Here is a 144,179-nt window from a genome sequence, read left to right on the forward strand (position 1 = left end):
AAATTCGGGAGGTTAACACCCCCATCGGATAGGCTTTGTTGAAGTTTGACAAAGCTAATTTGTGAATGGTTATTTTGCCAAATAAATTTCCAAAACTCCCTATTAAAAAGCGTCTCATCAGCAGAGGACAAAACTATCAGAAGAATATGGAGAGGATAAAGTGATTTGGGCAGAGCAACCATATTTAGCAAATTAATGTGACCCAAATATGACGGAGGGAATTTCAACTAGCTATGAATTGTATCCAAAACTTACCTGAGAAGCGGTTTCATGTTGACAGAATATAATTGCTGAAAGCCTTTGGGACTTTTTACCCCTAAATATGTTATAGCTGCCTCAGCCCAACAAATCTTACTTTTTTGAAGACAATAAGGAACTGACGATGAATTAATAATCATCCCTTTGTCTTGATTAATATTAAAGCCAGATACAGAGCCAAAATCTGTAATTGTACCCAGGATATTAATAAGGGAGCTTAGTGGATTTGCTAAAAAGCATAATAAAGAATTAAATCATCTGTGAATGCAGTAATCTTAATTTCAAATGTACTAGACTGAATTCTCTTAAAACTAGGCATTGCATCTAAGATATGTAACAAAGGGTCGAGGGCCAAATTAAATAATAGTGGAGCTAATGGACTCCCCTGACGGGTTCCCCTTGTCATAGTTATATGTGCACTTATCTGACCATTGTTGCTAAGATTAGTGACTGGCTTATCATATAGAAAACTAATAAACAGAGAAAGCAGAACCAAACGCCCGATGTGTAAATACTTGTTGAAGATGAGTCCAAGATGTTAGTATATATGAGCGCTATCGCTCCATCTCCCCTGCTGTGTCGGAATGGCAGCCGCAACACAACCTCCTGTGGTCTAGTGAGGAGGAAGTGGGGGGCACTTCCTGTATGACCAGTAAAAATAACGGACACAGTACTGTTAGCTGCGCTCTGTATACGAGTATGTGTGTGTATATATATATATATATATATATATATATACACAAAAACAGACATAGATCCTCTGCACTCACCATGTACAGACTGGGGTGCAAGAGGGGGTTGCCCACATCTTATAGACAAGAAAACAGGGATACTCTGCACTCTCCACATAATTAATGCTGTACCAAGTACTGTTCTATATTAAAAACAGGGAATGTTAGTTCCACATATTGCAATATATGTTCAGCTGACCAACTGACGCCAAAGTCTTCCCATTCTGGTCGGTCCTAACATGATCAAATGCTATGATATTTTATCTGGGCTTCTACATTCTTTACATTTATTAATTCCAACTTGTGTCAGGTGAGTCCCAGGTGTCCCATGGCTGCTAGTGCTTGGGAAAGACTTGCCTTTAAAAGCTGTGTGCAGGTAAGCCTTAAGCCCAGATAAAATAGCATTTGATCGTGTCAGAACTGACCAGAATGGTAAGACTTTGGTGTCAGTTGGTCAGCTTAACATATATTGCAATATGTGGAACTAACATTCCCTGTTTTTAATATAGAACAGTTCTTGGTATAGCATTAATTATGTGGTTGGAGAGTGCAGAGTATCCCTGTTTTCATATATCCCTCCCAAACGCAAATAGAAGGTGACTGGATGCTCCCCACTACTTATATATACATAAGAGAGGAGTCTGTATGCCCACAAGTGATTCCTGCATTGATGTATAGAGACATAATGCAATTTACCATTCTGCCTGCATCTGTATAAGCGTATAAACCTGTACTGCCTGTTGCTACTGTTGAATATTGCTGTACTACAAGTTACCAACTGTGATTACCTGCATATCTTACTGTTGTTATCATCTTTCATAAACAGCAACCTGTTTACGTTACAAAAGCGCTGTGGCTTAACATCCACATTAACACTGCTGAACACCTTTATTAACATCAAAAAGGTATAACCATACCAGCCTACTCTACCGGAATTCCTGGGAGGCTCTCGAATTTCGGGGAGCCCTCCCGGACTCCCTGAAGAGTAGGCAAACCTCCTGCATTCGCCAAAGTTCACGTCATTGAATGGGCGGGGTGGGGCTTAATCTCCCCATTAAGCCCCGCCCCGCTATTCAATGCTGTGAAAATAACATCACCATGCCCCCTCCTACCCCCTGTCACATGACTTCTCCCCCAGGATCTCCCCCAGAAGTTTTGAAATATGGCATGTATGGGTATAACCAACACAAGAAACGGTATCAAATGCTTTCTCAGCATCAATACTCAAAGGCATATCTCAAGCAATACTATCTCGTCCTCTTTGAGATGACGCTGCAATAGCAGTCCTAACTCCTTTAACAGAGTGTCGGCCATGTGTGAAACCTAATTGATGAGATGTCTTCAGTTTTTTCAGTTTTTACATGTAATATTAATATTGTTCTGTCTGTTATAACTGCTGATATCAGATCCTGAGCCAACTTGACACATTCAATTTTTCTGTAGTTTTTGGGAAATCTAGCTTGTCCCTTACTAATTTGTTTTTAAAAACAACGTTCTCTGTTCTGCTTCTTTTTTGAGCAAAAACTCAAATTCTTTGTGGTTTTTTAAGTCTTTGTATGGTGCTAATTTTATTTTTGTCTGTGTACTGTTTATCTAGTTGTTAATCTACTTCTTGTTTATGATATGTATTTAAAAATGGTGTTAGATTCTGTGAGCATTTCTTAACTCCACAATTTGTCAGACTGGGGGTATATTTACTAAGCTGTGGTTTGAAAAAGTGGGGATGTTGCCTATGGCAACCAATCAGATTCTAGCTTTCATTTATTTAGTACATTCTACAAAATGATAGCTAGAATCTGATTGGTTGCTATAGGCAACATCTCCACTTTTTCAAACCCGTAGTTTAGTAAATATACCCCTGGGTGTTTAAATAAACAGAATGCATGTGGGAGCTATTTGCTTTGGAGACAACGGTCAAGTGTTGTAGTATCCCACTAACTGGTTAACATTTTTTCCCTCTAAAGTAAAATTCAAAATCAAAACTACTTTCATGTTTGTTAAAAACTGTTGTTACTATTGATTGTTGTACTCGATCTTACTGTTTTTTACCTAAAATAATGTGTCAGGATACCAGATCCCCTACTGGCTCTTTGCCAATGTCAACAGCAAAGAGTGCACAAGGAGTAAACCAGTAGACACTCCAGCCCTCAATTAAACCATAAAAACAAAAAAACAAACCTTACACAGCCCTCAATAGCAAGATATATTTGGGATCTCCTGATGATAACTATAAACATTTGTGAATTGTTCAACATAAAATAAGCAATGCTCATAAAAAGTTTATTAAACATTCAATAAAAACGATATCACAAATATCTGTATCTGCAAATACTATAACATATCATGAAGCTATCATAAAATACTAACTCAAATGTCACCCTACAAAGTCCTGGTTTTATTTGGAAGCCACCACATATCTACCTTTCTGTGGTTAGCAATATTATGCTATTAATATAGTTAGTTAGGTTTTGAATTCAAGCATTGAACAAAAATTATTATAAGAAGAACTAACTTGTTTGCCACTAGGCAACCGAAGCCTCACAAAATGCAGGGAACATAAAGTACTCGGAGACCTTCTCTGTGTTATATTAAAGTGGATCTGAAATCTATAATATCATAATGCTGTTTAAGCATAAGAAGGTTATATATGTCTTCCTGACTGTTTATTAATTGTACCTTACATCAATTACATTGTACAAATCACAGGAATCAAAACCTAGTGGTAGATTTATCAAACATTCTAAAAAGGGAATAAGGAGGCATGGACCTTACCAGCCAGATTCTAGCTATAATCTATCTAGTACATTCTAACAATTGATTGAACCTGATTGGTAGCTATGGGCAACACCTCCACTTTTCTTTTTTAGAAGATTTAATAAATAAGTACCATGCAAAAAGTTCATAATTAACAACATGCTAAAATTGTTTTTAAAGGTTTGGGTTTTCAAAGTCCAAAAGGACCAACATAGTATAAGCCATGCATCAATCACATCTCTCAGTTTGTGTAACAAATTGTCAGCCGTATGCCTGTTAGTGAAGCCGGTGATACAAAGAGTGGCCTGCCTGTGACAAATGTTACGTAGTGGTGTACATGCTGCTGCTGTTCCTGCTGGTGAAGGTGAATGACCAACCCAGTGGGCTGTCACAGTCATATAGTCTTTGGTTTGGCCACTTCCACTTGTCCACATATCTGTGGTTAAGTGAACAGTGGGCAGAATGGCATTTTTCAGCGCAATCTCTACATTTTTACACACTTTTTGGTATAGTTGTGGAATAGCTTTACGGGAGAAATGGTGTCGCGATGGAATTCTGTAACGCGGACACAAAACCTCAATTAACTGTGAAAAACCAGCTGCGTTTATTGTGGAGATTGGACGCAGATCTAACACTAACATTGCAGCCATGGCGTCTGTGATTCGCTTGGCGACTGGGTGACTGCTGTCATATTTGCTTCCCCTCGCAAATGATTGTTTCACAGTTAATTGCTGAAATGTAGGACTGCTCATTTTATTAACCTGCCTCTGGGATGACGATTCACCCCCAGCAGCAGCAACAGCAGCAGCAGGACTAACGCTTTCTTCAGAGGAATCAATAATAGTGCCGGAGTCATCCAGCCTTAAGTGGGATGCCGGGCTAACTCCGAGCGCTACTGAGGATATTGATGAGGATGGTGTGGTGGGTGTATTTTGTAGCCGTCGGTATGTCGGTGAGCGGAGGGTCTTAGCTGATGAGGGAGTGCTTGTATTCTTTTGGGAAGAACTTTCAGCTTTTCCCAACACTTTGCCATGAACTCTCGTTAAATGGCGTAACATAGACGAGGTTCCAAGATGGTTAAGGTCCCTCCCTCGACTGACTGTGGCTTGACATACACTACAAATGGCTATACAATTGTTGTCTGGATTTGGGTAGAAATAATTCCACACATAAGAAGTGGATTTTTTTGTTTTATGCCCAGGCATGACAATGGCCTTTTTCTTGTCACGTGCCAGAACTGCTGCCACTGGTGCAGGACTTACACAAACAACCTCATCCTCATCAACATCCTCATTAGCGCCCTCGTCGCCTACACAAATCTCCCCCTCATCCTCTTCTAATTCCAAAGTGGCATCCTCAATTTGGGTATCACCGGCTACACTAGGGCTATTAAGGCACACATCAGCAGAATGCTCACGATTAGACATCCCACTGTTGGATGGACTCTCCACAGGGATTGTTGTCATTTGTGAATCAGAGCAAATATTCTCCTGTAATGCCTCACTGTTATCTTGCAGCTCGGCTTTGACGCGTAACAGTAGTTGTGCACCAATTGTAGGCTGGGTAACTTTTTGGGATCTGCCACTAATAGCCAAAGGTGAAGGCCTCATTCTCTCTTTGCCACTGCGTGTGTAGAATGGCATGCTTGCATTTTTTTTTTTATCGTCACTTAACTTTTGCTCAGTTACACTTCTTTTTCGCTTCAATACAGTAAAAAATTTTTTGGTTTTTGTTTTTTGCACTAATTTGAAAACACTCTGTTGTTTGACATCGCCTTGGCCAGATGACGTACTGGGAACACTAACATCAGGACTGGTGACAGAACCTGGTTGCTCATTCAGATCATGTGTGGACTGCTTTGAATCCATTCTGAGCGCAAACCACTGGGGAGTGCTAAAAATTATTTAGTAGATACTGCTGACAGATATAACTTTTGACAGCCAGAAATATTAATGCACAATTAGGGAGGACACCCCAAAAGCACTGAGGAGTGCTAAAAATTATTTGTTAGATACTGCTGACAGATATGACTTTTGACAGCCAGAAATATTAATGCACAATTAGGGAGGACACCCCAAAAGCACTGAGGAGTGCTAAAAATTATTTAGTAGATACTGCTGACAGATATGACTTTTGACAGCCAGAAATATTAATGCACAATTAGGGAGGACACCCCAAAAGCACTGAGGAGTGCTACAAATTATTTGTTAGATACTGCTGACAGATATGACTTTTGACAGCCAGAAATATTAATGCACAATTAGGGAGGACACCCCAAAAGCACTGAGGAGTGCTAAAAATTATTTAGTAGATACTGCTGACAGATATGACTTTTGACAGCCAGAAATATTTATGCACAATTATGGGGGACACCCCAAAAGCGCTGGGGAGTGCCAAATATGAAGAAAAAATAATAAACCTCTATCCTCCTCTCTGCACTAGCGATTTTGGTTAGAGCAATTGCAAGAACAATATTGTATTCTCTGTCCCTGCTCTAATTAGCCTATGACTACACCCTGCTCTCTCCCTCTGTCAAATGGCGATGGATTGCTGTGGAGGCGTGTATTTATAAAGTTGAAGTATCGCGAGAACCGAGCCCCGAGATCCGACGACGTCACAATGACGTTCGGCCTCGATTTGGATTCGGAATGGGCGGGAGAGTACCGAGCTGCTCAGCTCGGTACTCGGATACCCAAAGTTCGGGTGGGTTCGGTTCTCGGAGAACCGGACCCGCCCATCTCTAATTGTAATCCACATTAAATACCATCCAGCACTAATACTATTAGATGCGCACTTGCAGGGATGTTTGTTGATACAATTCAGGTTGTCAGCAACACTCTAAGACCTTGAGGATATGGCTAATTGTACACCCACATTTTGTGTGGGTGCACCTCCCCTCATATTCTATTAGCATATTTATTTTGTATGATCATATACTTATACAGGGGTTTTGAAATTTCTCTGTGCAGTGTTTTTCACTGTTGTACACCGCTGTTTTAAGTAAACAATTAACACAGACTATTTAAAGTGTCTGGAGATGGATGCCTCCCAATCAACTGCTGGAATTGACACTCTGTGAGTCATATTCCTCTGATGACATTTCAGATTGGAGAAGAAATGCGTCAGCACTACTTTAAATAACTTGTTATATTCCTATTGGAAGCTGTGGGTGTCATATTATTTGAATTGTATCATTTATTTGCCCTGATGAAAGCACCCTCAAACAGATTGGTTCCTCAGTCCATGATTTGAACTTGCCATTAGAAACGCTGGCTACTGAACGTCCCAGGAATGAGACGGTAACAACACTGTTGAAGAACTCATACTCCTAGCTGCCATCCACCTGAAGAGGTATATTGGTCTGCCTTGTTATATTGGTCTGCCACAGTGCGACTAACATAGAAACCACCTTGCCGGAATTTATGTGGCTGGTGCTTATTGTGTGATTCTACTTACAGTAGAGTAAGTAAAACGCAGTTCCTGCATATATAATTGGAGTGAATTAATATCCCAGTTGGGATCAGAATAATAAATACACTATTGGGTGCTGAGCAGAAGCTCACTGACTGCATTTTGTTAGAATTTTTCATTTCAGTTACATCTGACTCCACAGGAGGCTGTTCGTGTGTTGCTCCAACCAGTGTCGGACTGGGGCATGAAGGGCCCACCAGGGGACAGCAACGCTAGGGGCCCACCAGAGGGGGTGTGGCCAACCATCAAAGAGGCGAGACCAGACACTAGAGGGGGAGTGGTCAGCCCACAAAGGACAGCTAGCACAATCGTGTAGTATATAAAGAATGCAGTGTGTATAAAGAGTACAGTCTTGATCTGCACCTTAGATTGGGCAGAACAGTCACCAAAAATTGGGATTATCCCACTAGACCAGGCTTGACTAACCTGTGGCACTCCAGGGGGTAAATGTATCAAAGTGCGAGTTTGCCAGCGTGTTTAAATCGCGGCAAATCGCGGGTGTTTACCCGCGATTTTTTGTGAAAAAAATGGAAATGTATCAAGCTGCGATATTGACACTCATGTTCAAAATCGCTGGTCATCTCTGGCGATTTTGAGCGATGTAAACACTCCCGAGTTTAGCTAACTCTCCTGTGTTTGGCAAACTCTCCTGTGTTGTAACAGTGAGATGTAAACACATCACTGTTACACTGACCTGTCATACAGCTGCCGGAGCTCCGGCAGCTGTTAAAATGTTAAAGAACAGATAAAAGTTGAAAAAAAAAAAAGCGTGAGGTCCCCCCGCTATTTATGCTTAACCCTAGTGCTGCCTGACTAGTGCTGGTCCCGTGAAAATCGGGGAAAAATTTTGCGTGGGGTTCCCCCGATTTTCACTTTACCAGCACTAGGCAAACCAGCCAGGGTTGGCGGCACTATAGCAGGGAGACGCGCAGTAGGGGTCCCCCTGCCATAATGAGTAACCAACCCTAGACTGTTCAGCGCTGGGCTGGATTCCCTAGGGAGTGGGGTCCGCTGAAAAAAACGAGCGCCCCCCCCCCCCTAGAAAGAACCAGCCCAGTGCTGATAGCACTAGGGCTCTTCCTACCACCCCTGGGCTGTGGGTAGTAGGGTAATACGGCGTAAAGTAGTTAAAAAAACAAACTGACACCAATTTTGTTTGTGGAACTACAAGTCCCAGCCAGCCAGGTTGCCAAAAACAGTGTGGCCATGCTGGTGCTTGTATAACTACAAGCACCAGCATACCCACGGCAGCCAGGGCATGTTGGCACTTGGAGAACCACAAGTGCCAACATGCCCTGACATCCCTGGCTTGCTGGGCCCTGTAGTTCCACAAAGAAAAAAGTTTACAAAGCCACAACACCCTCTTATAAACCACATACATTTAATAAAAATAATAAAACCCACAATAAAGACACTAACCACCCTCTTTTAAACCACAAGTATTTATTAAAATAATAAAACCCAAATACTTACCGATGATGCCTTCTTTCTTGCTCCAATGTCACTTAATATTTGTAAATCCATCTTGCCGGCTTGCCCCAGTCCCAGCCATTGATACCTCCATAAAGGAATCTGTGCCATCAGGAACTCTTCGCCCAGAAGGGGCACATATTTGTACATCCCGAATCTTGAGTCTTGATTGAAGATAAAAATAAAAAAAAGCCAGGAGCCGCCGCAAACACCTCCTACCTAGTAGGAGGTCCGTTTCGCAATGCTCTTACGCTCTTTGTGTAAGAGCTAACTACTGTATTATGGTATTTTCCCACGCTAGTGGGGAAATCACATAATACTGTATCTAGCGCTTACGCAATTAACGTAGCGCATTGAGCATGCGCTACGCTACTTGCGTAACCTGTAATACAGTAAATACAGGTTCTCTGTTCCATGTTCCCCCTTCTCTGTTCCATGCTCCCCCTTCTCTTTTCCATGTTCCCCCTTCTCTGTTCCATGCTCCCCCTTCTCTGTTCCATGTTCCCCCTGCTCTGTTCCATACTCCTATTTCTGTTCCATGCTCCCCCTTCTCTGTTCCATACTCCTATTTCTGTTCCATGCTTCCCTATCGCTTACCTTTTCTATATGCTTCTTCCTTTTCTTCTCCTCTGTCTTGCCGGCGCTCCTCACTGAACGTCAGGCGTGATGACGTCACGCCCGGCATTCAGTGCGAACGGAGCCAGCACTGCGGTCACGTGAGGTTTTTGTTTTTTTTGGTTTTTTTTTCTATTAAAGTTTCTAGCTCCCCCCACCAACGAAGAGGGGAGCGATTCAGGGTCGGGGCCTACCGGTGGATAGTCCGGTCCACCGGCGGGCCAGTCCGACCCTGGCTCCAACTAATGTTAAAGTTTAATATCTAGTGAACATTATTCAGGATACTGAATATCATTTTATAGATGTTTATATTTTAAGGTTAATTAATAGATTTATTTTATTGCAATCATCTGCATTGGTGATTATTTTAGTTTTAGTCTGCTTTCAGCGATCACCTTTTTTCACTGTGTCTGATGGCAAGAAGGTTAAGAGAGTTGAAGATGAGAAGGTCATGGATAGAGGGCAGTTAGTTCTGGATGGATCTGGAATTGCAGAGAGCACAGAAGATAAGGAGAGAGGGAAGTGGGGTGACATTGGCAGGGTTGCTGGTTCGTGGGAGTGGGCTGGATCTGGAACGGATATTGAAGCACGGGGTGAGGATAAGAATTGGATGGGAGCAAGGAGACATGGTGAAAGACTAAGAGAGTAGGGAGAGGAAGAATAGAAGGGGAGAGGATGGACTATCAAATGAGTGGGCGAAGGGTGCAGGGGTACTAGGAAGGGAATCAGGGTGAGAGAAAAAAGACAGCCATGTGTATGTGACTGACGTCAGTGCGTGTAACATAAGAATATGCTGCAGGACTGCTCACATTTAAAGAAGGATCTAATAAATCATATTGTCAATGGATATTGTAATGCTTCCTGAGCCATGAGTATGTCCTTTGGCACTGCGACATCCCCATTAGCAAAAATGTATTATTTTATACCTTGCCTATTACTAAGTTAATATGTTTTTAGTGATTGTATATATGTATTGCACATTGAGAATGTCATGAGACTTCCCTAATTGTAACAATAAACACTTTTACATATGCAGCACTGATTCCTTAACACACACACACACAGACAGACAGACAGACAGACTAGGGTCAATTTAACAGTTAGCAGCCAATTAACCTACCAGTATGTTTTTGGAATGTGGGAGGAAACCCGAGCACCCGGAGGAAACCCACGCAAACACGGGGAGAACATACAAACTCCACACAGATAAGGGGCCATGGTTGGGAATTGAACTCATGACCCCAGTGCTGTAAGGCAGAAGTGCTAACCACTACGCCGCCCTATGCTTTAATGGACTGGTCTAGAGCAAACATGTTTATGCACATCTGAGAATCATGTCCTGTAAGTATCCCTGGTCCTGTTCCATGCATTACTTCATGTTACATGGCTGTTCCTCATGCCTAGATATAGATGTAACTGTATTTACAAAACACACAGGAATATGATACAATTAGTAAAAGCTAGGTGGTTCACTACACAGAGAACATATTACACTACCCTATCATAAAGCTTACCTCACGCTTTGTCTTGCCAGGCTTGGCAGTGGCTTGACCAATAATCATGGTGTAGTCGTATCCTCCCAAGCAGTTGGTCCCTTCTTCCATATAGCATATTCCAACTTGCATATCGTTACAATTTCTATGTGACTATACTCTTTTTAATGGAACATAATACTTTACAATACTGATTCCCTGGATATCCCACATGGTGCCATTTAAGAAGTGTTTATACCAGCAATATTTTAGATAGAGTTCCTGATGGGCATAACCTTTATTGATAGATCTGGGTAACCTGCACTTATCACAGCAGCTGTATTCACTGTTCCTCTGGAGCACTGTCCCAGTCACCAAAGAACATGGTTCACTGCACTGTCAGCAAGGCAGGGACCAAGCCCTATGTCATCCTGATTTTCGCTAATCCAGAAATTAGCAAAGCCTAATGAGGCTTAGCAGATCAAAAACTTGGAACAATCCTGGTCCAGTCCAATAGGAACCATAAACCCTAGTCATTCTATGTGAAGTAGAAGGTAGAACAGTGATAGGACAATTAAGTTCCCTCTTTCAACCATGGTCCAGTTCCCACGGCAGTGTGGTCATTGAGGCTGGTCCCAGATAACAATTCCCCGCTGGATTGGGTACCGACATAATAGAGTGTGACCACCCTGAAGTCCTCGGGTTTCAGCAGGCCCCCTGAGGAGAAGGGCTCTGGGAAGTTTAGCTATACCCGAAGAACCCATTTGTTGGAACTTACAAGGAAACTCACTTAAGCCAATGTCACATCCCTGAATTATCCCATGAGTGACTTTTTGGGCAAAATCGGTTCTCCAGCGATGTGGTACAAGACTATGTGGTAAAGGACTGACTGGTAAAGGACTATGTGGTATATATGAGGACAATGTAGTATAGGACTGTGGTTAGAGCAAGATGGCCAATTGTTAGTGGAGGAAATCCCAAAAAGACTGTAACCACCGGTCGGCACAACTTTTCTGAGTGCCTTTGGGGCATTGGGTGCCCTGATAAGCCCAGGTGAAGCTTTTTTGAGGGTCATATTTAAGAAACTAGCGGTACCTACAGAAGTTTCTGGATGACATTTAAGATCATTGGAACACTGCACTTTTAAAATACATACAGTCAATGCACTTTACATAGCATTTATAACAGCGATCGGTGAGAGGGGATGCTAGGTTGGCTAAACTTTTTTCAATATGCCCAACATCTTGCTCTCACCAGAGTCCTATACCACATTATTCTCATATATACCACATAATCATATACCACATTATCCTCGTATATATCACATAGTCCTATACCACATTATCCTCTTATATACCATATTGTCCTATACCACATAGACCTCATATATACCATATAGTTCTATACCACGCAGTCCTCATATATATCACATAGTCCTATACCACATTGTCCTCTTAAATACCATATTGTCGTATGCCACATAGACCTCATATATACCATATATATGGTGTGTGTATATATATATATATATATATATATATATATATATATATATATATATATATATATATATATATTACACACCATATAGTTCTATACCATGCAGTCATCATATATATCACATAGTCCTATACCACATAGTCCTATACCAAATTGTTTTCATATATACCACATAGTCCTATACTACATTGTCCTCCTATATACCACACAGTCCTATACCACATTGTTTTCATATATACCACATAGTCCTATACTACATTGTTTTCATATATACCACTTAGTCCTATACCACATTGCTCTCATATGTACCACATAGCCCTATACTACAATCACAATATGCATCAAAATGCTGCAGTGTCTCTCAATATGCAGAACCTTAACCCGTATATGCAGCCCTAATATCTCCCACATCAGCAAAGTTGTTGGAACTACTCTGTAAAACATAATTGAAGAAATAAATTTGTGTCTACTATTTTTATTCAATTAATTTAATTAAAATGTCACCATGTATGTGGTGCAAAGCACAGTATTAACACTCCTGAATGCTATATTTAAAAAAAATGAGACCCTTTCAGTGGATATTTGCATTCACAGTTTGCCCATATTGGCTAATAACTAGCTTTATTTATTAAATCTCTCACTCTTGATTTCCACACACAGGATTCTCTTATAGCAACATGTCTAACATTATGGTATAAAGATTGCTCCTACTTTATTATTGTAAAATCACTTCACAGGTGTAATGCACATTCATGTTAACACTTTAGATTTTTTTATTCACATTAACAAGCTATTTCCAAAATCCAGTCTTCATGCATAAAAATATGTCTAAATGATAATTAGAAGCATTTTCAACTACGTCAAGGCCAATTTAAAAAATAAATAAATGATAGTCTGTTTATTATTATATATTTTTTTAATATGTGGAATATTTTTTTGTTGGGGGGGGGGGGCATACAAAAACACATGGGATGCTTGTTCTTTGAGTTACTCACTCTCAGTAAGGATTTGGCTTCCTTCGGTCTGACTCACCTGCTGTTTCTCTGCATTACCATCCTTGGATCAGCTGAAGCTTCTCTCCGTTGTCTCCATTAGGACTACCGCTGCACCTGTATTCTCCGGCTGTGTCCTGTGTTTTCATCTTCGGTTCAGCTAATTTCTACTCTGCTACTACGTTATTGGAACTGCCGATTTACCAGGAACTCACCGCTGCTGCTGAGTTACCATCTACGGATCATCTAAGTTCTACACCGCTACTGTCTCTATTTGAACTGCCGCTGTACCAGTAATTCACCTGCTGTTGCTCTGAGTTACCATCTACAGATCAGCCCAGTTCCATTCCGTTATTGACTCTATTTGTACTACCACTGTACCAGTATTCAGGTGCGGTGTCCTGAGTTTCCTTCCATGAATCTGCCAGTTCTTCTCTATCTAGCTCCGCTACTCATCTCAGCTCAGCATTACGATTAGACCGGCTTCCCTGCCTATATCTTCAGTATTTCTCTGACCTACCATTACTCTTCCTCTGTATCAGGCTCTGCCTATTGCTCTGCCACTACTCCTTCTAGGAACTGCGACCTTCGGAATAGGTGCAGCAAATTCCATACCCTCTTGCGGGGGTCACTGGTGAACACCACCTACCGTTAGACTCCGCGCCCTTAATTGAGCCTCACTAGTTGGCAGCTACAAGGGATCCACTAAATATTTATCAGGTTCTGTGACACAATGTAAGTGTAAGTGTGGTGGGAGGGTGGTAAGGTGCTTTTAGTGAAATGCAAGTGGGGATAGAATGAGGATGGGGCTAATCATCATTATCCGCATTTATTTATATAGTGCCACTAATTCCGCAGCGCTGTACAGAGAACTCGCTCACATCAGTCCTTGCCCCATTGGAGCTTACAGTCTACATTCCCTAACACACATCATTTATTGGTGGTGGGTGCTATTAATTTATTGGTGGGTGTATTTATTTGATGGTGGGGAATATTTAATTTAACACTGGGGTTACAGTTGGGTCTTAATATAAAGTGGAATAAAAGGACTATTACTTTAATGATGGGGTGTTTTGGGGGCTATTAATTAAACATAGGTCTGAAGACTAATTATTTAGGGTATTTAGGGTAGGGAGGAAATAGGTTTCTTTATTAAAGGTTGATACTATTAAATTAATATTGGTGCAGGTATAGGAAAATAGATCTATTTAGAAAATGTGAATAGTAATAATTTAATGTTGGAGCTGGTTAGCAGGATATAGGCCTATTTATTAAATGTGAATGTTATTAAAGTTATGTTGGCTGGTTGCAGGGAGGGAAGCCTAATTATTAAACATGGGTGTTTTTTATTTAATGTCAGGGCTGGTTAGTGGGAGGGAGGCTTACAGTGTTCACTCATTGCTAGGCTTTCCATATGTCATGTACCTATACTTTTTGAAAACAGAGCCCCAACAATCCAGACAGCAGGAACTGAGCTTAAGACACAAAAATCAACCACAGCTGGTGAAAACTGCAAGAACAGGTAGGACAGAGCAGGACAGACTGCCAACTGTCCTGGTTGTGGTGGGGGAGTCCCGATTTTGATTGACTGTCCAGGTCATTAAGAACTTTGTCCCTATTGTAAGAACAGTTGGGAGGTATGTCCTGCATAACATTGCTCTGCTCATGAAGAGGGAGCTGCATTGTCCATCTATTTTAGGGGATGGGAGTGGGTTGGAGAGCAACCTAGTTGTCTAAAATGATAGTCACACCACTTGTTTGCTGGTCAAGTCCACTCTGGAAACCCCCCTCTAGAAATCCCACATTTGCCCCCCCACAGGTTCACAGTAGCTGAGAGTACTAGTACCACAATGTCGGACTGTCACCAGCACTAGAGAGACAGTGAGAACAGTATAGATAGTGCTTGATTGAAACATCTGTCTCATTCTAATGAGTCACATGCTCAGTTGCATTCATTATAATCCTCACAGAATTGCACAACTGTAGAATCTGGTATCTAACTCAGAGCAGCCATGTCTTGAATAGTGTGGCACCTGCCTCAGCTTCTAACAGTGACCCCCATTTGTGTATGGTTCATGGAAACCCAATAACCTGAGTCTATTGACATGTAGATTTATGGCTGGTGTTCTAAATTTTCCCATGAACCAACTTGTGGACTTGCCCTTGAACAAACTTAGGAGACATTAAGGAGAAACATTAAGGAGAGCAAGGAAAAAGGAGTAAATTTGATCCTGGACAAAACATGTCGCAATGCAAGAGATGCAAATTAGTTTATTATTTTGAACATAAAGAAAATACTGTTTGCTTTGTCATGTAGCACACAAATACTTGACAATTTTTTTCTACACCGAAACTTAAAGATGATCTAGGACATACCCTACCCTACATATCTGTCCCTACATTTTAAATTTACCTCCCCCTCCAATGCCAAGGTGCAAAGTCACTCCATTTTTTGGCTTTGCTCTCCTTAATGACTCAGGCCCTCAGGGTCTAAAACTATTTCAATTACATATTCCTGATGCCCATCAATGGTTGCAGGAGCAGGTTTACAATTAGATTGACTGATGAATCTTTTGGATCTAAATACAGGTTTAAGGAGACAGCAATGGAACGTTCTAGGAATTCTGAGAGCAGCTGGAAGCTCAAGTTGAAAAATCACCAGATTGACTTTTTTCAAAGTCCTAAAAGGTTTAATAAACCTAAGTCCTAATATAGAGAAAGGTTGCCGGAGTCTGATGTTTTTAGTTGAGACCCACACTTTCTCTCCAACCTTGAGGTTACAGCCCTCAAAAAGGCAGTGGCTCCCAGTCAATGGCTGGATTGTGAGATATTAGCCAGGGAACCGCCAATATAATCAGACGAAAAGGGGATATCTTGATGGGATCAGTCCTAGAGATTATGGGACCATCTAGCAAAGTATGACCATCTAATTTAGTAGCTAAAATTGATTTTTTTGAGGGTAGATGAGGACAATCCAAGATTAACGACTGTCTTGAAATCCACTTTCTATTACGGCTTGCAGAGGTACAGCTTTTCTCAAAACATGCAAAACAAACATGCAAAATAACAGTCAATTGGAGGGAGCTAAAATAAACTCTAATTTGAGCACATGGACCTAGGAAGCACTTCTCATCACAGCCTAGGCTCTGTAGTTTTCTGACTTCTTTGGACATTTAGTAGCTTAAATGTCCCTTAGTTCCACAATAGAAACATAGGCCCAGGGTACATATTCAAAGTTTTTCTCCCTGGGGCAATGTTAAGAACCCAATTTGCATAGGTTCCTCAAGATTAGATGCAGATTGTTTCACAGAAATGGATACTAGTAAGAGTATTTTTCAGAGCGACGTTCGGGAAAACACTTGTCAATGTTGATAAATAACTGCATGAGAGCATCTGGGACTGGGTATTAAATTAGAGAGTCTTTGATATGACATTTTATTGATAGATCGCTCCATTGCCAGTCTGCTGACCATTTTCTTAACACTGTGCAGTATTCATAAGCTGTATGACAACTTTGATTTAAGGAGTGTAACTCAGACTCAGCAGTTGCAGAACCATCTGGGTCATCACATAGAAGCCCTAAGGTAAAGAAGAATCCATCCACAGAGGTCAAGCTACTTGGTAAGTGAGTAAGCCAAAATTCCAGGTTTGAGGTCTTCTTTGAGAAGCGACATACTTATGCCCACTCACTGGGACTCAAACTCTGAAGTACAGGCCTCATGTTTTTCTGTCTCCAAATAATCTCTCCAGTAAATTAGATTTAATCTCTATATTTCCAGCTTGTCCTGCTTGTTCTTGAAGTGAAAGTCATTGAGGCAGATCCTGAACAACTTGACTTAAAGATTGAATCTTAATGGCTAGGATTGTTTTGGGGTTATGAACTGAGGCTAAATTAATAATTGCAAAACCATCTAGTGGATGTGTTCACCTATAGGAACCACTATTAGAAGAGCGTGATGTGCTCACTCATACTCAGATGATCGCAGGACTTAATCTCTAGTAGTGCAAACTCACTTAAGCAGGTTCTAAGTTTATAAAAGTCAAGACACACTAGCCAGCAGTTGAATGACTAGGAAACTCAGACACGAAAGGAGTGCTGTTGGTTGCAGCTCTAGCTGGATGAATAGGAGCAGCCTTCTCAGTAATGGTGGAAACCCAAATAGCAGGTAACCAATTAGCTAGGCATACTGCAAGCTGCCACTGTGTTCAGCTACAGTAATCTATCATGCTGTGACAGACTCAACTGATGGTAATGTTCAGTAAACTACTCTGGAAGGCAGATGGAAAATCCTAGTCTGGGTCACTGTCCATTTTCAGAAGCAAGTTATAGATCACCAAAAATCCAATAAGTAAAGCAAGGTTCACTAGCATGTGTCAGACATAAAAAAGTCAGTGATTCAAAGCATAGTTTGTTTGGCATGCAGAAAACAAACGTAATTTGTTTTCCAAAGCAAGATTCGATGGCAAGCAGAAGCCAAGGATAATCCCTTTTTCCAAAGCTGAGTTTGTTAATAGGCAGAAGACAAGAGTCACAGAGGTTCACAATAGCTGAGAGTGCTACTACCAAAAATCAGACTAAAACTAGCAGCGTAAAGACAGTGAGTCAGTGGCGCACGCAGGTGGGGGGGGGGGTTTCTGAGTCTCCAGAAACCCCCCCCTGCGCTAACTAAGTGGCCGCTATAGCTGCACTGTCCTATACAGCAGCCGCGGCGCTGTCAAAGAAGCGTCCGCGGCGGTGCTGTAGTGTATACAGCACCGCTGCGGACGCTTCTTAGACAGCGCCGCAGCTGCTGTATAGGACAGCACTGAAGAAACGGAGCATGCGCAGCAGCTCTCGCGGGGATGGTTTTCTTTTTGGGTCCACTCAAATGCCCCTTTTTTTTCCAACCTCCTCTCCATTCACACTCCATCCTGCTCCCTGCACTTGGCTAATGGCAGTTGACTCTCCTCCACCTGATCAACTCATCCCATTCCCGAATCCAAGATTTCTTCCGAGCTACACCCCCCCCCCCCCCACTGGAATGACCTTCCATCCTCCATCCGACTGTCCCCTAATTTGTGCTATTTTAAACAGCCACCCACCTAACCCTCTCTCCTTGCTCGTTCTCATCACTTCCCTCTTCCCGGACCCTTACTTGCTCCTCCTGTGCTTGATCCCCTGACTTCCCTTTGTGCCTGCTGTCTGTTTGCCCTCCCTTTAGGGTGCAAGCTCTTACGAGCAAACCGCTCTCCCTACTGTCTCTATACCATTTCTTATGCTCCAACTTCACTATAATTGCTATGCCTGATGCTTCTAGAGTCTTGGTTCTACTCATTTATTGTTCTATACTGTTTCAACCTGAATAGTCCACTGTTTGTATTGCGTATGGCTTCACGGAAATCTTAAATAAATGATAATATAATGATAATAAAATTCTGAGATACAAAACGTATTAATCCTAAAGAAAAACATTTTTTTTGCTTAAAATGTGATCTTTTTTGTAATGTAACCTTTTTGTGCCATTGTTCCACTCTTCCACCATTCCAGTTTTTCCTTTTCTTCTATCTTTATTTCTAATGTTTCATTCTACCTTTTTCTCAATTTTCTTTCTTTCTGCTCTCTTTGCATTCCTAGTATATCTTTATTTCCCCTTTAAAAAATAGTTTTCTAGTGGACATGGGAGGAACATTGTCCTATTTCTGCTTTGTAATCTAATTTCAGAGAAATAGCTTCACTAATAGTATTTGATGTTTTTGCAGAAATGATCTGTATATTTATTACATAAACATTCAAACATGTAGCTACTGATCAGTACTTTGCTAGTTTTTTTCTTCTCTCATTGTCAATTAGAAAGAGTTTAAGAAAAATAGAAATGTTTCAATCTCGATGCCTCAAACAACATGATCATAATCATACACTTCCATTGCTCACTCACTTCCTCTTCTACAGAATTGGAGAAAAAGGATGGTGCAGAGAGGGTACATCAGTCAGTAGTACAGGGCACACTGTACACATCACAGAGGCTGAGCAGAGCGGACATATTTATCAAAGACTAAGATGGGCAGATAAGTAAGAAACAAATAAGATATATAGGTAAAACATCATACAGTAAATTAATAGAGTGAAGAAATATGCAGGTACAATAGGTACAAGCACAAGTGCACTTACTCAGGTATACAGAATCAGGTATATAGTGTATGGTGGAATCACAAAGGAAGCACATAAAGTCAGTATAAGAAGAATACACAGAGCATAGTACATAGGGGAAAGCAGTGCATAGTGTAAAGGGGAAGCTCACCGTGGGACTGAGGAAACTGCTCATGAGAATTGAATCATATATACTGTACACTTTACAAGTAGTACATAGATTAGAGAACAAAACCAATCAACCGGGATCCGCTGGAGCATACAGTAGAGAGACAATATGCAACTCTGGAGAAAAATCAGCATTTCCTTGATGATTCTTTGGATGTCTGGTAATACTCTATGTCTGTCTGTCTATAACTGATGTATTTGGGGTCCCTAACAATAAAGCAGTGTAATGGTTTATGTGCTTGATGGTCCCTATCAGGGATATATATATATATATCAGGGATATAATGCCATTATGGACATTAGAAGAAAAGGACCAGGGCATTCAGGTGATTACTAGGAGGGGAGGAGTAATTTTGTGATATAAGGATAATATAGTCTGATGCTGCATCGGTTTTATACCAGAAGAGACACAGGGTAATAAATGATGAATGATATCATAAATGAACATCAGCACAGACAGAGATGAAATACAGTTGTTGCAGTGGCTGGTAATGTTGCTAGGCACAGAAGCTTAAAACGTTTAATTTAAGTGACATTTCCACACACTCTGCAGTCCCAAACTCATGTCCATTACCTCACATGGCAAACATGTATGTTATGTGTTTTTGCCCATTAACACTTGTGTTTTATTCATTTTATTGGTTTGTTTTTGTTCTTACAATTTTGACAGTGTTACTATTATAACTCTTCTGCTTCTGCTTGTTTCTTGTTTATGTTTGAGTAATGCTTTACTTACTGCTTTACTTTACTGCTTTGCAAAGAGCTGTGTGTAAATAAAAAATTGTGAATGAATCTTAAAAATAAGTAGAATATAATTTTCCTAAGAAGTGATGTTAAAACTCCCATTTCACCCTTCTCTAGACAAAACTTCTAAACAGCTCCTACTATGTGTGAGGCATATCATCATCACCAATTATTTATATAGCGCCACTAATTCCGCAGCGCTGTACAGAGAACTCACTCACATCAGTCCCTGCCTCATTGGAGCTTACAGCCTAAATTCCCTAACACACACACAGACTAGGGCAGTGGGCAGTTTGGGATCCACTGGACTAGGGTCAATTTTGTTAGCAGCTAATTAACCTACCAGTATGTTTTTGGAGTGTGGGAGGAAACTGGAGCACTCGGAGGAAACCCACGCAAACATGGGGAGAACATATAAATCCTCACAGATAAGGCCATGGTCAGGAATTGAACTCATGACCCCAGTGCTGTAAGGCAGGAGTGCTAACCGCTGAGCTACCTATCTACCTATCCATCGATATATATATATATATATATATATATATGGATACAAGTTAACCCGTGCATGATACTCATGCATTCTAGTCAAATCAAGCTACTTAAGGTGTTAAAAAGGTTCTTGTCATGCATTTGGGCCTAGCCCAGGCCTCCTCAGGGGAAGAGCGTTACTTTCCGACGCAAGCGCCATTTTTTTAACGTGGTTTTGTCCACATGTCACCACCTCATCATTTTTCTCCATCACCTCATCCTTTATCTTCATCGCCACATCCTTCATCAAGCTAATTAAGGTGTTAAAAACTCCCCACTGTCAACCACCAACCCCTCCCAACTGTCACTTCTCCTTCAGGAAATATATAGGTCAGTGTATAACTCTGCCCAGCAGGTGGCGCTGCAGCTTGGTTGTTTTTTTTTCACACACGCCACTAGGCATTTATATAGTAGATAGCTATATATGTACTAAAAGGCTAACTACACAGGCAGTTTCCTGAGCAAATACAGTGAAATAGGAATACTGGTCCTGTCGCTGGTGTCACCAGCTTACCTGCTTTTAGCGAGTCACCCCAGCTACCTGGTATCAAATCCAATTAATGGTTCGGTTTTTGTCTCTCACTAGCCGTCCAGTAGCCAAAAAACACAAAGCCATGATCTGTCCAGCTTGGAACCTTAACTCTCAGATTTAACCCAGCAGTAGATTGTTGATTTCCCCTCTAGACTGCCTTTTATCCACCTTCTGTTCTCCCCTGCCCCTCCCCTTTTGGGAAGGTAGGCTATATAACTAGAGGCACAGCATCCAGGACAAAATAGTTGGGGCACCAAAGAATTCTAAGGAATCTAAGCAAGTTGCCCTGTTGGAAAGTGGTACAGAGTGAACTTTGCCTTTGTTACATGAGCTCTGTCACCTTGTTTCACTATACATACCATTCTGTCACCAAAGAACAAGATCACCTTACAAAAAGTATAGCTATGGGGAACAGTGATATATTAAGGAGACCCAACCCACACTCACAAAGCTCAACTACATGACAAACATACATTATGCAGTGAGCCAGGCACCTTCTTACCTTGAAATGCAGTGCCTCCTTAACCTCCCCAAATTTACCCTTCCCAACTTACCCTCATTATACTCCCCACCTTTACCAGACTGTCCCACTGCCCTTTCAACTCCAAATACCTTCTGCTGCCCAAATGCATCCTGTTTCCCAATGCCCTCTTTTGCCGTACCGCCCTCGCTGCACCTCCACCCTCTGCTCTTCCACTGTCCTCTGCTTTTTCCATACTGTTGCTCACCACAGCAAGGATAATCAAAAGTCAGATCAAGGCAAAATAAACCTCAAATGTTGGCCAAAGGGGTTTGCATGGTTGGTTTGGCTTTGGTAAGTTGGATGCTTGCATTAATACACATGTGTTTTACAAAAAAATTTCCTTCTGTTCTTGACCATTTACTTTAAGTATTACTTTTGAAAGGGACAAATGGCACTTACATGAAAAGTATGACCCAAATAGAGAATCAGAAGGACTAGCCTCTTCCACCCATGGAACCACACTTCAGAAGGCGATGTTATGAAACTCAGAGCAATTATATTGTGTACAATATTGGATGCATACATAGGAGCGTTGACAGACCGGTCAAGGCAACTGAATCTGGCCCTTAAAAGTCTGCTTGATGACAAATCTGGTGGATGTATGAGCTGAATTGTATGCAACTTCAAGCTCTTTGTGTGAATTTAAAATGGGAGTTAGGAGCCAAGACGGAAAGGGTACGTTGTCTCGTATGAAGAGTAACAAGAAAAAAATATATATATTAGCAATTAGTAACATAACATATAACCAGTTAAGGAATTTTTAACTTGATAGGTGCATTTGCAATGGTACAATATTTGACAACTGATTCTACAAGTGCACCACCCACCCCTTCCCACTGCATTCCCTCCCCAATGTCATAGGCTGTAATAAGTTTCCTTTACGTTCTGTATGGTTCATTTCTGGGAATGCGCAGAGTAATTGTGTGAATTATACACCCAAATTTGTCAGATATGCTCCTTAATGAATCAGGCTCGTTATTACTAGAGATGTCCACCGTGTTTTCATTTTGGATGTGGTTTTTGTTCTAAAACACGTTCGTCTTTCAGCTTTGTTACCAGTTTTGATAAAAAATCTTGAAAGGTTTTCGTTTTGGATATGGATTTCATTGAAAATTGTGAAAAATAGGTAAAATAATGTCATTTTGGATTTTTATTTATAGCATTAGTTATTGTGACAGGATGGACCGCCTATGTCACCCTGTCTATTGTTTCTGGGGACCGACTGGGCTTACTTTGCCACCATTCCCTTTCTTTATCCCAAATACATCCCTCCTGTCGCAATAGGAGGAGTCAGCTGCCACCACTACCTACACCGGCACCTTGAACCGCTTCCTTCTGGATAACTCTCGCTGCTAGGGTACACCCTGGCCTATCACACAGGCCAGAGCTGCAGGTAGTGGGCAAAACATTGGTTCTGGAATGTTGGGTCCATGTCAGAACAACTGGAGAACGGATTAGATTTGGGTCTAATCTACAGGTCACAAGAATTTACAGCTGGGTAAGTAGTCATCAAAGTAGGTTCTTGAAGTAAAGTGAATTTTTATTACCTCAAGTGTCCTAATAATGACAGTTACAGTCACTAGTTGAAGATACTAGGGACATCCAGCAAGGTACAGATGTTATGATACATTTTAGGATAAACCAGTGCTGTTTTATACAGTTTTGGACACAGCCTTGCAGGGGGTAAGCCAGCCCCCTGAACTCTTTGGTGGCCCTAAGAAGTCTGAGTTATTTTTAGTATCAGGATGCAATATGTTTCCCCAAACATGGATTTAAATGCAATTTATACTTATCAGAATTTACACTTATCTGCTATATCCCAAAACCTTCTGTGTGCATTATTCGGTCAGAATCTTTTACCTTTATCCAGGCAGGATACAAGTAACGACTAATTTTTGTGTATTCAAGTATTGGTCACTCACATTGAATCATAATTATCATCATTTATTTATATAGCGCCACTAATTCCGCAGCGCTGTACAGAGAACTCATTCACATCAGTCTCTGCCCCATTGGAGCTTACAGTCTAAATTCCCTAACATACACACAGAGAGAGAGAGAGAGAGAGACTAGGGTCAATTTTGATAGCAGCCAATTAACCTACCAGTATGTTTTTGGAGTGTGGAAGGAAACTGGAGCATCCGGAGGAAACCCACGCAAGCACGGGGAGAACATTCAAACTCCACACAGATAAGGCCATGGTCGGGAATTGAACTCATTACCCCAGCGCTGTAAGGCAGAAGTGCTAACCACTTAGCTACTTAATCAGGACTTCCTCTCGAAATTACACAACAGACTCCTCAAACAAATGCTCATTGCATCAGACATATACCTCAGAATTGAATGCAATTCCTACACAGAAAAATAACACAATATAATAAAATAAGTACTTTTCTAATACACAGTATCAAGCAACAGTACATTTGCAATGTTATAAATTGGCACACTTCTAATAATTTAAATATATATTACAATAAGTTATTTATAAGTGATCCAGCCACAGTTTTCATTTCCAGTTATTTCCAGTCTATTTTCTTATGATCCCTTTACAACTGTCCCAATTTCCACCAATTTTGGCCAAAAGTCTGCAGCAAACTGTCTTGATGAAAGATTTTATAACTTTGCCATTATTGAATTTGCTTTTTCTGATTCCATTAAAAAAAAATTAAACTGCAAATTGTTGTTTTCTCCATTTCATTGCACCCCATACTTTACAATGTTACGTCTCCCTATTAACTGTCAAAAATCTTTGAGACCTAAGCATGCAAGCAGGGCCCTCTTACCTCTCTGTCTATATATATTGCCCAGTATTGTTTTATAACTGTTTGCTCCCAATTGTAAAGCGCTACAGAATCTGCCTTTGCTAGATAGATAAATGTTGTTGATGATGAAGATAAGGAAGATCTGTGCTGTAATGCTGCCCTTACGAATCAAACCAGGGGACTCGTGTATATATTCATAGGGAGGGCTGAAGAATCAGTTCGCTGAGCGAAGCTTTGGCCAACCCCGGTTACAGTGGACTGCCCAGGATTTGCAGCGGAGTTGGTGCCCAAGACCCATGTAAATAAATATGGATTGTCTATTGTGAAGATACCAGGTTTTCTGGCCAATTTCTACCCACTTCCCAGGGGTGCCTTACTAAGCCAGTGAAGTCTACCCAGTACCTTCTAACATTCCTATAGTCACTTAGACAATTGCAGTTAGAAAAGTACAACCGTACATTTATTGTAATAAAAACAACACTATAATATTATATACAAACAGTAAATAAATTCCAGGCAGGTTTACCACATCATTTGTCCATTACCCCACTAGCTTAAGGAATTACAGTCACGTGGCTGTCCTGACTTGAAGACCCATGGATCTGCAGAAGTAGTCCACTGGTAGAGAATGGCAACTCAAAACCAGCCACTCAGCAGCTTCCAGCCGGCAATCCCCAGAATGAACAACCCACTCCCCTGGAGTGGCTCCTTATATCCAGGGTTACATTTTCATAGTGCTTTCCTATCCCTGTGAAAACTCCTGGCTCTCTCCTTCTTAAACATTGGTGGGTGCTGGATCAGGGGGCTGTAGGGGGGAAGTGGAGATGAGCTGTGCTTTCACAGATGTTCCAATCCTGGGTTGCAGACAAAATGTCTGGACTAGTTCTGTGGAGGACAATGGATAGTAGTTGGTCTTCCCCACCTCCAGATATAGGATAGCAGACAGCCCTTTACCTGTGTCCTGGGACTTGATCCTTACCCATAACCCACCTGGCTTCACTTTAAGAACAATGAATAACAGCTTCATTGCAATATCAACAATATACATATTTACAATGAGCTACAATGACCCCTTATCCACATGTAATTAGACACTGCATTTGTATCCTGGTGAGCTGGGGAACATAAACAGGACTATAAAAAGTACATGTTGTAAAATTAAGCATTTTAGGAGAAACAAGGGACAGGCTGGTTAAGGGGATATCAAGCTCATTTTGTCACATATATAAATAATATTTATATGCTCTATTAGTGAAGTATAAGAAATATGTAAAACAGACAGTTCAATTTGGCCAATAGTTGCCTTCACGCACAAATAAGTATGTATAATATATTGATGTAGACTTAGTTGCTCAAAACATGTCTTGACAATGCAATTGAAAGTCCACATTCAGAGACATGTGTACAAAATTTGGCCCTGGCATAGAATACATGTAGAGATGGCGTTATGATGGTTGGCGATTTACGCTATGTGATGGAGTTAGAGAACTGTATAGACTGATTTATTATTTTGGGAATTGAATGGTAGATAGCAAATGCAACAATGGCAAATTTACAGAATCCTTCACTATGACAGCTCGCTGCAGACTTTGGCCTAAATTGGTGGTCCTCAAGAAGGGTTGTAGTCACTCTGATGCCAGATTTAGCTCTGGCCAATCGTACAGGATTATATTATGGGACAAGTGGTGTAATGGCAATTTGACCATCCACTGTTATCTGACATTCCTCTCTCTGCCAACACTTTTGTTTAATGAAAAACTGTGACCTTTTGCTAAAATTACATTTGTGTCTTGTGTTTATGTATTTATAGAATTACAGTAATAGTAAATCTGAACATGTGAAGAAGGTTTGGGTGCAATGAATGGGAGATATCGACACTATGCAATTTAATTATTTTTTTAATTGAATTAGAGAAAGCAAATGTACCGACGGCAAAGTTACAAAATCCTTCATTAAGACAGCTCACTGCAGACTTTGGTCAAAATTGGTGAAAACTGTGACAGTTATGAAGGGATCATATGAAAATAGACTGGAAATTAATGCTAATTTGTATAAATAATAATCTATCCTCACAATTTTTAATTAAATCCAGATCCAAAACTAAAAACCCACATGGTTTTTTGGCATTCACAAAACCACAGCACAAACACGTTTTAGAACCAAAACCAAAACATGGGGGTCAGCACACATCTGTAATATATGTGTATAAATAAATTATATATATATATATATATATATATATATATATATATATATATATATATATATATATATATATTACAGACGTGTGCTGTAATATACATATATATGTATATATCTATATCTACATATATATATATATATATATATATATATATATATATATATATATATATATCTATACCTATATCTATCTATCTATATATATATATATATATATATATTACAGTATATATTCAAACCATTGTTTCACTCCAATGTTAAGTGCTGTAACTTATGTTAAATATTAAACATTAAAATATCAATTTTTATACTCACAGCAAACAGTTTTTTTCTCAACAATCCTTCTCTTATTATAAAATGTGCTATATCATCTCTGTAGTTACTGATCACAACTGGATAAGTATTGTGGTGTGGGATGTCATATTAAACATAAAGTATATTCTTATAATATTGCCAAAATTCATCCGTAATTCACATGTGTCAGATTTGCTTGTAGGTCCTAATCATGCCCTAATCAGCCATGTAAAATTGACAATATTGTTGTGGTTTATAATGTAATGTAAATAAACATGATTATTCTATGAGCCTATCTTTCTGACTTACTTTTTTAGCTTGTATGTTTTCCACAGATCATAGTTTCCTTTGTTATATTATATAGAATTATTGAATCTTTTTGTTTTCAATACAGATCCTGACATGAACACGACAGGTTCGGAGGTCTTATGCCCTCGAAAACCCACAAGTACGTATCATTTTTCATATTGAGCAAAATGGGACAAACTCTCTGTGATATCTCAATCCCAAGGAAGTAATAGTCTACCTGGTGATTGTATCATTTCCATTACATCATTACTGTGCTAATGTGTAGATAGTATATGTAATTTTAATTATATGGTGACATACAATGGAAGGACAATCATTTTCCTGTGAATCAGGGTCTGTGTATATCCTAGGTGACACATGCAAGACGCCCTTTTATCTGTGACCATGACAAAGTAAAAACTAGACATGGAGGACAATATAAAAAATAGTTTGTATGTGTCATATTTACTGGTATGAAGTACGTATTATTAATGGTTGGTGATATCATTATTGTCTTACTATAGGCCTCTTTCTCTTACCACTGCAGATCATGGGCCCACCTGTCCCCATTTCCAAGATGTATAAATTAAATAAATTGCAATAATTCAAACAATGGTTAAATAGTAATAACAATGAAATAGGACATCTAAATAGTCATCACAAGGATTCATGTTTATAGTGCTTAAGTAATACATTGTCATTGATGTGTAAGGTGGGCAGATTGTTCCCTTGTTGTTCTGCAGTAATAATAGTAAAATAAAAACTGTATCAAGTTTCAAAAGTGCAGTGAAGAACGTTTTGTGAGACAAGACATTTGTCATGTGGGGTGTTGTTAAAACAAGTTCTTTTTTAAAGACAAAACACAATTTACTTAGTAAGCGCATTAATTGTTCAAAATTATGTTTATAAGAGGAACAAAACTTGAAGAAATCATTATAGCAAAATGCAATCAAACCACAAACAATCTTTTTCTATGTTTTTATTGTTGCGTTGAATCCATGATAATGCCAAACATACTTAGTTTTTACATGTTACATATTAGAAAAATATAAAAATAGGGAAAAAATGAATCATTAAATAATGCACTGATTTACATTCTAATGTAAGTGGCATCTTTGTATTACTATAGAATCATCAGTCACAGACATCACTGGGCTTTGTGTCACACAGAATTTCCAGCATCATTACCGCAGGGTTAATGTCTGTTTACTGTCAGCCTGTCCCAGCCAGTAATATCTACTGTGCAGTAATATATTTGCATTTTGTATGTGGGATACGGTTACACAATAAACCACATTGAAGATTGTTAGTTCAAACTGGTTTATTAAATAACAATGTTTGTTTCGCAAATCCTAACAGTATGTACAATACCAGTACAGCAATAAAGTGGTGTCCCCGAATGGAATTTTCTAATGGTCGTTTACAGAGCTGGGAAATTACACAAATATACAGTGTATAGAAAAAAAGTTACATCAGCACTTTCCAATTGGGAAATTCCCCCAATGTAAAATACCATATGCAAAATAGTGGTCCAAGATGGGAAGATGCCTGGTAACTGTAAAACATCACTCTTCTGGTCCTGATTATTATTATTATTATTATTATTATTATTATTTATTTATTTTTTTACTGTATTGCCTATATCACTTTTAGACAACCACCTTAGTAAATTACAACTTTGACTTAATTTCATATATCTCATTTATATATTTAGATGTTTTTATTACATTGGCATTTCTACACATAAATATGTACTTTTTCCACATAGAATGGAAAAAGTGCACTCAATTTAATGGTTTTAGGGATGAAACATTCCAAAAAAAACTTGATTTAATTTGACTCATATATTGTTAGTTATATAGCCATATGGTTATATAACTTACAAGTTATATTAAATCAAGGTTTTTTGGAATGTTTCATCCCTAAAACCGTTAAATTGAGTGTATGAGTTATTAGTTACCATAACATCACTGGTTCCATATGGTAATACATATATCAGACCCTGGTCATTGCTAACATAACCTATATCATATAAACTGACTAACTATCAGAATTTAGTCTTTAGATATAACTAATCTTGGTATTAAACCAACAACTCCCATAAGCGGCTATATATAAATTATATAAGACGGACATTATAGACAATAGCGCGGATAAGCAGTTATCTGCTATTTTAACCAATCACCTTTAACCTTTCTTAGGTTTATTATTTACATTTATTATTTTTCTTCTCACTTTAACTTTTAATATTTTGCTAATGAGATATAACCTTAAGGGCAGATTACAATTAGAGATGTGCACTGGCCACTTTTGGTGTCTCGTGTTTTGTGTTTTGGATTCGGATTTGCTTGAGGTTTTGGGTTCAGATTTGTTTCGCAAAACACCTGACGAAAGGTTTTGGTTCAGATTTAAGGTTTTGGATTCGGATTTATTTTGAAAAAAACATAAAAAGTGTTAAAATCAAGTTTTTTGGTTTATTTTCACTCCTATGCTATTATTAACCTCAATAACATTCAATAACAATCATTTCCACTAATTCCCAGTCTATTCTGAACACCTCACACCTCACAATATTGTTTTTAGTCCAAAACGTTTCACCGAGGTAGCTTTCTGGACTGTATAGTGCAGTGGTCCCGGTACACAATTTGGTACCGGGGCCACTATACCTCCTCCAACTTTCAAGTGTAGTGTTTATAATTTATAAAAACTACAGTAGTTCTAGCACGTCAATACCTCTTGTTTTAGACGACCATGGTACAAAGCATTCATCATTGAGATCCCATCAAGTATGTGAAAGACAGACAGGGTCGAAGTGTTATTTGTTGACTTTGTTAACCAAAAAACTGTCCCTGTTGCAAATATTCGTGCAATGAAGAGTGACTTTTTCATTTAAAGGCTCAAGCTTTCAAGTGTAGTGTTTATAACTTATAAACACTACAGTAGTTCTAGCACGTCAATACCTCTTGTTTTTGATTATGACAGGGCATTTTACTTTTGGTTTAATTTGTTGAATTTTTTTTAATTTTGTTTTACTTTGTGCTCATGGCAAACGACTGTTAAATGGTCACATAATGCCAAAAAAAGAGTTGCAAGATGGAATTGTCCTTGGGCCCTCCCACCCACCCTTATGTTGTTGAAATAGGACATGCACACTTTAACAAACCAATCATTTCAGCGACAGGGCCTACCAAACAACTGTGGCTGAAATGATTGGTTTGTTTGGGCCCCCACACCAAAAAAGCTATTCATCTCTCCCTGTACAAACTAAACAGGCTCTACTGAGGCAAGATGTCGTCCTCATCCTCAACCTCTGATTCCTCTCCCCCTACAGTGTGTCTTCCTCCTCCTCACACATTATCAATTCGTCCCCGCTGGACTCCACAACCACAGGTCCCTCTGTACTATCTTGAGGGCAGTGCTGTACTTGATTGAGGAATTTATAATTATTATTTATGAACATCATTTTTTCAACGTTCTGAGGAAGCAACCTCCTTCGCCGCTCACTGACCAGGTTCCCCGCTGCACTAAAAACTCTTTCCGAGTACACACTGGAGGGGGGACAACTCAGGTAAAATAGTGCCAGTTTGTACAGGGGCTTCCAAACTGCCTTTTTTTCCTGCCAGTAACAATATGGACTGTCTGACATGTCTATTTGGATGGTGTCAGCAAAATAATCCTCCACCATTTTTTCTATTGTGACAGCATCCAATGCAGCAACAGTAGACATGTCCGCAATGGTTGGCAGGTCCTTCGGTCCGGACCAGATGTTATCAGCATCCCCGCCAGCGGCTCTTTTAGGAAAACTGAGCTTTTTCCTCGCAGCCACAGATGTGGAAGAAAATGAGGGTGGAGCTGTTGGCATGTCACGGTCCTCTTCAGAGGACAATCTCCTGACCAGCAGGTCTTTGCACCGCTGCAGACTTGTGTCCACCGGAAACCGAGACAAAACATACGCTTTAAACCGAGGATCGAGAATGGTGGTCAGAATGTATTCCTCTGACTTTAAAAGAGTGACCACCCTCGGATCCTGGCAAAGCGTACGAAGGGCTTCATCCACAAGAGCTACATGCTTGGTGGAATCGCAGTGGTTTACCAGCTCCTCCCTCACTTTCTCCAGCTGCTTCTGCAACAGACTGATCAGGGGAATCACCTGACTCAAGCTGGCAGTGTCGGAACTGACTTCTCGTGTTTCAAGTTGAAACGGTTGGAGAACCTTGCACAACACGGAAATCAGTCTCCACTGCGCTTGACTCTGGCGCATCCCCACTCCTTTGCCTATGTCGTAGGTAGCGGTGTAGGCCTGAATGGCCTTTTGCTGCTCCTCCATCCTCTGCAGCATATAGAGGGTGGAGTTCCAGCACGTCACAACCTCTTGTTTGATGTGATGGCAGGGCAGGTTCAGGCTTTTTTGATGTGCCTCGAGCCTGCGGTAGGCACTGGCAGAATGCCGAAAGTGTCCAGCAATTTTGCGGGCCACCGCAAGCATCTCCTGCACACCCCTGTCACTCTTGAGGTAATGCTGCACCACCAAATTAACGGTGTGGGCAAAACATGGGATGTGCTGGAAATTGCCCACAAGCAATGCCCGCACAATGTTACTGGCGTTGTCTGACACCACAAATCCCCAGGACAGTCTAAGTGGGGTAAACCACTGCAAAATAATTTCCTTCATTTTCTCTAATAGGTTGTCAGCGTTGTGCCTCTTATTAAAGCCTGTAATACACAATGTTGCCTGCCTTGGCACGAGCAGACGTTGTGTAGATGCTGCTACTAATGCAGCTGCTGCTGTTGCTGCAGAAGGGGATGCATCTACCCAGTGGACTGTCACAGTCATATAGTCCTTCGTTTGGCCAGAACCACTTGTCTACATGTTCGTGGTTAAGTGGACAGTGGGTACAACCGCATTTTTAAGAGCACTGAGGACACTTGCTCGTACTTCTCTGTACATCTTTGATATCGCCTACCTAGTGAAGTGGAATCTCGACGGGATTTGGTACCGGGGACACAATACCTCTATCAACCCTCTAAATCCCACTCCACTGATGGCGGTCACCGGGCGCACGTCTAACACCAACATAGCAGTTACAGCCGCAGTTATACGCTTTGCAATAGGGTGACTACTATCGTATTTTGTGGTCATGGCAAATGACTGTTGGACGGTCAATTGTTTTGTGAAAGACGTAGCGGTCTTACGACTTTTCCTCTGGGAAGATGACCGACTAACAGCAGCAACAGCAGCAGTGGCAGTAGTAGGCGTACCGCTGCAGGATTCCTCGGATGAATCCCGTATAGAGAGGACTCAGTCTGGCTAGTGACATGGCCTGCAGTACTAAATCTGATGGAGATCGTGGAGGAAGTTGACGAGGAGGGTGTTGGTGGTGTGTATCCAACAGGACCAAGGGATTTAGGTGTCCCTGTACTGATGACGGTCCTAGGCCCAGTTCCTGAACTAACCACTGAACTATGAAGGTTATTCAGGTGTCGTATAAGGGAGGATGTCCCTAGGTAGCCAAGATCCTTACCCCTGCTTATTTGAGCTTTACATAAGCTACATATGGCTATACATTGGTTGTCCAGATTTGGATAAAAATAACTCCAGACCGAAGAGGTGCATTTTTTGGTCTTCTGACCAGGCATGACGATGGGCTTTTTCATCCCATGGACATCAGCTGTTTCCCCCCCTGGTGCCTCATTTACAATAACCACATCACCATCCTCATCATCAAGTTCCTCCACAGCGCCAGCTACATCAATAGCCTCCTCCCGGTGTACAACATTCACACCTTGATTATCCAAATCTGGATCTACACTGTGGGTGATCCTTCCAACATATGCAGAGGGTGTGCTGCAAATGCTGGATGGAGTCACCTCTTCCCGTACAGTGATGGGAAGGTCAGGCTTCGCAACCACCAACACCCTTGGACTTGCCTTTGGGATTTGTGATGTCATCTGTTTAGAAGGCAGAGTTCTTTGCTGTTTTGTTGTTGTTGCTGACAGCATAACTCTCTTAAATTTTTTGGAGGGGGGGGGGGAGTAGGGCTTAGATCCTTGGGTGAAGTTGAACCACTAGTCATGAACACGGGCCAGGGCCTAAGCCGTTCCTTGCCACTACGTGTCGTAAATGGCATATTGCCAACTTTACATTTCTCCTCAGCTGATTTTAAGTTTCTCTTTTTGCTACTTTTTGAGAACTTGGGCTTTTTGGATTTTACATGGCCTGTACTAGGAGACGACGTTGATGGCATTTCATCGTCTATGTCATGACTAGTGGCAGCAGCTTCAGCATTAGGAGGAAGTGGGTCTTGATCTTTCCCTACTTTATCCTCCAAATTTTTGTTTTCCATTATAGGTAGCACAAGAGAGCGTACCCTTAAGCCACACACACTCGGCAATTATATGCGGCACAGGAGAGTACTACTGGACTTATACTGCTGAATCAGTGAACTTTGTAATATTGCAGTACCAATGTACTTATACTGCAGAATCAGTGAACTTTGTAATATAGCAGTACCACTGGACTTATACTGTTGAATCAGTGAACTTTGTAATATAGCAGTACCACTGGACTTATACTGTTGAATCAGTGAACTTTGTAATATTGCAGTACCAATGGACTTATACTGCAGGATTGTTTTTGGATATTTTTTTTTTATTTCTTTTTTTTTATAATTATTTTTTTTTTTATAACTTTTTTTTAAATTTTTTATAACTTGGGAATAATGGGGAAATAACAATGCCCTTAGAAGGACAGAGCACAGAACACAGCACCACTGGACTGAACAGGACACAGCACAGGACCCAGCAGCACCACTGAACTCAGAAGGACAGAGCACAGAACACAGCACAGAACTTAACAGCACAGCATAGCACAGCACAGCACGAGATATAGCAGGACAGAGGACCACCTAACACAACCTCCCTCTACCCTGATCAATGCCCGAGTGAAGATGGCGGCGGCTAGCGGGGAATTTATAGAATACGAGTACCGCGAGATCCGACAGCGGGATTATGACTCAGAGCCTCGGTTTCAGTTTTGCAATTGGCGGGAATACCCGGATCTGTCTCGGATCCGGCTCGGATCGGCAACGTTCGGGTGGGCTCAGATTTCAGATATTCGAGCCCGCTCATCTCTAATTACAATGATACAATAAAGTTTCCCCTTTTCTTTTAAATAAGATAAATAAAGTTATAACTTTTATATTATCCATGAGAGTCCTGAGAGTGCCTCACATCACAGGTTCGTTCTTCTTTCTCCTTCTCTCTACATATTATAAATCCTGTGTGAGTGCACCAATTTTGGTGGCAATGAAAAAGTATTTATAATTATATACAATCACTGCTACACAAAATGTGTCACTAACATTATAGGACTTACCCAGTGCGATTCACATTTGTCCAGTAAACATTGCTCTACATGAGGCGCTCTGTCCACAATAGACCCAACATACTATCTAAGCCAATCATCTGTCATCACTTTCATATTACAGAATTTTATCACAACACAGCTCTAGGACAGGGCAAAAATTAAAATAAAATGAGAATGTAAATAAAAGAATAGCTAGGTATATTAATACAATAGTATTAAATAGTAATGAAATACTGCAATGATTTTATTTCTTTGCCATAAAATTGGCATTAAATTATTACTTATATACTAAGGAATAAAGTTCAAACTACTGTGAAATATAAGTTTGTGGAATTACTGAATTACTTTTTTTGACAGTAGAAGTGAATTATGCCATATATTGTTAATATAGCTAGCGGTGAATGGCAAGGACGACGCCAGGGCCTGACTGGGACTAAAAATCAGTCCTGGCATTTCAAGCATACAGGCCTATCTCTGTTGATGAGCAGGTAAAAAACTGTGTGCCGCTGTGCAGCAGCGGCGCTGCCAATGGCGTGGCCACATTATGTTGGGGGCGTGGTCAACATGGGGCATTGATACATACATTATAATAAAACATTACATTTATCAGGCCCTACCTATCATGCCACTCCCTCCATCCCAGAAACACATTACAACACTCCCAGTCCACTGTACTTATCTATGCTTCTGATACTGTTGACATCCATCAGAGTGGAAACTACTTGTAGATTGAGCAGGGAAGCTCTGAGTCTAACAAGATTAATAAATCTCATGAGACTTAGAGCTCCTCGACTTGCTCTGCAGGCTGTGTCCTATCCAGGGACTGGGAGTAGCTATCGGCTCCCTCCTGCTAAGCAGAGCTGGATTTAGGCTCAAGGGGCCCTAGGCACTTAAGACAAGGGGGCTCCTATGATGTAATATGGTTATTAGACACATTTTCAACAAATACACAGGCAATACTGTGAGCACTACTGTTAGGTGCACACAGTTCTGCCTTCACAAGCAGTACATTGTGAAGTAGGACATACCTCCCAACTGTTCTTGCAGGCAGACCAAATCCTGACTAAGCGGGACAGTCACCCACCAAATTCAGGACAGTTGGCAGACTGTCCTGCTCTCTCTTACCTGTCTTGTCATTGTCACCACTTGTGGCTGCTGGTGTCTTTAGATCAGTTGCTGCTTGTCTGGATCCTGGAATGTTGGGGGCCCTATTTGGAAAAAAAAAATGGGTACATGAGATTTCGAAAACTCCAACCAGCACCGGTGTTAACTAAATATAGCCCCCAAGTTTTAAAATTAGGCCTCACTCCAGCCCCAACATTAAAATAATAGTATTCACATTTGATAACTACATCTATTTCCCTCCAACTAGCCCTGACATTAAATATATACATTTAATAAATAGACCTATTTCCCTACAATCAGCCCCAACATTAAATTAATAGTATTCCCATTTAATAAATTTATTTCCCTCCCTCCAAACAACCCCAGCAAGAAATTAAATAGCATTTATGTTTAATAAAAATAACCATTTCCCACAACCATCCCAGGCATTAAAAAATTCATAATCGCATTTAATAAATAGACCTAATTTTCCCCAAACAGCCCCACATTCACTTAATAGCACACATTGTAGTCATATACTGTCCCCCACACACATTATAGTCATATACTGTCCCCCACACACATTATAGTCATATACTGTCCCCCACACACATTGGCCATTTTTATTTTCCCCCTCCTACAGCCATTGCTCCCCTGCAGACATTTTCACTCACCCCCCTTCCCCCTGCAGACATTCTCACTCAACCCCCCTTCCTCCTGCAGACATTTTCAGCCCCTCTCCCCCCTGCAGACATTTTCAGCCCCCCCCCCTTGCAAACATTTTCAGCCCCTCCCTCTCTGCACACATTGTCCCATACTGGGCTACCTTGGGCTGGTCTCTGACCCACCTGCAAATTTTTCCCTTTAAAATAGGCTGCTGAGTCGATATTTGCCCCACGGGCTGAAGTTTGCCAGACCTCCCCTGGGGCCAGGGGCGGATCTAGAAAATTGCTATACCCGGGGCGATTTAGGGGGGGCGATATAGGCCCCGCCCGCTTTCCGACACCAAAGTCTGCCGGCGGCTGCACACTATGTGCAGGTCCGCTCGGCAGTGACAGTGTGCTGCCCGGCTGCAATGATTGTGTTTAAAACACAATCAGAGCAGCCGGGCAGCACACTCTCCCTACCTGTCACTGCCGAGCGGACCTGCATATACTGTGCAGCCGTCGGCAGCAAGTCCCTGCTAAGAGGGGGGGGGGGGGGGGCGAGCGTCCCGATCGCCCCTCCCTGGATCCGCCACTGCCTGGGGCTGGGGGGGGGCAAAAGTGTAAATATTGGTCTGATCATATTTTGGTTACAAGAGGAAATTCTAGGTGCCGTGATTTGCTTTTGGCTTAAGTTGAAGACATCACTTTGGATATGGAGAGTTGCTGCCATTTAAGTACATGTAGGGCCTGATTCATCAAGGCAGGTATCTGACGATTTTTATTTTTATTTTACTGTTTCATCATTAATGCCTATATTATTAACAGGTGATAGTGATTCAATATTTTTTTTTTCTGTGCGTTCATTTGCGAATTTATAACCCATATAGGTATCCTGCAGTGTCTTGTGTAGTAGAGCACAGCAGACCTACACCGGAATTCGTCAGCGCACGTATCTTCAGGTCCGAAAAGCCAAAATATCTGCGCTATAAACCAAACGCAGGTTGCGCTCAGTATGCGTGCCTTGGTGATTCAGGCCCGTATTGTTTCTGCATGAGACTGGTGGGGCTGTCACATGAATATATACACATGCATGATGTTATTCAATGTCCCAATATATTACTTTGTCATCCTACAGATGGAACAGTATGTGGTGGTAATGTGTTGTGCCGGCTACCTGAAGACTGTAGTGATATAACAAACTGTAACTGTATGGATGGATACAGTAAAACTCCTGATGCAAATACATTCAGATGTAATGGTGAGTAAATATGTGTAGTAACAGGTGTAATGGTTATAGTGATAGCCAGTTATATGAAAAAATTACTGGTAAATACATACAGTAACATTTCAATGAATAAAAAGCAACCAATGTAGTTAATTTAAAACTTTTTGGAGGTAATAAAGGGAAAAAAGGACCATTTCAATTGGTAAAACCAGAAGGGACTGATAAATAATTATGGAATACAAGGTATGTAGCAAAATGTGTAAAAAAGAAATCAGATTAACAAAGATTGAAGATAAAAGACTGTTTGCCAGTAAGTAAATAAACATCAAGATAAATACCACTGATAATATTAGGCTGATAAATGATAAAGTAGGAAAACTAATTGCAGAAGATAAGATAAACACTGTATCTGACTGTCACTATTGTGGTCAGGGGGGATGTTTCTCTGAGAGGCTAAATGTACAACTGTCACACTGGAGGTTTGGTCTGACTTCCTCTGGATGAAGGTTACACTGAATGTACCTTTGTCTTTTTTAAACCTTACAAATCATGTAAATATGTCATTATAAATCGATATACTTATCTCAATCTTGCAGTGTGCTTATTACTGTGCTACACTATTCACACTCACATATTTAATATGTTTCTCCCCTTTGATTTTACAGATAAAAATGAGTGTCAAGATTTTACTCACAATTGTGGCCGTAACACAAAATGTAGAAACTTTCCTGGAGGATTTTATTGTCTGTGTAACTCAGGTTATCGCAAGGGAAACAAAGCACACCTCTGTCCTGTCGATGATAGTAGTGAGAATGAGTGTACAGGTGAGTGAGCAACGGTAAAAACATGCAGACCCATAGATTGTAAGCTTGTGGGCAGGGCCCTCTTCCCTCTCGGTCTGTATGTATTACCCAGTATTGTTTTATTACTGCTTGTGCCCAATTGTAAAGCGCTACGGAATCTGCTGGCGCTATATAAATAAATAAATGATGATGACGATGATGACATGCTCTCGTTACATGTTATGTTACAAATGTTATCAATGAATATATATATATATTATATATATAAACAAAAACAGACATAGGTCCTCTGCACTCACCATGTACAGACTGGGGTGCAAGAGGATGTTGCCCACATTGTATAGACAAGAAAACAGGGATACTCTGCACTCTCCAAACACATAATTAATGCTATATCAAGTACTGTTCTATATTAAAAACAGGGAATGTTAATTCCACATATTGCAATATATGTTTAAGCTGACCAAATCACGCCAAAGTCTTATATATATATATATATAATTTATCACTGTTTTTATGCAATGTAATCAGTATACAGTGGCACTGTTTTGTCAGTTAATTTTGCAGAGAGGTGCCAATAATAAACTGGAAGAAATGCAGAGTCACAGTGTGAAGGGGCATCCAGCTCCTTTGACAAGCCGAATCTTCCACAACTATGACATTGTGGTCGGTGTTGTCAGCCACAAAGGAGTTCTATGCTATTGGAGCTGCAGAGCGCATGCGCCAATCGAGTGGACAGCGCATGCGCAATAATATACACGCAGGCTGGCCAGGTGTGATGACAACATCACATCTGGTCGACACACATGGAAACGCTGGGAGTACCTGTGAGGGTTAACTGGCTCTGCATATGGCTGTGGATAGTAATGGAGTTTGTGAGACATATAGAGATGATGATAGAGATCTTTGTAGAACATATTGTAGTATTTAGAACTGTGGTATATTTGTGGACTAATATAGGAGTATACAGTTGTACATGTGGGTTAGTAATACTGATGTTGTGTGTTTGTACCTGGAGCATATAGTCAATGGTATTTGAGATAGAGCACAAGGTTTATATTGAGAATTGTAACATCTGTGTAATGGAGTATGATAGAGGTTGTAGTATTTAAGAATGGGAGTTGTATTAGGAATAGAAATAGAGTCTGTGGGATACCTATGGTAATAATAGAGCCTACATATAGGGGTGTTATGGAGACTGTACATTTGTACTAACAGTGGTGTTTTGTAATGCTCTTTATAATGCAGTATGATAGGAGCTGTAGTACATAATAATAGGAATTATATACTGGCAGCGGTGATGTCAGTATGTCACGTACTAGAAAATGGTCTAGAGTGTCTGTGTTTGTGATAGTTGGAGATCTTGTGCAGTCGTTGCTGCCTAAATGGAATGTTCAGATGTTCCAGTCCTGTAGGTCAGAGAATGTTGGGGGGTTTCCAAGGAGCAGTGGTTGTGATAGGAATGGGTGGTTGTGAATATCACTACCTGTGTGGAAAGGAAGAGGGGTGTGGGGTGTTGACTTACCTATTCAAGTGCTTTCCTTGGATGTTCTTTGGTGTAGAGGGAACACCAGACCACTTGGAAACACCTCTCTTTTACTTCCATAGGCAAATCGAGGGGGGTTTCCTAGTGCCCGGAAACCCCCCTCCGAGCCTGGGGCACTGTATAATTGAGGTGGCTGGACCCTGCCTCCGCTTCACACGGCTCTGCTTGAAAAGGGAGAGCTGCGTGCACCTAACAGTAGTGCATGCAGCATTGCCCATGTATATTATAGGGATAGGAAGAGTTGGAGAGCTGCCAAGCACTGTCTAATATTATAGCCATGCCCCCATGCGTGCTGGTGGTGTGGTGTGGAAACCCCCTTCTACAAATCCTGCATTTGCCCCTGACTTCCTACACCTCAGAAAATGCTACTGATATCTTATACCAACAAGATATAACAGCACTCTGCACGTTCTACCTATCAACAATCTATAACTGGAAACCAGAATTACAAGAATTGGAATGTAAACTGTGTTCCAAGCATCATGAGTACCATCTGAAAAGCTCTAAAATGAATATACGCATAGAGCCACAAAAAGAAAAAATCGAAATAACCCACTGCTCTTATAAAGCACCCTTTCTCTCACCCACACACACCATATATGCACTTGAACACTCCAACACACCCACTCAACAGCGCTACAAATCACACAGCACTATCAATATTAAAGGGCATTATAAACACAGAGCTTAAAAACATCCACATTATCTATACACTATAAACATTCATAGTGCTATAAACATAAATAGCAATAGACAGGGCTATAGACTTCCATAACTTCCTGTACCTACAAGGTTATAAATTTACTGTGTGTTTTGCTTGTGCTTCTTTTGGATTAAAGAACACTGGAGGACGAGTAGAACTATGTGTGATCTTCATTCAGCCATTACAGAACTACGTCATCATATTAAAACCACACCATATTTCCATCTCTGGTCTTTGGATCATCAGTAAAGACTCTTATTAAAGGCTTATTTAACTAGCAAGCGAATGTCAACAAATACCATGCACATATGAATTCTGCAATAACATATTAACATTACATCCTCCCATCTTTAAAATAAGTCCTATATACTTCAGTGCTAAGACATGGGTAGGTACCGGGTAGGCCAACTGAGCGGTGCAGAAGGTTACGTTAAACCCGGTATCCTCACAGTATATGACAGTTCAAACACTGTAAAAGATAAAACTGTATTGCACAATGTATGCAACTATGTCTAAACATTTGAAAGAATGCAAGATGAGAATTCATTGGTTGCATTTTGTATATGTCTCACAGTGAACATTTTAATACAACGGGCAGACAATTTAAAGCATTCTCACATACTAACGTATGCCATGCTTTGTTCCTACTGAGACGCTCATGTGAAAAGTTTCACCTGTTTTCAGTGAGCAATCAGCAATGTCTTTTCCTGTGCTTTCTGTTTAAAGAAGTCTAAATGACACAATGGCGCCCACCTGCAAAGATTTTATCATTATCGTTATTTGATGAGTTGAGGGGTGTCAGTTGTGTAGTTGGACGGACAATCATGTAAAAAATGTATATGTGTATACCGTGCCTAGTCATCACTATCATCCGTCACTCACACCCGACGGTGCTTTTGTCTGAAAAGGAGCGTACTTCTGCTTACGCCCTAGTTTCAATCGCCCATATCTTCTTGGGAACGTCTTTACTGTACTACGTTCAACCAGCCCTTCCCTCCCACGTTCTGCCTCTCAAGCTATAGACTCTCGTGTCTATTGCGCTTGGAGATGAATTGCATAAACTTGAGTTTTCTGATGTATAGTTTGGTATGCAAAATATGGTCCGTATCAGCATTTGAAACCCTTAATTAATCAGGCCTTAAATAACCCATAAACAATTACCATAAAGAAAAATAATTCTAAGCATCCATGCTAGCTATAACATTGCACTAAATACCCACCACTTAAGAACTATATAACAAGTCACAAAAGAGGTATAAACCACTGCAAAATAGATTAAACTGTAAGAGTGTAAAACCAACACCGGAGTAATCAAGAACATAGAATTCCGTACAAGCACAGTACTTTTTCAAAACCCTGCAAAACCTACCCCAAAAAGTAGTAATAAGACAATCATGTGTCTGACCTCCGACACACCACCAACATGCAAACTCATCTTGCACGTTAGGTCTATTCTCCTTCTCTCCGTGGAATCCACAGCCCAGACTGTTGAAACTCCCCTCTACACCAAACAACATCCAATGCAAGCACTTTGTGTAGGTAAGCCAAGACCACACACCCTCTTCCTTTCCACACAGCTTTTGATATTCATAATCATTCACACCTTTACATTCAATGTGCCAAGAAAACCCCTAACATACTATTCCAGCAGCACCCCAGAGACCTTTACTGTGGTTTGACAAATTGTAGTGGATAGCCAAATTTTAATTTAAACTGCACTTTATGAAACAAACACTGTTAGGCTGACGGTCTGTTCACCTTTATCAGCCGCCTTTCCCATAGAGCTTTATACGCTCAGCGGTACTCAGATGCCCCCAGGACCTAGTATAAGTTTGTAACACAGAACTGTAGCGGCAGGCCAGTAGACTGAGTAGATGGCAGTGGAGGGTCAGACGTAAGCCGAGGTCAGAGGTCACTAGCAAAGCAGAATGGTCAGATAACACGCCAAAGGTCAGGGTCACAGGCAACACAGCGGGGTCCAAGGTACAGGCCAAAGGATCAGGGTCACAGGCAAGCAGGCAGAGTCCAAGATTCAAGCAGGGGTCACAACAGCAGGTCTAAAAGCAAATGGACAAAGTATCCACAGGGCAAACAGAATCAGGACACAAGCAGGTCAGCAACAGGATAATCCACGCTATAACCGGCAGGGAGGCTAAGCCCTCCCTGCCTAATATACTGATACTAGCCAATCAGGGCTTAGCCTGTAATTATCAACAGGCACCAGGTAATTAAACAAGTACCTTGATTAATCAGCCCACAGGCTGTGAAGGTTAGCGCATGCGCCCGGCTGCACTGATTGCCGGGACGCGATAGGTTAATCTCGGCGTTCGGCCGTTGCCCTGGCAATGGTCGTGCCGAATACCTGGGAGTGACGTCCCGGTCGTCACGGAGACGACCAGGATGCTGGGTGGGGAGAGCAGGGAGTCGCGGCATTGCCTGTGGCGGCCGCGGCTCCTAACAAACGCTAGAAGTATTATGTAGCATATTACAATAATATTACACACAATGGCACAAACAAAAGGGATATACAAACAATAATTAGAGAGCGTATTTTACTAGTGACCAGGTATTATATAGGAATTTCTTCCAATAGGACATCTGGATTGTCATGTCCTACTGCCCTCCCTACAGTTCAGCCCAAGAGTCACCCCACTTTAGATGGGCACATGGGCAAAGACCTGTGGAAGGTACCACTTGTACTTTTCAAGAGTCAGTGCTCAATCCTGGCACCATGGTACAAGTCCAGTGGGGGCTTTAAATCACAGCCAGACTTGACTGAGTTGGGACTTTAAAACTCTTCCAAGTTCCCAAGCTCTGGTCTCCTAGAAGAGGGTAGGTGAATGCCGCGGCTCATGTGTCATTGCAGGAGTTAGGCCAGCAGGGAAGAATGCTAATTTGTGCCATGAGGCATGCTTAAATATGTTTGCATATTATGATTTAAAAACTGTCAGTAAGAGGCCTATTGTCCAGATAGCCCTGAGATTGTTGTGGAATACTGTTCCTGGAACTGACAGCTGTCATTACAGATGGTGGGGTGTTGGCGCTCTGAATTGCTGGGAATTCTGGCCAGAGTTAAGTGACTGCTATAGCTCAACTTGGTGGACACGTCATTCTGAGGTTAAAATCAGGAGGAGCCAACCACTTAATCTCATCAACTGGGATTAAGATCTTTGTGTGAGGGTTTGTTTACTACTATTGCTCAGCATTTTCAGGCAAAGACTTTGAGGAGCTAGATGGGGATTTGTGATGGATTAGGCTAGAACCTTGCCACTCACCAAAAAATAAGTTTCACCAATCCCGATTTTGTGGCAGGACAGCTTCGTGACATTTCACTTCCAGGACGGTGGGAACATGAGCGGTCTTTAAGTGGATGATGGCACAGGCAATAAAGGAGAGGTCATGGCTTTAGCTGGACTGTATGGAACTCAAATTTGTAGGATCATGATTAGTAGAAGTTCTACCTGATACCCATCTGCATAGGTCCATACCCTTGTATATGTCTGCTAAAAGTGGGTTGATATTTGTAGTGTATCACTACCAAGCCTGGTACAAGGAAAACCAGCCATCGGTGTTATCATTGTTTCCCTCTGTGTTGCATTGTAATTAATAGCGTATGTGAACTGTTAAGCATAGCACTATAGCCACTTTGGAGTTTATAGCGTTCCAATAAATTACATTTATTTTATAATTCTTATACTCATATTCAAATTCTTGAGATCTGCTTGCACTTGAATACAGGAGTATGGGCGTGCAAGTTACATGTGATTATATAAAATACAAGTTGCATTCCCATTGTATTTGAAGATAAATCAGGCCTTGTATTTACAGTACAAATTAAGAACATCTTGTTTTATGTATTTATTGTAAAAAAATATATATTTTTTTTAACAATTCATGTTTTTAGTAATGATTATACTGTGCAGAGTTGTTCATTTATTTTATAATAGAAATATTTTTGTATGCATTCTGATGTGAACTTACATTGTACATATGCATATACTGCAGTCTGTTGTGTCTGTTAACATAAGGCAAGTAACATTTAGGAAGGGCGTACATATACCCAGATTCAGATGGAAACGTATATCTTGAGATCCACTTGGAATTGAATACAGTTGGAACAATGCTTAAGTGCTGGTTTTTAAAATGCAACTTGCGTGTAAGCTTGCATCTGAACATGATCAGGCCCACATATATATCTTAGATATAAAAAAAATCAGACCTCAACCTCTATATGAGCCCTTTTGTGTTTAAATGGATTTGTATCATAGAAAAAAAAATATTTTTTTTTGTTGCCCAAAGGTTGATTTTGAGCATTTGGAATAACTTTTGTGTGACAAAATCAATTTGTTATGCAGAGCCATTTATTTCATGATGTATTAAGCAATAATGATTGACACATGTCACTTGTGCTTTGTTGTTTGTCTTGTTAATAATTTGTTTTCTTTCTTTATCAGCTTCCACAGATAGAGATGAGTGCAAAGAATCCCTTGGTATCTGTGGTCCTAACACAGACTGTACAAATACAGATGGTTCATATATATGTACCTGTCAGAATGGGTTTACAAATATATCCAATAAATGTGAAGGTGAGTGTCATATTATATTATTATTTTCATCATTGTCTTTACCACAGTGTGTCTCATGAGTCTATGGAATTATATGTAGTCAGTCTTCCCTGACAAAGAAATAACTAATGTATGAAGGAATAGAGAAAAGGAAAAAAGAAAAACATATTTGCAAAATAGCACAAAATGTTCCAATAAATGGGAATTATTAGAAAATAGTGTTTTTTTGTTTATTAGATGTAGGAGTTTAGCCCAGGAAAAAGGATGTTAGAAGCTGGAGCCACATTCAACTTAGAGGTGGGGACAAAGTCCTGATAGTTTTTTTGAGTGGGTTTAATGAAGCCTCTTCCCAACCACACACCTTCCCCTGCACCACTGATAGAATTGTAAGGTAAAAAGCAGGGTCCAGGCTTATTACTCCTGATAGAGGTTGGGCTGGATCTCCCTCTACCAGCATGGGTGTGTGTGACAGTATGGGCTGGACCAGAAACGTCAGCCAAATATCACCTAGAATGTGTGGAATGCTTTATTTGTATTTTAAGTTGGACACAAGCTCATGAGTACCTTAAATATAGCCAGGTGGTTTGCATGTATTTCAGTGGATTACAGCATGGATCATCATCACCATTTATTTATATAGCGCCACTGATTCCGCAGCGCTGTACAGAGAACTCGCTCACATCAGTCCCTGCCCCATTGGAGCTTACAGTCTAAATTCCCTAACATACACACACACAGACAGAGACAGACTAGGATCAATTTTTGTTAGCAGCCAATTAACCTACCAGTATGTTTTTGGAGTGTGGGAGGAAACCGGAGCACCCAGAGGAAACCCACGCAAACACAGAAAGAACATACAAACTCCACACAGATAAGTCCATGGTTTGGAATTGAACTCATGACCTCAGTGATGTGAGGCAGAAGTGCTAACCACTACGCCACCGTGCTGCCCATGTACTTCCATTTCCTGGCAATTTAAAACCTCTTTTGTATCACAAAATCATGGAAGAGGTTACTACATGGATGTTCTATTCATCAACAAAGATTAGGACAATCAGAAGCTATTGTTCTTCCTGGAAATTTGCCTTACTGCTAGGCTCCAACACAGAAAGCGGGACACCACGAGGGGATGCCTTCTCTCCCCCACCATCTCCATTACTCTCTGATTTGCTGGCCAATAGGATCCTAAGTGACCTTGGAATAACCCTGCAGTGTGGGACTTTCTCTCATGGGAAGTTTGAACTGTTTAAAATGGCCCTGCAGGGGTACATCAGGGTTTTCTGGATTCCAGTAATACTGGTGTTAGTGTGTTGTCTCTTACAAGCACGATCGTGGTTCGTGCCTGAACTTCTGCAACTAATATGCATCTTCTGTGAACAAGCTTGCTGGATGGAAATCCTGCTCCATCAGGATCTGTCCACCTGTTGTGCATACTGGAGTACGGTGACTGGGGTCAAAGTCCCTACCACTTTGGTTGAGAGTTTTTGGCTGAGCGGCTGGGATGCACAAAAACTGAGGAGCACAGCAGAATTTTGGCCAGAATTTGTCATTGCTATCTATGGGACTCAAAAACATCACTGGAGAATAGCAAAGACGGTTTGGCCAGAAAGAAGGATGTCGGAAAGATCTGGCAGACCCAAAGGCTTTGTTGCTCCAGCAACAACATCAGGAACACTGGACTTCGGTAACAGTTTGCCTGGTTAACTTACTCATAGACTTTAATAGCAGCTAAGATATTATGAGGCCTCATAGCGAACTGTTAAAACTACAGCTTGGCTGGATGCCACGGTGCTCCCAGGGTACTGATGTACCCTACTTGCGGTTATTCCGACAACTGCCACAGGACCACTAGCAAAACTACAGCTTGGCCAGGGAACGTCTTTATACAGCTTGGCTCGGTTAAAGAATAGACTGTATTGTATATAGAGGTTGGGGGTTGTTTGAAGTGTGGTTATCACTTGGGTATAAATTTCATGTGTTCACAATATATATATACTATTGATTACAATTATTTCTGTCACCTGTAATAAAGATACAGTTGTATAATCTCTTCTTTTCATCAGCATTTACTAGAGAGGAACAAATTTCAGGAATAATACATAAAAATAGAAATGGTACAAAACCATTAATTAAAATTTGGTTGACAAATGAAGGCAAATGAAGGCAACTGAATAAAATCAAGATAAATAAAGCTCCAGATGGCAAATACCCAAGGGTTCTTATGGAGCTAAACTCAGAAATAGCTTGACCGCTTTTCTTAACTTTTATAGATTCAGTTTCATCTGGTACAGTACCAAGGGATTGGCAAATAGCAGGTGTGGTGCCATTATTTAAAAAGGGAAGGAGATCACAACCAGGGAATTATAGACCTGTAAGCCTGACATCATTAGTGGGGGAACTACTGGAAGGTATATTAAGGGATATTATTCAGGATTACTTGATGCACAATAAGATTATTAGTGGGAATCGGCATGGATTTGTGAGCCGTAGGTCATGTCAATCTAATCTAATTAGTTTCTATGAGGAAGTTAGTGGAAACTTAGACCATGGTATTACAGTACATGTGATCTACTTAGATTTTGCAAAGGCCTTTGAAACAGTGTCACGCAAGAGGTTGGTTTACAAAATAAGGGAACTTGGTCTAGGAAACAACATTTTTACTTGGGTTGAAAAACTGGTTGGAGAATAAAAACAGAGAATTGGCATAAATAGAACATTTTCCAATTGGTCATAGGTTTTAAGTGGTGTACTTCAAGGTTCCCTGCTGAGTCCACTCCTTTTTAATATATTTATGAATGACCTTGGTAATGGTTTAGAGAGTAAAGTTTCTGTTTTGCAGATGACACTAAACTTTACAAGGTAATAAAATCAGAGCAAGATGTAGTTTCTCTACAGAGGGGCTTGAATAAACTGGAGGATTGGGTGGCAAAATGGAAGATGAAATTTAACATAGATAAATGTAAGGTTATGCATTTAGAGATCAAAAACAAGCACACAATCTATAAATTACATGAGATCAATTTAGGGTACTGTATTTGGGAGTGCTTGTAGACAGTAGACTTAGCAATAGTGCTCAATGTCAAGCAGCAGCTCAAGGGCCAATAAAGTATTGGCATGCATAAAAAAGGGGTATATATAGATGCAAGGGAAGACAGTATAATTTTTCCACTATATAAATTATTGGTAAGACCTTATCCTGAGTACAGTTCTGGGCACCACTCTATATAAAAAAGACATTCATTTTGGAACTAGAAAAAGTTAATAAAAGTGTGTCAAAATTAAAAAAGTGTATGAAGTCATTAAATTATGAGAAAAGTTTAGGCATGTTTACTTTAGAAAAGAGGCATCTAAGAGGGTATATGATTACTATGTACAAATACATTAAGGGTCAATACAGAGAACTTTCATGAGAACCTTTTTACCCAAAGGACTGACTCTACAAAGGACAATTGATCACCCACTAAGGTTAGAGGAGAGGAAGTTTTGCAACCAGCAAAGGAAGGGCTTCTTTACAGTAAGGGCAGTCAAGATTTGGAATTCACTGCCAGGCAAGGTTGGGATGGCAGATTCAATTAATATGTTTAAGAAAGGGTTAGACAATATTTTAGCGGAACAAGGAATCCAGCGTTACGACCGTTAATTGAAATGAAGAAAATTAGTGGATCCAGAAAGAGATAGGAGCACAATATTGGGTCAGGAGGGATTTTTCCAGATTGAAACAGATTGGCAGTTGCTTCATCTGTATCAATTTCAAATATAAGAAATTTCAATAGCAGGATATCCAAAATAGGTTGAACTTGATGGACTGGTGTAACTATGTTACTATGTAACTTTAATTTTACTAAGAATACCAGCTGCTCCCTCTTTCTTTTGTGCGTGTGTCTGCTGAAGTGGCAAATTTGCCACAAAAGTGATCAAGGTATAATGGATCCAGGTATTATACACCAATCATACCAGTGTCGTGTTACTACTAAATGCAGAAGTGACATTACTCTATTTGTACACAACCTACTTATGTAGTAAAACATGTTTTAACATGTTATGAAATTGTGAACAAATAGGTTATTCCGATTATATACACAAGAAAGAATAATGTCACAATAAAAGCAAAAGTTGCATTTAACTTATTTTTTAAAAAAACAGTTGTGATTGACAAATGTCACTTGTGCTTCCTTATTTGTTCTGTTAAGATTTTTTTTTATCTTCTTCCACAGATATAGATGAATGCATGGAACTTCCGAATATCTGTGGTCATAACAGTGACTGCAGAAATACAGCTGGTTCCTATCAATGTAACTGTCAGAATGGGTTTATAAATACCTCCAATACATGTGAAGGTGAGTATCATATTATATTATCTACATCATTGTCTTTACCACTGTGTATATCATGAGTATATGAAATTATATGTACTCAGTAATCCGAAATAGCTAATGTATAAATGAAAAGGGTCAAAAGATGCATCATTTCACAGCAAATGGGAATGATTAGAATATAATGTTATTATGTTTGTTATATGTAGGAACGTAGCACCGGAGTATTGGCTGTGAGACCTGGAGCCACATTCGGCTTAGAGGTGGTGCAAGACCATGAATTTAGAGTAGGGGAGTGTGAAACTCAAGCGCACGCAGCCACGTCAGGTTTAAGCTTTGGGCATCTCAAAGTTATTTGTTTTTCTGCTGTATCTCTTGCTCCAGCTACAGGGCTAGTCTAAGTACTGATTAGTAGTGATAACAAATCTTGTACGCATGCAATAACATGTGTTTGCAATCATGTGTAACTGTCAAAGTATTTTATGCTCAGTAGACATTAGCAACATTCTAATAAATGTATTTCATGGAAAAACACAGATTGTTTTACTTTTTTATATTAATCATTTTTATTGAACAAAACTTTGCAAGTTATTGGGGTACAGAAAAAAGTAAAGGGGAAAGGGTACAAACCAGAGGGGGACCTGCGGTGGGGGGGGGGGGGGGGGCTCGCAGAGGGGGGTGGGGGTTTGGTCAATAAGTCATATCATATATAAATAATGAATACATGTAACAGCATTGGATCCTCTGTTGGGAGGATTTAAGTAGAACTGATATTTTAAATTAATGCCGTTATTATTATTAGGTAACAATATTGCAAGATTGCTTTTATTTTCCTGTGCATTCTTTTGCAAATTTAAAATCCACGTAGGTATCGTGATGCGTCTAATTTAGTAGAGCATAGCATACCTGCCCCCGATATTATAGACACACACATCTTGAAATTCGTGTCCTGTTCAATTTGGGCAGATGGAAAGCTTAAATACGTGCATATAATGAATGTAGGTTGCGCTCAGAATACATGCCTAAGGCACAAATTAAGGCCTGTCCTAGGCTAATATGCTCGTAGCGCCCCCTTACCTTCCACGCCAGGCTAGTACGCAATAGGCAAAAACTCTTCCTTTATTTAAAATTTGGCATCGTTCATCCTCCCCCTACTAATGTTTATGTTCCCGAGTTTTCGAAATTCATTGTCTTCAGCCTTTACCATGAGAATATATTTACTACATTTTTCTTTCATGTTTTCTTTTTACTGTGGAGAACAAGTATTCTCTTTGATATATTAAAATTAATTTCAGTTTATGCCTCTTTAAAAGAGGTATACAATGTTACAATTTTACACCCCCCCCCCCCAAAGCCTTGCACCCTAGACTACAGCCTAGCTAGCCTATTGGATAATCAGGCCCTGCGTGCCTTGATGAATGAGACCCTTTAAATTTAACTGGATCTTTAACGTAGAAAAATAAAATCTATTTTGCTGCCCAAAAGGGTGATTAGAGCATATGGAGTAACTTTTATATGAAAAAAATAATTCACTTTGCAGAACAATGTATTTCGTGGCACAACAACCAGTTGTGATTGACAAATGTCACTTGTGCATCCTTATTTGTTCTGTTAAGATATTTTTTTATCTTCTTCCACAGATATAGATGAATGCATGGAACTTCCGAATATCTGTGGTCATAACAGTGACTGCAGAAATACAGCTGGTTCCTATCAATGTAACTGTCAGAATGGGTTTATAAATACCTCCAATACATGTGAAGGTGAGTATCATATTATATTATCTACATCATTGTCTTTACCACTGTGTATATCATGAGTATATGAAATTATATGTACTCAGTCGTCCGAAATAGCTAATGTATAAAGGAAAAGGGTCAAAAGATGCATCATTTCACAGCAAATGGGAATGATTAGAAAATAATGTTATTATGTTTGTTATAGGTAGGAACGTAGCACCGGAGTATTGGCTGTGAGACCTGGAGCCACATTCGGCTTAGAGGTGGTGCAAGACCACGAATTTAGAGTAGGGGAGTGTGAAACTCAAGCGCACGCAGCCACGTCAGGTTTAAGCTTTGGGCATCTCAAAGTTATTTGTTTTTCTGCTGTATCTCTTGCTCCAGCTACAGGGCTAGTCTAAGTACTGATTAGTAGTGATAACAAATCTTGTACGCATGCAATAACATGTGTTTGCAATCATGTGTAACTGTCAAAGTATTTTATGCTCAGTAGACATTAGCAACATTCTAATAAATGTATTTCATGGAAAAACACAGATTGTTTTACTTTTTTATATGAATCATTTTTATTGAACAAAACTTTGCAAGTTATTGGGGTACAGAAAAAAGTAAAGGGGAAAGGGTACAAACCAGAGGGGGACCTGCGGTGGGGGGGGGGGGGGGGGGGCTCGCAGAGGGGGGTGGGGGTTTGGTCAATAAGTCATATCATATATAAATAACAAATACATGTAACAGCATTGGATCCTCTCTTGGGAGGATTTAAGTAGAACTGATGTTTTAAATTAATGCCGTTATTATTATTAGGTAACAATATTGCAAGATTGCTTTTATTTCCCTGTGCATTCTTTTGCAAATTTAAAATCCACGTAGGTATCGTGATGCGTCTAATTTAGTAGAGCATAGCAGACCTGCCCCCGATATTATAGACACACACATCTTGAAATTCGTGTCCTGTTCAATTTGGGCAGATGGAAAGCTTAAATACGTGCATATAATGAATGTAGGTTGCGCTCAGAATACATGCCTAAGGCACCAATTAAGGCCTGTCCTAGGCTAATATGCTCGTAGCGCCCCCTTACCTTCCACGCCAGGCTAGTACACAATAGGCAAAAACTCTTCCTTTATTTAAAATTTGGCATCCTTCATCCTCCCCCTACTAATGTTTATGTTCCCGAGTTTTCGAAATTCATTGTCTTCAGCCTTTACCATGAGAATATATTTACTACATTTTTCTTTCATGTTTTCTTTTTACTGTGGAGAACAAGTATTCTCTTTGATATATTAAAATTAATTTCAGTTTATGCCTCTTTAAAAGAGGTATACAATGTTACAATTTTACACACCCCCCCCCCCCAAAGCCTTGCACCCTAGACTACAGCCTAGCTAGCCTATTGGATAATCAGGCCCTGCGTGCCTTGATGAATGAGACCCTTTAAATTTAACTGGATCTTTAACGTAGAAAAATAAAATCTATTTTGCTGCCCAAAAGAGTGATTAGAGCATATGGAGTAACTTTTATATGAAAAAAATAATTCACTTTGCAGAACAATGTATTTCGTGGCACAACAACCAGTTGTGATTGACAAATGTCACTTGTGCTTCCTTATTTGTTCTGTTAAGATATTTTTTTATCTTCTTCCACAGATATAGATGAATGCATGGAACTTCCAAATATCTGTGGTCATAACAGTGACTGCAGAAATACAGCTGGTTCCTATCAATGTAACTGTCAGAATGGGTTTATAAATACCTCCAATACATGTGAAGGTGAGTATCATATTATATTATCTACATCATTGTCTTTACCACTGTGTATATCATGAGTATATGAAATTATATGTACTTAGTCGTCCGAAATAGCTAATGTATAAAGGAAAAGGGTCAAAAGATGCATCATTTCACAGCAAATGGGAATGATTAGAAAATAATGTTATTATGTTTGTTATAGGTAGGAACGTAGCACCGGAGTATTGGCTGTGAGACCTGGAGCCACATTCGGCTTAGAGGTGGTGCAAGACCACGAATTTAGAGTAGGGGAGTGTGAAACTCAAGCGCACGCAGCCACGTCAGGTTTAAGCTTTGGGCATCTCAAAGTTATTTGTTTTTCTGCTGTATCTCTTGCTCCAGCTACAGGGCTAGTCTAAGTACTGATTAGCAGTGATAACAAATCTTGTACGCATGCAATAACATGTGTTTGCAATCATGTGTAACTGTCAAAGTATTTTATGCTCAGTAGACATTAGCAACATTCTAATAAATGTATTTCATGGAAAAACACAGATTGTTTTACTTTTTTATATTAATCATTTTTATTGAACAAAACTTTGCAAGTTATTGGGGTACAGAAAAAAGTAAAGGGGAAAGGGTACAAACCAGAGGGGGACCTGCGGTGGGGGGGGGGCTCGCAGAGGGGGGTGGGGGTTTGGTCAATAATTCATATCATATATAAATAACGAATACATGTAACAGCATTGGATCCTCTCTTGGGAGGATTTAAGTAGAACTGATATTTTTAATTAATGCCGTTATTATTATTAGGTAACAATATTGCAAGATTGCTTTTATTTCCCTGTGCATTCTTTTGCAAATTTAAAATCCACGTAGGTATCGTGATGCGTCTAATTTAGTAGAGCATAGCAGACCTGCCCCCGATATTATAGACACACACATCTTGAAATTCGTGTCCTGTTCAATTTGGGCAGATGGAAAGCTTAAATACGTGCATATAATGAATGTAGGTTGCGCTCAGAATACATGCCTAAGGCACCAATTAAGGCCTGTCCTAGGCTAATATGCTCGTAGCGCCCCCTTACCTTCCACGCCAGGCTAGTACGCAATAGGCAAAAACTCTTCCTTTATTTAAAATTTGGCATCCTTCATCCTCCCCCTACTAATGTTTATGTTCCCGAGTTTTCGAAATTCATTGTCTTCAGCCTTTACCATGAGAATATATTTACTACATTTTTCTTTCATGTTTTCTTTTTACTGTGGAGAACAAGTATTCTCTTTGATATATTAAAATTAATTTCAGTTTATGCCTCTTTAAAAGAGGTATACAATGTTACAATTTTACACCCCCCCCCCCCCCCCCCCCCGCAAAGCCTTGCACCCTAGACTACAGCCTAGCTAGCCTATTGGATAATCAGGCCCTGCGTGCCTTGATGAATGAGACCCTTTAAATTTAACTGGATCTTTAACGTAGAAAAATAAAATCTATGTTGCTGCCCAAAAGGGTGATTAGAGCATATGGAGTAACTTTTATATGAAAAAAATAATTCACTTTGCAGAACAATGTATTTCGTGGCACAACAACCAGTTGTGATTGACAAATGTCACTTGTGCTTCCTTATTTGTTCTGTTAAGATATTTTTTTATCTTCTTCCACAGATATAGATGAATGCATGGAACTTCCGAATATCTGTGGTCATAACAGTGACTGCAGAAATACAGCTGGTTCCTATCAATGTAACTGTCAGAATGGGTTTATAAATACCTCCAATACATGTGAAGGTGAGTATCATATTATATTATCTACATCATTGTCTTTACCACTGTGTATATCATGAGTATATGAAATTATATGTACTTAGTCGTCCGAAATAGCTAATGTATAAAGGAAAAGGGTCAAAAGATGCATCATTTCACAGCAAATGGGAATGATTAGAAAATAATGTTATTATGTTTGTTATATGTAGGAACGTAGCACCGGAGTATTGGCTGTGAGACCTTGAGCCACATTTAGCTTAGAGGTGGTGCTAGACCATGATTTTAGAGTAGGGGAGTGTGAAACTCAAGCACACGCAGCCACGTCAGGTTTAAGCTTTGGGCATCTCAAAGTTATTTGTTTTTCTGGTAGTTTGTTTGATTGTTTTTAAAGACAGGGACAGCACATAGACAGAGGAGAACACCCCCTGCAACACTCCCTCCCCTGCACCACTGGTAGCAATGTAAGGTAAAGGCAGGGTCCAGGCTGATTTCTCCTAATAAATAAATGAAACAATCTGGACTAGTTAAAGGGATGGAGGGCTAGATCTCCATCTACCAGCATGAGTGTGTAAAACTGTATATTAAGGGCTAAAAGCCCCATGGGGATGAGTTATTGCATACCCCATGGGTGTGTGTGTAATAACTCTTTTTGGGAGCTATATCTGAGCAATAATCATAACTGTTTCTAAAGATCCTGGCTTGTTCCATGGTTCACCTATGCCTGCTGTGTTGCTGTGACCTATCAATAAAAGCTAACAGTCTAATCCAGCCCTGTCTGTCCTGTGTTGAGCCCAGCATCCTGAATCACTGCTCTTCCTGCTACCCAAGTGTCCTTACCCAAATTAAGCAGTTATGAGAATCTAAGCAGAAAAACCAGCAAAGAGGTGCTGCAGCAGTTACGCACACAACCCAAAAACAAGTGGCACAAGGAGCCGGTGAAGGAACCTGGAGGAATCCCCAACTATTCACCTACAACAGGGGGAACAGTTGGAACTTATAGTCAGGGATTGTCTGGTATGGGCAAGTGGCACCATAAGGAGGGGTCAATAATAGTAGGATAGTAATGGTAAGCAAACCCTAAACATTTTGTAAACCCCTGACTTAGTGGCAAAGTAAAACCCATCATGTCACAGACTACCTGACTGGTGGCAAATTGTGAGATAGTCTCAAGTGAATATATGACGATTGGTTCAAGTGAGCCACGTTATCCATGAAGGAAGTAACTGGAGCACTTGAGGACACACTCAATGTTTAAGTTCAGCTGACTGCCAAAGGCAGACCTTGAGATCCTGTGCCAAGTAAAAGATGTTGACATCCCCTATTCATCTACAAGCAACTAGATGATAAAGGTGCTAACCAGGTGGTATGAAAAGCACAGCATAGTGGTGGAGGTAGTTCACAGCAGCAGTAACCAAAATGATTCTCCAGTCACAGCAATATATGAACTTACAAAGATTTTATATAGTCCAGCACCAGGTCACAACGGCAGGAATTCCCAGCAGCGATTAGCATCACAAGGAACATCACAAGGAAGACTGCTGATAACTGTAACAGTTAATAATGCATCTGCAGACATGAGGATACTTAGGCTCCATGGGGTGGAGCAAAGATTGTGGTATATGATCTGCAGAAAGAACATCAATTGCAGTTTCACTACTGATGCACACCAGAATTAAAGAAATCGGTACTAGAGCATCGGCCAGACTATTATTTTCCTATCTAGCTTCCGTTGCAGAAGTACCAGTGAGGTTCCAATTTAAAACTGGGTTGTTTCCCAAGGAGAATTGCGTTCAGCACATTGAGTACCATATCGAAGGCCTGTCATCTTGCTTCCCCATCTATTATATGCTCAATCAGCCCCCTTGTGGTGGTCAGCTCCAGGGCTGTCTGAGAGTGCATGGGAAAATCGAAAGGGGTTTCCACTTGGCACAACAAAGGGGCATATTTAAATTGGATATCCTGGACACTGACCTTAACAGTCTTTTCTAGGGTGAATAGTCCCTGAGTTTACTGACTCTTCCAGCACAACAATGATGACTGTTACGAAATAAATCTGGAAAAAAGATATTGTTTTGCCAATATGTCTTTATTAAACACACATACTGAGCTAGCTTTTCAAAATCATTGCAAGCCAAGAAAATACACTTACAAAGTGTTAGAGTCTAAACTACTTAATCATCATAGTACATATTATTTTACAATAAAACATTCCTTGTTAATTAATATCATATTAAATTACACTATAAGTGTTATGAACTTGCCCTTAGAATAGCCCTAATCCAAGATGGTCAGGACTGTCTCAGGAAGATTCCATCTTGGTTCACATTTCCTGTTTGGGCCTATAAAAGACACTTCCTGTTTTGAAGCCTTTGCTTGTGTATTGTGTTTGAATCTGAGCCAGATACTCCCACAGAACTTGGCTCCCTCTTGTGATTTGGATTGCAGTTGGCTGATACTTCCACAAGACCTTTACCTACCTTGGCTTCACTTGTTGGATACTTTAAATTTGTAAAATAAATCCTGTTTACTTTAGAACTACCTGTCTATTGTATTCCATCTGTGATAGTAGAAGTGTGACAATAGGTTATAACAGATAAACATATTAGCATATTGTCTGATTGTCTTAATCCTAATACATATGTGATAAACATGTAAAATACTGTGCAAACACTTAACCAATAATATTCACATGATTGCACATCTTTTATGGAAAGTTTTACTGAAAGACAACTCTACTAATCAGAATCTCATAGCCCTGTATATTCAGACTGTCTACAGTATGTAATGAGAACGTCTCCCACTTAGGACTGAAGAAGCTGAGAAACTAATATTGCTCATAACTCAACCTTGAATAATCTCTTAAAGACACAGTTTCTCTTACTAACTTCTAGCAGTTCAACTTCCATTTTGTCTTCAGCAGGCCATCACAATGACCACTCGCAAGAGACATCCCGTAAAGTCTTCAGTGCCTCCAGTTGACTGGGTGCCATTGTGATCACAAGTTATGGATAGAGCCTTTAGGGGACATGTTAGGTAATCTAGCAGTGCTTAAAAAGATCAATACAGTACAACATTTAATTTTACAAAGTGATCTAAGTGGGGATGTATATGGTGGTATGGCATACCGTCACTTCCCATACTGCCTTCATTGTAAAACTACCAAATGTCTTTCACTTTTTTTTCCAAATGGGTCCTCCAACATTCCAGGATCCAGGCAAGCCGCAACTAAAGAAAGCAGCAGCCACAGGTGGTGAAAGTGAAAAGAACAGGTAGGAGAGAGCAGCAGAGTGTGTGAAATGTTGTGATTCTAGTAGGGACAATGCCAATTTTTGGTGAGTGTTGTGCAAAATGTAAGGTGCAGGCCAAGACTGAACTCTTTCTGTACACACTGCATTCTTTCTATACTACACTGTGGTGCTAGATGTCCTGAAAGTTAGGAGTGCTTGGACATATGTCACGCTCCAGTGAATTCATGGCCTAGTGATTTTGATGTGCTAGCCACGCCCCAATGGTGCATTACCATGCCCCCAATTGTATGACCAAACCCCTGAATTTTTTTTAAGCTCAGTCGTCTATGAGGGGGGACCCATGAATTTGTTGTACCGGGGCCCTGAATTTCTCTTGGTAGCAGCCCTGCATATACAATGGGGTACAAGATGGAGCTGAAATCAGGATATTCCTACAAATGACTTGGGACTCCAGTCTCAGTACAAATGCTACAACTATAAACTTATAGTATCACCACACTTTGAGATATACAATTCACTCTTTAGTGTTAGAGGCTGTTTGCCAGACATTGGATTAGGCTAACAGAGTTCTGAGAAGTGAGTCTGCCAGGAACTCTTTCTGAGATAGAAGTAAGATTGATCAAACAAGAGTTCAAAACATGTTTTAAGCAGACATACCTTAACTGAATTCACTATTTATACACTTCAGAATAGGAAAGATATAACTAATAATATTCCTGAACCTCCTTATATATTATCTGAGAAGTTGGGATGGAAGAGAAACATTTTTACATTTATAACATACTGCATTAGCCTCTATGTACGAATAGCACATTAAATATATAACACTGCCAAGTGAGTTGTGAATATTACCGGTAAGTTACACTATTTACAGAGGATATATTATTTCTTGTTAAGAATATCAACATTGGATTTCTTCAATGAAATAGAAAGCCTAAGTATCAGAGCAAAGTTATATTGAATCTTGTTTATAGCTACATAATTGTTATCATCTAACATCAAGGCTGATTGAAGGATATAAAGCAATCAGATATAAAACGGAAACAATATCACCCAGTCTGCTATATATAGTAGCTACACTGTAACAATATTTGTTTTATATCACTATCATGAATCTTGTTAAATACAGATATTGATAGTGATTATCAAGGATTCCAAAAAAGTGGGTGTTTTAGATGAACTCCCCTCCTAAATGGTGCAGGGGAATTTTATAGGAGCAAGTTTGGGGGTTTTGGAGACTTCAGCCAATTTCTCTTTGACCTCAATGAGAAAGGTGAAACTGTCCCATGCAATAGATGGTTGGAAGACTGGAGGTAATTTTAAATTAGGAACTAGAGAGACGATGTATATGTAATTGTATGCAAGATAGAGTAGACAAGAAGGTATAGGGCATAGTCAAGGAACATTAAAGATGACTGGGGGGAGGAGTTAGATAGGCAAGAAACAGACGAATAATACTAAAAGTGACTGTAAAAATATGAATGTATGGCAACAAGTGTTAGGAGTCCTCCCAACAAAATAGATTAACTAGAATTAAGGATATTGGAAGACAATTAAGATGTAGCAAGATAAGATGTAGCAAGATATGTGACTTGCAGTTATTTTGGGAGGTTATAAAATGTTTAGGAAGTAAAGGAAAGAGGTGTTTGTTTTTATATAAAAGCATGTTTAAAATAGCTGTTATGGGCAAGATATACAAGGAGAAAAAGACACCAGTAAATTAATGTTTACTATAAGCCACCTAGCAAAAACCATTGCGCAGAATTTCTATTAAAATATACTGCATCTAATATACAGTTGAATATGCAGAATAGTAATCACAACATAGTAACGTGTGACAGGAGTTTCAATAAATCTTTGTGTTAGGTAGTTACAAAATCCAAACATTTTTGACAGGCAAAGTTTAATTCACTCAGTGAAACATCACAGCTTGTAGACTGGAAAAGTGTAAAAGCAAATATTTTAAATACTGTAATATATGAGTAGTAAAGTGACAATGGGAAGGCCGTCTAAGAGGATATGGCTAGTACAGTATACAAAGGAACGCTGTATTGTAGTAATAAGATGACAATGGCGTAAATTCAGCTTCTCACAGGTGTCATATCAAAGCTCATTATTCCTTTAACAACCCTGTTAAAGGAATAATGAGTGGTATTATGTCCCCTCTAGGCAACATAGTATCTATCCACAGGTGAGCAATGCCTGCTGGAAGAATTGTGATCAAGCTGGCACCTTCCTGCATGTATGATGGAGCTATCCCTGGCTTCGTCCCTTCTGGTCTGCTGTCATCTTTTTCGCTTCTGCTGTTCTTGTTACCTCTATCTCTTCTGACCCCAAGTACGTGATATTCACCTTACCTATCCCTGACCTCCCCTCTTACTCCCACAAGCTTCTTAGACACATTATGAGTGCGGTGATCTGCCAGTTTGCAGCCTCTTGGAAGAACTCCTCTCCGCCGACACTCCGTTCGGTCTGCAACTGGGTTTATAAAATGGAACATATTACTAGCATTCTAAGGGGCTCCTAGGATTCCTTTCATAAAGTCTGAGCTCCCTGGTCCTCTTATCATAATCAATCGCTATTCCATCATTAGGCGGGATTCTGTTTAGGGCAGATACCATCCTCTGCTACCTGACTGTCTTACTGCTTTTTTATTCTTCATGTTACCTCCCCCTCTCCTCTTTCTTTCTCATTCTCCCTCCAGCCTCCCTCTTGCTTCTCTTGGTCTATTCCTTTTTCCTCCCTCCTTTCTTTCTCTTATCTTTCCCTTTCCCTAAAAAATGCTAAAATGTTCATTGCATGGTACCTAGAAAATTGCTTTCACTTTGTGTACGTATATTCCTAGGTCAAGACTATCGTGGAGTCTGTATGTTGTTTTACATGGACCTAATTGTCCTTTATTTGTTTATTACCATTTCTGGTTTGTCTTTCATGTTATTTCCCCTACAAAATTATCAATAAACAATATAAAATAATAAATAAAAAAATGTTAGCTTTAGATAACTAAACAGGGTAGTGTAAATCTGTGATTACTTTCATTTTCATTGTTTCTAGATTATAAACTGATGCAGAAATGTAAAACCAGTTTTACAAACTCTGATGAACTGGACAGATGTGCCAGGCTGCCTACACCGGTAAGTAATGTGTGTTTGTGGGGGCACAGTCAAGATGGGTCTACATACATGCCATCTATTAATTTGAGTCCTAATTACCTATGTTATGCTGCTGGTGATTGAAGGTTTTATCTTTATTCTTCTTCGGTGTGGGAAATTAGACAAAAAATTGGACAGCACTGTCTGTGTATTACATCATCATCATCATCATCATTTATTTATATAGCGCCACTAATTCTGCAGCGCTGTACAGAGAACTCACTCACATCAGTCCCTGCCCCATTGGGGCTTACAGTCTAAATTCCCTAACACACACACACACACACACACTGTTTTTGGAGTGTGGGAGGAAACCTGAGCACCCGGAGGAAACCCACGCAAACACGGGGAGAACATACAAACTATTCACAGATAAGGCCATGGTCGGCAATTGAACTCATGACCCCAGTTCTGTAAGGCAGAAGTGCTAACCACTACGCCACCGTGCTGCCCTATTACAGAAATGTATATATGTCATTACACTTGCCAACTATGAGCTGTCAATTTCAGGGAGTAGGGGAGTGATTATAAAAATCAAAGAAAGAAAAATAGTGCTTTCTGTGTCAAGATTTAGTGAATGTTTGAGGCATAAGAAATATATTCAACTTTAAGATAGGTTAAATAAACTTTTAACCTGTAAGTTAAATAAACATTTAACCTGTCTGATATTCACTGTGGCAAAATAACTTTGTGCGACCATTGCTGCACCTCATTTCCCACAGCAAATGTGATCAGGGTAATTTTTACCCCTCAATATCTCCCACGTATTTCCCTGGTTAATGAGAGGTGGGTGCCAGACACGATAAAATAAGGTAACGTCTGCCAGGACCCTCTCTGCTTTAAATACCCCTCTCATATTCTCCCTATATTTATATCTTATGTAAACTATTTAAAATTTGATTTGTATATGTGCAGTGTAACACTGTCTCCAAATGAGAGGATGCAATTGGTAATTACATCTCCAGTGATACATAAAGTAGTCCCAATTTATCCAGTAGCAGAAGTCTTCCCGTATATATTCAAGATGGATTCCTTCTCTGGTCCTGTGTTATAGCTAGTTAGACATCTCTCCAATTTTGGCTGAAGTCACCACTGTTACGCGTTTCACAGGTTTTCTGCCTGCTTCATCAGGAAGGTGTGTAAGATTGCTGTAACCTTTACCGTATAGCATGGAGTCTGCTATCCCCAATGATACTGTAATTACTAGTGTGAAAATGAAACTGTATAAAATTGAAGCATTTTATTTTCATTAATACAGACATCAAATACATTGTGAGTGCATTCCTTTATGCAACATATTTTATCATATTAAAAAAGAAGTGGAAGTTTCTCAATCGATTTATAAGTTCATAGCAGGTGCTTGAAAGGGCGGGGTTATCTAGAAAGGAACAAATACAGAGAAAAATCACCCAGCCAACTGCTATAACTAGCAAAGGAGCTGCTATTTTTATTTGTACTTAAAAATGCAAAATTTTCAGTTGTACACATTTGCAAATGTATGGTAAGCCACTCGCCCAGTCAAGGCGCTTCTGCTAATAGGGTGGTCCTAATGTTAAACAGAGAGTGTTCTTATTCTTGGACCATACATATGTGTTTTTAAGTTGAGAATAAACTCACCAAGAGGTTCTCCAAACTCGCAATGGCAAATGGCGACACAGCTACATCACTCCCCACAACTACTGATGCCAAACATGTCTATCAAACAAAGTTCCTTTTTTTTGGGCCATACATATATTTGTTTTTAAATTGAGACCTCACTTACCAAGATATTTTATTATATCTTAGAAGAAAATATTGCCCCATTATCTTCAGAATAAAGATTGTTACTAAGAGATTGATGTCAGATTTTTTAAGACGTTAAAAGTTTCTTTAATTTATCTTAAATGTGAGCATATTATTCTCAAACATTCTCTGAATTTTGAGAAAGACCATTACATAATAATAATGATTATTTATATAGTGCTTTTCTCCTAATATGAATTAAAGCACGCTACATTGTTGCTGAAGGTGAGGCAGCCATCACATCACTCCCTGCTCCTTTAGAGCTCACAGTTCCTACAACAGTGTGGGAGGAAGCCGGATTACTCAGAGTAAAACCACAGACAGGGCCTGAACAACCACTAGGCTGACCAGGCTGCAGCCTGGGGCGCTGGGTCCCGGGGGGCACGGCACTGTGGGTATTATTTTTTTTTTTATTTTTTATTTTTTCTTCATTCATTTGTTTTTCCGGGGTGGGGGAGGGGGGGTCGCCGTGGGGGGGGGGGGGTCACCGCAGGGGGGTGGAGGGCTCGACGATCAAAAGCATTGGTGGTCAGTGGTTAGCAACACACAGCCAATCGCCAGGCTGCCTGTTGCTGTGCAGCAGACAGGAAGCAGGACGTCTTCACTTCCTATCTGCTGATTTGAGGAGAGGAGCGACGCTGGCACAACTACAGGCAAGTGAAGGGGGGAACTGCCCTGCATATCTATAGGGAGGGGGGGGAACTGCCCTTCATATCTATAGGGAGGGGGGGGAACTGCCCTGCATATCTATAGGGAGGGGGGGGGAACTGCCCTGCATATCTATAGGGGGGGGGAACTGCCCTTCATATCTATAGGGAGGGGGGGGGAACTGCCCTGCATATCTATAGGGAGGGGGGGGGGGAACTGCCCTGCATATCTATAGGGAGGGGGGGAACTGCCCTGCATATCTATAGGGAGGGGGGGGGAACTTCCCTGCATATCTATAGGGAGGGGGGGGAACTTTCCTGCATATCTATAGGGAGGGGGGGGGAACTGCCCTGCATATCTATAGGGAGGGGGGGAACTGCCCTGCATATCTATAGGGAGGGGGGGAACTGCCCTGCATATCTATAAGGAGGGGGGGGGACTGCCCTGCATATCTATAGGGAGGGGGAGAACTGCCCTGCATATCTATAGGGAGGGGGAACTGCCCTGCATATCTATAGGAAGGGGGGGGGGAACTACCCTGCATATCTATAGGGAGGGGGGGACTACCCTGCATATCTATAGGGAGGGGGGGAACTACACTGCATATCTATAGAGAGGGGGGGTAACTACCCTGCATATCTATAGGGAGAGGGGGGGACTACCCTGCATATCTATAGGGAGGGAGAGGGGGGACTGTCATGCATATGTATAGGGAGGGAGAGGGGGACTGTCATACAAATCTATAGGGTGGGAGGGGGGGCTGCCATGAAAATCTATAGGGAGGTAGAGAGGTTGATATGTATGAAGGAGGGCTGATATATGTGACTGGGGGAGTTTTGATGTGACGGGGGGGATAGCTAGCTAGCAGAGTGGAGGTAAGGAAAATAGCTGCAAGGGGGATGGATGCAGGGTGGGAGGTAAAGAAAATGGCTGCAGCAGGGGTTAAGGAAAATGGCCGTGGGGGGGGGGGTTGTGGTTAAGGAAAATGACTGCAGGGGGTATTTTAAATAATAGAGCAGCTTTGGGGGCAGAATCTCATGATTGTGTGGGGGTCACATGGGTGGTCTCAGCAATCACTAGAATACTAAATATTAGTGAGATGGGGCTGGTAGAGGTTTGTATTTGATTGACAACAAATTTTCAGATATTGCTTATATATGCCTGTCCAATGAGATACTTTTAGCTGGCCATAATGGAGTGTTTTGTTTTAACTAAAGGGCCTAATCATTCAGGGTTTGCATTATAATACATTTTTGCATTTTCAAAAAAGGACGCCAACTTTCCAGAAGCCAGCGAGAGGATAACAAAGTTGCAAGAGAGAAGAGCAAGGACAGGTAAGAGACAATGGCACAATCTGTCTAAATTTGAATGCTGGAGAATACACCTGAACATTCATATTCAGGAGTGTTCCTATACACCTATATATTCGTAGGAGGGGGGGGGGGCGTTGCGGCCGTATTAGCCTAGGGCGGCCAGAACCCTTAATCAGGCCCTGACCACAGATAAGGCCATAGTAAGAATTAAACACATAACCCAAGGGCTGTTTAGGCAGCAATGCTAACCCTTGTGCTATATATTTATTTTTATTTTGTTGAGAATCCCTGGAATTGATCACAGTAACAAATAATGTACACAGAAAAGGTTTTATTGCCTCTTATAATAGGCGAGTGTAAAGACACATAATAAAGCACATATCCATTTCTGCAATACATGGAGAGCAGTATTTTTTTCTTTATCTTCAGTTTGCAGCCAAATTCAGAATAATTTCTCACATCTAAGAAAATAGAAAAGACTAATTTGCTAAGAAAGCTTCTCACATAAAATTAGATTTTTTAATATAGGTACACACTATTACTATTATTTTCCTTCATTTGGGCCCATTTGTGTGCAAGGGCAGAATCATCAAATTCACCCAATGGAGGAGATTTTTGGAACTTCGATCACATCCAATGAGAAATGTATGGACCTTTGTTCTACACACTATAGCAAACTTTTTATTTTGTCCACTTCTTTTAAGGGTTATTCTACTGCTAGTTATTCAATTTGCCTGTAAGCATTGAATGGAAATGATGCAGCTATCTATGATCATAGTTTTTTTTCCAAAAATATCACCACTTTCTCTAACCTTCAGGATGCAGTCTGCTCTGTGCTCCAGACCACATTAGATCTTCTGAATTCTTCCTGCCAAGCTAATAACAGCTTCAACACTACAGAGGTGAGCAATTCAGAGATATCATATCATATTGTAGTACATGCTGGTGGTTTCTGGCCATATAGCATGATACATGCAGAGTCCTGATCATGAAGTCTATACCGACTGTACCCCAAAGTCAAAGGGGAAAAGATCTTTACTAATAGAGCTTGGTACCTATGCCTTGGTTATATTGTATAATGGGTGGTAGTAGTAATTATTAGAGATGTGCCGAGTTCCCAGTGTTTTTGGTTTTAGTTCTGTTTCAAAAAGTATCATCGTGTTTTGGTATTGGTTTTGGGTCTGGATTTCATAAAAAAATTGGTAAAAACATATACCATTGTGTAATTTTTAGCTGTTTTTGTTCCTACATTAGAATTTATACAATTTAACAATAATCTACAGTCATTAAAAGCATATTTTCTAACGACCACCTAACAGCTGTCAATATTTTCAGCAATATTGGCAAAAGGCTGCACAGCTCAAAAAAATTAACTTTTTTTAGCAAAGCAATTGTATTAAATTAAATTATATTGTGTAGAAGTGTCTCAATTACAATTTCCCTTTCTCATTGGGCGTTCACCTGGTGTGGTGGCAGCTGCTAGCTACAAGTAGCTCCAACTTCAAATAGATTTACTTCTGTTGTCAATCATGGATCAGTATATAAATTGGGAGCAACCCAATACTAGTACTGGCACTAGAGGTACTTTTTCAACCTCTACTAGTAGAAAGGTCATGTGGGGAAAAATTGTAAGAAGCGGCACTCCAAATCCAAACAGCGTTTATCAATCTAAAAAAAAATTCAGCTCTTGATGTAAGTATTGTCACAGTCCACGGCAGAAATTTAGGATCCCCGGATCTGCCTATTTTAACGCTACTCTACCCGGAGACGCAGAGTCTAACAAAGCAGGTTGTCTTTGCCAGGGACCCCCGCAAGGAGGTATGGTCTTTGCGGCCACTGCCCCGCAGGTCACGGCCCTCTAAGAGAGTGTTATACGAAATCCATAAGGAGAACACTGGATTAGTGTTATGAGCCATGGTAATTCCCATAGCCATCGCGACTCACTCTCTTATCCTGGCTGTGTCCCGGCTGTTTCCATGACGACCGGGATGTTAATTCCAGTTTTGCCACTGCCGTTGCTAAGGCAACGGACGGGACGCTATGAATCAGGATCACTAGGGAATATTAATCAACATCCTCCTGAGGCTAATTAACTTATGCATGGTGCTATTGGTGGCTCTATGTATTTAAGGCAGGGAGGGCTTAGCCTCCTGGCGGTTATAGTTCTCAGTCCCTGGTTACTGACCTGCTCCAAGAAGAAGCCCTTAGAATCTCGCATGCTCAGCAAGCTCCTTCAGGCTCCACAGTGGAACCCAAATTGAATTTACCCGACCGTTTCTCTGGTGATAGAGTGCTATTCCGCAACTTTAAAGAGAATTGTAAGCTTAAGACAATGTTCTTCAGGTTCTGCGCAGCAAAGAGTAGGCATCATAATCTCTCTGCTCCAAGGAGACCCTTGGGTATTCAGTCTTCCTCCTACGAGTCCCTCTCTGCACTCAAGTGAAGCCTTCTTTAATGCCTTGAGTCTGCTCTATGACGACCCGAACAGGGTGGCCTCGGCAGAGTCTCATATCAGGACCTTAAAACAAGGGCGCTGCACTGCAGAATAATATTGCGCATAGTTTAGGCGATGGTTCACTGATAGTGAGTGTAATGACCCGGAACTTCGGAGTCAATTCCGTCTAGGTGTCTCTGAGCAAATCAAATATTCTTTAGTGCAGTACCCTATACCAACTTCCCTGGAAAGCCTGATGCAGTTGGTAATCAAGATTGATCGTAGGATTAAGGAAAGGAAAGCTGAGAGAGATACGTCCGCCTCTTCATGCTCCCCACCAACATCCTACCCTGCACTATTGGATATTCCGGAGCCCATGCAGTTAGGCAACTACCGTCTCTCTTCAGAAGAAGGATCCACGATTCCTGGGCCTTTGCATGTATGCATGTATTGTGGCAACAAGGGCCACCTACTCCTTACTTGTCCTAGTAAGCCGGGAAAAGGCCAGGCCTAGGTGTTGGAAAAGAGGTGCACCTAGGTCTTCAAATTATCTCTTCAGAAAAGTCCCTGTTGATTCCTGCACGTCTAGTCTATGGTGCTCAGTCCACTGATCTTTCTCGACAGTGAGGCAGCCCGGACTCTTGGTATTCCTTTGAACAAGTTGGACTCGGGTATCACGGTCTGTGGATTTGATGGTAACCCATTGATTAGGGGCAGGATTCTTGCCAGGACTCCACCCATTTTGATCTCGTGCCCTTCCGCTCCATTGATTCTGGGACATTCTTGGCTTCAGGGCCATAATCCCCACATCGATTGAAAGAAAGGAGATCTCATTCGCTGGAGTCCTGAGTGTTCAGTCACCTGCCTGACCTTACCGCTTCGGGTCCTTCAACTCTGGAATCAGGAATTTCATAATGTCTTTTCAAAGAAAAATGCAGACTTACTTCCCCCTCACCGGCAATATGATTGCGCAATCAACCTTGTTCCTGGATCTAAATTGCCTAAAGGACATTTATATTCTCCGTCCAATAGAGCAATATGTAAAATATGTAAAAAAGAATCTTCAAAAAGGATTAATTTGGCCTTCTAAATTTCTGGTAGGTGCCAGATGCTTCTTTGTAGCAAAGAAGGATGCAGTTTGAGACCGTGCATTGACTTTTGCTGTTTGAACAGTATTACTGTCAAGAACACGTATCCGCTTCCTCTTATCTCTGTACGTTTTGATAAACTCAGATCAGCTACAGTGTTTTCCAAAATTGATCTGCAGGGTGCCTATAACTTGGTGTGGATAAGAGAAGGAGACGAGTTGAAGACAGCCTTTAATAACCTCTTGGGGCATTATGAATACTTGGTCATGATATTCGAACTCTGCAATGCTCCTTCAACACATTTTTAGGCTACACAGTCTTTTTGAGGACATTGTTTCTGACCGTGGTTCCCAATTTGTCGCCCACTTTTGGAGAGCTTTCTGCAGCCTTCTTGGAATGAAGATTAGCCAGTCATCCGCTTACCATCTGCAATGTAAAGGCCAGACCGAGAGAACTAATCAGTCCCTGGAACAGTTCCTTCCCTTGCATATCTCCAAACTTCATGATAACTGGTCCTCTCTACTCCTGTGGGCTGAATTTGCTCATAACAACTTCATTTCACAACCCGCATATCTCCATTTTTCTACAACCTTGATTTCCATCTCAGAACAAATTCTCTCTCCTCTATTATGTCTCCTGGTGTTTCCTAAATTCCTTCTACTGCCTCACGGCTCAGAGCTATTTGGAAAAAAGTCCACTCTGCCTTGCTCCAGGCCCCCTTCAGATTCAAGTCCTTATCAGAGAGCCATCGTAGAGCTTGCTCTTTCAAAGTCGGTAACAAAGTTTGGCTTTCTACCTGGAACATCAAGCTGAGGCAGTTCTGTAGGAAATTGGGGCCCAGATTCATCAGACCTTTAAGCCTTTAAGCTTGATCTTTCTCCGTCCCTGAAAATTCCAAATACATTCCATTGTTCTGTTTTGAAACCTGTTGTCGCTTCTAGCAAGTTCAGATGGCATATATCACACAGACCACGGCCAGTCAATGTAAATAACGATCATCAATTCATTGTAGAAAAAATTCTCCAAGAAAGTTCAAGAACAAATTCATTTCTTGGTACACTGAAAGGGCTAAGATCCGGAAGAACGATCCTGGGTGCCACCGAAGCTCCTTCATGCTGACAAACTCTTAAAGGAATTCTTCAGGAAGATTCCCAGGAAAACTGGATGTCTGGTTGCGTCGACCCTTCTCAAGGGGGGGTACTGTTACGAGTTGAGGCGGTTCCCCTAGCCGCAGTGACTCGCTCTCTTACCCTGGTTGCGTCCCGGCTATCTCCATGATGATTGGGACATCACTTCTGGGGGTAAATGTATCATACCCTGGTTTTTGCAACTCGCGAGAGATCGGCGTCTTCGCAGCTTAAATTTAAAGCGGAGCTGCCTTGTAAAGGGAAGTTTCGGGCTGAGGAAGGGACGCTCTGTATTAGGAACGCTGTGTCCCGGCATAACAGCTGGCCGTGCTCCTGCGCAACTAGGGCATATTAATTAATAGCCTCCTCGGGCTCATTAACTTCTGCATGGTGCTATTGGTGGCTATATGTATTTAAGGCAGGGAGGGCTTAGCCTCCCTGCTGGTTATGGTTCTCAGTCTCTGGTTAGTGACCTGCTCCTGTGCATTGTACTGTTCCCTGGATTGGATTATTGTGTATTACCTTTGGCTTGTTTTCCAGACTTTGATTCTTTGCTGGTGACCTTGACCTATTGCCTGTAACTCAGATATTCTTGTCTTCTGCTGGCCCTGACCTTTTGATTGGGCCTCACCTCGCTGCCTGTTATCTGCCCTTTGACCATATTCCTGACCACTGTCTCTCCTGTTCCCCACCATGGTGATATTCATAAGCATGCACTATGCTGAGTTTAAGACCTGGGGGCATCTGAGTACCTGTGAGCATAACAAGGTCTACGGGAAAGGCAGCTGCTAAAGGTGAGGACCTCTCCATCCTTTCTGCAAGCTTATGATATCAGTTGTCAGCCGTAACAAGTAGGAGAATTTCTGCAGAGAGATGCCACAGGACAGTGAGCTGAACACGAGGTGGTGATAGTTGTGGATGAGTGACACTGAACAGCAACCAAGGAATCTCTGGATCAGCGAGCTGAACATGAGGAGATGATAGTTGTGGATGGGTGGCACTAAACAGCAACCATGGAATCACTGGAACAGTGAGCTGAGGAATCAGCAAAGTACTGCAGCAGGAGTGCAGTGAGACACGTCTAACTCAATATCAGGAATAGAAATAAAGAGCAGGCACCTGACTCTCTTAAATGTCCTGTAGGTGGAGGAGCCATCAATAGCAGAGGGGGAGAGAGGTTATAAAGGGATTGGGGCTGCAAATTCAAGATGGCCGCTGCCATAGGAGGGATGCGACACTCAGCGCCGGAGAAGAGACCTGCTCGAAGCAAGTAAGTATGCCGGGACCCAACCGTGGGCCTGTCGTGTGACAGGTATAAAGAGAAAAGTTACTTAATGAACATTAAAATGGCTAACATTCCATGTACTGCCCGCAATGTTAATAAAATAATCAGACTATGACCACACTTTTCCAGTAGTGGTCCTGCTACTGCTCTTACACATACTAGAATGTCCATTGTACTCCTTCTTGCTCTGAGTGTAGGTAAGTCACATCCAAGACAATCACATCATTGCATGAAAATAACACTGAGACTGAAGAGCAAATTGGGCATTCACAGAATTCTGAGTCTAAGGGTGTGCATGAACACTATATGTGACACAGTAATTATAGGGCAGCCTAATTCCAAAATGTCTCAACCATTTGGAAATATGAGCATGATTAGACATTTTGGATGCTACTTGGAACTTGCTAATGTACAAGAAGATGAGGGGGATAATTGTGGATCTGAAAATTATGAATGTGTTGTAATTGAACAAGATAAGGAGGAGGATGATGATGATAATGATTATGTCAAAGTAAGGCAATCACCTCATGCCCATCATACACATATTGTCATGCCTGGGCAGAAGACCAAAAATTCCACCTCTTGTGTGAGGAAATATTTTTATCCCAACCCAAACAACATGTGTCAAGGCATCTATAGCCTTTTCGACTCCACAATAAGCAAATGTCACAAGTGGAATCCGCAGACCTAACGTGCAGGGTCCGGCGCACTCGCCTGCCCATGCTCATTGAGCATCCTGCCTTCTCCGTCGTACAGCAGCTTCCCCTGACACCACCAGTCTGCATTCCTGGACTGTGCATGTGCTAATTCAACTTTTATCACCTCCTCCCATTCATTGGGAGACAAATTATCCTTTAGGATATTTAAGGCACCTGTTCCACAGGTAAGGTGCCTGTTCTTTGAGACTGATCTCTATATTACTCAGACGTGATTCCGTTTGCTCTCCTGCTCCACACCTGCCGCAGACTATCGCTCCTTGTCTCCAGCAACTCTGCAGCTAACCACAGTGGTCTTCATACCTGTCGCAGACTATCACTCTTTGGCTCCAGCATCTCTGCAGACCATCAGGCCTTCCTCAATCATCACTTTTCTCAGCCTGTGGGTTCTCTTTACTGGTCTTGTCTGGCATTCACTCAGAGGACCGCGAACTGCGGGGCGGAGGCCGCAAAGTCCATACCTCCTTGCGGGGGGTCACTGCCGAAAACCTCGTTAGACTTCGCACCTCTGGGCTGAGTAGCGCAAAGTCAGAAAGGCTGCAAGAATCTAATTACCATAGTAACTGTAACAGTAGAGGTAGGGACATTGACCATCTTTGCACCATTTGCCTATTATCTCAATTGCAACAAGTTCAGTCAAGTAGTTTAACAAAAGATGGAAAATCATGTATAGTGGCAAGCAGTCCAGCATCAGCTAGCAGCAGAATGGATAGACACCACAAGCAATTTTCACCGTCACCACCTTCATCATAAACCTTCTCATTATTCCTCTCTCTGCCTTGTCCTACACTGGCTCCCCTTCCCCTACAGAATCATCCTCAAACTCCTGACCACCACATACAAGGCACTCTCCCAGTCTACTGCCCCCTACATCTCCAACCTCCTCTCCATTCACACCCCTGCCCGCTCCCTGCCAGGGGCGGATCTAGGCAACTGCTCTACCCGGGGCGATTTTAGGGGGGGTAGGGATTTAGGCCCTGCCCCCTTTCTAATTTCTAAGGCTGCTGACGGCTGCACAGTATGTGCAGGTCCGTTCAGCATTGGCAGTGTGCTGTCCCGCTGCTCTGATTGTGTTTAAAACACAATCAGAGCAGCCGGGCAGCACACTGTCAATGCTGAACGGACCTGCACAGTGTGCAGCCGTCAGCAGCAAGCCCCTGCTAGGGGGGGCGATCGCCCCGATCGACCCCTCCCCCCCTGGATCCGCCACTGCTCCCTGCGCTCGGCCAATGACCGTCGTCTCTCCTCCACTCTAATCACCTCTTCCCATTCCAGAATCCAAGACTTCTCCCGAGCAGCCCCCCTTCACTGGAATGACCTCCCTCGCTCCGTCCGTCTCTCTCCCACTCTAAGCTCCTTCAAACGGGCACTAAAAACCCACCTGTTCCTCAAAGCCTACCATCCTTCCTCCTAACCCGCTCTCCCCTCCCGTCCTGTGTCCTTACCTACTCTTCTGCTCCGTCTTTTCTGCATTAGCCTGCTTGGAGCTTGCAAAGTTTTGGTATTTTTGTTTACTGCTCAGTAATATTTTACCCTGTACTGTCTATTGTTTGTGCATTGTACGGCGCTGCGGAACTCTTGTGGCGCCTAACAAATAAAGGATAATAATAATAATAATAATGTTCTCCAGCATTCAATTTTCAAATGCAAATTGACTCCCCTAATACAATCCATGATTCCCAGGAGGCATCCTTGCGTACTATGAATTCTGCTGTTGCTGGGGGTGACATTTTTATTCAGAGGGGGTGAGTGAAGAGTAAGCATAATATTAAACAACAATTGTCTGTGAAGCAAGCATTTGAATGAGGAACCAAGTATGACAGCCAGCATCCTGGATCACTAAAGTCATGACAGCTATGTTAGAAGTGGATTTATATCTAAGATCCGCTAGTAATGCATCAGTTTTTAGCACATTAGTTGAGGTCATATGTTCAGGTTACCAAATTCTATCTTTATTCCTTTTCTCCTGAACAGCAATTCTTCACCTGTAACAGGAGGTTAAACAAAAAAGTCATTCTGTGCCTAGATATGTGGACAAGGGGTCCTGGTTAAACAAAAGACAAAATGACCGTGACAGCCCACTGCATAGGTGATTCGCCTTCAGCAGCTCTTGTAGCATCTTCACAATCCTTCTCATTCATAGTAGTGCAAGCACACAATGACAGGTCATTCACAGCACCCTATCTTTTGGCCGCTTACTAGTACAGATGTGATTCTGTCCCTCACACAATTTCCTTCACAGCCAAATACTTGAATTTTAAAATCAGGATATATACATTTTTGGGGTGTCTGATGCTGAGAATGCACAATGTTTTTTGTTCACTAAATAGTTAAGATGTCAGTGATACTGACCCTCACACAATGGGTTTAGATTGAAACACTTTCATTTTAAAAGCAAGATAGAGTATATGTTCGTCCACTACTAATTAGTGTACTAATATACTGTTATTACCAGGAGTCAATGATTATCTACTCTTCATACACTCATTCCCAGCACATATTTGGAGCAGACCAATTTGTAAAAAAAACTTATAAGATTTGCGCAGTAAACCCAGTTATTTAAATATACATTGTCCTTTTCACCCTGTCCAACTCTCTACAACCCATTTTAGGAGCACACAATTGCAGCAAAAGACCTCCCCAAATGCTATCAATTTGAAAATGGCAGCTGAGAACAGAACGGACATATATAGAAGATATCAATCCAAATTACATTTTGCCTCATTTTCAGATCCGAATTTGGCTTTAGAAAATGAGTCATGACTCGGTTCAACTCAGTAGCCCAAAATACAGTTCTGTTGGATTTCTCAGAATCCGAAACGCTCATCTCTAGTATTTAAAATGTCCCAAAAGTCCTCAATTAGCGTTGGATGCAAATCCATTTTTGGCTTGTACAAAAATACATTTCAGTATTGCATATGTGTACCAAAATGCATCTGTTGAGTTGTGCGTATCTTAGACTAGCAGCCCCTTGAGCATGGAGAGGCATGTCAGGTGTATTAAGGTGTGAGTTCAATGCAGTGAAGGCATGGAGATGTAAGACAACCATGCCCCTTAGAGATGCATCCGATTTGGACTCAGATGTACCCTTCAGATACGCCTTTCAGGAGGTGCAAGTGTTCAAGTTGATGATGATGATTACCGTTTTTGTGCATAACATTTATTTATACACAGGAGTATTTTAAGATTTTTGCAACTCAAAATACACAGTAAAACCTCAGTATTCTGGTTGTCTTTATGCTTATTTTTGGTGCCATCTACAAATTAGGCCCAATTTACTCATAAAGACAAACAAATAGTTTATGTTTTCATTGTTCCAATATATGAACATTTGAGCCTTAGGTTTCACGCACTTGGCAAAAAACTGCACAATATTGAAAGCATTACATGTCCTGCATTTTTCTTCTGGGACCATTACAATATTAAAATAGTTCATACAATTGCAAATTTCTACTTTGCTGTCATCATTGTATTTTTTCTATTTATATCGTAATTTTTTTTTTAAAGAAAACTACATTTTTACCCCTTATTGCTGAATAATTTCCATCCCTGATAAGCAGTGAGAAGATAGCTTTATTTCTCAGGTGTAAACTCATATTATCATTTGCAGATTGATACTTATTAATTTCAGAGAAACCTTTGGAGCACCAAGGTATAATTGCATAATTCAGTCTTTGATGGGTCCACCTTACTGCGGAGTATAAAGTTGTAGTGTTGAGGCACTTTTGATCAGAATTAAGGTCATTATATAAGCTCTACTACTGATTCACAACGAATGTCAAGCAGTGAAGAAGGTGTCCAGACTTAGCCAGGAGAAACTCTGGATGTGCACAATGGGCTTATTCTGGGTCCCATTGCCTAAGTACCCTGCCCCCTACAGCTGACTGTGCTTCTGAAGAGAGCACCAGAAATATGTCACAAGCGCATGCAGAGAAGATAGATAGGACTCTTATTTATAGCGTTCTCAGAGGTGGTCAATCGATAATATTTAAAATATATTTTTATTTTAACTTTACCAACAATTTTAGGAGGTACAACTATCTCCATAGCTCCTGCTGTAAGCACCATGGTCAAACACCACTTTCACCAAGTTGAAAGTCTTTTTCACTATATTTCCTTTCCTAAATGCTCTACAAATAACCCTCTTTTAGAGTCCCAGATGTCTCTGCTTCTAGCTATGGTACCCCAAATATTGGGTTTCTTGGCCCTTGTATCAGTTTTATATATGACCCTAGTGCGATGGGTCATGACTCACCTACTTATATGAAAGAATCTGTTTTCCATAGACATTGTATCCTTTATTTAGTAAAGTATTTCCACTCCTATATATGTGTATCTCTGTCTCCTCTCTTTTCCCCCTTTTTGTTTGTTGTGTCTTTCAATGTTCACTTCTGTCTACTTGTCTCTCATTTCCCACCTTTGTCTAAGCATTTTGGGTGTAAGTCCATTCTTTCTCCTGCTTTATGAGTCGTTCTTGATAACATCCACTTTTTCTGTGGGCCTGTTAAAGGGCATGCTATTTATGTGCTGATAGCTCTGATGGGTTAATAGTGAGACAAACATACCAATGACCATTTAACAATGCAACTCATTAATTTATTGGAGTGTCATTACTTCTTCAGCTGTGATGAGCATGAGTCAATGCACACCTGTCTCATTAATTTAGAATGTTTCTCTCCTGACCTGATTGGACCTTTGGAGTAAATACTACAGACTACTCTCTTTGAAGATTGTTAATTACCATAGCTGTCTGAGACTACCATTATTAGAGACTTTGTTCTGTGCTCATTAATCAGTTGTAAGCTGTGTTTCCTCTGTATCTGATCATCATTTGCTCTAGATGTTTTCTTCATATTCAAAATAAATTTGTTATGCTCAAAGGTATGTTCTTCCAGTTTTCACACTGGCCTACCTAGGTGCGGAATCTAATGACCTCTTCACCAAGAACCTCAGCAAGGCTGGATGGACTTAGTGTCCGGGAATCTGTGGGTCACAGCCCTAGGATCAGCCCACTGATGTGAAATAATAAGAAAAGAGGCAGTGGCAGGGGAAGAGCAGTGTGCGAAATGGTACTTGTACTGCTACGCTAGTACAGGAAAAACAAGCCATGGTCAGAGATGATAGCCAAGGTCTAGTACATGTTCTTGTATGCGCAGTACAAGGGGGGACTCCAGAGCAGTAGTTAGAGAACGTAGCCGACAGCGAAGTATGGCAGGCAAAGGTTCATATACTGAGAGACAAGCCACAAAAAGAAGGAGGGATGCAGGAATCAGATGTTGGGGTAGCAACCTGTTGCTCTAACACTGGACAAGTGTCACAGTAGTTCTTATATAGAAAATGGAAGCTCAAATTCCCCGTTTACGATCACTTGATCGCACAGAGGATAGAGCGGTGTACATGGACAGCGCAACAGCACACCACGGGAGACTGAGCATTGAGCAGGGAAGTTTCTCACAAAATTCAGTTGTTTGAACTTTTCTCCTGCCTCTATTCTGTCTTGAATTACCTGACAGAGGGAGCATGAGAATGTGTGTCAGACAGGGAGCATGAGAGTGTGTGAGAGCATACCTCTCAACATTTCCTCATCTTCAATTGGGAGAGAGGATGTGAGTTATCACAATGTTGTCACTCTTTTGATGTGCTAGGCTGCCCCCCTATTTTTATCCAATACATTGCAAGCACAATTAATTGCTGTGCACACCAGTGTGCAACGGAATCCATTCAGCACTGCTCTGAATGCAGGGCAGCCAACCCAAATTTTCCACTTGTGGTAAAAGTTGTCAAATCGGGACTGTCCGACTAAATCGGTACAGTTGGGAAGTATGCATGGTAGCGTGAGAGAGAGCGAACATGGGGGCTTGTGTGGGAGCATGAGACTATCTAAAAATTTATGAGACCATGGGAGTGTGAGAGAGAGTGTGGGTATGCTAGAGTGGGTGTGTGAAAGAGAGCATGGTAGAGTGAGCAAGATGAAGAAAGCATTGAGAGATGGATAGAAAAATGGAGCAATAGATAAAAGTATGAAAAAGCACAGAGAGATGGGTAATTGAATGGGCAGTTTCCATTTCAGGAACAGTCTCCATTGTAGAATATATAGGGGTAAATGTATCATACCCCGGTTTTTGCAACTCGCGGATGATCGGCATCTTTGCAGCTTAAATTTAAAGCGGCGCTGCCTTGTAAAGGGAAACTTCCCTTTACAAGGCAGCACCGCTTTAAATTTAAGCTGCGAAGACGCTGATCTCCCGCGAGTTGCAAAAACCGGGGTATGATACATTTACCCCATAGTGTTAATAGATACAGTTTGTATGGATGGGGGTCCAAGTATATGAATGTACATGATTGCCCCTCAGAAAAAAGTTTCCTTAAAAGTTTAGCTACTAAGCCCAGAGGGAGATGATTAGGTTAAGGTCCTCAAAGAACACATAGATACTTTCAGGAAACTCTTTAACATATGCAGGTCACAACCCTGCTTCTCCCTGATCATCCAAGTTATTTCCTACTTGGAGTAAGGTTTTGTAGAAACAAGCAAAATACTAGACCGAACAAGAATCAGAGGTTGCAGCAAAGGACTGCAGGAATCATCATTGTTCGTTCTCATTCCTTCAAGGTTGCCCCCCCAAAAGTGGAGTGACATTGAGGTAGGGCTGCTTCCTAGCTCAAAGGGACAGTAACTTTACTACAACTGGACTGTGCTTGATGCAGGTTCCACAGGGATTGGCTAGTGAGACCACTACAGTAATATTTCCATGTGTGTTATTTTGCAATGTTACAGTATGCTTGTTATCCCTTTCATTTAAAAATGCTAATTCAGCTGTTTGAGAATATTGGTGTCAAATAAGCTTTAAGAATTTGTTATTAAGATATTTGCCTGGTTGTGAAAATACTTTCCCCGGTAATAGGTTGATGATAGACTGAAAGGTATTCCAGTAAAGAGCTGTCCTGTTGCAGGTCAACTCCAGGTACGCTCTCCGCTGACAGGTGCCCTGGTGTTGTGACAGCTCCTCTTTGATCAATCTCCCTTTGTACTTTATTCTCTCCACCATCTACTTTATGCACTATCACATATTTTATATCAACCCTTCATGATTTTTCAATATTTCTCTCCCCACAGAAGGCAAAGGAAGATCTTACAAATACAATAGAAGATCTCACTCAGGTCTTTAATGAGTCTGATATTTCCTCCATCCCTGACAATGTACAGAGAGGTATATTTGGCACAACATTCCTGGCCAATGTGGAGACAAGTACACTGTTATCTTTTACTGCTGCTCCAAGGAACCAAGATATCAATACCTCTGTAATGGGTGAGAATGTGTTTAATCCCTTTGTTTAAATTGCTGTATATTGATAGGTACATGATGTGCACTGTATGTATAAGTCAATGAACAAAAAATGTACACTTAGCGGATGATATATTAGGCACATGCTTTAAAGAATTACAATTTGGTGAGCATTGTATGAATGTATATTTACAAATTGTTGTTGTACAGTGCTCCATGGCAGCAGTGTTCACATCTGTAAATGGGTTTTTCAGCAAGTTAATCTTCATGAATTTCAACATCTGGAAAATTAACTATGTATGTAACAAAATTGATGCTTTATTGATTACAGATATATGGACTAGAGTATTCACGTTTGAACCTCTGACACGGTGCACTATGTTACACATAAGATACATTATATATCCAATAAGAGCCCAATGAATTGTTATATTTCCCCTACAAATACTACACAAATTTAGCGCAGATACTACAGAAAAGTGACTGGAAGTCTGAAAGCAAACTGAGGCCCAACAAACATTTAGGTTAAATGTATCTAAATGTGAAAACATACTGTGGAATATAAAAACAACAATGCTGGATTAAGAACAAACCTCAACCATTCTTTTCTCAGCCCTGGATAAAAATATAACATGCTTCAGGCCATGATATTATTAGGCCAATGGTTGTAGATACAAGTGATGTGTGGGTGCTATTGCACTTAACATACCAGTATGAGGAGCTCTTAGTGACTTATAGTACAAGAGCCTCAATGACCAAAACATCTCAACTGACTGATGTTTTAAAGATGGCTAAGGTGATATCATCCTTGAAATGTAAAGAGAAGATATCATTATCAAATTGCATCACATGGGCCAGAGGACTCCTCCATGATGACATTAAAGTCATGAGTAAAAAAAATGTAGATCATGTGAATACATAATATTAACCTGAGAATCAAGTAGCCATGATTTGCACCTGTGTAGCAGTCTATATCTCCCTCATTTAATAACTTTCTATTTACTAGACATGTCCATGAAGGCCTCCAATGACCATTGCAGTCCTGGTGTTGAGTCTTTAACCCTGAACTTCAGTAACAACATTATGGAGGTACCATGCAGTCTGGTGCCTGGAGAAAGAGGTAATGTAAAATATGGATAGTTGAAAACCAAAATCACATTTTTACTATTTATAGTGACAGGTATATTCTAACACATTGTGATTTCTTGGACAATATTACTAGGCTGTAGTCTTTGTGGATTAATTTGGTTCAAATAATACAAGACAAATGGGCCATTAGGATATCTGTAAGCTGTCAAAAAAATATAAAACAGCATGAAATATCTACATGGCTTTTTTATACTTTTAGGGTTCAAAAAGCACCTATATGGACCAAATGTTCTTATATTTTGTGAAAAATACTGAATTTAAAGGGTTATTAATTCTTCTACAAAGTATTTTTTTTTTTTTTTCTTTAAAGCAATCCTACCACCCACGATTAACAAAAGTGTGGATCCCTCTGGAGATTCCAATTATCAGAATTGGAAAGTCAAGTCGCTACATTTCATGCTCATTTTCCTGCAGTGAAAATGAACAAAATACAAGCTGCCCATAGCACTTCAGTAGAGCTCTATGGAAGCTCTATAAACCCAGTCTTCCTGCACAGGGATCTGTGGCGAGACATGAATTTTAGATTTAAATAATGGATATATTTGATATACATGGAGGTAGGGTTGCATGATGAGGTTATCCACTTTAAAATAATTGTTGGATTATACCAATGTTTAGATGCACCATACAGCTTGTAGAGAATAGCAATATAAAATGTTGCAGTCTTTGTACCTCTTTTCCTTGTTTCTTCGTATTGGTATATTTTGAACATATTATTTTTTTGCCAGATTTGTATTCCATGTCCAATTTTTTTTATTCTATTTGCCAAATTATTAAGTTATTAGTGGAAAGGTAACAATATATTTTGAAAATTTTTAGCATTTTAGATAAATACTTTAAGAATAAATACCTGTAACTGGACTAATCCATAAATTAACTCTTAAAGATACTTAAAATGACATAAATGAAGGGAGAAAAATCATATATTTTTGCCACATAACGCTGTTAAATTAAGTATTTAATTTCTTCAGCAAAAGAAACTTTAAGAATAAAATTATATCATTGTTTATTTACAAAATAAAAGTTTGTGCTGTGATAATATCACTCTCATTTTCAGTCTCTGATAACTCTGTCTGTTCACATTCCAGACAATTACTTTTAGTACCAATAAAAGTAGGTTGTACTACAATTTACAAATGTCATATTACAATTGGCTGAGAAGGTATATAGGCTTATCTTGATCCATTTAGCTCCCCGGGATGCAATGGAGACTTTGAAGAAATTCTTGCAACTCTTTGTCCAACATCTCCGATTAGAAACATCTGTTCTTTGAATAACTCCTTCATTCCTGTTCATATCCCTCTCATCAGCTCACATGCAAGGATCCATTTGACATAATAATATCACATCAAATATTAATGATATACTAAAATAATATAAAACAATGTAAATATTTTCATATTAATAAATTATCTTCATCCAAAATAAAATATCTTTGACAATGCTAATATTAAACTTGTAGTAATTAATAATATGGTCCTCGCTTTCCTAGCTATCTTCCATTTTTACGGATTCAGTCCAGTGAATAATCAAGATTGACTGATTTCACATTAGGGAAGTGTTAGTTTAACACCCTGTGTGGTGTGTGTGACAGATTGTTACAGCCCTCATGCCATGTGAGTTGTGTAACACCTTAAGGGGCATGTTGAGAGAACATTAAAAGACTGACTAGAGGTCCTTAGGCTAGATGCTGACTATACTAAGTGTCTGAGTTCAGAGAGGGAGGCTCTGGAATACAGAGAATGGCCATCTGGGCAGGGTGCAGCTCATCTGTACTGTAAGTGGATTGTGTGGTGTGAGCATGGCTGCTCGCTCTGAGAGGCAAATGGGAGGTTTGACTGCACTTGCTACTATCACAAGTGTAGACATGAGCTTAGTGAAATAAGCCATTACAAAGAGGCATGTGATTATAACAATAATATTGTTCCTGGTCAAAGATAGGGGAGTGAGAGAGATAGTGTGATAGTAAACAAAAAGTATAGAGTGCCAGCTCTTTTGCCAATTTAACTAAGTAAACTTTGCTGTAGAGTAATGTTAGAAGATGTAAATAAACATCTAGCTCATTTATTTTCAGCAAAAGTTATGGCCTGACACAGATTGATTTCAATACTGAAAACTGTATACTGTTTCATCACTGTATCTGCATTTTGCACACTTTGCTGTTACTAAACCTACGTGTGCAGTGTTTTCTGTTTATCCACATGAGACTGAGGTGAGAGAGACTGATCTATCTCCAGGTGGATGACCCAAGGATGCTGCAGACATTGGTCTGTTCAGTTTGGGAGTGTGGCGTTTGGCTGTGACATCATAACCAATCACCACACTCCCAGTGTATCACAGACATTGAGGAGCAGCAGCCAACAGCTTCACATGTAAGAAGCTACTGTCTACTTTTCCCTGTCAGCTGCCAGTGCTCCATGTGGGAGGGCCGTGGGGGCATTAGAAATACTGGATGTGTGACAATATGTTGCAGTCATGCAGCTGTTGGCATCCCCTTGTCATCCTTAAGACATAATCTATGAGTGTTGGGTCTGGAGTTACTCCCTATTTGGCAGGAATCTTGAATTCTCTCTTATACATTGTGGTTCCGTTACTCGTACAGGCTCTTTCTTGATACACTAACACACCCCCTGCCGTGACATTTGTCATTTACTCCATGTACTCAAAATTTACACTTATGTTTATGTACTGCTACTTCAGTGCCAGTTCTGCAATTACTTTACTTTTTACCTTGCTACTCAGAGATAGGTGTGCCAATCAATATATTAGTTTCCTTCTTACAGTCTGTGAAGTACATACTTAATATGCTACATGATGCTTAATTAACCCTGCATACTGTGTTTTGTCAATCTTGAAAGAGTTGGATACTGTAACTAATCAGAAACATTTACTGGGCACAATGTGATTGGATTCTTGTGGTAAAAGTGAGTACATTCAGTGTTTGTTTTCTATCTTTCTTTGGATTATGATGAAAGAGGAAAAAGTAGAAAAAAAAGGTGTTTAACAAGGGCTTTCTAGAACTGTTTTATTAATTAAACTTTATTAATTGAATCGGTGAGAGTGTCAGTTTATTACTATTACTTATTAATATTATATTAATTAAGTGAGGGCCTTAGGGATTTCCCTGTTATAGTGTGACAAACACAGCCTGTCTGGAGCTGGGGCCTGATTCATTAAGGATCTTAACTTGAGAAAATTCTTATTTCAGTCTCCTAGACAAAACCATGTTACAATGCAAGGGGTGCATATAGCACACAAATATCAACTTTAAATTTCAGTGTACAAATAAGCTATCATGTATTTGTGTGCTACATGAAAAAACAGTCAGTATTTAACTTATGTGCAAAACAGAATACTAATTTGCACCCCTTGCATTGTAACATGGTTTTGTCCAGGAGACTGAAATAAGAAGCTTGACAAGTTAAGATCCTTAATGAATCATGCCCCTGGTCTCTAGTCTAGCAGGGGATCCCACACTCATTGTCCACCTGTTTTAGTGAGAACCAACCCAGTGAATCTATCTAGGCTGGAAACATCACTGATGAAATCTAGATTATAAAATATGGACAACGACTTCACTTAGGGGGGGAATGGCATCATTTGATTTTGCATACTTCCTAAGTAAGTTGGTATTCAGCATATTATTACAGCCGCACACTGTAAGGTTATTTTGCAAAATAAGTGGTTATATTTTTTCATTTTATTGTAGATTGCATAATTTTTAACCAATTGAAAAAAAAATGATAAGGTGGTAAAGACTTAAAACTAGCATGAGCTGCTGTCAATTGATATTAGTATTTGATATAATCCCCTCAATTAAGACACTTTAAATAATTACTCAAATCACCAATTTTGAGTTTTGATAATTGCAGTTGAGCAAAATAGTATAGCTACAGGAATGTGACAAGAGTCTTACTCTTACAGTATCAATAGTTCTTTACTGTAAATTATGTACTGAATTAAACATCATGTCTATTACTTAAGTTTAAAACCTCAACAATGTCGCTAGTGCATTACAAATAGGGCAGATGCCTATAATTACTATAAAGAGTGAGAATTTGACACATACAAACTAGGAAAAAATAAAATAAGAAAATAAAAATACAATAAAATTAAAATAAAAGTAAAAAAATCCGGAAAATGCAAAAATGCAGTCCAAATAGAAGCACTCATGAAAGTCCTGGTGGAAAAATAACTAAAAAAATGACCTAATAACGCAAAAAGCAATAATCCCAAATGGGGATACAAAAACTGTCCAGATACCTGATGTGTGCTGCGGTCATCCGGCGAATATCACTATGGTAGACAGGATGAAAACAGGAAGGCTAGCGGTGGAGCTCACGGGAACAGATATTGACTGTGTCCCTAGCGATGCTGCAGTGTGATGATGGAGAGCCTGGCGTGCGTTCCACAGTGGAACGCATGGACCGGATATCCTGTGACGTCACGAATGTGGGCGTGTACCAACGCGTTTCATCTGCAGGAGCAGATTTCTTCAGGGGATGTGGTATGAGTGGAGCATCTGATGTGCTTCCTTATATATTGACAATAAATGATTGTTTGATAGAGTGTAATTGATGATTTGTTACTGAGCCTACAGAAGAGCTTAATTGTCCATTGTAATAAAATCTAAACGCCAACCAAGTCATATGATTATACAGGTGATAATACGTCTATCATAAACAAGGTGGTAGTTATAAATGTTAAAAATGTAATTACATACCAAAGGTTAATATAAGCCAATTGAAAACCCTAATATGGATTTGTGTAACAGATTATATTGATAACATTAAAAAAATTATAAACATATAAAGGCGACCACGATCGTATGATATATAATAGTTCTAACATGTAGTAAAACAATTTGACACCTATAGAGACGTTCAAAAATTCATCAGAAAATTAACCCTTAAAAAATACTACGCTAAAACCCCTTTGGAACGTGAAATCCCAACATCTCGTGATACATATAAACATACTGACCTAAAACCAGAATCCAAATTTTATCCCCGACAATTAAAAGGTAGCCTCATAGATACATTTGAAACTTTAATTCTAGCAGATATTGATGCCATCACTTCTACCAAACATAAGAACAAATCTGTCAACCTGACCCAAACAGAAATGCAGGCACTTAAACAATTACAAGACCTCAAAAACATCACTATAAAACCTGCAGACAAAGGTGGGGGTATAGTGATCCTGAATACCAGTGACTATATCAAAGAGACATACAGATTATTATCCGATTCATCCACTTATGAGTTACTGAATACCAATCCAACTGCAGAATATTCCAATCAACTCAAAATGATTCTTACTCATGGTAGAGATATGGGAATTCTTTCTAACAATGAATACAATTACATTTATAATTCCCATCCTATTATTCCTGTCATTTACCACCTTCCCAAAATTCATAAAGATATGAAACAACCACCAGGAAGACCAATTATTTCCGGAATTGGGTCTATAACAGCTAATCTTTCACATTATTTAGATACATACCTACAACCCTACGTTCAGACCCAAAAAGCTTATTTAAAAGACACTACACATGTTCTACAGATTCTACAAGACATAACCTGGAATTCAAGATACTGGTTGGTTACGTGTGATGTAACCTCGCTTTATACTGTTATTAAACATGATTTAGGTATCACTAGCACACGGCACTTTCTAGAGCAAGACCATACACTGGACAACAGACAGATAGAATTCATATTGACAAATATTGAATTCATTCTGAAACACAATTATTTTTGGTTCCAGGACCAATTCTACCTGCAAATACAAGGGACCGCAATGGGCACTAGGTTTGCCCCCAGCTATGCCAATCTCTATATGAGTTTTTGGGAGAATCAAAACATCTGGTCAAATAATAGCTGGGAGAGAAACCTAGTGCTGTGGAATAGGTACATTGATGACATCCTCATCATATGGGATGGGTCAGAAACCTCTCTTTTACAATTTCTCAGTCACATCAATACCAATAATTATGGCCTACATTTTACTGCCAACTATAGTCAGTCATCTATAGAATTTCTTGATTTAGAAATCTTCATACAAAATAACAGTATAACAACCAAAACATATAGGAAACAAGTGGATGTTAACAGTTATATCCTTTCTACTAGCCATCACCATCCACAGTGGCTTAAAAGCATTCCTTTTAGTCAATTCACGAGGATTAGACGCAATTGCAGTAACTTGCAGGATTATATCACTCAGGGTACTGAACTCAAGTCACAATTCCAGGAGAAGCAGTATGATAATCGTATCATTGACACAGCATTTAAGAAGCTTCAAAATACTGATCGAAATCAATTACTCAAATATAAAATACCTTTACAACCCAATCCCTGCAAAGGAGCAGTCCCTGTGAATAACCAAATATACTTTGTTTCAGATTTTTCTAATCAAGCAAACCACTTGAAACATATTATTTACAAACACTGGCATATTGTACAGAAGGATGAAATCTTAGGTCCTCTGATTTCAGCTAAACCCAAAGTAGTCTTCAGGAAAGCGCCAGATATCAAGAAGGTTTTAGTCCAAAATCACATTAAAGATAACACTGTACACCCCAACTGGCTGACCAGAAATATACAGAAACCAGGCTTTTACCACTGTGGCAAATGTATTAACTGCCGTACAATCCAACATAACAGTACCCAAGGAACTACTGAGGTTTACTCATCTCACAATCAAAAAAAGTACTTAGTCAAAGACTTTATAACGTGTAACACCAAGAACGTCATTTACCTCATACAATGCCCATGTGGTAAGCAATATATAGGCCGAACAATCAGACCCTTAAAGGTCAGAATTGGTGAGCACATCAGAAACATAAGAAATGGGCTCGATAAACATCACCTCTCCAGCCATTTTAAAATTAAACATAATTGTGATCCTACTGGGTTGGAGTTTCTGGGTATCAAATGTGTATACAATAACTGGCGAGGAGGGGACCCCATTAAAAACATTAATAAAGAAGAAAATAAATTGATCCTCTATTTTGACACTTTATCACCACGAGGACTGACTATGGAATTCGACATTTCAATGTAGAATATGTCTTCACTATTAGAAACATCTTATCTACATTGGTTGCAAGTTGTGGACATGTAGTGTCTATGCCTTTTTGTCCCCTTGGGTAAAGTATCTCCATGCATACTACGGTCATACCACCCTGGTGATGCCCAATCTCCGTCGACCTTGGAAGCCAAGCAGGTTGGAGCTGGCTTAGTACCGGGATGGGAGACCTCCCGGGAATATCCAGTACAGTAGTAGACATGTAGTAGATCTATCCCAATAGAGTGACAAATAGTGGCAGGACACACCACCTCTCGCTTACCATGATGTAGTATCTCCTTAAACCATCATGTAGGAAATCCTTTACAATTTATACTTACCTTGGAAGGATGCCTCTTTATGTGTTTTAATGATGGCTAATATTGCCATTCATTTTATTTTGATATGTTTAACCTCATGTATATAAACATAGTTACTTATTAGAATCAGTTCATCCATTTATTTTAATTATCCTAATAGTTATCATTGTCATCATTTAGGCTAGCTAGTCATAGAGGTTTTAAAGCATCAGTCATGTATGTATCAGCCCTACATTTATAATTATTATTAGTATTATTCTGACTTGTTATCAGTCCAATTAAACATCTTAGCTTATGCAGAAATAAATGGAGTTTTACTACATGTTAGAACTATTATATATCATACGATCGTGGTCGCCTTTATATGTTTATAATTTTTTTTAATGTTATCAATATAATCTGTTACACAAATCCATATTAGGGTTTTCAATTGGCTTATATTAACCTTTGGTATGTAATTACATTTTTAACATTTATAACTACCACCTTGTTTATGATAGACGTATTATCACCTGTATAATCATATGACTTGGTTGGCGTTTAGATTTTATTACAATGGACAATTAAGCTCTTCTGTAGGCTCAGTAACAAATCATCAATTACACTCTATCAAACAATCATTTATTGTCAATATATAAGGAAGCACATCAGATGCTCCACTCATACCACATCCCCTGAAGAAATCTGCTCCTGCAGATGAAACGCGTTGGTACACGCCCACATTCGTGACGTCACAGGATATCCGGTCCATGCGTTCCACTGTGGAACGCACGCCAGGCTCTCCATCATCACACTGCAGCATCGCTAGGGACACAGTCAATATCTGTTCCCGTGAGCTCCACCGCTAGCCTTCCTGTTTTCATCCTGTCTACCATAGTGATATTCGCCGGATGACCGCAGCACACATCAGGTATCTGGACAGTTTTTGTATCCCCATTTGGGATTATTGCTTTTTGCGTTATTAGGTCATTTTTTTAGTTATTTTTCCACCAGGACTTTCATGAGTGCTTCTATTTGGACTGCATTTTTGCATTTTCCGGATTTTTTTTACTTTTATTTTAATTTTATTGTATTTTTATTTTCTTATTTTATTTTATTTTATTCCTATTGTTATTTCTATTTCATTTCATGTATGTATTCATGCACCAAATCCCATTATCGTTGGAAATATTCATTCCTCCTTTTTCTCTGGAACTGTTTATTTATACTAATTAAATTCACTGTTTTTACCATTCTGCACTATTTCATGTTAAATATCTAATTCTATAAATAGTTTCCATTTATATTATAGGTTTGTTCTAGGCAATTTGAGCGCATTAATTTATTATACATTGCATGGTACACAGGAAGGGATTCCTGAATTATTGCTGCTCTTGCCGTTTGGGGTTGAGCGCAGGTCCTTTTTTGATTTGAAACTAGGAAAAAGTAGTTTAGACATATTACCTACAGTATCTTGCAAATATTGGTAAATAGCTTTAAACATGCTGAGTGAAGTGATAATAAAGTATAAGTCCATATTGAAAGGGTGAAATAGCACACCTGTTTTTGGTTAGGCAGAAATCAAATTTGTCTTCAATGCAGAAGACATAGAGGGATAGCTATTTCAAAGGCTTCAGTGTATTTTGGTGTATAGAAAAATGGCTGTCAGTTGGGTCAAATAAAAATAGTAGTAAAATATAAAAAAAGTAAAATAGAAGTTAACCCACCTGAAATTGATGTTCTGGTAAAACTTTATTTAGAAATTTCCCCTCAGCAGAATGAGCAATGCAGGAGTTCTACTATTTATATATTCAATATTCAACACCATTCTCAACATCTAACTCAGGCCACAGGCAGGTCTATTTGTCAGTATGTGTGTTCCATTTATGTATGTATATATCCAAAAGATCAGGTGTAATTAAAGATAAGCAAGGTTTGATTAAAATAAAACAGAAAAACAATTAAGAGTAGTGTTGTATCAATTGACTGTTGTGGCCACAAATAGCTGAATACATAGATTTATAATATCTTGTGTTGCTTTCTCACAGAGCCAGAGAGCTTAGTCACAGTTTAGAGTTACTATTTTAAATCTTTAATCTGTGACTCAGTACTTTGGATCTGTGAGAAAGCAGCAAAAGACTATTCACAAAATACATTATATACTGTATATATGGTTTAATTGTGGTTTTGAAGGTGGAAGAATTGTAGAAAGTTGATTCTTAACTATATATCTGTATATTCAGCAACTTCTGATCACAACAGACAGTGGATAGAGTACTTTACACTGATTTGGTTTTTCTGTTTTATCACCTTATCTACTGTATGTTTACATTGACCTGAGATTATATATTTACTTGAATTTTGTTTTGGGATTAGACACTCCCAGTATATATGTCATCTAGTGTAGGAGGAAATTGCTACATCCATCTGTCCTAGAAACTAGACCTGCAACAGAAACTCGCACAATGCTTCCAATTCTGGTAGTCACCCTCCCTTATATAATACTAGGTTAGCTCAAGCAATCTGAGGTGCAGTGCTGTTTTTATGCATCGGTGTGATAAAATAATCTGATATTTTGCTGCGTTTTTATGTGATGTAGATACATGTTACATGAGTAGATGCATTATATAACCCATAAATAAAAATATTTTTTGCTTTCTGGTATACCTGTCTAGGTGTGAATCTTAGTCTGAATACTGCAAGAGTGCTGTAGTAATGGGGGTGCATGCAGTCATTGACTAAGGCCCTTTAACATGGAGAACTTGCACTGACGAGATCCCTGGAGTACACTCCAGGGCTCTCTTTGCTTGTGTATGCATGCCAAGATGGAAGTCTGCACCTGAGCAATGACAGAGACCTCTACTTAATAATATCCACCTTATTTAGGCTTCTTTGTTAAGATTTATTGAAATCCATTGTGCAGTTCTTCTAGGTCGAACATAGGAGCCATTCCCAGCAGAAAGTCTGGGGGTACGTGAGGTAAGGGTTTGAAGCATATGAAGAGGGGTTGCTATTAGCCCATCAGAGAGACACAGTCTTGAAGTGACATGTCTATCCCAGTGACCTGTAATGTATGGTAATTTTGTAATGTACTGTTGCCTTCTTTTATATATGTGGTAGTGCAGTATGTAAAGTAACTTACTCTTTGAAAGTGCTATATCCATTTTGGTGATCACAGTTATACAATAAACAATCCTTTATTTGGATTATCAGATCTCACATTTTTTATTTCCCCTATGTGTTATTTTCAAGTGTTGTATATTGTGACTGCTTAATCAGTTCTTTGAAAGTTCTATAGCACTGTTGATGCATTTTGGGGATGTGCACCTGCCACTTTTCGCGTTTTGGGTTCTGGGTTCTGGGTTCTGATTACCTTCAGATTTTGGGTTCTAATGGGTTTTGCCAAAACACCCCCTCTAGGTTTTGGGTTCCGATTTTTTTTTTAAAAAGCCTAAAAACTGCTAAAATCCAGATTTATTTTTTTTTCACCCCTACGTTATTATTAACCTCAATAACATTCATTTCCACTCATTTCCAGTCTATTCTGAACACCTCACACCTCACAATATTGTTTTTAAGCTAAAAGGTTGCACCGAGGTAGCTGGGTGACTAAGCTAAGTGACACAAGTGGGCGGCACAAACAGGACAGAGCACCGGACAGCACCACTGGACTGAGCAGGACAGAGGACACCACCACACACCCTCCCTCTTCCCTCTCCAATGCCAGAGTGAAGATGGCGGCGGGAAGCGGGGAATAATATGAATTCGGATCTCGCGAGATCCGACGGCGGGATGATGACGTTTTGCCTCGTTTTGCATCGGGCGGGAATCCCCGAACAGTGCTCGGATCCGGGCTCGGATCGGCACTGTTCGGGGGTGTTCGGATTTCAAAAATCCGAACCCGCTCACCCCTATTTCAAATATATTGTTCCATGTATTGCATTGGGGATAGACTGGAGGGAGAGCTGACTTGATTCTGGAGTCATTGCTGATTAACTCTGAGTACACACTTCTCTGGTCTGTGAGGGCAAATAACCTGTAGGTGCATCATAATGATGACAATGCAGTACAAATATTATTAAATACAGTGTACTACGAAAATAAAAAATGACAATAAATGTACAAATGTGAACAGTCATTTTCCTTATTATTCTTTACTTTCATTCATCTAGTGTGATTGTCGGCCACAATAGTTTTTCAATGTCCATAAATCAACCTAACATTGTGGTCCTGCATTCTGGTAGCTGTTTCAACTGTAGAACAATATAGCACATAATCATGGAAATCTGACTGACTATATAGGACAATAGCTGTAGCAATCAGTTCAGTTTACTATAACAAAATAAGAATTTGGGGGGGCATTATGTTATAGTAACATGTAAAATAAAATGTTATAAAATTGTGATGCACGTGGTGTTCATTTATCTTATGCTCCATTTATACAACAGATTTTTGCATTTATTTCCTTCAAAGTCCTTGGAGAGATCACAAGTTTTACATAAATTGACAGTATCATTATCAGACACCTTGGAAACAGGATCAGCAGATAAATCCTATAGATCTGTGTGTGGTCATCTTAATGTCAGTTGTGATCCAAGCTCTTGACCCGAGTGCATATATACCCACCTTTACCAACATGCTCAGTAACTAACTTTTATTAACTTTCAATATGTTTCTAGTTATTTTTTTTCTTCCACCAGATGGTGCGATTTTCATCATCTACAAAGGTCTTGAATCAGTCTTAAATGGTAATATATTAGTTACCTCAACAGTCCCTGGAAATAATAGAGTGGCTGTGCTTAACTCAAGAGTGGTTACTGGAGCCATCACAAACCCTCATAGGGAAAAACTGAATTTGCCAGTGATCTTCAGGATTTCCCATCTAGAGGTTAGTATGTTGAAGATAAAGGTGAAGATTTATCGGAGGACAAATAGTCCTTCAAATGGTGAAAACAGCTTCCACTTTACCTGATCTATTAATGGGGGTATTGTTGACAATATCTTTGTTACCTTATAACAGGCTCTCCCATGCAACATCATGGGAGGCTATAACCAGCAGCAGATGGCTTTAGTCTCCCCCATGATGCTGCATGGGAGAGCCCAGTTATCAAGTATTGCTTTGTATATTTTTCAATGTAGAAGTTAAGTGATACTCCAACAATAATGTTAAATTGTGGAGATAAGTCTTTCTTTAACAAATAGGGATCCAGGTTGTGATTTGTGCCTGTAAAATAGGGATAGCAAAGTATGTCCATGTGGTAGAATGGTAATGAATGCTATTGGGAGTGTCAAGTCTGTTTAAGGCATAACCCAGCACTGATTTGTTCTACAAGTTGCAAACTATCATTTTCTGCTGTTCTAGAGATGGCTGTGCTACCATGGAAAGAACCAAAGAGAAAACCAACCTACCCATCCACTAGGAACCAGTTACATATATGAGGCACAAAGTATATCATAGAAAAATAAGCCCGCGCTCGGTATATTCCACATTATATATGGTACCAGCTGCTTGGCAATAAGCCCGCGCTCGGTATATCCCAAATTGTATGTGGTACCAGCTGAGTGGCAATATAAATGCCCATATATGTATACAAAACAAAAAGACAGTTGTCAGCGCTTATCCTTTAAACTGCATAGTTATCATGCATCATTGATATTACTAGATTTAAGTAAATAGACTATTTTCTCAGGAGAATTATTTCCTTACACAAAATGAATGCCTCTTCTATTTGCAGGTACACTTTAAGGAAGAATGGCCTTGTCACTGAATTGTCTATATTTTTTTTCTCAGGCCCTCAAACCTTATCATAAGCACTTCTGTGTGTTCTGGGACTCTGAAATACGTGGCTGGTCAGAAAAAGGATGCATCACAGAATCTTATTATAACAATCCCACCACCTGCTCCTGCAACCATTTATCTAGCTTTGCTGTAATCATGGCGCCCTATGGAATTGAGGTGATAAAGGATTGTGGTCTGTAAATTATGTTGATTCAACCACTTATACAATTATAGTAACAGTGGTATCAATATTTTAAAACATGTTTAAATTATAATATGATGCCTTAATATAAATATCTAAGTACCCGTAAAATAAGAGCAAAACTGTGTCACACTTGCAGAAAGTTTGACAGTAATATTATAAAATTACAGCATATATGGGCAGAAAATGAGCCAGATGCCTGATAATTAATAATTAACAATATTTGCATTGGTAAATAGAAAGTCAACATTCTTTAGAGCAGGGGTGGGGAACGTCCAGCCGACAGGCTGCATAAGGCCTACAACATGAACGGTTCTGGCCCTCTGCCATCCTGCGCTTTTCCACCCCAAAATAAATAAATAAAAAAAAATATTTTAAAAAAACCTATGTGACAGCAGGAACCGGCACACTCCTCCCCGTACATAGAATGTTGGGCGTGACTTCATCATGCCCAACAGTTGCAGTGTGGATCTCCCAGGGAGCAGCCACAAGAGGGGAGACAGATAAAGGAGAGAGAAAAGCAACCAAAAATGTACCTCAAGGGAAAAATATTGCACCAGGTGGACCTAACTATTCCTAGATGGTCAGCTATTGTTGAACACTATAAGGTTAGCTATCTACCTACAATCCAACAGCCATCATAGGATTGGTGCACCCACACATATGAATCATAAATCATAAAGACAGGCCAAAGGAAAAGAAATGTGTATCAGGGCACTCCGAGGACCATACAGTAAAATAAATTAAACATTCATTTTATTGAAATACATTAAAAACATATTCAATATCAGTGTGTTTACACATGGAGATTGAGACAATTAGTGAAAATTAAAACATGTAGTAGTAGTAAAAAACCAAAATAATAACTGTTAAAACTAGCAGATACAATCTGCTATGACACACCACCGGCTCCCATAATTACTTGAATACACTGTAATCAATGTGGTATAGAACCATAGAAAGTAAGACTAGGAGTCACTGCTATTAATATATTGGTTTCAAGGCAGAAAAAGCTTACATTAGCGAAATGCGCATTGGCGTTACACGCGCCGCCGGCTATCTACATGATATTAGATTAAAAATTAAAATATAAATATCACAAGTATAACTTCTAGCCTTGCCTGTAGGGACAGAATCTAGGGGTGGAAACTATATGTAGACAGGGATAATCTGTTTGGAACGAATACTATTAGCACTGAAGGGGGAATTTTAGAAATCCACACGGATGACGCCCCATATATTTATCTAGGGTCTGTTGTGGTTTTAACTACAATAGGACTCCGCGAACCTATTATGTCAGTCTGTAGTGGTATAGTTGTACTCTATGAGATACTGCATAATTGTGTGCCTCTATAGAGTGAAAATTCAATGATAATGATACTAATGTAGTTCTAACAGAATACCCTACTTCCACATTAACACATCACAGGATGGTATAAGGGTCCTTCTGCCTATATACAAACCGCAGTGACTCCTAGGCCTACTCTTGATGATGCTTTCTTCCCATAGTAATTTCAGTGTATATCAATCATATAAATTACTAACCCCGGATAAGCTGTTGAGCAAGAGTATTGTCAGTATTAAAGGGGGAGGATAAGGAAGGCACACGATGAACGTCCTGTATACTTACCAGAGTTTTGGGTATTTTTGGCTGTAATGGGGTCCCTCATACTGATCATAGCTGTTTGCAGTAGCAATTAAGTAAGAAATTTATCCTAATCTCACTTTGGCACATTGGAGGCCAGTATAAGGGTCCTGATACCAATATATTAATAGCAGTGACTCCTAGTCCTACTTTCTATGGTTCTATCCCAAATTGATTACAGTGTAATCTAGTAATTATGGGAGCCGATGGTGTGTCATAGCAGATTGTATCTGCTAGTTTTAACAGTTATTATTTTGTTTTTTTACTACTACTACTACATGTTTTAAATTTTGCTAATTGTCTCGATCTCCATGTGTAAACACACTAATATTGAATATATTTTTAATGTATATCAATAAAGTTTTGAATATATTTTAATGTATCGTCCTCGGAGATAAAGGAGAGAAAAAGCAGGATTAAGGGTACAGTATGAAAGAAGGGAGACCGATAAAGGAGAGAAAAACAGGATGAAGGCCACAGTATGATAGAGAGGGAGACAAATAAAGGAAAGAAAAAGCAGCATGAACAGTACAGTATGATAGAGGGGAGACAGATAAAAGGAAGAAAAAGCAGCATGAACAGTACAGTATGATAGAGGGGAGACAGATAAAGGAGAGAAAAAGCAGCATGAAGGGTACCGTATAAAAGAGGAGAGACCGATAAAGAAGAGAAAAAGCAGGATGAAGTTGATTATTTTTAAGTTGATAATTTTGTATGGCCCACGAATGTTATAAATATCCAAATGGACCTTGGCAGAAAAAAGGTTCCCCAACCCTGCATTAGAGAATGTCAAAGACAAGAGAAAAATCAACATAGTGGAAGGAAAGAGATTGGTGAAAGGAGGACATTATAGCTAAATTTGGAAAATGGAGAAGACACAGGGGAGAGGTAGGTGAACATATGGGTGTCAGACAGAATAAAGGATAATATACAGGGGACAGAAATTTTCCTAGCAAGTGGGAAATAAGACATGTACGTTATGACAATACAATTATATTACAATCTCTGCAGACATTTGATCCCTACAAACTACCCAATGAGACCTGAAAACCAGTTATTACGCTCTACACAACTGCCTATACCACCGAACATTATCTGATACGATTCTATTACACTCTCGACTAGTATAGGATAGTAAACCTATACAATTTGGTCACGCAGCATTATAAAAAATAAGAGGCGTTGTCAGGGACATCAGAGGATCTTGAAACCTATACTAGAGTGGCTGTTACAATACTCTGGAATTTTGTTTAATTGTCCATTATGTTCTTAGACAAAAATTCTCTCTATCAGTAAGTTGACTGAGTTGGTTTTGTAATCTATTTGCAAGCCGAGCGGAGCAGTTCATTTATGCAGAGAGTTGATGGGGAGAAGTATAGATATACTATATTACAAACTTACACACATTTAACTAAACTATATATCATAATCAAGCAAGATAAACATACTGGCCTCAGTTAAATACAAGGATATACATATACAGTCAAGTCCGTAAATATTGGGACATCAACACAGTTCTCATATTTTGGGCTCTATACACCACCACAATGGATTTGAAATGAAACAAACAAGATGTGCTTTAACTGCAGACTTTCAGCTTTAATTTGAGTGAATTTACATCCAAATCAGGTGAACAGTGTAGGAATTACAACGGTTTCTATATGTGCCTCCCACTTTTTAAGGGACCAAAAGTAATGGGACAAACTAATCCTACATCAAATTTTCACTTTTTAATACTTTGTTGCAAATCCTTTGCAGTCAATTACAGTCTGAAGTCTGGAAGGCATAGACATCACCAGACGCTGGGTTTCATCCCTGGTGATGCTCTTCTATGACTCTACTGCAAATGTCTTCAGTTCCTGCTTGTTCTTGGGGCATTTTCCCTTCAGTTTTGTCTTCATGAAGTGAAATGCATGCTCAATCGGATTCAGGTCAGGTGATTGACTTGGCCATTGCATAACATTCCACTTGTTAGCCTTAAAAACTTTTTGGTTGCTTTTGCAGTATGCTTCGGGTCATTGTCCATCTGCACTGTGAAGCGACTTCCAATGAGTTCTGAAGCATTTGACTGAATATGAGCAGATAATATTGCCTGAAACACTTCAGAATTCATCCTGCTGCTTTTGTCAGCAGTCACAGCATCAATAAATACAAGGGAACCAGTTCCATTGGTAGCCATACATGCCCACGCCATGACACTACCACCACCATGCTTCACTGATGAGATGGTATGTTTTGGATCATGAGAGTTCCTTTCCTTCTCCATATTCTTCTCTTCCCATCACTCTGGTACAAGTTGATATTTGTCTCATCTGTCCATAGGATGTTGTTCCAGAACTGTAATGGCTTTTTTAGATGTTGTTAGCCAAACTCTAATCTGGTCTTCCTGTTTTTGTGGCTCACAAATGGTTTACATCTTGTGGTAAACCTTCTATATTCACTCTTGGGAAGTCTTCTCTTGATTGTTGACTTTGACACATATACACCTACCTCCTGGAAAGTGTTTTGATTTGGCCAACTGTTGTGAAGGGGTTTTTCTTCTCCAGGGAAAAAATTCTCCTGTCATCCACCACAGTTGTTTTCCATGGTCTTCCGGGTCTTTTGGTGTTGCTTAGCTCTCCGGTGCGTTCTTTCTTTTTAAGAATGTTCCAAACAGTTGATTTGGCCACACCTAATGTTTTTGCTACCTTTCTGATGGTATTAGTTTTGATTTTTCAGCCTAATGATGGCTTGCTTCACTGATAGTGACAGCTCTTTGGATCTCATATTGAGAGTCGACAGCAACAGATTCCAAATGCAAATGTCACACCTAGAATCAATTCCAGACCTTTTACCTGATTAATTGATGATGAAATAACGAGGGAATAGCCCACACATGTCCATTAAATAGGTTTTGAGTTGATTGTCCCATTACTTTTGGTTCCTTAAAAAGTGTGAGGCACATATAGAAACAGTTGTAATTCCTAAACCGTTCACCTGATTTGGATGTGAATACCCTCAAATTAAAGCTGAAAGTCTGAAGTTAAAGCACATCTTGTTGGTTTCATATCAAATCCATTGTGGTGGTGTATAGAGCCCAAAATATGAGAATTGTGTCGATGTCCCAATATTTATGGACTTGACTGTAGATTGAAAGACTATGCCAGTCTCTTAGAGTTATTGATTATTGTTCAGTCCTCAGTTAGTATAGGACCTTAAGTCCTCCTGACAGACATCAAAGCTGGTTACTCCCAATGCCACCTCTCTTCCAACAGGCACACAACAGCTTGTGAGCAGGCACTGCCTTTGTACTTTCTTGGATATCTACTCACATTATTAGTTTCTCAACATGTTATTCCAGCAGAAACCATAATCCCCAATCAGTACCAGACTCTACAACAAAATCTTTCTGCTGGGGAGTGTTATTGGTCTGACCTCTTTTATGGTGCAGGTTAAGGGGGTGGGTACCTCCTGTTCCCTGAAATGGTCACTGCGCCAGATTGACAAAACATTCACTGTGGGAACATGTAGCTTTGAATCCCCACATGGCAATTAGAAACCAAGTAATATGATTTCCAATGACCTGTGAAAGGTGGACCCAAGCAGGGTCAACCCTTGTTTTTATATCATTGTGCAATCTGCGTAATACTTGCTTCTGTGCAAGGTGTTTTTTCTTAGGTGAAGATACACTTTGAAGAATGTGGCGTGTTCCTTTGACTGAGGGAAATACATTCCCTTTACTTATGTCACCTATCATTTTGAATTATGGGTCATTGTTTGCCTTGCTGATGACTAATGTAGTTCTAAAGTAAAATATATATCTAATCTGTTAGTACACTTTTAGTGCGGACTGTTATTTTGTTGTTTCTTTCGGTGTACAAAACTATGCTCCTTTTTTTTCACAGAAAAACCATGGTCTTACAATTGTCTCTCACATTGGTCTGAGTATATCTCTTCTCTGCCTGTGTCTCTCTCTTCTTACATTTATCCTCTGTCAGTCTCTGAGGAGCATTCACACCTCTGTTTTGACCACTCTGTGTGGATGCCTCTTTCTGGGACAACTTCTCATCCTTGTGGGACTTGATCAAACCACTAATAAGGTGACTATCTTGTCCATAAAATCTCTCCGTATATTCATCTGTTTACATAAACTTGTTAATGTTTGTCTTGCTTATTCTTTTAGAACAATGTAACAGTTTTTTAAATAATTGTAAACTTTTGCTTAACATGTTATCTCGGTTAAATCTTATCATAAAATGATTTTATGAGGTCAACCGTATATAATCTATGATAACACGAAACAAGAAAATAAATAACAAATACAAACATTAAGATAGAACTGCAAAAAGAATCTAGTAATATCTTACATAGTTGTTTGTTTCTGTCTACCACCCACAAGGTCCTCTGCTCTGTCATTGCGGGTGGGCTCCAATTCCTGTTCCTCTGTGCATTCTGCTGGATGTGTATTGAGAGTATCCTGCTCTTCATGACTGTCCGTAACCTACGAGCTTTGAATTATATGACTTCTCAACGCTCAAACTTTCCAGTGATGTGTTTACTTGGGTTTGGGGTTCCTGCTGTGATTGTTGGGATCTCTGCAGCAGTACGTCCAAATGACTATGGGGCAGAGAAATAGTAAGTTTGTTTCAATATTTTATTCTGTATTAATCTACTCTGTTACATTATTACACAGTGACCATTTTTTATAAGCCATTATGTTACATATGTAAGGATAACAGGATAAAGTTTAATTCTTTTGTGGCACCAGCTGTTTTTTTAGCCAGAGGCAGCCTTATGTACCAGCCTGGCACACCTGGTACCTCTGCCACTTCCTAATGGGTACAAAATCACCTAGGCAACTATCTTGATAAAAGCAAATATACATTTATTTTAATATATACACTGCCATGGGGTATAATACTTTCAATAAATAAGTACCAAAGGCTATAACTTTATCTTCAAATAGTTTGTCACCCTGCACTAACCCCATACCACAATATGATTTTTGACAGAAAAGGGGGAATTCAATTAATACGGTAATCTTTGGTAATCTTTAGCGCTGGTTTTTGCTCACCAACTTAGGGAGCAGCGAGCAGAGATCAGGGTTAAAATTACCATATTAAGGGTAATACATTTAGCGCTGCGTTACTCACGACGGAACTGAATTCCCCCCCAAAGTGCTGTTGGAGTTAATGTGACATTGTTGCTCAAATTTACATGCAAACATTTTAGTTAAATACAATGGATTAGTTAGAGAACCCATCTGTCCCTGTGCACATTCTGAGCTCCTCATAGATCTGGAACTACAATTTTAAAAGATAATGGTTAATTTCTGGCTCTGGCGTCTTGCAGGAATACTGCACAGTGATCATATTGTACAGGTCTCCCTCATTAGGAAGCCTCCTATTAATTCAAAACATACTGTGGTGGTGCTTCAACTGTCACAAAGACAGAGATGTTTGTCAAAGTAGTGTGGAACCTTTGCATACATATGTATGTATCACTCTATTGCTGAACACAGTATGGGATGAAGTTTTCTAAAGTAAGAACATGGAGATAGAAACCTAACAGTTTTGGTAGCACAATTATGTATACTTTTCAGACACTGTCCAATAGAGCTTACATTTTGCATTGTCTTTGTCTTAGAGGAAGGGATATTATACTGTAAGAGATGTCTGTGTGGGGCAGGTCCAAATGGGACAGATTGACAGCAGCATCTCTGCTCTCTCCTTTAGTTGCTGGCTGGGATCTAGTCTCACCTGGAGTTTCATTGGCCCAGTCTGTGTGTTCATCACTGTGAGTACAACATCAGACTTTATATATATATCACCTGTTCTATCCCTGGTTGTCAGATACATATGAAGGGATTTGGGTAATGGTATATTCAAAGCAAATGGCTTCCTCAAAGGTTAATTCTGTGAAAGGGACAAGAAAAAAACATTCATATGTGGCTAGAAGCCAAATTACTAGAATTATACAGCAATTAGAAAGGCTCCAAAAGCAGCACCTTCCTTTCAAGCCTCGTTGTATGTTTCTGTCTTTTAAATTATTAATTTTATTTACAGATTATTATAAAATATGCTCTGAAATATTAACATACCTCCCAAATATCCCACTTTAGGTTGGACAGTCATGATTTGATCTGTCCCGCCATAACGGTAGGGAAAGTTTTGTCCTACCGGTGGCCAAGTTTGGAAGTATCTCCTGTTCACTTTTGCTCTGCTGATTGTAAGTTTCATTTATGCAAGTGTTGGAACTTGTCCCGACATCACACATGTAGTGAGTCGAGTGAGCAGCCTACAGTTTCTCTTTCTATTACCAAAGCAGAGCATATGACTTTGATAGAAGCAGCTAAAGCTCTATGGATTAAATAGACTTTGTGTGAACTACATCTCTTTAGAGTTGAGACCATTAGCATAAAATGTGACATCAGAGGTGCTCTTGATTCATCAGCTAGTACCAAGTATTATGGTAGATATAAGCATATTGCTATTAAACATAATTTAATTTGGGAACTTTTTGAGATAAAGTCAGTTAGTGTGAGCTACATTACAAGTGAGCAAAATGCCGTTAATATGCTCACGAAAGAACTTACATCACAAGTGTTGATTGCATTTCATATATAATGTGGTTTATAATATTATGAAAATTGATATTTTTGCTGACATTATCTTTTGCATTAACCTCATGTGTTGGTTACAGATGAACCACATGAAAGTATAATAACAAGGTTAATACATGTTTTATTGTAAGAGAAGACATCTCTAAGTGAGGGAGGTGTTAAGATAGATGGATGTTAATTATTGTCTCCAGTGGTCAATTACCAGATCCGCGGTGTTGTCCACCCCGTCTAGAGCATCTTCTACGAATGAGCAAGGCAGTCTGCTGAAGTGTCTTCTGCACATGAGGGATACCCATACTTTAATGCGTATGAGCACTGTAGTGCTGCATGGACATTCAGTACATGCCTCTTTATCTATAAACATATTCTGATTCCACAAGACTGCATATTATATACACCTTTATCTTGTCTTCAATAATCCAACGTTCTGGTTAAGTGGCAACGTGTAGATTAACCTCCTTACTCACATCTGCTGCCACCTGTTACAATCTAATAGGTATCTGCCAATACCCAAGTGGTGGGAGGTGTGATATTAATGCTAAAATTTTGAATGAACCTTTATATATAAATATATGGACAAATGCATTTGGTAATGCTGATAATGATGGATAGCATTGCTACAGAAGTCTATTTAAAGTATTGTAATTGTTGGGATTTTAAATAATCTAACATTAATCAAGTTCAATTTTTCATACACTCTAACTGCATAAATTGGCAAAGTTCAGTGTCCAACCAACAGTTATTAATGCACTTACAATTTTTGGAAAAATAAGTGCAAATTTGTGAGATTGAAAAACAGCAATAGTAAAAATATAGTCACAACCACACTTCCCAGGTGGATAGGCAAACTCAGATGTGTTGCTTTATAGTATCAATAAATCACTTGCAAGTGCAGAGGAAGAGAGAGATGTTTATCAGACCTTTAGCCATAATTCGACTTCCAAACGTCAGATTCTCCCGAATATATGAGGAGCTGCAGATTATCCCCTGTATGAGCCTTACCTCACAAAATAGAGACGGGATCCCAGCTGGTGAAGGCTTGTGGATGTTAAGACTTTTCAGCAATAAGGCTTCTCCCAAACAGCACTGCTTTCGATGTTATGGGTTACATGAAATGTAAAGCACAGCCTCTCCTCTGCATACTGGTGTAACACATAAATCAGTTTAAGAACAGCAAATAAGGCTCCAGTGAGCCTATGCTTCGATTATCTTTAACTGACAGCACATGCACAGTTTCACTTAAAGAAAAGATGTTTCTTTTGTGGCAAACATAAAAAGAGTATTAAAACTCAATTGATTTCACACCATAAATCACACTGATGCATTTCATTGCTGGTATGCGATTTCATCATTTTATTATTTGCTAATAAAACATTTTTTATCCATGGTTCATAGCTGATTTTTTGGATACCTGTACACTATTGCATATTTTTTCTCTTCACTTCTTGTATAAACTGGGAGTTGTAAGATATAAAACTGTAGGAAGTGTTACATCACTTTAGTTTATATAAGTTTTATATCACAGGAAGTTTCTCCGGAGCACAGTTAGCATGTTCCTGCTGCTGCATGTGATGTTCATCCATATACCTTCCCAGAACATAGTTATAAGGGAATTTCAAAGAAACTTAATTTCTGCAACAAGCAAAAAAATGTAATATATATTTATGTCATTGATTAATACTTTTTAACCATCACTGACTGTCAGAGAGACTCCCAAAATAGTGAGTGATTTTCCACACTCCCAAGAGAATCTGGCAATCCCCTGTGGCAGGCAGAGAAGTGTGGATGGAACCCAATGTGATAATGTGATTTACTTCAACATGCTCGGCCCACTGTGGAGTGATGAAGCAATGTGCATCATAATATTGTGGTGGTCAGGACATAATGACACACGTTGCACCATTATCTCCCACCCACCCACATTTCATGGAGCTCTCCTCCTCCATTCCTGGAGTGGAGTTCTGAAGAGAAGGCAACTATGCTTTTGTTCTAATATTGGTTTAATGTGTAGGTGACAGATGAGCTTTAAAGGTGGTGTCCAATAGAAAGTGTAAAATCCCTGCCGCAGCAAGTAATTACAGCTACAAGTATACTCTGTTTCAAATTACAAGGAGAGAATAGAAGAGACTTACAGCAGAATCTCACCCTGGATACAAGCTATCATTTTGGAACAGTTAATGTGTATCATACCTGTGTTACCATAATTCTTTGGAATATTGTGAGATGTCTCCTCCTTACTCAAATGTTCACATATTTGAATCAACAATTGCTATGTGATGCAAATAGACTCTGAATTCTCACTTTAGTAATATATTCTCAAATACTTTCTCTTCTCCTTGCTTCTCATCCTCATCTTCCCAGGTAAACACCACTCTCTTGGTCCTCACTGTAATACTGCTCCGAATGAGGCTAGCATCTCTAAACACAAATGTGTCCACTCTGAAGAATACTCAGTAAGTTTAAATCGATGGAGCCATTTACATAGAGCATGTTTTATGTAGCGCAGAACATCTATATTAGCACAATTCCAAATTATCTTGCACAATAGAAAACATCACCACAAAGCAAGGCCTACTATCTCCTTTGCTCAAACCCATCATCAATTTTCCATTTTTCATTTTACTCCAAAATATGAAATGTTTTTTGACTCTCACATGTTTCTAATAACTCTTGAAAGTAAGTAAGGGGGCATCATAGCTGCCTTTATTTCATATAACTGGTGTTTTCATATACTTTTTTGAAATACATTGGTTTCTGAAATATTATTTATGTCTATTATGCATTATTTGTGCCTGGTTACAGCAGGTATTTAGAGGACATGCATAGAAATGTACACTGCTAAAAAGCCTTGTCATATATCAGTTAATAACTCTTTCCTATATGGGGCTTCTTTACACTGAAGAGGTAATTTAAATATCTCATCCCACAAACACTAAATTCCAGTTTTGCAGCTTGTCACACACCAGGCTCTTAGATCCAGTTACTTACCCCTTTTGCTGTCTTTCTAAGCTGTCCCTGCTATCCACAGGCTCTGCTGATCTTAGATCTCTCTGCAGTATGCTGCCCATTCTGTCTCCACTCCATAGATCCCAACACCAGTTTCTCTAGAGTTCCCTTCAAAACCAGTTTCTGGGCGCCCCAATCTTTGATCAAGTCACCTGATCCATCTCAGCCAGTCAGAGTGCTGCTTCAGCTCAGTTGACCAATCAGGTGATAAGTTAGTATAAAAGGACTAACTGAAGCCCTTACCTTTTGTCAGTGCAATATTGATTCTTCAAATGCCAACACTGATGAATAATCAAGTAAAAAATGCTTTGCAAAATATCTTGGAAATCATGAAAACGTTGCCTAAAGTCCTCCTGAGGAACATGGTCCAAATGTGTGGACATTTTAGATGTACTCTGTATAAAATGACTCACAACCAGTGATTCACAAGCCTACCCTCAGACCCCCTCCTCAGTGCACATTTTTTACAGTTCATCTCAGAAGAACAGGTGAAATTATTGTTAAAACACAAAAAAATTCTAAATAATTGAGCCACTGATTAACCTATCTTGCCTTAGGGAGGACATCCACAAATCATTCAATTTTGGAAAGATATTTATAACTGCAACATCATAAAACATATCATTTTCTAAACTGCCTACACTCTTAGGGCTTGATTCATGTTTGCATCTATGTGCACTTGCGTAGCGTATCTTGATTCTGTGAATTCGCACTGCGCATGACCAGAAACAGATATTATGCCAATGAGTGTAATGGCATGCAGTTCATGTCAGAACAGAAGTCTTCAAATTGACAGGTGTAACGGGGGAGGGAAGGGGAGGACTAAAGTGGGACATGTACAGTAAGGGCTTCCAACACAGATGTGGCCAATTCAAGTCCTGTGTTTATCATAACTATGCTTGTTTTCAGCCATATCTTTTGCATCCACTATGGGTCAGGTGTAAATGTTGCGTAATAGTGATGACTGAAACTGCATAGTGCTTAAATTAAAAATGACATGTATGCGTGCCAGTAGCTATCACAGAACAAATGTATGCAACTAAGATATACTATAAAAACTCATTGGGCTTAAGTAATTAAGGAGAGCAAAGCAGAAAAATAGGAGTAACTTTGCACCATGTTAAAACCATGCTGCATTGGGTGGGGGGGGGGGGGGGTACATTTTAAATGTGGGGACAGATGTATAGTTGGGGTAGGGCATGTCCTAGATCAACTTTAAATTTCAGTGTAAAAATAAAAGTTATCAATGATTTGTGTGCTACATGAAGAAAGACAGTATTTTCTTTATGTACAAAATAATAAACTAATTTGCACCCTGTGCATTGCAACATGGTTTGTCCAGGATCAAATTTACTCTTTTTTTTAGCTTGCTCTCCTAAATGACTTAGGCCCATTGTGTGTACAGTAAGTATTGAAATCTTCTTTATTTATGTATTTGATATAGAAAAATATTAAAAAAATAAAATATATATTTTTACATAAATATTTATATAAATAATTATACTGTTAAGAGTTATTTAAATTGTGATCAAATAAATGTTTTATGTGTTCTGATGTGAACTATTATAGTACTTATGCATGTGTGGATACTGCAATCTGTTCTGCGTGTCTACATATATCAAGTACTGTTAATGCACAGCGTACTTCCACCCAGATTCAAATCAAAAATATATTTTAAGATACGCTTTGATTTGTCTTTTTACACTTGCAACTTACTAGCAAGTTGCATGCAGATTGAGTCAGGCCTTTAGGGTCATGTTTATAAATTAAAATGCTTACCTTTTTTCTGTTGTTTGTTTAATACTCTCTCTATATTCTGCTGGGGAATGTGGTCTATAAACCACCTCATATATGATGAATTTATCTAGCTCATATTTCAAACACTCAGCGCCAAGAGCATTATTAAGTAAATGACGCTGTTGGTGGCAAGGTCCATCTTTCACAGTCCTCACCAGTTCTGATGTTATCTATAACAACTTATGTAAAGAGTGAGTAGAAGTCCAGTTGCAATATACATAAAGACACATATATCTTAACTTTCCCAATTTATACCATGTCCGCAATCTTGCCTTGATCACTTCCTGATACAGCAATCACAACCCTAAATGGACAGGACAACACACTCTGAGACTATGGCTAGATTTACTAAGCTGCGGGTTTGAAAAAGTGGGGGTGTTGCCTATAGCAACCAATCAGATTCTAGCTTTCATTTATTTAGTACCTTCTACAAAATGACAGCTAGAATCTGATTGGTTGCTATAGGCAACATCCCCACTTTTTCAAACCCGCAGCTTAGTAAATCTAGCCCTATGTCTTTTCCCACATAAAACAAGTATATAAAATAGCAGTAGGACAAAATTTTCCTTGTGGCTTAGACAATTTACATTACCATAGTAAAGTGGTATTTGCCTTTAAGAGCCACTGGTCTAGAGTCTACACGTCATTCCTAATTGTCCATCTTCTCTTCCAGGATGCAGACATTCAAAGCTCTATCTCACCTTATTATTCTTGGCTGTACCTGGAGTATTGGCTTTTTCCAGTTTGGATCTGGTTCCATGGTCATATCTTATCTATTTACCATTTGTAACAGTCTTCAGGGTCCCTTCATCTTTCTTGTGCATTGTCTGCTCAGCCACCAGGTAAAAATCCATATGTCATGTATATGAAACCATTGTGCACTGTGAATATAAAGTAAATAAATATCATTTTATTGTATATGCAATATCCTGACATTTAAATAGCAATAAATGAAAGCAGACATAACTATCATTAAGAAAAAGGAGAAAGTGCAGGCAGCACATCTCTAGATTGTGGAAGAAAGGAGGCCATTGTGCTACATCAAATCAATCCAGATCAGGCAGGTGCACTTTGGAGTTCCCCCAGAACATGTTAGAACTTTCAGAACACTCTGTAGGTGTCATATAGCATGAGAATGTCCTTTCTTAAGTATATCGCATTCTATAACATAGTGTTGGAAAACTGGTATTTTATCAACCATTTCCATGTAAGAAAAATAAATAAATTACACAGTAAACATTTCAAGGCTTTCTTTCAAAACAATTTGGAATAAATAGCTTTCCATGAATGTGACAGGATGGACTTACAAGCCAATCAGGGGTCTCTGTCACTGCACTTTGTTGATCCTGCTGTGATGCTGAGGGAACCCACCTAATCTAGTTTAAACCAACCTATAAACATGTGCTGGCTATAGTATTATAGAGTATCAATATTATTTTATTCCTAACTAGTGATCTCTAAGTGCGATCGTTACTCTGTTACCACCGTATTTCTACTGGTGAAATGAGGAATGATATTCCAAACACCATACTTTTCTTAGGACTTGAACCATAAATACCTGTAGGGTAAATTTATCTTTGCTTGAGTAACCTTTACATTTTACTAATAAACTGATGTGAGTTGGAACTTTATTAAATGTGTACTATTTACAAATGTATGTGTAAATGTAAGTGTGTGTTGTTTTCTCATGCAATTGCGTTATTAACCCTGTTATGAAATAGTGTACTAATTGCAATCGGACGGAAAACTATTGATATTGACATTTGTTAATTTAGAACAACTTCATCCAATTATTTGATTTCCATAGAGGGGAGTTTGCAAGGAGGTCAGGGATGTAGCAGAAATGGATTGACTCCCAGTAAATATAGTTCTGGGTAACATTAATGACAAAGGTATACAGATGCAATGTATTACCCCTATCACTTAGATTATTCTGGTTGGACACCAAGGGTGGGACCATATACTTAAGAGCATAATGCAGAACCTATTATGGTCAGGAATGTCAGATTCTGTAATTCCTGTGATGTTTGTCAGCAGCTTGGGCACTCCTGTGCTCACACTTCTCTAAAATCCTTGAGGATAGTTGGTGATCCTTTTCAAAGTGTAGCTGTGGACATCAAAGGTCCTGTATCAGTGCCAAGCAGACAGTAGTAGAATTTCTTTCTCACTGTGGTAGATTATGATATCCTTAGGCTGTTGCTTTACCTGCAATCACTGCAGTGAAGACAGTGAGATCCTATCTGATCATTAGTCACAGTTCGTGAGTGAACTGGTCCAAAGATACTTGGCAAAGTCTCCTCAAACTGTTTTTGCCAGCAAAACAGCAGCAACTCCTGATGTCATCCTTCTTTTTGGCAGGCATATACCAACACAAGGCCATATGAGTCTTTGTTAGTGGCGTCTCATGAGGGTTTGCCATATAGCTTTTGATCCACCCAACAGGAGCTGTAATTCTCATTCAGTACTGTCCATCTCCATTCACTTGGTTCTCTGATTTTACATAGTAACATAGTTGATGAGGTTGAAAATAGACACCAGTCCATCAAGTTCAACCTATTTTGGATCTCCTGCGATCCTGCACTTATATTTGAAATTAATCCAGAGTAGGCAACCGCCCATCTGTTTCAATTTTGAAAATCCCCCCAGACTCAATATTGCAATCCAATTTTTACCCTATATCCACTACTATACTTTATTTTAAATTAACGGTCGTATCCCTGGATACACCTTTCCGCTAAAAATTTGTCTAACCCTTTCTTAAAATTTTGCTCACACACCTTGCTCTGCTCCCACAGGAAGTGTCCTGTCTCTCATGTCTTGGGAACTCCAGCTGTGGCAGGCTCCAAGATAAGAGTCCAACATAATGGTCACCATTGTAACACACAAAGGGACATAATCAAAAGCATAAAGGGGGCTACCATGGGTCACCTCCCAGTTCAACCTTTGATTGCATTTTTTAAGCAAAGTCAGGCTCAGAAGCGACCAGTACTTCCAGCCTCACTGTATGTGGTAGTGGTCGATGCTAAGAGAAACAGAAGGCTTCATACTAAGCTTAGGGCATTGACGTACTGGTTAAGTCTATCTCTCTATGAGATACATGTACATTGCTGAATATTTACAACATAGTTTACATAGCTTTACATGGCAACATTTTGGAAGACAATCACAGTAATAAACCTTAAGCCTCATAGAGAGAGAGAGGTGAGGTTAACCTTTATTACAATTGGATATTACTCTATTCTCATCACAGAGCCAATTGCAGATGTGAAATGTGAGGGTGTGGTCAAGAACGTTTGCTGGGTGGAGCAAACGTAGGCAGCAGCTAGAGACAATGTGGTGCTCTGAGGTGCAGTTCAGTATCAAGCATGGCCAAACTTCCTTGGTAATGCACCAAGTAGATGCAGGTGAGCACAGACCAATTAGGCAGCCTGCTTCACCAGCTCTCACCAGAGGGGAAGAAAAGCCATATACAGTGGGGTACAGGAGATGCTGGAGATAAACATTATCCTGATATCCTGCTGTCCTAGGGCAACCTCCACTGCTTTGGTCCCCAAGAAGTTCAGGACCATGTGGTTTTACCTAATTAAAAACTGGTTAAATGATGTGACCATGTCTGACGCCTATCCCCTGATGCTCTGTTCAATATATTGGCCAGTGCAAAGTACATTTAGTAACATAGTAACATAGTTGATGAGGTTGAAAAAAGACATCAGTCCATCAAGTTCAACCTATTTTGGATCTCCTGCACTTCTATTTGAAATTGATGCAGAGTATGCAACCGCCAATCTGTTTCAATTGTGAAAGTCCCCCCAGACTCAATATTGCAGTCCTATTTTTATTCCATTTAATTTATATATTGCATTTTTGTTTTTGATCTCTAAATGCATAACCTTACATTTATCTATGTTAAACCTCATATTCCATTTGGCCGCCCAATTCTCCAGTTTATTTAAGTCCCTCTGTAGAGAAGCTACATATTGCTCTGATTTTATTACCTTACAGAGTTTAGTTCATCTGCAAAAATAGAAACTTTACTCTCTAAACCATCACCAAGGTCATTAATAAATATATTAAAAAGGAGTGGCCCCAGCACAGAACCTTTAGGTACTCCACTTAAGACTTTTGACCAATTAGAAAATGTTCCATTTATCACAACTCTCTGTTCCCTATTCTCTAACCAGTTTTCGATCCAAGTACAAATTTTGATTCCTAGACCCAGTTCCCTTATTTTTTAAACCAACCTCTTGTGTGGCACTGTATCAAAGGCCTTTGCAAAATCTAAGTAGACCACATCTACTGTGCTGCCCTGGTCTAAGTTCCCACTAACTTCCTCGTAGAAACTAATTAGATTAGTTTGACATGACCTATCCCTCACAAATCCATGTTGATTCCCACTAATAATTTTATTGAGCACCAAGTAATCCTGAATACTATCCCTTAAAATACCTTCCAGTAGTTTCCCCACTATTGATGTCAGGCTTACAGGTCTATAATTCCCTGGTTGTGATCTCGTCCCCTTTTTAAACAACAGCACCACATCTGCTATTCACCAATCCCTTGGTACTGAGCCTGATGAGATTGAATCTCTGAAAATTAAGAATAGCGGTCCATCTATTTCCGAGTTTCACTATATAAGGGCCCTTGGGTGTATGCCACCTGGACCTGGAGCTTTATTTATCTTAATATTCTTCAGTCGCCTTTGGACTTCTTCCTCTCACAACCAAGTATTAATTAATGGTATGGTTTCATTAATTAATACTTAGTTGTCAGAGGAAGAAGTCCAAAGGCTTCTTGAAGTCAATGCTTCTTGACTTCAATAAGGGATATTGGCAGATATCACTGACTAGGTGTTTCAGGTCAGCATTAACCACTGAAGTCTGTATGAGTTTAGGATGGAGAACGAGCCTTGAATGTTTAAAAGCTTTGCTATTTCTGCACAAATAAACATCACTACTGCTAAATATCCTCTCCTGTTCCTGAGAGACACCTATATCTGCTGTATTCCTGTGACCAAATGAAAAAAGCTAACACTAACTCTATTCCTCGGAAATCCTGTGTTGATCCCAGCATCCTGAGTCCACATTCTCACACCTACCCAGCAGTCTTGACTTAAAGCAAGCGATCAACAGAATGCAGCTAGTGTAACCAGCAAAGAGGTGCTGCAGCAGCTACACACATCAGCCAGAAGCAAACAGTTCAGGTGCCGTTAAATCAGCCTGGTGATGGCAGTAACTATTCTCCTACAACTTGGGGCACAACACTGGTGCACAATTTACACTTCCAGTCAGTGACTAAGTGCACCATTAGGAGTGGCCAGTAATGGCAGGGTATGCAAAATCCCAAACGATCTATATAACCCATCAGGTTGGCAAAGAAAGTCTATCCTGTCGCAATGAGTCTAATTACATTTACATTATGACGGTAATTTTCTCGCTGGATTTCAGCTCGCAGCTTCCTGAGCCGCGAGTTGAAATCCAGCTAACTACTACCGTAATAATGGTAGTAGTTTTAACGCCGCGGAACCCCGCGACAATTGAATATGCCCCTTAGATTGCTTTCAGTGTTCACCTTTTATTTCTCTTTGTTTACCTGTCTATTACGGTGGTAACTCCCCGTTGGTTGAGCAGCTTACTAATTTGAATATTTGTTTCACTACATTGGTTTTTATGAGATATAAATTTCAGGATAAAAATTTAGTGAATTTATTGGACATATAGTGCGCCATCAGGGGTGTGTGTGTGTTTTGCACCATTAGTTCTTATGTCAGGCATATATCAGGCATACCAGTGTGTGTACATATGCCTATAGGGTAGATATAGCACTTGACAGTGTTTGTAGTAACTGCAAAAGTTTCGTTAAACTGTACGTACACAACATAATAATGCAATAGTGTCAAATGTCTTGACAATTATCAATAAATGCAAAAGTCCCATTTTCCATATAAAATGTAATTAAAAAAAACAAATATGTTCGTATAAGTTATTTAATTCCATTACAAATGATATGGTAACCTTCTTTCCTGTAGTAGTCCAAATGGAAAATAAGTAGTAGCTTTAGAGCAGAATATGCCAATCACAAGATCAGAAATGTCTGAATAGTGTTACTAACAGTCATCATCATAATTGCACTAGTCCTCCAGTACCCCAAGAGATGTGCCTTCTAAATAGCATATGTGTGGATGCATCCATGTCTAATTATGTGACAGTTACATGAACACATCTCATCTTATCCTCGTTCTGCATTTCCAGGTGTAGAGGGATGCAAGTCTAAAATGCTCAAAATGTAGATACGGGCACATGCATTTTTGAGTATTTTATGCAAGAAAATTTGGCATACATCCAACTTTAAATGAGCCTTCATAGGCTTCCATGTAATGTAAACTCCATCATGCTGCCTGATCACCAAGTTACTTGTTTGTACTTTTCAGGTGAGAGCAGAGTATCACAAACTGTTTCAAAGACTTCACATACACAGCAAACAATCATCAGATGCATCTGCCAGTGGCACTACTCAAACTATCTCTCAATCAGTAAGTATCAGCTTCTCAGATTACTCTCATTTCTATATATTGTTTTCACATGAACAGCAACTAATTCTAATACTGTTGCTTCCTAGATAAACATGACTGAAATTGCTAATCCTTTGGTTGACAGAAAGACTTCTTTGACTGAGAAGAAAGACAATTGTGAATAGTTTACAGGGTGGAATCATGATGAAGACTTCTTAACTGAAGATAGTATTACATTTCTACTTACTAACTGTGCCCATTATACTAACTGTAATCACTAAACTCATCTCCACTGTAGGTGTTGGTAAGTCGGTAATCGAGCCATGGTTGTTTTTTCTTTCTCTTTTTGTGGGGAAAAGCATAGTTAACAGGGGAGACTAAAAATGTGTCCAATGCACATCACTGCCCTGTACCTAGCTGCAACTCCACCTTCAGCTCTAATAACCCACTGAAGGTGAAGTTGCCTCAAGATTAATATACTGCATATTCACTCCACAACACCCTGACTGAATAAATCAACTCTCTTCACAGGATTTTGACCCTCTGCCTTCAAAAATGTATTATCCTTCCCAGTCTCAGGAATGCTACTCTTGACTCATTACTGCCATCTAGCCACCAACCAATTTATGTACCTCCATTTGCTTTAAAGTACTAGATGCATTGTTTACTGTAGGATGACCTCATTTTTTCAATTTTAATTTCCGACTAGGCCCTCAGCTGTCTGGCTTTTGCCCAGAAGATTTCTCAGAACCCGCCCTTACAAAAGTAGCTAACAGCAACTACAGTCAAATTAAAAGGTGAAATTTCCCTCCTCTTTTTGATCTGTCACCAGCATTTGACACTGTTGTCAAATGGTCCATTCTCTTGTTTTCTGCAGCACTACCTCTCCTGATTTTATCAAACTTGTAAGACCAGTCACTTAGCCAACATCTCACACTATATTTCAACTATATGCTCATGATGTCTAAAAGGTATTTAAAACGAAACATCTAAAAACTGTATTGGTTATATTCCCACTCAACTTTACATGCTCTGCTTGAAACAGTCAATGGTACCATCATTCTATCCACTTTCTCAGTGTCACCCTTACTCTGCACTCTCCTTTATTCCTTGCAAACAGAAAATCTCTGAATTATATCACTTCAACATCTCCAAAATATATCTCTTCCTTTCCCAATATGTGGCAAAGCTCCTGACTCATGTCCTTACAATTTCCCACCGTGACTATTGCAACCTCCATTTGTGTGGTCTGCTAATAACAAGACTATCCACCTTAAAATCAACTATGAATGGTGCTGCATGCTTCCCATCCTTCTGCATATGCTGCCCTTCTTTGTCAATCCACTTAGTGGTTTCCTGTGCACAATAGAATACAATTCAAAGGACTGAATGTTCCTTATGAATCCCTGACAATTCCTGTTTCACCTATACTGTTTACGCATCCATTTTCTCTCAAGCACCATCCGAGCTCCTCCAATGACCTTGTAAAGTCTTCTCTCATAAAATCATACCATGCACAGATGCAAGACATCTCCCAGGCAGCTCCCCGTCTATGGAATTCTCTGTCAGTTTCTCCTGAACTTTCAAAATGTTTCAATAGTTCCCGTAGGCTCACTTCTTCACAGATGCCTATCCCTCTTCCTCTCCTCTATAATCACTGCTCATACAATGAAGATACAATGGGGCTGTCTTTATTTTCTTCTTTTCAATACTTTAATTACATTGGTACTTGTGCTCCTGTAAATGCTCTTTCCCATATAAAGTGTGGCTTGATAGCTAAAATAGCATGCCATTAAAAATACAGGCAAAAGTGCAAGTCCCTCAACCTCTGACAATGAATAAAAAGTCCATGACCACCTGCTAAATCAGGAACCCCTCCCTAAATATACATTCTCCACCCCCTCATGTAAATATCTTGTCCTGAATCTGGGCGCCAGTGGCGCACGCAGGGGGGGTTTCTGGGTCTCCAGAAACCCCTCCGCTCCATTAAAGAAGTGCCCTACATATTGGCACTGTACTATACAGCAGACGCGGCGCTGTCAAAGAAGTGTCCGCGGCGGTGCTGTATTGTATACAGCACCGCCGCGGACTCTTCTTTGACAGTGCCGCGGCTGCTGTATAGTACAGTGCTGCCGAAACGGAGCTGCTGCACATGCGCCGGAGCAAGCGCGGCAGCTCTCTCGCTTTTTTTTTTTCGGTGGAGGGGAAACCCCCCCTTAAAAATCCTCCGTGCCCCCCTGGGCGCCTGCATTCAGCAACAAAATGTCCCAGTCAGCCCAGCTCCTCCCACCACAGGTAGTAAAATCCCTCCAAATCTATATTCCATTTCAATATAGATGCTTATATCATTTTGTACTGCCAGCCGGACCATTCCCCACCCTAACACCTAAGGTAAGAGAATGACCCCTTAATGAAGACCTTGCACCAGTATTATTTTTTTTACTATATTGAACTTTGTGTCTTTAATCCTATGTTCTACCCCCAGGCAAGCTTTCTCTAGATTGCAAAGGAGTGGTAGTAAGGATTAGTAATTAGTAGTAAGCAGCAGTATGCAAAAAAAAAATGAATTTCACAGCCATGATATGTAGAGGGAGCCAGCGGGGTGCGATCATAGTGTAGCTCAACTTGGAAGCCAAATCAGATTGTTACACTCGCTCCCAGGCACTAACAGAATTTTTTAATGCATTTATTTATTGTAGTATTGTTTACTTATTTTATAACTATATTTTGATTATTGGATGTGTTGACATTCAAAATTTGTGGTTTTGTTCAGAATTCCTGTTAAATTAGTGTTTAAAATATTCATATTTTTAAAAACTATATAAAGAATATTTTTAAATGATGAAAAACTTTTCGTAACAGTTTTTTAATTTCAATTGCGAAATCTACTATGTTCGGCTGTCACATTCAAGGTTCACTGCTTTAAGAATTTTTGTACTAATTCAATAAACAGAAAGTGTACCTAACTTTCCTTGAAAATAAAATAATTATTGAACAACCACAGGTGGGTACCCTGCTCTTATTGCTACACCGCCACTCAGTGTATAGCGAGGTACTGCTAAGAAGACAACTGCACCCTCTGTAAACTGCTTTGCTCTTTGCCAGAGACGGAACAAGGTGCTTTGGTACCGAAAGCAATGATCCAAAATATCATACCCACACATTCATATCACACTTCTTCCATCCAGTAAATATCCCACTGCCTGCATTGGAACAAATGGGTGTAATTTATAAACTATAGAAAATGCAACCCTGCAGAGAACCTTATTATGTGCAAATGCAAATATTTGCCCGCCTAGTACACAGATATGCACCCCGTTCCCCATTGATAACGACCTCCATAAAAATGTTCTGAAGAACCTTTTGCGGAATTGCAGATGACAATGAAATATGCAGGGTTAAAATAGTGGGTGTAGTACCAATTACCGGTACTGACTACCCTGACAGAGGACAGAACGGCATGAGGAGTGCGATGAGCTAGTACACTGACCTTGAAAGAAAAGTACTGCTCAGAATCCAGATGACTTCATATCCCGATTGGCTGTCTTCTACACTGCTGAAAATGACGTTATTACAAACACCGACTTCCCTTAAAGCGGCGCTGGATGGACCCGTCTGTTATATATTTCCTGTCAGTATTATCTTAGGGGTTAGGGGTGCTAGGGTTCCTAACCCTAACACCCCTAACTCCTAAGATAATACTGACAGAAAATATATAACAGGCAGGTCCATCCATCGCCGCTTTAAGGGAAGTGACTCTCATGTTTAATAATTAGGCAAACAGCCCTGACCTTAAATTAATAGTATTCACATTTACTAAATACACATATTCCCAACAAAGACATTAACAGTATTTACATTTAATAAATACACATACCTCCCCAAGCAGCCAAGACATTAAATAATTAGTATTTGAATGTAGTAAATAAATACATAGCCCTCATTAAAAAGCCCCAACACCAAATAATTAGTATTCTTACTGAGTACAACCCTTCTCCCCAGACTCAGCATTAAATTGTTAGACCCAAAACCACCCCAGCATGAACTTATCCCATAGACACCACCATTACCCAAACAATAAATTAATATGTCATGCACACTATTAGTTAAATAGCTCATGCACCCACCTAAAAGTACATTGAAATCACCCCCCCCACCTCCCCACCTCCCCACACTTACCTTCTCTCATTCCAGCACTGCAGAGTCTTCTGTCTCCCTCTCTTGCTGCCAGCACGCATGGGACGGCTCACATCATGTGGTGCATGCACCATGTGTTAGGAGGTAAGCAGGGGAAAAAAGAGGGGCACATTGTCTCAGAAAAGTTACAATTAACCTGTCCATTCACATACTATTGGTAAACTTAGTGAGAACATTCAGTGCCACCCCTGACCTTGGCTACATGGGAATAACCTTTGTGGGCCAGTTGTGTATTTAGATACATAAATATAAATATAGAGAATATTTATATCTAATATATAATAAATGTCTAGTGGCGTCTTTCTGTGTGTGGAAAAAATAAAACCGAGCTGCAGCGCCACCTGCTGGGCAGAGTTATACACTGACCTACTAAATTCTTAGTGTGTGTGGGGGAAAAAATTCAAAAAGGGCTGAAATTTGGTAGGGCTCAAACTCATTTTTGTGAGGAAATTTTACCTCATGAACACACATGTGTAGAGGCGTGCGTTAGTGTGTGTGTGGAAAAAACTATTTTCTCAGAAAGGGCTCATCCAATTGACCTGAAATTTGGTATACTGACATTATTTGACAAAAAAAAATTAGAATAGTCAAGTCAGTTAACTTCCATCATCCCCCCTTCCCCCCGTGGGAGGGGTAGTAAAGGCTAAATTTACGAGTTGAGGGGTCAAACTCATTTTCGTGAGGTAATTTTACCTCATGAACACACATTAAAAAGGCCGCTTGCGTCGGGAAGTAACGCTCTTCCCCTGAGGAGGCCTGGGCTAGGCCCAAATGCATGACAAGAACCTTTTTAAGACCTTAAGTAGCTTGATTTGACTAGAATGCATGAGTATAATGCACGGGTTAACTTGTGTATATATATATATATATATATATATATATATATATATATATATATATATTTTTTTTTTTAATAGTAATGGAACCAACAAGTAACTGTTCATGTTATGCCATACAGTGATGCCCCCAAACAATATTATGCCACATTGATCAATTAATGCCACAATTCATATTATGGCATAGAGTAATGCCCCCAAACCATATAATGCCACGCAGAAGTGGCCTCAAATAATATTATGTCACATTGTTCAATTTATGGCACAATTCATATTATGGTACAGAGTAATGCCTCCAAATCATAATATGGCACAGAGTAATTCCTCCAAATTATATTATGGCACAGAGTACTGCCCCAATTCACATTATGCCAAGAACATGCTACCCACCCAGGTAAGAAGGGAACATTGTCAAGTACGAAAAAAAACAAAATTACAATAAAATAAAGCAAACATGACTTACGTCTGCTTCATCTCCTCTTGGTGGTTAGCTGGGCAAGCTCCTCAAGGCTCCTATAGGCTGCCGGCGTAGCAATGTCATGACGTGTGCGACTCTTAGAGAGGAGGTTCTAGTTAAATTTATCCATGGCTCTTGCACTACTCATACTTTGTAACTTTTGGACTCGTGTTGACCCCACCTACATAGAAAGGGGTGTGTGGTCCTAAAGCATCGGGCCCACTGGGGATACCCCTGATGTCCAGGTGGGGCAGCCTGAAGCTGCTCACTGCGCAGCACAATGTTTTGAGGCAAGTGTTGCAGATTATGCTTCTTTCATTAATTCAAGAGACACACACTAGGAAGTGCTTTGTGGAATAGCTTTTGTATTAAACAGTGTAGTTATCCCAGTACACAGATATAACACAATTTTGCAGGTAAAACCAGTATGAGAACAAATCAGAACATTCTTTGTACAACAGAGTACATTGCTGTTACAGAGTGACAAAACAGTAACACATTAAGGAACAGCGCCACCTGCAGTCCCTCCATTGTAATCACTCAAGCAACATTGATCTGAGTCTCTTGCAGTACTTTAAATCAAGACAGACAGATTCACTTCCTTAACCATTAGCAGCGATTTTGCCATAAACAACACCATCTTGAGGTACTTTTCCATGTATGTACCCATATAAACCCTAAAATAATAAAAGCAGATGTGTTAGGTGTATACAGTATATTTGCAAATTGGAGTTTGTATGTTCTCCCCGTGTTTGAGTGGGTTTCCTCCGGGTGATCCGGTTTCCTCCCACACGCCAAAAACATACTGGTAGGTTAATTGACTGCTATCAAAATTGACCCTAGTATCTGTGTGTGTGTATGTTATTGAATTTAGACTGTAAGCTCCAATGGGGCAGGGACTGATGTAAGTGAGTTTTCTGTACAGCGCTGCGGAATCAGTGGCGCTATATAAATAAATGATGATGATGATGTGTATTGCTAATAAACTTAACATAGTGCTTTTGATACTAAACTTGTCTTACCTCTAATTAATGAAACTACCAGTATACATCTAAGACTTCTGTTTTATTATTATTATTTTAGATGCAGGTTTTACATTCTGTTCTTGTATTTGTTTTTTTTGCACTTGTTTTTTAGACCCGGCACCTATTTGCAACTTTTTTCTGTTTTATATCGATTTAGCAACTTGTTTTGTTTTTTTGTGCGCCAAAAATGATCATTCTTAACTGTCCCAAAAAGTATGCAGAAGTGATGTCACATAAGAGACATATTAAGGTTTACAATTCAAAAACAAATTCCTGTGGAAGCATGTGATATATTACAATTACATAAGTCATTATTCTGTAAAAATAGAATAATGACTTGTGGAATAAATACATCTTAAAACACGAAATACATTTCAATCTTTCCAAGAATATGGAAACCTTTGATCAAAACTGTACATGGATATCCGTTTTATAAGGTTGTGCTGTTGTAAGATATGCAATGCTAATGGTGATTAAATAGTGCAATAATACGCCTCCCCTCCGCGAACGAACGTGCACTAAACATTGCCCTGTACTGTACAGCAGCCGCGGCGCTGTCATAGAAGCGTCCATGGCGGTGCTGTATTGTATGCCGCGGACGCTTCTTTGACAGCGCCGCGGCTGCTGTACAGTACAGCATCGCTAAAATGGAGCTGCAGCTCTCTCTCTATATATTTTTTTTGGGGGGGGGGAAGAGGGGGGGAAAGAGGGGGGGAAAGGGGGGGAACCACCCCTTAAAAATCCTGCATTTGCCCCTGGCACACTAACACCTTTTCCTTTACACTATGCACAGGTCTAAGAACATCAAGCTTAGATACAAATAGTGGGAAAAATTAGGTGCTGATGTGTTACCTCACGAGCAAAAGCATATAAACAATATAAATATTATAAAAAATATAAATATATTTACATCATTTTTGAGTGAGCTGTGATTTTAAATCTTCTGAATCTTGACTTGTTCCGCATTAATCATAAAAGTAAACAGAAAAGAAAAACATAGTGCAATCCTGATTTTAGATATTGTTCTATGTGTGTATAGAAATAATGATTTAGTAAGTAAAACAAGATGATAAATTCCTTCTTTCCCCTGTGAAGTAACAAATTAATGGAACCTCTCTTTTTGTAAGACGTCAAAATCTAAATTCAGAAGATGCATAAGTGAGATGTAATTCCACATGTACTCCCCTTGTGATTCAAAACTTACTAAAACTTTTCTTGAAGGATAACTTTTAAATAGTTTTTCTACATGTCTTTCAGAATATAAGGATCATTTCATTCTTCTCATTGGATTTTTGCTCATAAAAATAAAATGCAGAAGAATTCTAGCATGATATTGTTTTTTCTTAAAATTCTAAATTTATTACAAAAATAAGAAAAGCACTCACATTTTACAACACATAAAATTGAATAAGCATAGATACTCCTAGCAGAAGGAAGACAAAATAGGCATAGTTCTAGCAGCAATAAATAGACGTTTTATTCTCCTGGGATTCTGCCAGTTCTAAAGCCAATCTATTCCTCCTTAGGATGTCATTTGTTAGGGTAACAACTACAACACTCCACTCTCCTTTCCAAAGTCAAAATGCGTTGAAAAGGAAAAGCATTATTAAGACCATAATTTGTTTTCCAGGAGGATTTCTACAGTCAAGTCCATAAATATTGGGACATCGACACAATTCTCATATTTTGGGCTCTATACACCACCACAATGGATTTGAACTGAAACTAACAAGATGTGCTTTAACTGCAGAGTCTCAGCTTTAATTTGAGGGTATTTACATCCAAATCAGGTGAACGGTGTAGGAATTGCACCGGTTTCTATATGTGCCTCACACTTTTTAAGGGACCAAAAGTAATGGGACAATTGACTCAAAACCTATTTCATGGACATGTGTGGGCTATTCCCTCATTATGTCATCGTCAATTAAGCTGGTAAAAGGTCTGGAGTTGATTCTAGGTGTGACATTTGCATTTGGAATCTGTTGCTGAGGAAACCCACCTCTCTAGTCATCATATTTAAAAAAAGGGATTCATAGTCCAAGGTGGTCCTTGGACATCATCTGTCTTTGTGCCCAATGATGGCAGAGAGGTCACCTCCAAAGACCAGCTGATGGGTCATTAAAAGGCTTTATCTCACTAAAACATTTACTCTTCCACTTTGTTTGAGGCCCCAAAATATTAATAAGCTTTAGATCATGGCCCCTCACCCTGATATCCAAAATCATACATCTAACCTGCTGAATGTTTATCAAACCAGTAAAAAGCTCTGGCAACCCACCTTACAGCTCAGCTGAATAGGACAATAAGAGAGATCCTTTCTCCACTCATGCCTGGCTTTGTGAATATCAGCAAGGCACCCCATCCTATTTTCCTGGATAAATAAAAGTACATTCTCAATCGTGCTGGAAAAATCGATGGCCATGTAGTTCAGTAAGAATAGACACCACATTAATGGTGGTGAATCGAAAGAGCTGGGGATCCATCATTCAGGGTTTAAGAAGCAGGAAATGTTCATCTCCTTTTTGTCTTTCTTTGTTTCTCTTTGTCAGAGTATCATCTCATCTGATAATACCTGAAGGAAGAGCATCACTCTCTGAAAGGATTACCTTCTCATAATCATCTTGTCCCTCACCTAACTTTTTGTCTTTATCTTTGTGTTTGTTTATGACATCTCTAGCAAGGCTAACCACCCTCCCTTTCCTAGGACCCATCCCATTCACTATACCTTTATGAGCTCTCCCAGTTACTCCCCCTTCCTCCCCCCTGGATCTTTAAGGGGTAAATTAATAACTGCCTCATTGATATGAACTATTGGGAATTGTTTTAACATGGGAGGAATTTGAGCACCCCCATCTACCCCATCCACATGGCCCCCCGCCTTACTGAACTCTTTCCTCCCCTTCTACTTCCCATACACTACATCCATACCCTCCTCATCTGCAACCTACTTCACCCTTGCTTCCCTAACTCTCACTATTTTTGGTGTTTTACCCTTTCTCTTACCCCTAGGGGTAAATTTATCAAGCTGCTGGTTTAAAATAGTGGAGATGTTGTCTATAGCCACCAATCAGATTCTAGCAGTCATTTTGTCAAATGTACTAAATAAATGATAGCTAGAACCTTATTGGTTGCTATAGGCAACATCTCAACCGATAAATGTAATCCCTACTGCAGTAGATACTAGTTTCACTGGTGGACAGACTATTACTTAATATTATGTTACCTGCCTTCACCTTTTCTTCTTCCCTTTGCACTAATAACCTATTTTCCTTGACTGCTGTCTTAACAGGGGTTACTAATTTTTTGTGAAAGGGGGGGCAGATTTAGCATTCTCTTGTGCTGAAGGCTTTGATGTGGTAACCTGCTCCGAGAGCCTTGTGGAAACCACTTTCAACAGTGGAATAGAAGTTCTCTGTGCATCTAATTCACCTGATTGTTAACAGAACTTTCCACTAATACACTTACTTCCCCCATCTCCTCATCTGATACCCTTTTGGCGCATGCCCTAGCTGCTGACACATCAAACACATTTTTTTCTGTGCATATAATGCTGAGAAGTCTAAATTATCCTTATTTCTGACAATGGTGGGGCTGTCTTGCATAAAAACATTGTATTCTGTCTCACCCCCAACATAAGCAGCAGATGGACTATGGACAGGTCCAGAGACAAAATAATGGATCCTTACCCAGGCTGATAAAGTTCCATCCCACACCTTTTTCTCCTCATCTGGCACATTAGCTAGAGTGGTGTATACATATGTATATCTATGTAGCCAGTACATATTATCAACATGGGACAAAGATTCATTTTGAACAAGCAGTGTACCCTTCATTAATTCTTATCTAGTAACAGGTTTGATTGGAACTCCCTTCACCTGTCCATCTCCTTAATTCTCCTCAATATCTGCACAAAATGTTGTAGCCTGATGTAAGTGCAGAAACTGTCATTGTATTCTGTGCAATTAAAGGGATGGATGAAGACAAAAAAGGTCCGATGTTAAAACCCCCAATTTGGACATCATAGCTAATGCAACGTCTCATGCTGGAGAAGTGGTGGAGGACCTTCCCCTGAACATTTCAGTTGCACAATATACCTCTTCTTAGGTGGCAGACCAATAGCACTTGGTTGATTACCGGTACTTATTACCGGCTCACACCTAACAGCCTTGGCATATGATACGAGGGAGCTTTACCTCCATTTTCACTTGTGCCATTTGAGACTGACCCTGTCTCATTTGTGCTTTCACTACGTCTCCAACCTGCTACAACATGTCTATGGCCACATCTGAGCCGCTTACATCAGTGCTGGGATTTACAGCATCTACAGCTTTAACTCTTCCACTATCATTACTAAACCCTGGAGCTGTCTGGCTCTTTGTCTAACTTCCATTGAAAACTCCTTTAGTTATCTTGTTAGTGCCTAGGTTTATGTAAACAATTTTTCTGTGATGGAACCGCGGTAAAAAAAATGGGGCAGAGAAATATGTCAGGGATTTGATTCTAAGATTTAAATTGATCGTAATCTCTCTAACCCTTGCTTTTAGCACATAAATTAACATTTGCTTTGCCACTATTATCTATCACAGACAGTTTACCTTCACTGTTAGCACTCACAGTGGACGCATTAATCTCTGCTTTGCTGCTGCCATCTTCCCCAGAGAGATTACTTTTACTTCTAGCACTCACAACAGGCACTTTAATATTTGCACTGCAGCTGTTATAGATTTAAGCAAAGTGTTTAAATCTAGGGACCTTGGGAACAGAAGGGTTAAAAAGAATTCTTGGTTTCAAGTCCATTCTTTGTGAAATGAGTACAGTAATGTTGGGAAAGAGTGAATCTCATTTCCTCACACCCTTTGCTCATTTCAGCGTTAAAAATAAAAATTCATGGTTGATTTATTGTTTTGAACTATAGGATATCCTTGTTACGAGCTGCGGCGGTGCCCAGCCGCCGCGACTCACTCACCTGCGTCCCGGCCGTCGCTATGGCGACCGGGACGTCACTTCCGGCCCTGACCCGGCCGTTGCCGGGGCAACGAGAAGACGCTTCGGCGCTGCGTCCCGGCAATGAGAGGAAGCCGGGCGCAGCGCTCACCATATGTTCTAGCCTGTGGGCTAATTAATGCAGCCTATTAATTATGCTGGGGGCTGTGTCTAATTCAGAGCTAGGCTCTGATTGGTGGCCACTGGTATTTAAGGCAATGAGGTCTGCTGCCTCATTGCCAGTTATAGCTCCTGTGTTCCAGTCTGCTAACCTGCTAGTTCCTGTCCTGTATCCTGATATCTCTATTTGACTCCCCGTGTATGACCCTTGGCTTTGATTTGGACCTTGCTCGTGTTTCCTGTGACCCTGATCTTTGGCCTGTTTACTCGTTCTGCTATTTGCCTGTGACCCCTGACCTCAGCTTGTTCATCGATACCGTTGTCTGCTGCCGGCCCTTGACCTCTGCATGGACCTGACTCCTCTTGCCTGGGTTCTCCCCAGCTGGTACGCACTTCACGACCCTCTGTCAGTCTGCAGCCCAGTCTGTCCCCACCATCAGGGGCTCCAGTGAACACCTGACTGGCAGAGTAGATTCCGGGTTGTGTTGTGCCGGCTGGAGGGGTTCCTAACATTATAACCGGCCCACTCACGGAGACGAGGTTGGAATGGATGCAAGTGGATCCTCACCGTCTCTGGCACAAGCCCTAGCAGCCCATGTTGAGTCCTTATATCAGATGATCCAGGGATTGGCTGAGCGTCTGTCTGTTCAAGAAGAAGCCGCAAAAGTGTCACAACCCACTCCAAGTTCCGTCTGTGAACCTAAGATGAACTTGCCGGATCGCTTCTCTGGAAATAGGTCCCTGTTTCGGAATTTCAGGGAGAGCTGCAAGCTCTATATCCGATTGAGACCCCGCTCCTCCGGGTCAGAGCATCAAAGAATCGGGATTATCATTTCCCTTCTACAGGGTGACCCCCAGTCCTGGGCGTTTTCCTTGCCGCAGACCAGTCCTGCCATGCAGTCAGTAGACGCTTTCTTCGAGGCGTTAGGTCTACTATATGACGACCCGGACCGTACTGCCTCCGCTGAAACTCATCTACGGGCCTTGAAACAAGGCCGGCGCTCGGCAGAGGAATACTGCGCTGAATTCCGTAGATGGTCACCTGATAGTGGATGGAATGATCCTGCCTTGCGGAGTCAGTTCCGTCTTGGCCTGTCGGAACAGGTCAAAGACTCTTTGGTGCAGTACCCATCTCCTACCCCTCTGGAGGATCTGATGCACCTCTCCATTAAAATCGACAGGAGATTTAAAGAGCGGAAAATCGAAAAGGAGACATCATCACCTCTATCCGGCTTCATTCCTGTTCCCACGGATGGTGAGGAACCCATGCAATTGGGGGCGTATCGTCTCTCCCCTGAGGAAAGAGACAGGAGAAGATCACAGGGCCTATGTCTCTATTGCGGCACAAAAGGCCACTTCTCCCGTTCCTGCCCGAATAAGCCGGGAAAAGAGCATGCCTAGGGAACGAGGGGAAAGTTCACCTAGGTCTGCAGATTGTCTCCCCGAAAAACGCCGTATTGATCCCTGCACAGCTCATGTTTAGTGCTCGTTCAATGGACCTGTCTGCCTTCGTTGATAGTGGAGCTGCAGGCAACTTCCTGGACATCGGGTTCGCCCGCGCTGCTAAAATTCCGATGGTAAAACTCAAGTCCGCTATTACTGTCTGTGGCTTAGATGGAGGTCCGTTGCCTGGTGGAAAGATTTCCTGGGAGACCTCGCCACTACAATTAAAAATCGGAGCTCTCCATTCAGAGTCAATAACCTTTCTTCTTATCGATTGTTCATCAGTTCCCTTGATCTTGGGTCACCCATGGCTTTCCCGTCATAACCCTGTCATGGACTGGGTAAAAGGAGAAATTGTCCAGTGGAGCTCTTACTGTACACAGTCCTGCTTGTCACTGCCCCTGCGGGTGATTCAGTCTATTCCGGAGCAGCTTCCCTCACAATATCATGAGTTCTGGGATGTGTTCTCCAAGAAAGCTGCTGACATCTTACCACCACACCGTGACTTTGACTGTGCCATCGAGCTTATTCCTGGTTCCAAGTTGCCTAAGGGTCGCCTGTACTCTCTCTCTGGTCCGGAGACCAAGTCCATGCAGGAATACATTGAAGAAAATCTGGAGAAGGGCTTCATCAGGCCATCTAAATCTCCCGTAGGAGCAGGATGCTTCTTTGTATCCAAAAAGGACGGAGGACTAAGACCCTGTATTGATTACCGGGGATTGAATCTTATTACAATCAAGAATACCTATCCCCTTCCGCTCATCTCCGTATTATTTGATCAGCTGAGAGGTGCTACTGTCTTCTCAAAAATCGATCTTCGTGGAGCGTATAACCTCATCCGTATCAAGGAGGGAGACGAGTGGAAGACGGCATACAATACGCACTCTGGCCATTATGAATACTTGGTTATGCCGTTCAGTCTTAGCAATGCACCTGCAGTATTCCAGGACTTAATCAATGAGGTTCTTCGGGACTTTCTTGGTAGTTTCGTGGTCGTCTATTTAGATGATATCCTCATCTATTCCAGATCTCTGTCTGTACATCAGAATCACGTTAAACAAGTTCTACGAAGAATGCGAGAGAAGCACCTTTACGCCAAACTAGAAAAGTGTGAGTTCGAGGTGCAGAAAGTATCCTTTTTAGGTTACATAATCTCTTCTGAGGGATTCTCCATGGATCCAACTAAGGTTCAGGCTATTCTAGATTGGGTGCAACCAAACAACCTTAAGGCGGTGCAGAGGTTTCTGGGCTTCTCCAATTATTATAGAAGGTTCATTCCAGGTTTTGCGGACATCGTGGCTCCCATTGTCGCCCTAACCCGTAAAGGGATGGATCCAACTAATTGGTTGCCTCAAGCAGTAGCCTCATTCGAAAGCCTGAAAAAAGCCTTTGTCTCCGCTCAGGTCCTTAGACACCCGGATCCAGCTAAACCATTTGTTCTTGAGGTCGACGCCTCTGACGTCGGTGCTGGGTCTATACTATCACAGAAGGACCCTCATACTAATCGTCTACACCCGTGTGCCTATTTCTCCCATCAGTTCTCTTCAGCAGAAGCCAACTATGATGTCGGGAATAGGGAACTGTTGGCAATCAAATGGGCCTTCGAGGAGTGGCAACATTGGCTGGAGGGTGCTCCACATCAGATCTCTGTCATTACCGACCACAAGAACTTGCAATATATACAATCGGCCAAACGTCTAAATCCCAGACAGGCCCGTTGGTCGTTGTTCTTTACCCGGTTCAATTTCCTGATCACCTATCGACCGGGTTCCAAAAATGTCCGGGCAGATGCTCTGTCCAGAAGTTTCTTGGCACACCACGTTCCAGTTTCGAACCCAGAGCCTATTATTCCTCCTTCCATAATCCATGTTGGATTAACCCAAGATCTGAGTATCACACTTCAGAGATTCCAGAAATTAGCCCCTGATACTACTCCGGAACAACGTCTTTTTGTTCCAGTCCATCTAAGGAAGGCGATTCTTGCAGAGGCGCATAATAGTAGGTCTGCTGGACACCCTGGAGTTTATAAGACGCTGGAGATCCTTTCCCGTACGGTCTGGTGGCCATCCTTGTCCGCTGACATCAAAAGTCATGTCCTCTCGTGTGAAATTTGTGCCAGGAACAAAGTCCCCAGGACTCGCCCAGTGGGTCAATTGCTTCCATTGCCCATTCCTGCAAAACCTTGGACACATTTGTCCATGGATTTTATTGTTGATTTGCCACCTTCTGCAGGACATAATACTATTTGGGTTGTGGTGGACCGTTTCAGTAAAATGGCACATTTCATCCCATTAACCAGGCTTCCTACAGCTCGAGATCTGGCCATTCTCTTCATACAACATGTTTTCCGGCTCCATGGCCTTCCTTCCGATATTGTTTCTGATCGTGGTTCACAATTCATAGCACAATTCTGGAAATCCTTCTGCACCCTCCTCGGAATCCGGATCAGTCTGTCATCTGCATACCACCCTCAGTCTAAAGTCTAACGGGCAAACTGAAAGGGTTAACCAAGCACTTGAACAGTTCCTCCGATGTTATTCCTCAGAATTCCATGACAATTGGTTATCTTTGCTGCCTTGGGCAGAGTTTGCCTACAATAACTCATCTCACTCATCTACTCAAACTTCCCAGTTCTACTGTAACTTCGGTTTCCATCCCAGGTCTAATTCTCTGTACTCTCTCAAATCTGCTGGTATTCCGGAGATTCATTCCACAGCTGCTGATCTGAAAGTAATTTGGGGGAAAGTTCAGTCCTCCTTGAAAAAATCCTCATTGTCGGCCAAAAAATTTTCAGATCGCCACCGTACCACCTGCCCATTCAAAGTGGGCCAGAAAGTATGGCTATCAACTAGAAATCTTAGGCTCAGACAGCCTTGTAAAAAACTAGGACCTAAATTTATTGGGCCGTTCATGATTACCAAACAGATCAATCCGGTAGCTTTTAGATTGAAGATTCCTAGCTCACTAAAAATTCCGAACACATTTCATTGTTCATTGTTGAAGCCGGTATTGTATCCTAGCCAATCCTCAACTGTGCCTGGGGGAAGTTCGAGGAAGCCACTAAGATATATGGTTCAAAGGATTTTAGATTCCAAAAAAGTGCAAGGACAGGTGCACTTCCTGGTGCAGTGGAGGAATCGCGGGTTAGAAGAGCGATCTTGGGTTCCGCGAAGACAAATCCATGCCCCTAAACAATTGAAGGAATTCTTCAGGAGGTTCCCAAGAAAACCTGGATGTCGGGGTCCCTCGACCCCTCCTCAAGGGGGGGGTACTGTTACGAGCCGCGGCGGTGCCCAGCCGCCGCGACTCACTCACCTGCGTCCCGGCCGTCGCTATGGCGACCGGGACGTCACTTCCGGCCCTGACCCGGCCGTTGCCGGGGCAACGAGAAGACGCTTCGGCGCTGCGTCCCGGCAATGAGAGGAAGCCGGGCGCAGCGCTCACCATATGTTCTAGCCTGTGGGCTAATTAATGCAGCCTATTAATTATGCTGGGGGCTGTGTCTAATTCAGAGCTAGGCTCTGATTGGTGGCCACTGGTATTTAAGGCAATGAGGTCTGCTGCCTCATTGCCAGTTATAGCTCCTGTGTTCCAGTCTGCTAACCTGCTAGTTCCTGTCCTGTATCCTGATATCTCTATTTGACTCCCCGTGTATGACCCTTGGCTTTGATTTGGACCTTGCTCGTGTTTCCTGTGACCCTGATCTTTGGCCTGTTTACCCGTTCTGCTATTTGCCTGTGACCCCTGACCTCAGCTTGTTCATCGATACCGTTGTCTGCTGCCGGCCCTTGACCTCTGCGTGGACCTGACTCCTCTTGCCTGGGTTCTCCCCAGCTGGTACGCACTTCACGACCCTCTGTCAGTCTGCAGCCCAGTCTGTCCCCACCATCAGGGGCTCCAGTGAACACCTGACTGGCAGAGTAGATTCCGGGTTGTGTTGTGCCGGCTGGAGGGGTTCCTAACAATCCTAAGGATCTCCTAATCTCTTAATTTCTGTATGAACACAAGATGTCACTTTTGCACACAACTGCTTTGTGCACTTTACTTTTAAAATGCGCTTCAAACATAAACTGTAGACAATATACATGTACAAGTCTACTTGTGGAAGAGGGTCGTAAATCTGTAACTGAGCTATGTAAATACAAATAATAATCATAACAAGCAGCATTATAAGAAAGCTGTGCAGAGTGGAAGCAAAAGTAAATTTACTGGGGGTAGTATAAGGGTTCCTTGGTGAACATAAGGATAGATGGAAGAGGAAAAGGAGAGATACATGTATGTATCAAGCTGAGAGTTTTCCGGCGGGTTTGAAAAACCAATCAGATTCTAGCTATCATTTATTTAGTACATTCTACGAAATGATAGCTAGAATCTGATTGGTTGCTATAGGCAACATCTCCACTTTTCAAACCCGCAGGCAAACTCTCGGCTTAATACATTTACCCCCAGGTGTACAATAAATTTACTTAAGTCTGCTTCAGCATATGTAGCCAAAGTAAGACCGGGCTGTGTGAAGATTCTGAGCAGGACATATGCATATTTCTTAATGAAGAAAAATCATAGAAGTTAGCTCACAGTTCATACATACTAGAGATGAGCGCACTCGGATTTCTGAAATCCGAGCCCACCCGAACGTTGCCGATCCGAGTCGGATCCGAGACAGATCCGGGTATTGGCGCCAAATTCAAATCTAAAACTGAGGCTCTGACTCATAATCCCGTTGTCGGATCTCGCGATACTCGGATCCTATAAATTCCCCGCTAGTCGCCGCCATCTTCACTCGGGCATTGATCAGGGTAGAGGGAGGGTGTGTTAGGTGGTCCTCTGTCCTGGTAGATCTCGTGCTGTGCTGTTTAGTTCTGTGCTGTGCTGTTTAGTTCTGTGCTGTGCTGTGCTGTGCTGTATTCTGCAGTATCAGTCCAGTGGTGCTGTGTGCTGTGCTCTGTCCTTCTGAGGTCAGTGGTGCTGCTGGGTCCTGTGCTGTGTCCTGTTCACTCCAGTGGTGCTGTGTCCTGTGCTCTGTGCTTCTAAGGGCATAGTTATTTCCCCAATATTCCCCTGTGTTTAAAAAAATAAAAAAAAGTTATTTAAAAAAATACCAAAAACTAATTTAATTTTTTTTAATTACCACAAAATTTGCACAACCAATCCTGCAGTATAAGCCCATTGGTACTGCAATATTACCAAGTTCACACATTCAGCAGTAAAAGTCCAGTGGTACTGCAATATTACAAAGTTCACACATTCTGCAGTATCAGTCCAGTGGTGCTGTGTCCTGTGCTCTGTCCTGCTGAGTTCCGTAGTGCTGCTGGGTCCTGTGCCGTGTCCTGTTCAGTCCAGTGGTGCTGTGTCCTGTGCTCTGTGCTTCTAAGGGCATAGTTATTTCCCCATTATTCCCAAGTTTTTAAAAAATAAAAAAAAAGTAAAAAAAAATAAAAAATTAAAAATTAAAAAAAATATATATAATTATAACCAAATTTGCAAAACCAATCCAGCAGTATAAGTCCATTGGTACTGCAATATTACAAAGTTCACACATTCTGGAGTATCAGTCCATTGGTGCTGTGTCCTGTGCTCTGTCCTGCTGAGTTCCGTAGTGCTGCTGGGTCCTGTGCCGTGTCCTGTTCAGTCCAGTGGTGCTGTGTCCTGTGCTCTGTGCTTCTAAGGGCATAGTTATTTCCCCATTATTCCCAAGTTTTTAAAAAATAAAAAAAAAGTAAAAAAAAATTAAAAATTAAAAATTAAAAAAAAAAATATATAATTATAACCAAATTTGCAAAACCAATCCAGCAGTATAAGTCCATTGGTACTGCTATATTACCAAGTTCACACATTCTGCAGTATCTTGTACTACATATAATGGAGACCAAAAATTTGGAGGATAAAGTAGGGAAAGATCAAGACCCACTTCCTCCTAATGCTGAAGCTGCTGCCATTAGTCATGACATAGACGATGAAATGCCATCAACGTCGTCTTCCAAGCCCGATGCCCAATCTCGTAGTACCGGGCATGTAAAATCCAAAAAGCCCAAGTTAAGAAAAAGTAGCAAAAAGAGAAACTTAAAATCATCTGAGGAGAAACGTAAAGTTGCCAATATGCCATTTATGACACGGAGTGGCAAGGAACGGCTTAGGCCCTGGCCCGTGTTCATGACTAGTGGTTCAGCTTCACCCACGGATCTTAGCCCTCCTCCTCCTCCCCCCCCTACAAAAAATTGAAGAGAGTTATGCTGTCAGCAACAAAACAGCAAACAACTCTGCCTTCTAAAGAGAAATTATCACAAATCCACAAGGCGAGTCCAAGGATGTTGGTGGTTGTCAAGCCTGACCTTCCCATCACTGTACGGGAAGAGGTGGCTCGGGAGGAGGCTATTGATGATGTAGCTGGCGCTGTGGAGGAACTTGATGAGGATGGTGATGTGGTTATTGTAAATGAGGCACCAGGGGGGGAAACAGCTGATGTCCATAAGATGAAAAAGCCCATCGTCATGCCTGGTCAGAAGACCAAAAAATGCACCTCTTCGGTCTGGAGTTATTTTTATCCAAATCCAGACAACCAATGTATGGCCATATGTAGCTTATGTAAAGCTCAAATAAGCAGGGGTAAGGATCTTGCCCACCTAGGAACATCCTCCCTTATACGTAACCTGAATAACCTTCATAGTTCAGTGGTTAGTTCAGGAACTGGGGCTAGGACCCTCATCGGTACAGGGACACCTAAATCCCGTGGTCCAGTTGGATACACACCAGCAACACCCTCCTCGTCAACTTCCTCCACAATCTCCATCAGATTCAGTCCTGCAGCCCAAGTCAGCAGCCAGACTGAGACCTCAAAAGTCGCCGGTGCACATCCCTAACACATACATTATTGTCCGATTTGGGTATTGTATTTTACAGTAACGTTTTTTATAAGTGTGAAAGAATATCTAATCTAGGGATGTGCACCGGCGACTTTTGAGGTCTCGTGTTTTGTGTTTTGGATCCGGATTTTTGTTATTTTTGGGGTTCGGATTTGTCTCGCAAAACACTTGACGAAAGGTCTCGGTTCGGATTTAAGGTTTTGGATTCGGATTTTTTTTGAAAAAAACATAAAAAGTTTAAAAATCAAGTTTTTGGGCTTATTTTCACTCCTACGCTATTATTAACCTCAATAACAGTCAATAACAAGCATTTCCACTAATTTACAGTGTATTCTGAACACCTCACAATATAGTTATTAGTCCAAAACGTTGCAACAAGGTATCTTTCTGGACTGCGTAGAGGAGTGGGTCACCACAATATATATTAAAAACCCTGAACTTTTATGATTCGCACCAATAAATGTACCTGGACTGCGTAGAGGAGTGGGTCACCACAATATATATTAAAAACCCTGAACTTTTATGAATCGCACCAATAAATGTACCTGGACTGCGTAGAGGAGTGGGTCACCACAATATATATTAAAAACCCTGAACTTTTATGATTCGCACCAATAAATGTACCTGGACTGCCTAGAGGAGTGGGTCACCACAATATATATAATAAGAAAACCATCAACTTGTATGATTCGCACCAATAAATGTACCTGGACTGCGTAGAGGAGTGGGTCACCACAATATATTAAAAACCCTGAACTTTTATGAATCGCACCAATAAATGTACCTGGACTGCGTAGAGGAGTGGGTCACCACAATATATTAAAAACCCTGAACTTTTATGAATCGCACCAATAAATGTACCTGGACTGCGTAGAGGAGTGGGTCACCACAATATATATAATAAGAAAACCATCAACTTGTATGATTCGCACCAATAAATGTACCTGGACTGCGTAGAGGAGTGGGTCACCACAATATATTAAAAACCCTGAACTTTTATGAATCGCAACAATAAATGTACCTGGACTGCGTAGAGGAGTGGGTCACCACAATATATATAAAAAGAAAACCATCAACTTGTATGATTCGCACCAATAAATGTACCTGGACTGCGTAGAGGAGTGGGTCACCACAATATATATTAAAAACCCTGAACTTTTATGAATCGCACCAATAAATGTACCTGGACTGCGTAGAGGAGTGGGTCACCACAATATATTAAAAACCCTGAACTTTTATGAATCGCACCAATAAATGTACCTGGACTGCGTAGAGGAGTGGGTCACCACAATATATTAAAAACCCTGAACTTTTATGAATCGCACCAATAAATGTACCTGGACTGCGTAGAGGAGTGGGTCACCACAATATATTAAAAACCCTGAACTTTTATGAATCGCACCAATAAATGTACCTGGACTGCGTAGAGGAGTGGGTCACCACAATATATTAAAAACCCTGAACTTTTATGAATCGCACCAATAAATGTACCTGGACTGCATAGAGGAGTGGGTCACCACAATATATTAAAAACCCTGAACTTTTATGAATCGCACCAATAAATGTACCTGGACTGCGTAGAGGAGTGGGTCACCACAATATATATAAAAAGAAAACCATCAACTTGTATGATTCGCACCAATACATGTACCTGGACTGCGTAGAGGAGTGGGTCACCACAATATATATTAAAAACCCTGAACTTTTATGAATCGCACCAATAAATGTACCTGGACTGCGTAGAGGAGTGGGTCACCACAATATATTAAAAACCCTGAACTTTTATGAATCGCACCAATAAATGTACCTGGACTGCGTAGAGGAGTGGGTCACCACAATATATTAAAAACCCTGAACTTTTATGAATCGCTCCAATAAATGTACCTGGACTGCGTAGAGGAGTGGGTCACCACAATATATTAAAAACCCTGAACTTTTATGAATCGCACCAATAAATGTACCTGGACTGCGTAGAGGAGTGGGTCACCACAATATATTAAAAACCCTGAACTTTTATGAATCGCACCAATAAATGTACCTGGACTGCGTAGAGGAGTGGGTCACCACAATATATATAATAAGAAAACCATCAACTTGTATGATTCGCACCAATAAATGTACCTGGACTGCGTAGAGGAGTGGGTCACCACAATATATTAAAAACCCTGAACTTTTATGAATCGCACCAATAAATGTACCTGGACTGCGTAGAGGAGTGGGTCACCACAATATATATTAAAAACCCTGAACTTTTATGAATCGCACCAATAAATGTACCTGGACTGCGTAGAGGAGTGGGTCACCACAATATATTAAAAACCCTGAACTTTTATGATTCGCACCAATAAATGTACCTGGACTGCGTAGAGGAGTGGGCACTGGGCACCACAATAAAATATATAAAAAACCTTCAACAGGTCTGCATTACACTACACATACGGCTGCTCCTCCATCCTCTCCATCATATACATGTTGGAGTTTTAGCGTGTGACAACCTCTTGTTTTTGATAATGTCAGTGCATTTTGAATATTTTTCAATTTGCCCCACACCACTGAATGTACTTTATCTATGATACGCATCTATCTATCTTGACTGCGTAGTGTGGTGGCCCCGGTACACAATTTGGTACCGAGGCCACAATATAATTAAAAAACCCTCCACGTGTCAGAATTCCACCAAACAAGTATCTGGACTGCATAGTGGGGTGGCCCCGGTACCCAATTTGATACCGGGGCCACAATAAAATAAATACACCCTCAACTGGTCTGAATTCCACCAAACAAGTATCTGGACTGCGTAGTGGGGTGGCCCCGGTACCCAATTTGATACCGGGGCCACAATAAAATAAATACACCCTCAACTGGTCTGAATTCCACCAAACAAGTATCTGGACTGCGTAGTGGGGTGGCCCCGGTACCCAATTTGATACCGGGGCCACAATACCTCCTCCAAACATGGTACAGACAATTCGTCATTGAGATCCCATCAAGTATGTTAAAGACAGACAGGGTCGAAGTGTTATTGGTTGACTTTGTAAAACAAAAAACTGTCCCTGTTGCACATAGTCGTGCAATGAAGACTGACTTTTTCATTTAAAGGCACCATCTTTCAAGTGTAGTGTTTGTAAGTCTAAGTCATATTATACTTTTGGTAAAATTGGTTTATTTTGTTCCTCTTTATGGTAACTACTAATAGAATTAAAGTATTAAATAGAAGCGGCAGTTCCTCTTTATGGTAATTAGTAATAGAATTAAAGTATTAAATAGAATTAAAGTATTAAATAGAATTAAAGTATTAAATAGAGTGGTATAGAGTTGTAGTGTGGTATAGATAGAGTGGTCCCCACAATATAATAATAAAACCCTCAACTGGTCTGAATTCCACCAAACAAGTATCTGGACTGCGTAGTGGGGTGGCTCCGGTACCCATTTTGATACCGGGGCCACAATAAAATAAATACACCCTCAACTGGTCTGAATTCCACCAAACAAGTATCTGGACTGCGTAGTGGGGTGGCCCCGGTACCCATTTTGATACCGGGGCCACAATAAAATAAATACACCCTCAACTGGTCTGAATTCCACCAAACAAGTATCTGGACTGCGTAGTGGGGTGGCCCCGGTACCCATTTTGATACCGGGGCCACAATAAAATAAATACACCCTCAACTGGTCTGAATTCCACCAAACAAGTATCTGGACTGCGTAGTGGGGTGGCCCCGGTACCCAATTTGATACCGGGGCCACATTACCTCCTCCAATTTCCAAGTGTAGTGTTTATAACATCTTAACACTACACTAATTCTAGCACGTCAAAACCTCTTGTTTTAAATAATGACAGGGCATTTAACTTTTGATTTAATTTATTGAATTTGTTGGCATTTTCTTTTACTTTTTGAACATGGCAAACGACTGTTGAATGGTCACATAATGGCAAAAAAAAAGTTGCAAGATGGAATTGTCCTTGGGCCCTCCCACCCACCCTTATGTTGTTGAAATAGGACATGCACACTTTAACAAACCAATCATTTCAGCGACAGGGCCTACCAAACAACTGTGGCTGAAATGATTGGTTTGTTTGGGCCCCCACACCAATAAAACAATTCGTCTCTCCCTGTACAAACTAAACAGGCTCTACTGAGGAAAGATGTCGTCCTTATCCTCAATCTCTGATTCCTCTCCCCCTACAGTGTGTACTTCCTCCTCCTCACACATTATCAATTCGTCCCCGCTGGACTCCACAACCACAGTCCCTCTGTACTGTCTGGAGGGCAGTGCTGTACTTCATTGAGGAATTGATTATTCATTTTTATAAACATCATTTTTTCAACGTTGTGAGGAAGCAACCTCCTTCGCCGCTCACTGACCAGGTTCCCCGCTGCACTAAAAACTCTTTCCGAGTACACACTGGAGGGGGGACAACTCAGTTAAAAAATAGAGCCAGTTTGTACAGGGGCTTCCAAACTGCCTTTTGGAGTTCTACCACGTCACTACCTCTAGTTAATTTAGATTGCAAGGCTTGTAAATATAAATACTTTGAAGATAAAAAAAAGCAGGCTGCACAGACTGTGGAGCTAGAAAGTGAAATTAAATGGACCACGTTACTTTGGTGGCTATCTATGCCCCCCCCCCCCCGCCCTACACTTGTAGTTGAATATAAATAAAGCAGCCTGCATAGACTGTAGAACTAGCAATTCAAATATACAAAGAAATGGACAAAGGCAGTTTGGTATCTGTCTGCATCAGATCCCCTCTCCACTAGGAGTAAAACAGAAAACTTTTCAGCCGTTATATAATCTAGAATATAAATAGAAATTGAGAAATGCAATTTGGTATCTGTCTGCATCATAATCATCAACATCCTCCTCAGCGCCAGCTACATCAATATCCTACTCCCAGTGTACAACATTCACACCTTCATTAGCCAAATCTGTAACTGGACTGTGGGTGATCCTTCCAGCATATGCAGAGGGCGTGCTGCAAATGCTGGATGGAGTCACCTCTTCCCGTACAGTGATGGGAAGGTCAGGGTTCACAACCAACAACACCCTTGGACTCGCCTTGGGGATTTGTGATGTCATCTGTTTAGAAGGCAGAGTTCTTTGCTGTTTTGTTGTTGTTGCTGACAGCATAACTCTCTTAAATTTTTTGTAGGGGGGGGGAGGAGGGCTTAGATCCTTGGGTGAAGCTGGACCACTAGTCATGAACACGGGACAGGGCCTAAGCCGTTCCTTGCCACTACTTGTCGTAATTGGCATATTGCCAACTTTACGTTTCTCCTCAGATGATTTTAAGTTTCTTTTTTTGCTGTTTTTTGAGAACTTGGGCTTTTTGGATTTTACATGCCCTGTACTAGGAGATTGGGCCTCGTGCTTGCCAGACGACGTTGATGGCATTTCATCGTCTATGTCATGACTAGTGGCAGCAGCTTCAGCATTAGGAGGAAGTGGGTCTTGATCTTTCCCTACTTTATCCTCCAAATTTTTGGTCTCCATTATATGTAGCACAAGATACTGCAGAATGTGTGAACTTGGTAATATTGCAGTACCAATGGACTTATACTGCTGGATTGGTTTTGCAAATTTGGTTATAATTATATATTTTTTTTTAATTTTTTATTTTTTATTTTTTTTTACTTTTTTTTTATTTTTTAAAAACTTTTGAATAATGGGGAAATAACTATGCCCTTAGAAGCACAGAGCACAGGACACAGCACCACTGGACTGAACAGGACACGGCACAGGACCCAGAAGCACTACGGAACTCAGCAGGACAGAGCACAGGACACAGCACCACTGGACTGATACTGCAGAATGTGTGAACTTTGTAATATTGCAGTACCACTGGACTTTTACTGCTGAATGTGTGAACTTGGTAATATTGCAGTACCAATGGGCTTATACTGCAGGATTGGTTGTGCAAATTTTGTGGTAATTAAAAAAAATTAAATTCGTTTTTGGTATTTTTTTAAATAACTTTTTTTTATTTTTTTAAACACAGGGGAATATTGGGGAAATAACTATGCCCTTAAAAGCACAGAGCACAGGACACAGCACCACTGGACTGAACAGGACACAGCACAGGACCCAGCAGCACCACTGACCTCAGAAGGACAGAGCACAACACACAGCACCACTGGACTGATACTGCAGAACACAGCACAGCACAGCACAGCACAGAACTAAACAGCACAGCACAGAACTAAACAGCACAGCACAGAACTAAACAGCACAGCACGAGATCTACCAGGACAGAGGACCACCTAACACACCCTCCCTCTACCCTGATCAATGCCCGAGTGAAGATGGCGGCGACTAGCGGGGAATTTATAGGATCCGAGTATCGCGAGATCCGACAACGGGATTATGAGTCAGAGCCTCAGTTTCAGATTTGAATTTGGCGCCAATACCCGGATCTGTCTCGGATCCGACTCGGATCGGCAACGTTCGGGTGGGCTCGGATTTCATAAATCCGAGTGCGCTCATCCCTAATCTAATCTGCACCTACAAAACCAGATCAAGAGTTCTTAAGTTTAATTCACATAGACATGTAAATTAGTAATGGGGCTAAATAAACACACAGCTCCACTCTCATAGATACTTGAGACAAGGATAAAGTGCACACATACTTGCTTTGGCTATTCGATGAATAACTTCTCAGGAGCCCTTTGAAGATAAACAGCCATTTTGTCCAAAATATCTTAACCAAACTAGGACCAGAAGTATATTTTACTTTTACTACCCTTTAGCAATATCTAAATTTTATCTACTGTATAACTACTGCTTATAAATGGATATATATACTTTACATAGAAAAGGAAGTTAGATTGAGATACATAGCAAAGATAGCAAAGACAGAGAGTAAAAGTTTTGAAATAAAAAGCAATTTAAAGTAAGAAATAGTGGTGAACAAAGAGTTAATTTAATTATTACTGCATTGCATTGATTATATCGAACAACATTATAATAGATATGTGTGAAAACTTTATGTACAAGATCTTATGTATTTATGTATTATATATATATATATATATATATATATATATATATATATATATAATCAGCATGCAAACAGATGGCTCCTCACACAGGTTTCTGCTGAACCACATTGACGTTTATTTACTTGTCAGAATGGATAAACACTCTTGGCAGTGTCTTCAGCAATCAAATGAAACATTCACTGGAATAAACATAGTCCAATAACCCTAAACGCTGGCTATAACAGCTGTGTTCCTAACTGGTCACCGGCCACTGTTTGCCAGCAGTCTCCCACTCAAGCCCAGCTTTTTAAGCTTCCTGTCAGGCCTTATTCTAGCTGACTCCTTAATTGATTAGACCAGGTACTCCATAGTGTGTGTGTGTGTGTGTGTGTGTGTGTGTGTGTGTGTGTGTGTCTATTTAACCCCCTTTGCACCTCTAGGCTGTGGTTTCCAAGGAAAACCATCACTCTTTTGTGTCCCAATTTTTCCACCTACTTCAAAAGACAGAGTTGACAGCACTCCGCAAGATATTTCCTCATATCAAATTCCACACACTTTACCCACTCTGTTCAATTTCTCCTACACTCCTCAATCCACATTCAATGCATTATTTCCAGTAACTGAATACATCATCTGACCCTGCAACCTTCCCCTCCACCCTATACCCTCCCAATTTCTCTGCTCTCTCTCCCTCACTGCATGCCCAACTCTAGCTCACCTCTTCAACCTGTCTCACTCCCCTGGCGCATTTCTTTAATCTTTTAAAAATGCGCTCACCTCACCTCTGAAGAAACCATTTCTTGATCCAGCCTCTCTCTTCAGCTATCACCCTACTTTGCTCTTCCTCTTTGCCTCCAAATTACTTGAGTGACTGGTGTAGAACCAGCTGTTTCATTCTCTCTCTGTAATCAGACTTCTGCCAGCAGCATTTCACCAAAACTGCTTTCACAAAAGTGATAAATGATGTACTTACAGCAAAGTCTAAGGGTCATTTCTACTTACTCACCTTCCTAGGCATCTTTGCTGCTTTTGACACTGTTGATCACCCTGTTCTCTTATACACCCTTCACTCAATTGGCCTTGATGACACAGTTATTTTCTGGTTCACGTCCTACCTATCGAACCGCTCCTTTAGTGAACTACCTCTGCACATCCTCCCCTTTGCTCCCAGTATCAGTTGGGGTCCCACAAGGCTCTGTTCTTGGCCAACCAAAAATATTACAAACTTTTAAATGTGTGCGGATATTATGTATAATACGAATCGAATTTATTATAAAACAGGTAATTAAAAACAGTTATAGACCCCTGCTCAGCGTATCTAATCAATCATATATACATATATATAATCAACAGTTCAGTATCAAATCATAAATTTACAGAGATGTCTTTTGTCAGCATGGTATGAAATTATGTCTAATTGTACACAGATATTCTAGTGTTGAAGGTCAACAGTTAATATATATTGACCCTAAGGCAATCAGAAATTTAGTACAGTTATATGATCCTTAACACTTCAGAGTATTAATTTCCAGAGATACTTAGCTGCAGTTTATTTGGTCTCCATATGAAGGTACAGATCTCAAGCTCAGTTTTAATGTGTTTATGGACCTTCGTGTCTGCAGTTGTAGACTCCTCCTTGCACTCAGTGTGATTCTGGAAAGCAAGCTGCCATGAAGCTTAGAACGCTGTGACCGTAATGATCGGCAGAACAATAAAGCTGATCTATTCAGAGGTGATCTCTGTAAGCTCTGTAGTAAGCAGATGAGTATTTGTTATGATCTGGTTACACTGGTATAACTTACCTTGCAATCTCTTTAGTTTTCAGTGACAGTAATCAGTACCTGTCTATTATAGAGTTGCGGATTATTAGGCACAATTATTTAATTATTTAATTAATGCCTGATTTCTGTACATTTTTTTTCCTTCTGTACCTTGCCCTTTGCTTTTCTCACTACATACCTCTTCTCTTGGGGAACTAATTCACTCATTCAGCCTCCAGTACCCCCTTTACGCTGATGACACCTAAATCTATATGTGTTCCCCTGACCTCTCCTGTTCTGTACTATCTTTTGTAACCAACTCTCTTTCTGCTCCACATGGATGTCCAAACGCTACCTAAAGCTCAACTTGTCCAAAACAGAACTTACCTTTCTTCTATATGTTATTCCTCTCACCCATGTATATCAACTTCACTACATTCTAAATGCTGCTGCAAGACTGATCTTCCTCTCCCACCACTTCACATCCGCCTGTCAGGACTTGATATGGGGCAGGACCTGTGTGCCTCTGTCCCCCCTGCCCCATGTGCCTCTGTCCTCCCTGCCCATGTGTGCCCAAACTGTTTGTGTGTTTCTGTCTTACATTGTGGCTGCCTGTTTCTTTCTCTCTCCCTTTTTGTGTGCATGTCTCCCTTGTCCCCCCATCCTATTTGTTTCCCCTTTTTTCCTATGTACCCCCACAACCCACAGGCCTATTGAACAACACCTTCTACCCCCTTGTCTTCCACATCTCCTCTTTTCACTCCATTTCTTCTCCTCTCCTGAATGTGGTAGGCAGCGTTGATAGCTGCCGATCTGAGGTGACGTAAAGGAACAAAGGCAAAACCGCATCCAGCGCCACATAACTGAACCTGAAAATTGAAAGCTGAGGCTGGCGGGTAAGCAAAACTTTCCTTTAATAACTTGTATGGGCTTTTTCTTCAGAGGTTTACCTCTGGATATAATACTGCTATCGCTGGAGGTAACCCCTACAGGTGGCTTTTGCACAGGGAAGCCTATTTAACACAAAATATCTGTCCTTTAACAGATTAAACACTTTATTGTGGGGTTTTTTCTTTTTAAATGCCCTATCCTTTGAATAATTGAAAAATAAATAAGTGTGTGTATATGTGTGTATATATATATATATATATATATATATATATATATATATATATGTATGTATACAATTGCACACCTGGGCTTGACAAGGTTTTACTGTGCATCATTGCTGGACCAATTAACCCCTTGAATTCTGATACTAATTGTTCAGCTGGGTTATCATCCTTCTATTCATCTCAGGTATTTATCACTTTTAACACTATTTATTATTTATATTAATAGTAATCCAGATCTAAGCATATTATTTCCAGCTATTGGAGTACATAAACCTTTTGAACTAATTATACAGAGAGACTATGCCACTGCTACACCACTTTACAAATAACTGCACTGCCTCCCTGTGTCCTCCAGAATCCAATTCAAATTACTCACCCTTTCCTGCATAACTCTCAACACCACACTTCATACATCTTAAATCTCATATCAAAATATGCCTATCGACCTCCTAGATCTACTACTAACCTGCACCTCACCTCGTCTCTGGTAACTATCTCTCACTCCCACCTACAAGACTTTGCTTGAGCTGCTCCCCACTTATGGAATTCACTACCATGCCCAATCAGGCTTTCCCACAGCCTTCAAAATTTTAGACTTTCTCTGAAAATCCATCTCTTTATTAGAGTTTACCTTATCCCAGATGATACTATTCACACTAATGCACCCTCACAACTGTCCCAATCTCCACTCTGAGCCACACTCACACTCTTGTATAGCTCTGCTCTCTTCCACTTAGTATATAAACTCTCTCATTTGCAGGGCTCTTCCTACCCTTTATTTTTGTGTCTACCACCATGTTCTTTAAATTCTAGAAAAGTGGAAGTGTCCGAGAGATTAGTGTATATCTGTATCTAAGATGCAATCTGATTAAGCAAATCTACCCCTTTCTTTATCAGCAAACGTTATAACCATGTGCTTGTTATTTAGTTTTAGATAGTTTAGGGCTTCCTTTTCTCATTTAATAAGGTTGGGGTCTTGTAATATCTTGTTTATCAGCTAAGAAATGAGCCCACGCTTGGTTGTTCCAATATTATGCATGGTACCAGCTACATGGCAATATAAACACCCTACGTGTATACAAAACAAAAGAAAGTTGTCTATCCTTATCATAACACTGTATAGCTATCTAAATGAAAACATTAGGTATTTGTTCAGTCTGCATTCCAGCATCAGGGATGCCTAATTGTATTCTTCAAACACCATTGAAACACATTCAAAATCAGATGCATTTACCTACTATGTTTAGGGGCTTACATCCAGCAAAGGTTGGCTTGTAAGTCACACCCATAAATGCCTTGAATAGTCCTATTAACTGCCAAAACAACACAAGGCAATATTG

The 144,179-nt window shown here is 40.2% G+C and overlaps 1 protein-coding gene and 1 pseudogene across 1 annotated transcript; both read left to right on the forward strand.

Moving 5' to 3' along the window:
- Positions 1 to 19,214: 19,214 nt before the first annotated feature.
- On the forward strand, positions 19,215 to 116,065 carry LOC142150644 (adhesion G protein-coupled receptor E3-like). The gene is made up of 22 exons (XM_075205839.1): positions 19,215 to 19,719; positions 27,538 to 27,591; positions 37,684 to 37,806; positions 38,439 to 38,597; positions 45,280 to 45,411; positions 49,605 to 49,727; positions 51,344 to 51,466; positions 53,087 to 53,209; positions 54,830 to 54,952; positions 61,231 to 61,310; positions 65,890 to 65,973; positions 78,836 to 79,028; positions 80,011 to 80,124; positions 92,227 to 92,414; positions 93,318 to 93,482; positions 99,037 to 99,231; positions 99,531 to 99,766; positions 100,867 to 100,927; positions 104,115 to 104,206; positions 107,230 to 107,398; positions 112,984 to 113,085; positions 113,172 to 116,065. Exons 1-22 carry the CDS (start codon positions 19,668 to 19,670, stop codon positions 113,247 to 113,249), a joined length of 2,769 nt encoding a protein of 922 aa, XP_075061940.1. The 5' UTR covers positions 19,215 to 19,667; the 3' UTR covers positions 113,250 to 116,065.
- Positions 87,328 to 87,446, forward strand: LOC142155528 (5S ribosomal RNA; annotated as a pseudogene).
- Positions 116,066 to 144,179: the final 28,114 nt, after the last annotated feature.

The sequence above is a fragment of the Mixophyes fleayi genome, chromosome 4, assembly GCF_038048845.1.
Source record: "Mixophyes fleayi isolate aMixFle1 chromosome 4, aMixFle1.hap1, whole genome shotgun sequence".
Lineage (NCBI taxonomy): Eukaryota > Metazoa > Chordata > Amphibia > Anura > Limnodynastidae > Mixophyes > Mixophyes fleayi.

Coding starts and splice junctions, on each gene's coding strand:
- LOC142150644 (XM_075205839.1), top strand. CDS start 19,668: ATGCAACTCTGGAGAAAAATCAGCATTTCCTTGATGATTCTTTGGATG. Junction 53,210..54,829: donor TACCTCCAATACATGTGAAG/GTGAGTATCATA, acceptor CTTCTTCCACAG/ATATAGATGAATGCATGGAA. Junction 80,125..92,226: donor TCTGGTGCCTGGAGAAAGAG/GTAATGTAAAAT, acceptor TTCTTCCACCAG/ATGGTGCGATTTTCATCATC.